The 135,157-nt window shown below is 43.1% G+C and overlaps 1 protein-coding gene and 1 long non-coding RNA gene across 11 annotated transcripts; one reads left to right on the top strand and one right to left on the bottom strand.

Moving 5' to 3' along the window:
- Nucleotides 1-7,197: 7,197 nt before the first annotated feature.
- Nucleotides 7,198-12,651, bottom strand: LOC132658654 (uncharacterized). Its single transcript, XR_009598564.1, has 2 exons — nt 12,444-12,651; nt 7,198-9,580 (listed from the first exon to the last, which is right to left on the bottom strand). It is a non-coding gene; the product is annotated as an uncharacterized LOC132658654 (long non-coding RNA).
- A 55,852-nt stretch (nt 12,652-68,503) lies between these two features.
- Nucleotides 68,504-134,333, top strand: TARBP1 (TAR (HIV-1) RNA binding protein 1). Of its 10 annotated transcripts, XM_027962425.3 has the most exons (30): nt 68,504-69,481; nt 71,428-71,525; nt 73,967-74,036; nt 76,162-76,310; nt 77,352-77,404; nt 79,290-79,387; nt 82,320-82,455; nt 83,086-83,182; nt 85,676-85,765; nt 86,955-87,093; nt 92,852-92,951; nt 93,836-94,008; nt 104,644-104,741; nt 107,698-107,859; nt 112,049-112,236; nt 112,670-112,907; nt 113,013-113,201; nt 114,561-114,742; nt 115,195-115,266; nt 116,533-116,653; nt 117,334-117,444; nt 118,100-118,249; nt 120,043-120,129; nt 122,787-122,983; nt 124,497-124,578; nt 126,566-126,737; nt 132,546-132,737; nt 132,897-133,021; nt 133,421-133,557; nt 133,924-134,333. In XM_027962425.3, exons 1-30 carry the CDS (start codon nt 68,545-68,547, stop codon nt 134,090-134,092), a joined length of 4,812 nt encoding a protein of 1,603 aa, XP_027818226.1. In that variant the 5' UTR covers nt 68,504-68,544; the 3' UTR covers nt 134,093-134,333. The 10 variants fall into 10 exon arrangements, 5 of the variants coding, with proteins under 5 accessions (XP_027818226.1, XP_060262698.1, XP_060262699.1 ...); XR_009598558.1 differs by lacking the exons at nt 132,546-132,737; nt 132,897-133,021; nt 133,421-133,557; nt 133,924-134,333 and adding exons at nt 124,784-124,881; nt 125,488-125,579 and having other exon boundaries at nt 126,566-126,678; XM_060406715.1 differs by lacking the exons at nt 92,852-92,951; nt 93,836-94,008.
- The last annotated feature ends 824 nt before the right edge of the window (nt 134,334-135,157 follow it).

The raw sequence follows: 135,157 nt of genomic DNA, 5'->3' as shown, positions 1-135,157 counted from the left end.
TCTTAATTCTTCCCATGGCTTTGACACAACATGCCAAACCTAAAAGCCCTTGGGGGTGGAATCAAAAGCGCCAAGGCCTGCGAACAGTGGGGTTAGGCGCTCCAATGGCTGTTAGACAGGCATCCTTACCTAGAGGTTGGCAGAATACACAGAGGCTGTCTTGGCCATCTTGAATATAAACCCCACCCAGCCATCTCTCCGGTTCCCATCACCTCCACCCCAGCCTCATGAAAATCTCATGACCGTCTCTATGCACTTGAATGTCTTCATTCTGTGCATTTCCCTTGGGTCTCCAAGCCTTCTTTCCTTATTATTTTGGAAAGGAGGGCAGACGTGGAAATACAAAACACACACACACACACATGAATCAGGGCTTTGAAAACCCCCAACAACATCATCACCCACCTCCTTCCCAGAGCCAGGCTCAGCTGGCCATCAGGGAGGGGAAGGAACATGGGTCTCCATCACTGACCTCCCGAAATTGTTTGAAGATCCTTTGCCCACCATTCCTCCTTGGAACTGGACATTATTCTTTTGATTACACAAGCCTGACAGCCTGATCATAATAAACATGTAAGTGAAGAGAACCTATTCCTTTCCAGCAGCATTATTTATTCACCTAAAGCAAAGGCTGTGCTATATTTAGCATCTGATGTCAGTGGGTTGTTTGATTTCTTGGAAATTGGCAGGAAGCCACCTCTCACATGATATATGAAATCACTGATAAATGCTTCTTTTCACCAAAAGAAAAACAGCTTAATAGATGCAGCCCTTTTCTGCTCCCCTCCCCTCCTCCCTCCGTCTTCTCCACCGTCCTCCCCCCTGCCTTTCCTTTCCTCGTCTGGGATTCGTCTTTCTGTGGCACAGCTCAGCAGAGCCTGTGAAGTGGAAATGAGTTGTTCAGTATCACAGGGCAAAATGAGGCTGTTGGGATGCTCAGGATGGTTTTTTTCCTCTCCTAGATCCTGGAAGGCTGCCAGAGTGCCAGTGAATCAGACGCACACGCACAAAAAGGCAAATCTATACAGCCGTGGCTTTATGGGGCCCAGTATTTATGGCGGAGCACTAGCTCCGGCTTGCTGTTTTGCAGGCGAAGATGGGAAATAGATAGTGATTCAGGATTGCCATTAAGTGAGAAAACAGCCCCAGTACAGATTGTGTGTAATAAACCAAATGCAGGGAGAAGCTGGAAGAAGCTGTGGATTTGCTACATGAGATCAGCCTTGGGCCCCATCAAGTTCAAGCTCCTGATTTGTGTGGTGGTTAATACCTGGTGCTCGGAACAAATCTTTCTGCTTTCACTCTGTCTTCTCTGCCATACACTGGGTCTATCACATAAAGCTAGTGGAGGGGTTGGGCAGGGCTGTGCACGTGAAATTAAATTAATTCTCGCCCTCCTGTGGAGATCCATTTATATGGCTTGAAGTACAAGATTTAATTACCCTTATCTTAGATCCTATAAGAACCAACATCACTATTGTTCATAAATTCACCCAGCCCCTTTCCACCATCAGCTGTGAGGTTTAACTCAGGACCCCCAGCGGAAGCCGGGTGGATAGTCTAACTGGCCACGGGAAGTGAGGAAACAGCAGCTTCAGTGGTGATTTCTTTACATTTCTTTGTCCTGGGCTCCATTCAGTGACACCCTATTGGAAAGTATTCTGAAGACAAGAGAAGGGATTGTTTTCAGCCCTGCAGCATCTTAGGTTTCCCTTCATTAGGTTCCCCTCTATAGTATGATCTGTCAAGCAATCCTGGCTGGGTGATATTGACCATGGGCGTGTGAGGGACTTGGAGAGTTTCAAAAACCCCACAGCGACACCAGCAGTGACTGGTCTTTCTCCCACCCCCAACACATGTGCATGACGCTCATCTTCATCCTAGGTGAGAGAAAAATACAAGGAAAAAGGAGGAAATGAGAGCAGCGATATCTGTGCTCTTTGTGTAGCTGCCTGAAGGTCTTACTAGGCAGAGGAATTGATGGATGGAGGGACAACAGACAGATGAACAGATGGGCAGATGAATGATGGACCCTCATCAATTCCTCAATCAGTAAGAAAGCCCACAAAATGAACACTGGCTCTAGGTCGAAGTTGTTTTCCATTCAGTCCTCAAATTTAGCATTCATTGAGGGCTCCATCCTAGGACCCACAGTAAGTGACAGCCTTTGTTTTAATTGAGATTATTTTTTTGATTCTCAAAATGAGGGGTATGGGACCGGATGACCTGTTAGCTCCCTTCCAGGCTCTGAAATGTTAAAGTTCTGTAATTGTGTGATTCTGTGATATTATGAGTCACCCAGGTGAATTAACGCTTTTCTGAGAGGTAGCCAGCCTCGTCTCCCCCAAGGGGAGGTGAATGAGCTCTGTCTCAGACACAGATGCTTCTGGGACACACCCTACCAGTATGACTGCCACTTCTCTGGGCCCTGAAGGAACCAATAAAAAGCCTTACTCTGGGTGAACATTTGCTCACTGAGAACACTGCTCACTTGGGCTCTTCACAGGGTCACAGTATGTTTATAACAATAATGATGATTTCTGCTTTGTGCAAGGAATTTTTCTTTTGGTTCGAGCTGCTTGAGAAGCTGGCTATGGTTTCTATCAGCCCCAGATCTCACATGGAATAGTACCATGGCCTCTAGCAGAATGACACGCAATAGCTGCAGTAACCGCCTCTCCCATCTCTGGAGACTGGGCAGGGTTTTCCTAGCACTGGGCTGCAGCCACGGTCTATTTTATCATAGTACCTTAGATAGGGATCAGTAAGATAGATGCACATCAAGACTGAGAAAGTTTAAAGGTTTGATTATCCTACAGTCCTTGGGGAGAGCACAAGTCACCTTGCAGGGCCATAAGGGAAAGCACCAGGATCAGTCAAGAGGCCGAGGGAGCTAGGGGGACCTATAGGTAAGAATCTTTATGTTTTTCATGGGGAGGAATGGGTGAGGTGGGACAGCCAAGTTTAGATTTGGCCAGCTATGTGTAAGAGTAGGAACCCGTGAAATTCGTGTTCGCAGTCACTGGGAAGTATATAGTTTAAAGCTGTCTGAGGAGTCCTAATATTGATGGGTGTATTAGTCAGTGTGCTGCAGAGAAACAGAACCAGTAGAGGGTGTGTATGTGTGTGTGGACAGAGAGAGAAAGGAGGAGAGAGAGCAATTGATTTTTAAGGTATTGGTTCGTGCAACTTTGGAGCCTGACAAGTCCAAATTCTGCACAGTAGGCCAGCAGGCTGGATACACAGGGAAGAGCCAATGCTGCAATCCAAGTCTGCAGGCAGTCTGCTGGCAGTTTCATTTCTTCATTGGGGACCATCAGTCTTTTGTTCTATTTAGGCCTTTGACTGATTGGAAAAGGCCGGCCAACAGTACAGAGGGCGATCTGCTTTACTCAAAGTCCAGTGATTTAAACGTTCGTCTCATCCATATACACCCTCACAGAAACATCCAGAATAATGTCCGGCCGAATATCTGGGAACTGTGGTCCAGGCAAGCTGACACATAGAATTGGCCACCATAATGAGGTTACAGTTTGCTCAGGGGTACCTGATAGACCCTTGGATGGCTATTAAGCATCACTTTACAGAAATGTGAAGTATTTAAAGTTAATTCATGGTCACTGACTCCATAGAGACAGGACATCTGAGGTGTCCTCACCTCCCTAAACTTTTCTTGAGAAAACACCTCAGAGCTTACAAAACAAGTGCATCCCATCCTCTCCCTGACTCTAACAACGGCTGATGAGGTCATCATCTCTGTCTCCATGTGAGAGATCAGAGGACATGAGTGGAGAAGTGAGGTGACCTGACCCACCCGGGTCAGACAGCTCACAAGCGAAGAAAGCCAGGATGGGCTCCAGCTTCTGGTCCAAGGTGACAGGATCTGGCTTAGTCTAGCGTAGTCTAGCGACTACCATGTGCCAGGCCCTACTCCGGATGCTTCCATGTATTAATTTGCTTAATATTCAGAGCAGCTCAGTGAGAAAGCCCTCGCTATTGGCCCAGGCAGGGAGGGTGAGGCCCACTCACCACCTCGCACAGGCTGGGGTCTGCAGCCAGGCTGCTGCTGCTGATCCTCCTCAGCCCCTCCCCCGCTTCCTCGCCACCCAGAGCTTGCGGTGCTCTCTCTTCCTGGTCCCCCACTCAGCACGCTGCTGCACTCGCCACCCCTCGTCTACCCTGGAGATGATTAATAACCACCTTGTCAGGCAGAGTGACTGAAAGCTGTAAGAGAAGGCTGCACAAAGGTTTGGAAAGGAAAATACAGAGAAACCCCTACAGTGAAAAAGGATCTCAGAATGATCACTTCACAAACCTCACTTTTCAAAACATCATATCCAGGATTGGTCCTGGGTGCCCCAGCACATCAAAAGGGGCCCCAAGCCCTGGCTTCTCTCTGCAGCTTTCATCCTGTCCCACAGTGGGATCCCCTTTGCCTTGCTCTCGCATTACTTATTGGGCCCTGGTCCCACCTTCCCCATGATTTGCCAAATGAGGGCAACACACTCCTTTGATAAATCTGTACTAGTTGCCAGGCACTGTGATGAGGACCAAGGGCTGAGGGGTGAGGAGGAACGTGGGTCTGCCCTCAAGGCACTCAGAGCCCAGCGGAAGAGGCAGGGCTGCCCAGCAGGCAGCATCAACTCGGTGGCAGTGACGCCAGCCCAGACACTGGCTCAGGCTGAGCACCCTGGACCCCCAGAAGGAGGTGTCACCAGCTCTGCCCAACAGACGCTGGCGGCTCTGTCAGGAGGGGAGGGTTAGCCTGGAACTGAACAGATGAATCCACAGGTGGAAGAACAAGGGAAGGACAGCCAGGTGGAGGGAACAGTGTGTGAAAAGGCCCAGAAGCCTGAGCGCTCAGTTCTGCTCAGCTGGCACGGAGAGCACACGGGGCCACAGCCAGGAAGGCACAGGAGGAAGGTGGGAGAGAGTGTCCGCAGCCTGGTGGCCTGCCTAGAATGAGCGGGGTTTGTTTCCCTCTGAATAGCCTGCCTGGGGACTTCCCTGGTGGTCCAGGGGTTAAGAATCTGCCTTCCAGTGCAGGGGATGAGAGTTCGATCCTTGACTGGGGAACTGAGATCCATGTGTTGTAACTAGAGAAGCCTGAGCACCACAACCAAGACCAGTACAGCCGGAAAAAAAAAAAAAAAGAAGAAGAAGAAATAGCCTGCTTGGCCCTTGTGCAGTCCCACCGGTGCTTCTGAAGCTTCCTAAGCCAAGTGGGAAGGGTTCTGGCACACCACGTACTTACTGAGTCGCGGTTGGTGCTCAGCCCTGGGAAGGATCCTCAGGGCATGTGAGTAGGTTAGATACTGGCTCCTGACCCCAAGGCATATATAGGCCAGATGAAGGGCAAGAAACGAGAAACATTATGGACCCTCGGCAGGAAGAATAATTAAACACCAGGCAGGGTGACCTCCATTGTGAGCGTGATGAGAGATGGTGAAGGAACAAGAGAGATGCTTCCACAGGAGGGTTTTAAATGAGGAAAAGCCCTCCTTTCCTGCTGCTAAACTGGGTACAACCCTGTCCACTGACCTTTCCACAGGCCTTTTCCTTAGAGGAATCTCCAAACACAGCCTCACCAACTCTCATCAGCATGAGGACTTCTTTCCATTTGGGGCCTGTACCTGTCAGTTTACCCTTGTCTAAGCTGAATGTTATATCCTCAGCTAGACCTCATTGGGCCCTCACTGTGTTGAGATCTGGGTTTCAGAACTCCTCTTACTTTGCAGCTTCACCTAAAACCAGCCAGCTCCTCCACTTAATACAGCCCAGAGCATAAAGATATTTCAATATATGCTTGAATAGTGGAGATTTGCACACGAGGCACCAGTTACAAGCAACCCTACTTCTGCACAAGCTGATCATCTATTATGGAGTCCTTTGAATGCACTTGTTTGTAGCTGGTAGAGAGTTCCTTGGCCTACTGATCACTGTTTCTGGGGTTGTTGCTCCAGAGCAAAGCAGTGCCTTTGTGTGTATCTATTACAAAGACACTGGGTTTCCCAGGCAGCTCTAGTGGTAAAGAACCCACCTGCCAATGCAGGCGACTTAAGAGACGCAGGTTTGATTCCCTTGGTTGGGAAGATCCCCTGGAGGAGGGCATGGCAACCCACTCCAGTATTCTTGCCTGGAGAATCCCATGGACAGAGGAGCCTAGTGGGCTACAGTCCATAGGGTCACAAAGAGTCAGACATGACTGAGGCGACTTAGCATGCACACAGGCATTACAAAGACATAAACCACACACATGGCCCATCTTCTCCTTTACACGGCGGCGCAGCCAGGGGTGATTGGAAAACGACATTTTAAACCCCAAAGCAAATTACAGCAAGGAATCAGTGTGAAATTACTATCCTCTCCTCGGAGTTCCTTTTTAAAAGTCAGGCAGCAGAGCCCAGGATAAAAGTTGGCCTGTCAGACAAGCCCATTCAAGCTTGCAATTCCGCTGTCATTTGCCCGACGGGCTTGTGATAAAGAGCAAGGATAAAAAATCTGCCAAAAATAGTGCCACCGAGAAACCGACACCCAGGCCAACTCAGGAGCCAGCACAGTGCCAGCTCTGCCCTCCCCAGTAGGGCAGTGTCTCTGAGGATCTGTTCTGACAGAGATGTCGTGTGACCTCCAATTTCAGCACCAAGGAGAGGAAGGGCCAAAAAGAGCTCCAGCTGTGAATCCCCGAAGAAAGGGGAGGGGGAACAAAGTTTACATTGAAAATCTTGGCTTTCCAAACAGCATGTTGAGACAGCCCCACAGCAGACAGGTTTGCTGCAGGCCTGGAACTTGCCTGGGGTGGCCACAGCCTGGAGATTCACCTAGAAAGATTGTAACATTGAGCTTCCTTCTCTTTGTACTTTTGCTGGGCCTTCGATCCCTGGAGTGGTACCCTAGGGGCCTGAAAGAAAGAGATACCCCTCTTTGTAGCCGCAAGCAATGGGAGCCCAGGCAAATGGGCCAACTGGCGAACTTTGGAAAAGCCTACAGCCACGTGGCAACAGGCGCTCTGGATATCCCAGGCCGAACAGAACCTGCTCAGCCCAGGCTCTGTCACCAGTTCTCGGTGGGGAGGTAGCAGGCTGATTTCCAGCCTGTGTGCCCCTGCTATGAGGGGGTGAGACAGAAGGACACCCACACCTGCCAAGTGACTAACGCCCTTAGAGGTAAGAGGTCACGCCCACGGACAGAAGCAGATTTTACTGTTTCAGCTCATGTTTATTGTGCCCCTGGGAGTGAGGTGCCTCCTTGGGACTCCCTAACTGCCCTGACAGGCAGGTCTCAGTCCTAGTTTACAGGTGAGTCCACTGCATCTCAGAAAAGTTCACTAACATGCCTCACTTCATTCACACTGTTGTGAAATGGGTAAGCCAGGAGTCAGATCCCAGTCTTTGGGACCCAAGTCAAGTGGATTCCATCAGAGGCATCCGCCAAGCCTGCTTCAGAGATGGCAGCTCCCACAGAAGTGGGGACAGTGGGGTCTGTCTTCACCTGCAGGGCGCAGCATCTCCAAATCCTTTGTCCCCATTTTCTTGTCTTGATGTCCTGTCACCCACTTGCCATGTGCAACCACCGACCAGATTTTAAAGTAGCCACAAATATCTGGCAACATATAACCTGACTTGTGTTTGGTTGATAAAGACCCTCAAAGGAAATAAACACAGGAATTGCGAGGAGTCCAGGGTGGTAATCTTTTCCCAGAAAGGACCCCTCCAGGGGCCAGGGTGTCAGGGCAATGTATTGTCTAATAGGCCCCAAAGAACAACAATCATCATGACGGTTATCATAGAAATCACCCTAGGTACTACTAGACTTCGCATCTGGAGGGTGGTCCTGATGGATGGCTCGTTAGAGAGTTCACGGGGGCCCAGCTGTCCTCACTCCTGCTGTCTCTCTTTCATGTCACTCACAAGTGCCTCCTGCAAACAGAACATTCCCTGGGGAGCTTTCCCCGGGGACCCTGATCTCTGGCATCCTTAAACAGCTGTCACACTGTCCCAGTTGTTTTCCAAGAAGGAGGTCCCCAGGGCTTCACCGAGGCAGACTTGAACTCAACCCTGCAGTGTTGATCTATCCCCTTTCATGTCCCCCTGGGAGAGGGGTGCCGCAGCCTGGGTGCCCATGGTTAGATCCTGGCAGCCTCTCAGCTTCTGCAGCTCATTACCTGTTGTTTTCTACCCAGAATATGCGTTTGGACATGTCAAGATCTCAGCGGCTCCTACAAAGGCAAACTCCTCTGGAGGAACCTGAGATTTCTTCTGCACAGACCAGCCTCACACCCCTTGGGGCAGTCTGTCAGCAAAGCATTTACACTGGGCACGGAAGTAACGCATTAGAGAGGGTAGGTGAGGGAAGCCTTCATTCAGCACTTGATCTTGAACTTTGTATTTGCCAAGGGCTTTTAAGTCATTTCCGTTAGCTGTTACTCTTGAACGTCCTTAGGAGGTGGGTAGAAACTGGTGTCCTCCTTTTGAGAAAAAGGACATGGGGAGGGACGTGTCCCCAGGGACACATCCATGGAGTGGAAAGGGTCAGAGACCTTGCTGGGGAGGCGTTCCGCTCAACCTTCATCCACTCTCAGCCCCCTCTGCATACAGTAAGCCAACAGGGAGGATGTTTCTGGAGCCTGGCTTTCATCCAGGAATCGTCCTGCATGTTAGCCTGCTAGAAGCCAGGTTGAGGTCTTTGTGACTGTCATGTGGCAGGTGAGGGGGAGCCTCAGAGGGGTACGTGCTGTGCAGCAAATCACAGAAGGATGAACAACTGCTGGGCACGCAGAAAGCTGGTGCTCACTCCCCAGCCACTCCCGAGCCAGCTTTGAAGCAAGATGTATTTTTAAACACGAGCCTCGTACAGAAAATGTTCCCTTGCATGTCCCCATAGCCTACTAATGGGGCAACGGTTGGCAACCAACACCACCAGCCCGTGCTCAGGGCTGTGTTCTCAATTTTTCTTTCTATTCTTGTCCCCTGGCATACGATAGGGGTTGCTGTCCCAGGAGACTACAGGCGACTGACGAAAAAGGTTGCAGTCGTCTCTTGCCTGCTCTCAATTTCAAGACTCTCTGATTTCGTTCAGACACTGGGCCTGTGGGTCTGTGTCCGTTGACCGAGTGTGGAACCATTATTTTTTTTTTAATTCTTCCAGCAGATTCCATGAAACTGCCCAATGTTTCCCAGAAGGCTGTGGTCCCCCTGCATCACCCTGGACTGAGAAGGGACTACGTTAGAAAGCCAGCTACCCATCTGGGGCGCGAGAAAGCAGCCTCTGTGATCCTGATAAATTTCACAGCAGGATCAAGGGCCTCATGTCCTTTTTTTGAAAATGAAAATAGCCATTTGGGGTCAACTTTCTGTCTTCCCATTGCTCTGATTAGAATTTATCTCCTTGTGCTCGTATGTGCTAAGTCGCTTCGGTCGCGTCCGACTCTTTGTGACCCCACAGACTGTAGCATGTCAGGCTCCCCTGTCCTTGTCCCCAGGGGATCTTCCTGACTCAGGGATCGAACCCCCATCTCATGTCTTCTGCATTGCCAGGTGGGTTCTTTACCATTAGCGCCACCTAGGATCCTCTTCATTTCCTTAGCAAGAGAAAAGAAAGTCACCTTACAAGTCCAAATTATTACTAGAATGATTCCTCTACTTAATTTATTTAGGATATCCTCCTGAATTGTCCTGGTGTGTCCCTGAGTATTATTATTATCTGTTATTGCTGTTGTTGTTTTAAAGGAGCCATTTCTAACCAGGGGCTGGGGCAACACCCTTTGTTCTCTGGGCCCCAGGTCCTAACCCTCAGCAAGGGAAGCATTCCTGCACTGCTGTGTTTTTTTGAGTTATGCAATATAAACAGCTTCAAGGAGATGAGCTCCTCCAGTTTTGTTTTTAAACCCTGACTTCACTTGCCCTCTGCAGAGCTTGGCATTTGGGTGGTTTCCTCCTGCCTTCTCTGTTTTCCTTGCTAGAAAACAAAACACCCTTCCCTTGACCCTCCTCCAGGACCAGCCCTTTCCTCCCCAGACTCAGCAATGGAATGAGCCACTGCTGATGGAAGGAAATTCACCAGGAATTGGTGAAGAAGCTACTGAGGAAGTCTAACACACCCCTGCTTTGTCTCTGCTCAGTTTGGACACCTCTTTTTCCTCTGGTGCAGGCTCATCAGCTTGGATGCAGAGTGGGCGCCCAAACTGAGCAGAGACGAAGCAGTCCTAGGTGTTAGATTTTCTCTGTAACTTCTTTACCCATTCCTGGTTCCCCCAAGTCAGGAGTATCCTCAGAACATCTGAAGCATAATTCTGCTCAGCATATGGATTCACACCTGACTTTTCAAGAACACAGCTGATGTGTAAAACAGGTGTGACTGGACTTAGGAGAAAAGTTCAAAAGGTATTGCAAACGTCAGCTCCACATTATTTTGCTACTTGCATCCCCTTAAAACAAATATTTGCAAATCGTTTCATCGCTCATTAGACCAGACTCATGGTTTATCCTCCTAATGATTCCACGCAGTGGAGAAACCCTGCAGTCTTCTCGATGAGTTTGGCTTGGCAAAACGGCATGCAAGGCACAGTTGGATTATAATACAATTTTAGTCACAGGTTTCCTAAAACAACCATCCTAGGCTGAGTCACTGAATCCTTTATTTACACAGTTGTCTTAATGCAGACAACCAATATTTTCAGAATAGGTATTAACTTTCAAATTTCTTAGTAGGTCAAATCCCTACTTCCATCCATAAAATTTTATTTTACAGTATTCTGTCTGTCTAATCACCTCTAATGACTCAGGCTTGCCATCTATCTGGTGGGGGTCAGCACCTTCAGGATGAGAAGGATGCTCTTTTCATCCTTCCAGAAGTGTGAGTTTGGGAGGGAGGGCTGAAAGGTGGAAGGCATAGAGGTTTGGAAAATCGAGTGCCCAGGGCATGGAAGTTGTGAAGAGGGAGCCCAATGGTAGGAATGGCCTGGGATAGAGTGAGAGGAGCCAGGTACTTGGCCTTTCCCACTGGATTCGAGAAAAGTACAAGAGAGAAAGAAAGAAAAAAAAAAAAGGAGAGAAAGGAGGGAAGAAAGGAAGGCAGGAGAGAAAGAAAGAGAGACCGGAGAAAGAGAAAGAAAAGAAGAGAAATTACAGCTGTGGTTGGGGCGGGGGTGCGAGGAGGGGGGATGTTGGATAGGCCTGGATATTTTTGCATCAAGAAATGCTTCCAGTTCTACCAATTGAAGCTCAGCCAGGGCCTCTGACAAAGCCACACGGCATCCTCTTTTCAAGACTTTCAGAATTTCTCTGCATTTTTCCAGCAGTAGGAGCAGCTGCTGCCAACCTTGGCCCAGCCTCTCATTTGCCAGCTCGCAACCCTACCCACTCTTCTCCTTCTGTTTCTCTCCTTCAAGGTCAAATCCCAGTGCACCTCAACTTTTCAGTGAGAGCCTCAGCCCTCAGTGTCCCGGGGGCGGGGCGGGGGGTGGGGTGATGGGGCCTGGCTGTGAGCAGCGTGGGGCGGGAGGGAATCTGCTGGGGCCTTGACTTTCTCACCCATGTTTCAGATGTGCTGGGGTGTAATGGTAAACAGCGTCTCCCTTGCTGCCAGAACGGCCTCTCCACCCCAGTCCTGTTCCCATCACCCTAGGGGTTCCAGTAATAGGGCGTAAAGCAAACAAAGAAAAACAGTAATCTGGTGTTCCAATTGCATTTTTTGTTTTTAGAAAATGTTAATGATAGGTTATTTGATTACCCTAGGTTTGGCTCTGCCTGCTCGGCATTAAGCACATCTGGTATTTAGTAACAATATAAGTAGCAGGAGTTTTTTTGGCACTTGAAAATAAGCTCATCCAATGTTGCCATGCAGTTTGGAAACTCGTCAGAGAGGCCAGCCAAACTTGTGGAGATACAAGACTTTTTCTGTAGGCCGGGCAGCTGGCCAGGACAGCTAAAAAATGTGAATTGGCTAAGAACTGCTGCCACGCAAACACTTCTGGAAATTTCTGTGCTTGGGCCTGCCAAATCCATTATGCACAACATGAATTACAAGACTTTCTATCTCTCCAAGCAGTTGCTTTTTGAGCTTAATTCTCCTATGCACTTTATGAAACATACACACACAACCAAAATGAGAAAAACACCCTCCCCCAAATCCACTACCATTAAAAAAAAAAAATCTCTTTCCACTGGGGCTGCCAAGCTCACAACTGTTCCTGAATTAGGAGAAATAGCCTCAAACTTTGGGTTGAATTACATTAAATCTAACACGTGGGAGGCAACTGGGCTTCCTGGAAATTCTAGAAAGGAAAGATGTCTCACATCATGGAGACAGCCTGATGTCTAGATGGGAAACACGGAGTAACAGAAGAACTTGGAAGGAGAAAAACATATACACCCTTCACTCGGCCTGTCCGGTCACCAGGGCTTGGACTTTAACTGGGATTTGAATCAGACCAGGGAGCAAACCTTTTAAGCAGAATGTGTTTCTTCGGCATGGAGGCTGCGGCCCTGCCTGGAGATGTCTGGGTCCGCCTTGAGGTCTGGCAGGCCTATCAATCATCCGGGCAGGATTTGAAGCAGAGGGTGGGCCCCGGAGGACAAGCCACAGCTGGCCAGGGGAAAAGCAAGCAGGAGAGGTACAGCCAACACTTCTAGTCGGATCCTGGGTCTGCCCGGGCTTCCCTCCCTCCCAAGGCTTAAAAAGCTTTGCATCATTTCATTTCTGCTTCCAAATTGAGACTTGCCTCTTGCTTGTGATTCAGAGGTACTAGATTACTCAGACTCTGCCCGGGATTGTTGTCAAGGGCCTGGAGCTCCACTCCTATTCTCCAGAAGCGCTGGGATGACATTTTTCATAGGACACACATAATAGCTACTATGAGATAATCATATTAGCCCATAATGAGACAGAGAGTACAGCTAAATCCTTCCGACTCCCACTGGGGCTGACGCTTTCTCCATACACAGCCCTTTTCGTGAGAACTGTAAGGTCGCTGCAGGTGTTTTTTTTGGTCTTAGACAATGGTGTCAATTTCACTAAGTCCCAACTCTAAGGTGTTCAAAAAGCCCATGGTCCCCACGATGTCATTGACCCAGTGAATGAATAATTAGCTACTCCAGTGTGCCTCGGTTCCCCTCTCTGTGTGTGCTGTGGGCGTTCTCCCAGGGCAGGGGAAAAGCCGTGTGATTGGACATCGGTCTCGGCCTCGTATTTTTGTCACCCTGTTACCTCCTTCGAGCCGCAATCTCTTAAGTCTCAGCCTGGCACCCTCTCTTGTAAAATGGGGCCAGTACCAGCCTCCTCTTAGCGCCACAGTGAGGGACCAAGTGTGGTCGTAATTACACAACTTCTTTGTAAACTCTAGCACAGTATACAAATGTAAGGTGTTCATAGTATCTTTCCAGTCCTAATTGTAGAAATTTGATCACTTAAGTTACTGGGAAAGTGACACAGAGGCTTGTAGTGGGATAAGGGTGGAGGATGGGATCCGAGCAGTCCACACGCATGAGCAATGGAACCCGGGTCTTTATCGGGGCTGTCAGTGAGAAGAGATGCTCGTTTTCTGCAGCTGTTACAGGACGACCTCTCTCGGTATAACTCTTCGTTAAAGTGTGTCCCCTCCTTCCTCTCCCTCTCCCTCTCCCTCCTGTCCTCTCTCTTTTTTCTTTTTTTTTCAGGAATCAATTGGTAGCAATCACTCTTAATGTCCCATTGGACTAGATTGACCTGAGATTGAAGGTGAGGCTGCCAGTTGCTAATTAGATTTCCTTTCCCATCGTGAACTGTATCCCAGAACCATCGCTCACACGAAGCAGTTAAACAGGTTTGGGCATTTGAAAAAAAAGAAAGAGCCAGGGCCCCAAGAAAGCAGTCTTGGCCTCATTTCTATTTGGCTCACATTGTCTGTCCTGTTCTTGCTTAAATTTGGATTACAGGACACATTTTTCTCAGTTTCCTTTTCTCGTGTTCCTGGATCTTTGTTGTAGAATTGTAGGAAACACAGAGTCAGGGGAGTCAGCCAGAAAGGATCTCTTTCTTCCAGGGAAGGTCTGGGGCCCCGTCTCAGACACCACGTGTGTGCAGCGCCTGTCTCCCCTTGGCCCCGGCCTCCTCTCCCCCGTGACAGTTGTTGTTTTCTTCACGATGGCCACCATTCAGGGCTTTTAAATTCTGATTAGTTCAAGGGCTTTTTCCTTTCTCAGTCTGAAGACAGTCCCCCCAGTCACCACCAACACACACACACACACACACACACACACATACACACTGCTCCCCCGGAAACCAGGCCTGCCTGGTCCCTGTATGCTGGGGCTGCCCAGCAAAGATCCAGAGCTTGTGAATCAGTCTGAGTTCAGTCAAAGCGGAAGTGTGGACAGAAACGAGCACAGAAGGCCACTGTTCAGCCGCTGCAGAGGGAAAGGATGGAGGCTGGGGCTGGGGGAGGGGGCTGGGAGGAAGGCACAGCCACGCCAGCCTCTTCACCCCAGGCAAGGACAGTGACACCATGCAGGCACATATCTCATTATAGCACCGAGGTGGCTTTGCCCGCCCAGCACTCAAGAGGCCAGGTACCATCTCCCCATTCTAACCAGCGGGCACCAATGTTGGTACGGTCACCAGGATGAGCATGGAGTTTTCTGAAACCAGAGTCAGACTGTGAAGCATTCCCCTGACATTGTAACACCCAGCCAGTCACTCCTGTCATTTACCTTTGAGGTTCACCTCTGTGAATCATAATCATAAATATTCATGGAGCATCCCTCATCTCTCAGCCCGTCAATGTAAGTAGCTTCATTCTCGTGGGAGCCCTATCACCACTTTGCAATGAGGTAGGCAACATAATTACCCCTCGTTTTCAACTGAGGGGACCAAAGCTTGGGTGGGTGAAGTGGCCTGGCCAAGCTCACAAACTGTAGCAAGTTGAGGGGGTGTTGTGTGGGGCAGCCTGGAAAGTCACCGTGCTACCACTGCCTGGGGCTTGGCGCTGTTCACGTCTCACCCCTGTCCTGTTTCATTAAGACTGCTTTTGCACTGGATGTCAAAATGGTCTCCCTACAGGGATACCTGCGGAGATGCATATCCTTCATTCCTCCTACACGTGAGGTCAGCTGAGTGCTGGGTTAGGTCACCAGCCTTGTCTCCCAGGTGCGTGGTGACTTCTCAGAGTGGGTCTGAGACATCTTCCACCTAGCCAGGCTTCGTCTCCCTCCCTCCCTCATTGCACTCACTAGGCATCATCACCACCACGAGAAAAGCCTGCTCTTCTCCTTATCAGGTTAACAGCAGAAAGGATCACTAAAATGTCACCTTTTGGGTCAGATCCATGGGTCAGTGTTGAATACACAAACCATTCCACCTGACTGGTTTTTTCATTTATTTTTTTCTTGAGGTAACAGTTGACCTACAGTGTTGTGTTAATTTCTGCTGTACAGCAAAGTGACTCAGTGATACATATATATACAATTCTTTTTCATATTCTTTTCCAAATTATGGTTTATCACAGGATATTGACTATTGTTCTCTGTGCTATAAGCAGGATCTTGTTGCTTATTCATTCTATAGGTAAAAGTTTGCATCTGCTAATCCCAGACTCCAATCTATCCCTCTCCCACCCCCCACCCCCTTGGCAAGCACAAGTCGGCTCTCTATGCCATCTGACATTTTGAAAGTGAAGACTGTTTTCCAGAGCTGATGCCATTTTCGAGTATTCAATATTCGCTGGGTACCTACTGTGTGCTTACTATGTTCGTCATAGTCCAGGGACTGTTTCAGGTTAAAGTGTCTACAATGCTTAGAATAGGAATAAATACCCCTTGAAATCCCAGTGTTCCAGAGAAATCTTTTCCTGTGACTTGGCGCAGAATCCAACTCTTCCTCTCCAAGGTGATGGCTCTAACCAAGACAGAGATTTAAAATGCCTTCTTGTAATGGTTATCTGATGTTTCTAAATGTGATTGCTAATGGCATTAATCAGTCCTTCCTATAAGCAACTGGTTGAGCTACTGTGGGTATGAGAAAAGGACAGACAGGGAGACGATACAGCTGTCACTATTGTTTCTAGATGACAAGACTGATTGTATATTACCATGGTATAATTATTGGCATTACATATCACCTCTTGCTGTTGTTCAGCCACTCGGTTGTGTCTGATTCTTTTCGACCCCATGGACTGTAGCACGCCACGTTTCCCTGTCCTTCACTAGCTCCCAGAGTTTGCTCAAATTCATGTCCATTTAGTTGATGATACCATCCAACCATCTCATCCTCTGTTGCCCTCTTTTCCTCCTGCCCTCAATCTTTTGCAGCATCAGGATCTTTTCCAATGAGTTGGCTCTTTTACTTATAACTTGGGTTTGTGAGACATTACAGAGAAACCCAAACAAACTTTTTGGCCTACCCAATAATACTCAAGAAGTTAATTTTTTTTTTTTTAACAAACCTTAGGTTTGACAGATACTAAATTCTGCTGCCTAGTAACCCCTTCCTAGATCATAAGTGTATTTGTCTTTTATTGCCCTGTAACAAATTAGTGCAAATCTAGCAGCTTAAAGACACACACATTTATGATCTCACAGCTGCTACAAGTGAGCTGTGTCCTCTGCCCAGGTTCTCAGGAGCCTGCCATCAGCCTGTCACCTGGAGCTGGGGTCTCAGCCAGGCTCAGGGTCCTCAGCCAAGTTCACAGTGCTGGTGGTTTAGTTGCTAAGTCGTGTCGACTCTTTGCGAGCCTATGGACTGTAGCCCGGCAGGCTCCTCTGTCCATGGGTTTCCCAGGCAAGGATACTGGAGTGGGTTGTCATTTCCTTCTCTAGGGGATTTTCCTGACCCAGGGATCAAACTGCGTTTCCTCCTTTGCAGGTGGATTCTTTACCACTGAGCCACCAGGGAAGCTCACCCAAGTTCACAGGGCAGAATTCATTCCCATGAAGCTGTAACTCTCCTGGCAGTTTACATCTTCAAAGCCAGCCAGGAAGACAGAGAGTATGCTGCTTAGAGTCTCTGACCTCTAGACCTTCTTTTAAACGGCTTGTCTGATTAGGTCAGACCCACCCACCATAATCTGTCTTTCGATTAACTTACAGTAACTGATTAGAGATCTTAATTACATCTGCAAAAATCCCTTCACCTTTACCACATAACGTAATGAAATCACAGCAGTGATATCCTATCACCTTTGCCAGATCCTATTGGCTAGAAGCAAATTAAGGTCCTTCTCACTCTCAAGAGGGAGAGATTATACAAGAGCAAGGGGTCTTAGAGGTCATCTTCGAATCTGCCTTCGACAATAAGCTACTGGAGTATAGGAAGGCTGTGATGTTTTTTGATGTGCCATTACATTTAGCAGAGTGATAGGCACAAAGTAATTCATGGACACTGAAAACTTAGCGACTGACAATAAATTCATATAGTAAATATATGAATATAATAAATTATATTTTTTAAGCTGGGGTATGGTTGCTTACAATGTTGTGTTAGTTTCTGCTGTACAATGAAATGAGTCAGCTATATGTCTATATATATCCCCTCCCTCCTGGACCTCCCTTCCAACACCCCCATCATCCCACCTGTCTAGGTCATCAGAGAGCACCAGACTGAGCTCTCTGTGCTATACAGCAGCTTCCTACTAGCTGTCCATTTTACACATGGTAACGTATATTTGTTGTTATTCAGTCGCTAAGTCGTGTCCGACTCTGCAACACCACAGACTGTGCGGCACACCAGGCTTCCCTGTCCTTCACTATCTCCTGGAGTTTGCTGAAACTCATGTCCATTGATTTGGTGATGTCATCCAACCAGCTCATCCTCTCTCATCCCCTTCTCCTCCTGTCCTCAGTCTTTCTCAGTATCAGGGTCTTTTCCTGTGAGTCAACTCTTCACTTCAGGTGGCCGGATTATTGGAGCTTCAGCTTCAGCATCAGTCCTTCAAATGTATATTCGGGGTTGATTTCCTTCAGGATCAACAGGTTTGATCTCCTTGCTGTCCAAGGGACTCTCAGAAGTCTTCTCCAGCACCACAGTTTGTCAGTCCTAATCCCCCAATTTACCCACCCGCCAACCCCTTCCCCATGTCTACAAGTACCTAGAGATGTGTCTCTATTCCTGCCCTGAAAATAGGTTCATATTTTTAAGACACGAACTTTCTTCCAGGGCACACTCTGGAAAAGGTCCTTTTTTTCCCTCCATTGGTCTTCATGGGTTGGGATGGAGGGAAGTGTGACTAGTTACCGATCCAAAGTGTCTGTGGTTGAAAGGAAGGAAAAAGGAGCTGGGAAAGAGGCTTCATTCCAGCTCCTCCTCTGAAAGCTGTGAGTGCTTCCTCAGCCTGGAAAGTGGAGGAAATAGTACCCGCCTTCCCTGGCAGGGTTGCTGAACAGGCAAAATGACGCTGGGCAGAGAGGGCTTTGAAAAAACAAGTTGTGGGTACAAAGGTTTTATTGTCCTGACGCAGATTGCTATGGAACTGGTGATTAATAATACACTGTTATCTCAAAAGGTGGATGTGTGATCACATAACCAAGAGTTGTTTTTTGTTTTTTGTTTTTTTTTAAATGATAAGTAGGGAGGCACTCTCAAGAGAGAGCCCAAGTGTCTCCCAGAAACTGGGGGATCCCCTTTCCGGGCACACGTTAGAACCCTTTCTGAACTTCCTTCAAAGTTTTACCCCAAAGCTGCTACATAGCACAGGGAGGTCTGTGATGAATAGAGGGATGGGATGGGGGTGCAGAGTGAGGCTAAAGATGAAAGGGATAAATGTATGCATATAGCTGATTCCCTTTGATGTACAGCAGAAACTAACACAACATTGTAAATCAATTATACTCCAATTAAAAAGACCAAATAAAAAAAAGTTTTACCTCAAAGTTGAGCTCTAAATCAGTAACCTCTTCTGCATGGATGGACTTAGAGACGATCATACTAAGTGAAGTAAATCAGACAGAGAAAGACAAATATCATATGATGTCACTTATAAGTGGAATCTAAAAAAAGAGATACAGATGAACCTAACTACAAAACAGAAACAAAGCTACAGCCTTGGGAAACACACTGATGGTTACCAAAGGGGAGAGTAGGGGAGGAGGGATAAATTAGGATTAACATAGGGATTAACATGGACACATTACTATGTATAAAATAGGCAATCAACAAGAGCCTACTGTATAGCATAGGTAACTCTACTCAATATTTTATAATAACCTATACGGGGAAAGAATATGAAAAAGAGTGGATATATGTATAACTGAATCTCATTGCTGGACACCTGAAACTAATACAACATTGTAAATCAACTCTACTCCAATATAAAATGAAAATTAAATTTAAAAACTCTCTTCCACAGCATCCACAGCCAGATTGCATGGTCCCCTGGTCCTCTGTGTATCTGGACCTGGCACACTAATGAAGGGAGATGGACACTGGAGAGTCGGAGGTCAGCTCCAGTGGTACAGCTACACAGAACCAATGCACACACAGTCCCGTCTGGGAAGACAGCTTTGCAGAGCAAGGGCCCGCTGAGCAGGCTTCCCTCCTGCAAGGAAAGAGTCGGCTACTGATGTGTTAAGATTCGATTAACGCAGGAAATAAACATGTAATAAATAATAAATGTAATAAGCATGGTTGTCGTTGAAATGGTTCTATCAGTTGAAAATATGAGATCTGGAGGATAGGTTTCTTAGGCTTGTCTTGCCCGTATTTAAAAGAAACTGACATATGTAATTTATAAAATGGAAGATAATTTTAAAAGAGTTGGATACTGACTCGTTTTCCCAGTTTAACCACTGCCTTGTTCTTTTGACTGAAAAAGGATGTTTATTTTTGTTTTTTAAGAACTGATATTTAAAGTCCAGGGCTTCCCAGGTGGCTCAGTGGTAAAGAATCCACCTGCCAGTACAGGAGACATGGGCTCAAAATCTAGGTTAAGATTCCCTGGAGGAAGAAGTGGCAATCCACTCTGGTATTCTTGCCTGGGAAATCCCATGGACAGAGGAGCCTGGTGGGCTACAGTCCATGGAGTTGCAAAGAGTCGGACGTGACTGAGCACGCATGCGCACACGCACACGCACACACACACACACACACACACACATGCATTTAGAGTATTTTTCATGTCTTCCATCCCTAAGTTCCCCCAAGTCAACATTACAGACACATAAAGCCGTACCTGGGTCCTAAACTCTCTGGGAAGTGACATGACTTAACCTCCATCCAAGCCTGTGGTCAAGCCAAACAAAACAAGCATGGAAAAGCAAACAAGCATTTTTAATGATCTGGAAGCCAGCTCAGTTTATGATTTGCACACCTCTGAGCATTCAGTTCATGGAACCATCCTAACAGCTTTATCTCAGTGTAATGTTGCTGACTCCTCAGAAAGAAAGTGCGAGAACCCAGACTATTACTCTTCGTGTACTTGGAGCAAGTTAAACAGCATTCTAGGACATGAAACAATTTGAGTAACTTTCCTCACTTCAGATATTTTTGTATCTGAGATGCTTAAAACAGAATTTCTACATGACACAGGGCCATATCTGAACATGGCAAAGTAAGAAACAGGAAGCTAAACTTCTTGAAATAACTGCCTGGTCTGGACTCTGGACTCTCTTAGAATTTTCAAATGAGGAGATCTTGTCGTCTTTGCAAGCCATGTTGACAAACTGATACTATATTTTTAGCATGACTTGAATGGAAAACATGAAAGATATGTGAACAATATATTTCCAAATATGTCACATATTTATAAAACATAGTAAATGCATGACAGATTGAGGAGGATATGTGGAAAAAATAACAGCTGTGGTACACCCAATTTCTTAGCAAATTCATACACAACAAATGACATTCATATCCCATGTTTTGTAAAAATCTATTTTTTCAGCATTTTAGAAAAGGAATGAAAGGGAATGAAAACAAAAGTTTGCAGGAGAAAAATCACAAGATGGATGTAAATTTAAATGACATGTCACATAATAATCATGAATAAAACTAGCTCTGAGTAGGTTACCCACTTTCCTCAGCATGCCATCTTTTGATGGAAATGATATTAAATAAAGCATTAAAAGTGATCTGCATTTTAAGGTGGTCTAAAATGTGAGACATGAAGGAAAGCTTATGAAAAGTTTCAGGATATGAAACAATTTGTGGGTCAGTGTTGTTAAGATTTCCTTGGATGGAGTAAAATTGGCATCAGAAGTTGTAGTTGGTGGCACCAAAAACAAGATTGGGTTCTGAATTAAGAAAAGTCTGACCAGACACTTGGATTTGCATAACAGGCCAAAGGGATCCTGGTAAGTTCTAAAGCAGAGAATTAGCATGAGAAGCAGTATTTTTTAATATTTATTTATTTGGCTGCACCAGGTCTTAGTTACCACATGCAGGATATTTCACTGTAGCATGTGGGATCCAGTTCCCCGACCAGGGATTGAACCCTGGCCCCCTGCATTGGGAGCATGGAGTGTTAGCACTTGACCACCAGTGAAGTCCCAAGAAGCAGTGTTTTTAAGGGAATAGTTTCAGCAGTTTTGAGTACAATCGTGACAAAGCAACCTCTAAGGGTAATAGTATGAATTCCTTCTATAGATAATACAGATATTTGTGCTTTCCAAATGAGTTTTCCCATTTTCAAATCCATAATCTTATTTGAGCTGTGTAGCAAGTCTGGCAGGCCTGCAAGAAAGGTTTTATCATCTGCATTTTTCCTCCCAAAGAAACCAAGAGTTTGTGACTTCAAGGTCATGGTTAGAAAGAGGAGAAGCTAGTCCTAACAATCAAGATGTTTATTCTTTTAGGATCACACCTGGGAGAAATGGGATTAAATATTTTTTTCCTTCCTCTTCTCTTTACTTTCGTTTTTCCCAAATTTCCTACAATGAACAAATATGATTTTAGAATGGTAAAATGACATTAAATGTTACACTTCTTAATATTTATATTAAAATCCCTACTCTCACGCCTTCCACTCCACTCTCTTTTCTTGCGTTCCTACTTGAGGACTTTTTGCGCCATCCATGGCTGACCCCTCCCCACAGGCAGGAAGAATTTGATTCAAAATGCAGGTCTTGATTGCTAGGCTGAGCTGGTGTAAGTCAATGTAGAACAGACCAGCCTGTGAGTATAGAGAACTAAATTTGCATCCTATTTTCTACAATGCTGGGAAGTTCCCTCCTATCTGTGTGCCCTAGTTTCCTGTTCTGTATCCTTTCTGCCAGATAGGAAGTGTTTCAAGATTTCAAAGCAAACATCGCTTTATCAAAGAAAGGTGATGCTAAAATTACATTCTTATGTGAGACTGTTAAAATGTTGAAATTCTGCAGTTGAGTCTTCTGCTTAGCCTTGGTCTCACTGAAAGGAGACTTTGGGTAGCAGGTGGGGGCCCGAGAGGGCAGAATGGGCAGGCATGGGAAAGGATGGGGGCCGGGGCTGTCAGTTAAGTTGAAATTGACCTCATCAGAAGGCATCCCAAGCTTCCTCTGGTCCTTCCCTAGTAAGCAGTGCTCTAAAGGAACATTCCTGACTAATGGACATGCCACAGAAACTCATACAAGGGGACCGTCTGATCTTAGTGTCACTGATAATAATAGACCAGGCCACTTCATGACCTTGGGCAATCAACTTAGCCTCTCAATTTCCCACTTTCTTTACCTGTAAATAAATGATCTCCCTGGGAGCTAAAGGATAATTGAGATCAAATTCCTGAAGGATTTTTAACTCCTTAGAATTCATCAGTTTTCACACTGGAGGAGCTTTTGGACTTTTTTGAAAATCTAATGAAAGGTGGAAGACTTCCTCCCAGAAAAATATGTATATAGCCATAAACTTTTCATATAAATTCATGAGGCTTATTGACTCCCCAAAGCTTAAATTTCTTTTGGGTTGGAAAAAAAAAAGCTTCACTACCTTAGAAGGACAGTGTTTTAAATATGTCAAAGGTGAATCGTGTGTCATTGGTATCACGTCACTACCATCCTAGTGGACTTGATTCCTGCATCTAATGTGCTGTATCATCATTATATTCATCTCATTATTATTAAAAAATAACTCTATCTCCATTGGTGTTCATCCTTCCCTTTCACCCCACCCCCACTTTATTATTATTTAGACTCTGAAAGTCTTGGAATGAGGGATGCTTTTGCTGTTGGTCTTCTGTGTAAGATTACATCAGTTCCTTCCATCTAAGTATGACCTAGAAAATAAAGAAGAATGTGCATAATTGAACTGAGCTTTTAAAATGGGTTCTTCTTTATCACTCTTGGACAGTTAAAATTGCCATGCCTGAGAAAGAGAAAATGCAAACGTGGCCCCTTAGCCCATTGTAGAGGACCCTTGACATAAGCATTCAATCCAAGGCTGATTAAAATTTGCATAATTCATCTTATTATTTATTCTAAAATAATTGAAAAGCAGTGGTCTTGAAGATAGAATTTTTCAAAAGCAGTATTTTACGCAGAGGTTTTAAAAGGAATCAGCCCATTTACTCGATAATGAAAAAAATCATTATTTTCACATTCCCACCTAATGTCTTCTGTTTTCTTCCATCTTCATTTAGCTCAGCTGGGAATTAGGCATATTCCTTAGTTATGCTTTAAAAAAAACTAATAGTATGAAATAATAGTATCTTTTGTTGACAACTGGCCTTATTCTATGGAAAGACACCTGAATGCATTGTTAGGTGCTTCTTAGCTTTGTGTTGGTCCTTCCTTCCTTTGCCTCTCTCGTTTTTGACACAATGTATAGGTTTTCAGCACACCAGAATCTGGGGTTCTCTCTCACTCTCTGTATACATATTTTTTCTTTTACTATCTTCTATAAAAGGAGCTTGCTATTGATTGCAGCTGACTGAGCCGCTTGAGTTGATATCCAAGCAACGCTAACCCAGAGAGGGATTAGCATTACATCAGCCGCCAGGCGAGGGAGCCTGGCAGCCGGCCCGCCTGTAAAAACGGAACGCGTTTGCGTCACTGTTCCCTTGGTAATGTTTCTTGGAGCCTTGTCAGCTGTCCCCTGAGGTTGTTTCCTTAATATGTCAACAGACATTCCTGAATCTTTCATGCCGAATAGTTCTTTTCCTTTTCCAAAAACACTTAGATGACCCAGCAGCTGGTGCCTCCTGTTGCTGGGATCTTTCAAAACGTAATTTTTTTTTTTTTTTTCATGAAATAGGTGTTTTTGTTCCATTCCAAACATTCGAGGGGGATTTAGGAAGGTTTCGATTTCTGCTTCTCCACGTTAGAGAACCTATTTTTGAAGAAACAGGGCAGCCAGTTTAGGTCAGAGAGCTGTTTCTCTGCTTTTATCATCCTTGGGAAAAGCCTTTATTCCCTCACCAGCTTATCCAAACCCTCCAATTACCCTGTTACCTTGTGACCTTTCATAGAGCAAAATGGCTGGTTGAAAGACCCAGCTGAAATTTGCCTCCATTTATGATTTGCTCTCTGATCTCGCTTTAAGAAAGTCAGCCAGACCTTGTGGGCAGTGACCTTGAGCAGCCCCTGCATGCTGAGAGCCACAGATAAGAAAGATGTGTCAACCACTGCCCACGTGATACCTATTTCCTCATTTTCCCCACGTCATTATTTGCTGATCTGGTAATTTGATCTCCACTTTCATCTTGGAATATTTTACTTTGAAGAATACCATAGCCAAGACCCTGGTGCTGGGAAAGATTGAAGGCAGGAGGAAAAGGGGGCAACAGAGGGTGAGATGGTTGGATGTCATCTCCAACTCAAAAAACATGAGTTTGAGCAAGTTCCAGGAGCTAGTGAAGGACAGGGAAGACTGGCATGTTGCAGTCCATGGGTTTGCGAAGAGTCAGACACAACTGAGTGACTGAACAACAACAACAAATAGCCAAGTGGATAAGAGAGCCTCCAGCTAATGCCCCTGCCTTCTCTCTTTCTGAAAAGTGAGCAAAGCTCCTTGAAGTTCAAGGAGGTTTCCCCTGCACAATAGCCCTCCAGATTGTTATGCAGTGGCTATAGCAGTTAATCACAGTCAATAGTTGGAACATCATAAATTTGGAGAGAAGTCATTTGGTTGGTGGGGAGGGGCACTGTTATTAAATTCACTTAATCATGAGTGACAATGATGGAGGATTTGGGGGAAAAGCCACTTCCGCCTGTGTGAGCATCAGTCTCAACTGCGGAGGGGCGCCTTTCATCACCAGCTCCCGGGGAGGTCGTAGGTCTCATCCTCTGGAAATGCACTGAGAGCCCTAAGAATTCTGTGGCTCTGAAATCTGCCTCTGAGCAGGGCTGTGGAGGATGCCACTTCCTCCTGCCAGCAGATGGAACAATCCCCCTTCTGTTCTGTAATCGCTGTGCCCTTGGTGCACAGCCTCCTGGGAACTCGGCCATCATCCCCACTGAAGAAGGTCCCCTGGTTCACAGGAGGAGAATGGAAATGGGGCTGCCCAGGAGGGGAGACATTTAGAATCACTGGGTCTTAGCATTGAAAGGAATTTTTAGAGACTGAGTGAAACCCAAGCTCCTCATTCATTTTGAGAATGAGAAATAAGAAATCCAGAGAAGTTGAATGGCTTTGCTGGTATGGCCAAGTTGGTGTCAGGGCTAAGAACTGGTCTTGCTGCCCAGGTCTGTGTCTTTCTCAGCATTTCGGCCTGCTCTCCTCTGGGGTCAGACCATGGTCCTCTTTGCCAAGTGCAGTGCCCTGTCCAGTAGAATGTGAAGCTCAAGGACCATTGAGGCTACGGGCAGTGTGGATGTGAGCAGTAAGGATGAAGTTCAACTCCAGGTGAGGTTGGGGCGGGGGTCAACTGAACCCACATCCCTCTTCTCCTTGCTTCACTGGTGTAAGAAACGCCTCGGGAAGAAGGAACCACCCCTATGGACCGTTGTTCAGGGCCTTTTTATTGGGCGGTCGCTCTCCGGCAGAACTCCCAGGGGCGGGTAAGCAAGGGAGCAGGGGTGGGGGGGGGGGGGATTGTGGTCTGCGAAGCAAAGGGAGTCAGCGGGGTAAAGGAGTCTGCAGGGGAAAAGGAGTCTGTGGAGTCTGCGAGGTGTGAGGGGTGGGGAAAGGGTTTTATAATCCTGGCCGGGGCTCCCATATAAGGAGGAAAACGCGGGCTCAGCGGTGATTGGTGTCCAAGGGCTCCATATCAGCTCCTGATTGGACAGCGAGGGCTTCGTGTCGGCTCCTGATTGGTCGGCTTGGTTGCCGGTCCGTCTCCGGGGCTTGTCTGCAGCGCCCTCTACTGGGACATGTCCGGACATGCCCGGGCATGCCCAGGCGTGCCTGACCTCGCCCTGACCTTTCTTCCTGGCCTTGCCCTGACCCTTCATCCTGACCTCGCCCTGACCTTTCAACTGGGTGCCCACAGAGGAGCTCTCTGGTTTACATGCCACTTGGACCAGCAAGAGCCCATGGTCTCCAGACTGCACTTGTCCCCTGGCAGGACTGGAGAGGCAGCAAAGGAGCCCAGCAGTCATCACAGGGCCAGAGACAGACAACCTGGGTGGTGCTGGGACAGCCTTGAACTAGACTCTCTCTCTCTTTCCCTTGGGAGCCAAGCAGGAAAATAGCATAACTGTGTATAATGCAGTGGAAAAAGGATGTGTTAACCCTCACCCAGAGCTTGTACATCCAAAATCAGTTTTCTCATCCTTTTCTTCCCTTTTTGCCAAACTCCATACATCCCCCATGGGCTGAGATGCTGTGAAGCTGGCCAAGCCTGGTGGCTACGATTCAGAGCAAGGGTTTTGGGGTCCAACCTCCTGGGTATCCACCTAGCCTCTGCCCCTTGAGCGCTGTGTGATTTCAAGCAGGATTTTATTTTCTGGAAGCCTCAGTTTCCTCATCTGGAAAATGGACATCATGCCAGTTAGTTTAAGAAATACCCTAGGGCTTAAATAAGAGGAAGCTTGCAGTGGGTTTGGCTAAGTGCCTGGCATGAAAGTGATGGATATACCTCAACTCCTGTTGCTGTTAGCACATAGAGAACTTCACCAGACAGAATTCATAAAAGAATTTACTTGATTGTTTTTTAAAGGGTCTTCTTCGATGTGGACCATTTGTAAAGTCTTTATTGAATTTGTTGCAGTGTTGTTTCTGTTTTTATGTTTTGTTTTCTTGGCCAAGAGGCATGTGGGATCTCAGCTCCCCGACTAGGAATTGAACCTGCCCCCACTGCAATGGGAGGTGAAATCTTAACCACTGGATCACCAGGGAAGTCCCAGGAGACCATTTAGAAGGACAAACCTTTGCGGTTAGCAAGTGAGACTGCATCAGTCAGCAACATCTGGTCTTGGTGAAAAGGAAGGGCAGCTGCAGACAAGGAAACCGACTGGTGAAAACAACAGATGACCCACACCTTGATGGGGCTGCATATCAACATCGATCCCTTATAGAGGGTAGAGCCAGCCTATCCTAGCTGGGGAACCCCAAATTCTGCTTTCAGTGACCTACAGCCCTGGCTGGGGGCACCGAGGTCTAGCAAGCAGTCCAACCACAGGGCATGACTGCAGGGAAAAGAGAGAAGCAGCACAAAAGAATGGGGGACTTCCCTGATTGTCCAATGGTTCGAATCCACCTTCCAGTGCAGGGGACGTGGATTCCATCCCTGGGGGAGGAACTAAGACTCCTCATGCCAGGTGGCAACTCAGCCCCGGAGCCACAACCACTGAGCCCATGCTCCACAAGAGAACCTCAGGCGCTGCAACTAGAGAAAAGCCTGAATGCCGCAACAAAGACCCAGCACAGGCAAAAAAAAAAAAAAAAAGGAATGGTGGCATTCTCATGGCTGCGGTGCACAGAGGGTTTGACTCATCTCTGCGAAGAGGACCTAGTGTTTTTCACGATCACTATATTCCAGATGCAAACATTCTCAGGCAGGAGAATGGTCCCTAAAGGATTGGTCTACCAATTGAAGAGTGAGAAACTGTTTAGAGAGTCACGCCTGGACTTCCTCGAACATTCCTCCTGCACACACTCACGGACACAGACGTGCACACGGGGTGCCTGACCGAGGGGCAGGGGGACCCAGCTGGTGGCTCAGACGGTAAAGCGTCTGTCTACGATGCAGGAGACCTGGGTTCGATCCCTGGGTCGGGAAGATCCCCTGGAGAAGGAAATGGCAATCCACTCCAGTACTACTGCCTGGAAAATCCCATGGACAGAGGAGCCAGGTAGGCTACAGTCCATGGGGTCGCAAAGAGTCGGACACGACTGAGCAACTTCACTTTCACTACGCTGGCCAGAGCTCCCTGGGGTCCTTAGTACCTGGAGAAGTGACAGAAGAGGCGAGGGCTGGCCTCACCTCACCAAGGATCAGCTAAATGAACCTGGTACCCAGAGTTTTCCTTTCCCTGCAGAGGGAGTGGACCTGAGAGACTGGAACACAGGAAAAACTGGAATGTCCCCATTTTCCTTCCCCAGTGTCTCTCTGGCGGTCATGACAACAGAGAGGGGGCTGACGGGGGTGGATCAATCTTTCTCCGGCTCTGGAGTGAGTCATTTGGCAAATAGCTTCATGTGGAAGTTACAAAACCTCTCGAGTCACCTATGGAAACCCCAGTCTTCAGAAACCACAGCAAAGTTTCTGTTTGTTTGTTTGTTTTTTTTTGCTGTTGAGCTCACTTCCGCAGCGGCAGGGATACCGGCGAATCACAAACCGCACACCGACCGCGCACATGCGTTCCACCTGCGGATGGATACGCTGCCTTCTCCTGGAGGACCCCGGAAGTCCCTTCCATCTGCTCTTACAGTTTCTTTTGTGTGTTGCCTGTTGGGTCTCTGTTGTACTGATTTGTCCAGGCCACTCCCAAGATGGGGGCGCTGCTACGGTCCTCTGAAGGACCTTTCCTGTGGGGCCCCGAGAAAGCTTTTACTATAGACATGTTTTAAGGAGGAATTTTCTTGCTTTGTGTTCCCTACACAGATTTTAGGGGTTTCTTTTACCCCCTTGGGGATAAAAGTCATTACAAGAAAAACCCACAAAACTTTTGACGCCTGTGGTATTTCTGCTCTTTCGGCTTTTAGTCCACTGAAATTATTTTGGAAACAAAGTAGCTCTCAATTTTTCAATAGCCACCTTCTATCCCAGTGGCTGCCACGTATACAAATTCAGTCACTCAGGAAGTATTTTTGAGCATTGCCTATGATCCAGGGACTGTTGAGTTTGCTGAGTATATAGCTTTGAACAACACTGATACACTTCTTGGTTTCAGGAAGCTTACATCACAGTAATAACTAAAAAAACTTCACAGATATACTATGAACCGAAACCAGAATTAAGGCCGGATAAAGACCCACTTAAACTTAATGGCCTACCTCTATTAATATATATGCAACTATTGTTCTCAAGTCATTGTTAGTGTACACAAGGGGCTTACCTGGTGGCTCAGTTGGCAAACAGTCTGCCTGCAGTGCAAAAGACCAAGTTCCATACCTGGGTCAGGAAGATCCCCTGGAGAAAGAAATGGCAACCCACTTCAAGTATTCTTGCCTGGGAAATCTCACGGACAGAGGAGCCTGGCAGCATACAGCCCACGGGGTCGGAAAGAGTTGGACACGACTCAGGGACTAAAGGTACCTACCTACTAGTGTCCATAGATATACAACAGGCATCCCCCCAACGTGGCGGGGGTGGGGGTGGAGGTTGGCTGTGTCACTGAAAATTTTGGACTCTGTGAATTCTCCTGCAGTGATGACAAAAGCTTAGATGCAAGGCTGAAAAGGGACCACCCAACCTGTGAAAAAAATTGGATTTTGCTGAAGCTTTATCTTGGAAAAGGGCTTAGAAGTAAATATCATTTAAACAGTTTGTTTTTCTTTAGAGACATACAAAACAACTATTTAAATAGACTGCTGATTTTGTAAATCTGCTGATTTTAATTGGCAGCTCATCCATGTATTCATTTATGGTATACCAAGGCACTGTGCTTTATGGCAGAAACACGAAGTTTAATAAGAGATGGCCTCTGCCCTCCTGAAGCTTATAATCCTGTAAGAAAAGCAGACATGGAAACAATCTAGTAGGTGCTATGTTGAGGTGAGAGTGGGGATGGAGTCCACCTTGCATGAGCAAGGCAATGGGAGGGTCATCAAAAGAAGACTTTTGAACAGTGTCTTCAGCACAAGGTTAAAGATGCCTAAACCTCTTTTAAGAGCCGGTAGCTTTTCTGCGTCCTTGTCTTTTTTTGTTTGTTTCTTTGCTGCATGGCATATGGTGTCTTAGTCTCCCAAAAGAGACACCGTCTCCACTGAAAGCACAGGGTCTTAACCGCTGGACCACGCGGGGAGTCCCACACTATCCTTTTCTCTGTGATGTTTGTCTATGGTAGCTGTAAGGAATTTGGCTGCGTTATCCATACACCAATAAACAACTCTACCAGCCCTTAGACAGAGTAAGCTGCTTAGTATTCTATTTTGTGCAATCAGAGATTAAATTCCAAATTCACTGGCACCCGGAGATGAAACAGCTAATTATATACAGTAATTGCATTTAAAATCCATGCCTTTGAATGACTGATGAAATCTTCTTTTTCAAATGCTCATAAAACTTAGTGTGCCCAGCAACCAACTGGGAAGAAGTGGCAGTAAGTTTTTAGTCTTGTAATGTGGGTATGGTGCCATGCTCTTTCACCCCTGTGCTTTCCTTGAATTCACCCTGCACATTTAAATAATACTTTTGTCCAAGAGGAAGAAGTAAAATTGTGTCTGTTTGCAGATGAAATGATATTATATATAGAAAACCCTTAAGACTCCACCAAAAATTGTTAGAACCAATAAACAAATTCAGTAAAGTTGCAGGATATAAAATCAATATACAAAAATCAGTTCAATTTCTCTACAGCAACAATCTTTCAGAGAAATTAAGAAAACAATTACCTTGACAATAGCATCAGAAAACATAAAATACATAGGAAAACATTTAACCAAGGAAGTGAAAGAACTGTATACTGAAACCTATAAAACACTGATGAAAGAAATTAAGGGAGAAACAAATAAATGAATTGGAAGAATTAATATTGTTTAAACTTTATTCTACCCTAGCAATCTACAGATTCTGTGCAATCTCTATCAAAATACTGATGGCATTTTTCACAGACTAGAACAAACAATCCAAAAATTTCTGTGGAACCACAAAAGATCCTGAAGAGCCAAAGCAATCTTGAGAAAGAAGAACAAATCTGGAGGCACCATCCATCCTGATTGCAAACTACAGTTGACCTTGAACAACACACAAGGTGCCAGCCCTTTACACAGTTGCAAAGCTGCATGTCACTTCACAGTCAGCCATCCTCTTCATCCAGAGTTCAGTAGCCTTGGATTCTACCAACCAGGGATCAGATTGCATTTTATTGCAATTCGTATCTATTGAAAAACATCTGTGTTCCAGTTGACTCATGAAATTCAGACTCCTGTTGTTCAGGGGCCACCAGTATATTACAAAGCTATTACAATCAAAACAGCATGGTATTGGCATTAAGAACAGACACATAGATCAAAGAAACAGAATAGACAGCTCAGAAATAAACCTATGCTGTGCTGTGCTGAGTCGCTCAGTCATGTCTGACTCTTTGCGACCCCATGGACTGTAGCCTGCCAGGCTCCCCTGTCCATGGAATTTTCAAGAATACTGAAATGGGTAACCATTCCCTTCTCCAGGGGATCTTCCCAACCCAGAGATCGAACCTATGTCTCCAGAACTGCAGGCAGATTCTGTACCATTTGAGCCACCATGGAAGCCCAGGGAAGAAAAAACCTCTTCAAAAAATGGTGCTCTAAAAACTAGATTCCTTCATGCAAAAGAATGTCACTGAACTATCTTACGTCATACACAAAAATCACCTCAAAAATGGGCTAAATGCTTAAGTATCAGATGCAAAACCATAAAACTTATAGAATAAATTTTATAGAAAAAGCTGTTAACCTTTGTCTTGGGTATGCTTTTTTTTTTTAACACCGAAAGTAAACACAACAGAAACAAAAATAAACAAGTGGGACTATATCCAACTAAAAAGCTCCTGCACAGCAAAGGAAACCACTGACAAAATGAAAAGTCATCTGTGGAATGGAAGAAAGTATTTGCAAACCATATATCCAATAAGAAAATATTTGCAAACCATATATCCAATAACCATATATCCGAAAATAATAATTAACACCCTAATTATACAAAGAACTCACACAACTCAATAGCAAGAAGCCAAATAACCCAATTTTTAAAATGGGAAAGGGATGTGATTAGACGTTTTTCCAGAGAAGACTGTCTCATGGCCAGCAGGTGCATGAAAAGATGCTCAAATCACTAATCGTCACAAATCAAAACCACAGCGAGCTATCACTTCACATTTGTTTTCTGTTATCAAAAAGACAGGTGATAACAAATGCTGGTGAGAATGTGGAGTAAAGGGGGCCCTCATACACTGGTGGTGGAGACTGGTACAGCTGCTATCAAAAACAGTAGGGAGATTTCTCAAGAAATTAAAAATAGACTTACCATCTGATCCATCAATCCCACTTCTGGGTATATATCCAAAGAAAGCAAAATCATTATTTCAAAGAGATATCTGTACACTCATTTTCATAATAGCCAATAACATTATTCAGAATAGCCAAAGTATATAAACAACCTATGTGCTTGGATGAATGGATTAAAAAAATGTGGTATACACACTCACCATGGAATATTATTCAGCTTCAAAAAAAAAGAAAATCTGCCATTTGAAACAGCATGGATGGATCTTGAGGGCGTTATGCTAAGTGAAATAAGTCAGACAGAGAGAGACTAATGCTGCATGAGGTCACTTATATACCGGATCTAAAGAGAAAAAAACAACAACACTGATTACATAGATACAGAGTTGAATGGTGATTGTCAGGACTGGGGGGAGGGAAATGGGGAGAGGTTAGTAACAGGGCACAACCTCTCAGGTATAAATGAGTAAGGGGACTTCCCTGGCGGTCTAGTAGTTAAGACTGTGTGCATCCAGATCAGGGGGTGTGGATTCGATCCCCAGTCCGGAAACTAAGATCCCACGTGCCACGCAGCATGGTCACACAAAAAAGGAACGAAATAGTAAGATAACCTGTATCTATAGTTAAGATAACATGTAATAGATAATCTATAGAAGGCATAGATTGTAGTAAGATGACATGAATTCATAGTAATTGTGTAATTTCATGATAGCATGACAGCCAATTTTTGTTAATATTTTAAGTTTCTTATGTAATAGTGGTTTGCACCTCAAACATCTATAATTTATAGCATTTTAAATCTTTCAAATAAATACTTAAGACTCTGGGGTGTTCTTACTCATAACCTGAGTCACTCGTTATTAAAATGGATTCAGTCATGTATTAGAATGTATTTATAGAATCCTTGCTTCACTATAAACACCACAGGAGGGGAAGGGACACAAAATAGATCCAGGGCTTGCACTCAGGCCAGTGCTTCTGCTGGGGAGCTCAACTCAGGAAGTGGTGGTGTGTTTGGAAGACATTCAGTTAGTTTTCTCCCAACTTGATGGTTAGTTGAAGCTTTTGGAATTGTTTCAGTTGGATGGAAAACGGAGGAAGTTATGTCAGGTGAATCATTTCCCTGTGTGTTGCTTTACAGAATCACTTCCCCTGAATAATTAATAAAAAATTGACAGGAAGAATGTCCCCGGAATAACTAGCAGGCAATTTCAGCAGGGGAATTTTTATTTTTCTCAGTCAAACTGAGCACTTAGTTTTTGCCATTTGAGGAGTTTCGACAGACACGGAGGCAGCCGTAGAGCATCTTCAGAGCAGCTCCCAGTTAGAACAGGGCGTGTGGATTCCTGGAGAAGCACTTTCATCCTTTTTCTCTGAAGACCCCTGGAAATCAGCCTTGACTTTGGGAAGAGCCCTGCCCCATTCTCTAGGAGACTCTCCAGCATCGCCTGTTCCACACACTGGTTTTGGCATTTTGTGGCCAAGTGACCAGCAACTTTACAATGAGATGAAGTTTCCAGTTTCTAAGCAAATAAGTCAAGCAGTGCAAATTCAAGGGGCACAAGGATTTTTTTGCTGTTTTTACATAAGACGGTGCCAAAAGTTTTCAAGGACTATACAGGAATCCTAAGTCCCATTTGGTCAAAAAACACTCAGAGCTCACACTATGTTGAATTGCCCAGAATCCTACAAACACATGTGGGGACAAGAAAAATATTTGCTTTCTGGGTCAGAATGCTCCCCCTCTTTTTCCTTCCTGCACTTCTCATGTTTTTGCTTTTGCACTAATTTTATTCTTTCTTGCCACTCTACTCCCATATCTGTATTACTTTAGGCAAAGAACGCTGGCTGATTCAGCAGCCATGTTGATATCCATTGCAACTTTATTAATAATCTTGATAGTATTATTAATACGAAAAATATAGCTCTGGTACTAATTAGGTGGATGACCTCCCACAAGGCATTTAAACGCTTTGAACACCAGTTTCCGGATTAGGTTAGAATTTTTTTAGTTGTTTCAATGTCTACACGCTACGGTTCTGAAGAACCTGGCTGGGCTTGGGGCAGTACCATTCACAGATTGATGAGAATATAACCAAGGGCTCCCTGGATGTCATTCCAGACACTCTGCCTCTCGGTGCCTCCTGCCTCCCCTCTCTTCCTGAAACTAATCAGTCGTTCAGCCTATGTGTAAGGAGGAGAACAGTATGAGGGATGCTCTGGGGGCACATGGGGTTTCTCAACTCCCCCCTGGGGCAGCCAGGTGAGAGATGTAGCTTTTCAGGTGCTCTGGACCATTCTTGGTGATTTAGACACATCCCTGCTTAGAGCAGATTGCTTCTCCTAATCTGAGACCCGCCCCCACCCCCAACTTTGCAGTGTTCATCAACTTTTTTCAATGTGGTTGAAAATTTTACTATTTTGAGCCCATAAAACTGTAACAGAGTATTTCACCATTTACCTGGTTAATTTCACATACAGTGGATTGTTCCATCTCATCGCTGTCAGGATTTCATTTTTGCCTCTGGAAAGTAAGTGGCCCAGTCACCTCCTGCCAGACCACTGTGGGCTAAGGGCCTGGGGAGTTGCTGCATGTTTGCTCTGTGAGGGGACAAACCTCCACCGGGCATACCTCGGGGCAGAAGCCAAGATGACTACAGTGTCCCCCACACGTGAGCCTTCACTGTGTGAACTTTCAAAGACGCGAACATGTGTTTCCATGTCCAATCACATAAGTCAGTTCACATGTCTGGTGTACATGGGCTTGCATTCTCTATAAGTGGTTGTGCTTTGGGGTACTGTCCCATACTGCATAGAGTACAGTAGCGTAGTATCCTTATTTCAAGCCCAGGATGTCTGAATGCAGGCTTAAAAGCAGCGGTGATATAGCTGATAGTGCTAAAAATCACCAGCTACTGTAGTATACTACTGTACTTTTCAAGGTACTGGAGTGTAAGATGAAACATGTTCCCTTAATTTTTTGTGCTTTTTTAAATGTATTTTTTTGTGAAAAGTATTATAACTCTATTACAGTACACTACTATATAGTCGATTGTGTTAGTTGGGTACCTAGGCTAACTACGAACAAATTGGACTTCAGAATGAGCTCTTGGAATGGAACCAGTCCATATGTAGGAGACTTAATGTATTTCACACAAGAGCCGAGGTGCCTTAGCTAAACCCCATCACCCCATAGCTGCCCATCTACAACACGGTGCTAAAAGGGACTCACCTCTTCAGGGGCTGTGGGTACCCTTGAACTGATTATCTGTGGCAGGACATGACTGCTAAGTATTATTATAGTAATAGAGAAAGAGCCAGCATTAGCATTTTTAGGCCCTGGGGACACTTGAAAATCAGATACTCTCAGAGCTGCTGGTAATGGCTGCCTGAGAGCTGGGGAACCAGCTTCTTCACCATCCCCAAGCCGCCAACATTTAACTCATCACAATGCAGAGCAATTTGGGTGACATCAGTTGGGAAGGGGGCTGGGGAGCTGGAAGGGGTGGTAATTAAAAAAAAAAATTCTTGTCTATGTGTTCATTTAATCAACAAATAACTGAATGTCAGGGGTTGCTCCTGGCAGGGGGTAGGCCCCCTGCAGCGCAGCAGGCAGCCTCCGGAAAGGGAGGGGCTATCCCGAGGGTGGGGGCTATTCCCAAGCTGACAGAAAGCAGCAGGATCCCCGGGGCAGATAGATGGTACAAGTGCTGGGGATTCTCAGAGCCCTGGCACAGAGCCTGGCACCCTGTAGGCACCACAAAATATTTATGGATGAATGAATTTAAAAAATAAATAAATAAAAGCAGGAAGGTCCAAATGGAGTGGAGAGATAAATCCAGTCAAGTCAGAGGCAGCAAAGCCCAGGAGAAATGACCACATGCCAGGGTGTGGAGCCTCAAAGGGAGAGCCCGATGGTGGCCCGGGAGCACATGTTCGCATCTTTGAAAGTTCACAACAAGCAGGTTCACATGTAAGGGACTTAGACTGTAGTCATCTTGGCTCCTATCCTGGGTTCTAGGGGACAGATGGACAGGGAGACAGAAGTGCAGCCAGGCCCTGGGAAATGAATGGAGCCGAGGAGCTCCTCTGAGCAGCGGTGTTGAACTCTCTAGGCACCAGCCTAGGGACCTTGTTCTCTCTCTGTCCACATATGGGCCACACCCTGCAGCCCTCAGCTTCTCTCCTGAGGCAGGTGCTTCCCAGCGTTGCCACCAGCAGTTTCTGACTCATCCTTTCATTTCTATCCTTGCTGTATGTTTTATAAACAAATTTTTTATTTAATCCTTAAAGCTATGATTTGGTGGTTGACATTGGCCCAGGTTTTCAGATGAGCAGCTGAGGCTCAGAGAGGTTCAGTCACTTTCCTGAAGTCACACAGCCAGCACAGGTGGGAGCTAGGAGATTAACCCAGGTCTGTCTGGCTTCAAGGCTAGGATTCGTTTTCTCCACCAAGGCATTTCACAGACTTATAGAATCTCCCAGTTGTGAGGGCTTTGAAAGGTCATGTTGATGAACCCTCTGAAAAAAATGCAAGAATCCTTTTCTAACATTCTCCATAAGTTTCTCATGCTCTCGCTTAGGGAAATAACAAACATAGACAAAGAGAAAGAGGATGGGAAGGAGGGAAGAAAGGATAAATGAAAAAGAGGCAGAGAGAAGACAAAAGTTTAGCTTCAGTGAATGTATTCAGAGTTTAATTGGCAGGAAAATCTAGCAAGAAGCTACTTTAATTTCAGCATACCTGAACATCTTGTATTTTAGGTTTAGTGTTCTTCTTCTTGCAGGTCTTAGGTCTGGCATGCAGGGATGCAGCATGGGGGATCTAGTTCACTGACCAGGGATCGAACCCCAGGCCCCCTGCATTGGGAGAGCAGTCTCAGCCACTGGACCACCAGGGAAGTCCCTAGTGTTGTCTTATATGAAGTTACATCTGGAGATGGGCCCACCTGCCTTCTCCAGGTGAAGGTCTCCGAAGGCCTGGTCTGCCAGGCTGTGTCCTGGCCTCTGCCCTCTAAGATGTGCTCTTTTTTTCCCAGGCGAGGTTTTGCTTCCTCTTGTTCAGCCACTCAGTCGTGTCTGACACTTTGTGATCCCATGGACTGCAGCACACCAGGCTTTCCTGGCCTTCGTCATCTCCCAGAGCTTGCTCTAACTCATGTCCATTGAGTTGGTGATGCCATCCAACCATCTGTCATCCCCTTCTCCTCCTGCCTTCAATCTTTCCCAGCACCAGGGTCTTTACTAAGGAGTTGGCTCTTCACATCAGGTGGCCAAAGGATTGGAGCTTCAGCTTCAGCATCAGTCCTTCTAATGAATATTCAAGATTGATTTCCTTCAGGATTGACTGATTTGATCTCCTTGAAGACCAAGGGGCTCTCAAGAGCCTTCCCCAATACCACAGCTCAAAAGCATCAATTCTTCCTCTTGTTAAAGGTCCTAATTTGCTGTCCTCATAATGAAGCTTCTCCATTGCATGCCCCATTTAAACCATGGATATCAGTATCAGCCCAGGGGTGAGGCATCCATTTGACCTGCCCAGGCTTCCTGAGCAAGACTAAAGTAGGGAGAGGGCAGAAAACGTGCTTCAGGCACCCCCAACCGGCTTAGGGAAGGGCTGATGGATTCCCAGACCTCAGGAAGACAGAAATTCCAGTAGACTGGAGTTGAAGCGGGCACACATACGTGACTTTGGTTACTTCTTGAGGTTATTTGGGGCGAGACAACTCTCAGAACTAGAAGAGTAAAAACTGTCTAAATATCCTGGTTTCTACAACTATCCATAGGCAAAAAAGAAAGAAAAATAATCTTGCTCTAAACTTTTTATCTTACACAAAGAATTAACTCGAAAGAACTGCTGCTGTTGAGTCGCTAAGACATATGTGACTCCTTGCATCTCCGTGGACTGCAGCCCAACAAGCTCCTCTGTCTTTAGGATTCCCCCAGGCAAGAATACTGGAGTGGGTTGCCACTTCCTTCTCCAGGGGATTTTTCCAACCCAGGGGTCAGACTCAGGGATCGAACCCTGGTCTCCTGCTTGGCAGGCAGTTCTTTACCACTGAGTCACCTGGGAAACCCAACTCAAAAACAGATGGACTTTAATTTAAAGTGTAAAACTATGAAACATTTAGGAGAACTGTTAGCATGATCCATAAAAGAAAAAACATAAAAGGAAAAAGTCATTATACTACTCTGTTTTTATGTATATTCACATTTTTCCCTAATAATTTTCATTATTTGCTATATAGAAATATTGCTCTGTTCATCATGAGCCTCTCTGGAGTTCCAGGTGGATGGAGGGAGGGGCAGCTTGCAGACAGCACCCTGCTACCCCCCCAAAGAGCTGACAAGGATGGGACAGGTTCAGGGCCACTGCCCAGCAGTTCCTAACCCTTGGAAGCATGCTAAACAACAGAGGGAATCTAAGAGACCAATAAGGCTGGCCTCCTGCCCTCAGGTTGCTTAGTGTCTAGACTCGGGTCCAATCAGAAGACAGCTTAGGGCTAAGGTATGTGAAAATAACTGTAAGGTTGCGTGCATGTGTGCAAAGTCACATCAGTCATGTCCAACTCTTTGCGACCCCATGGACTGAAGCCCACCAGGCTCCTCTGTCCACGGGATTCTCTAGGCAAGAATACCAGAATGGTTTGCCTTTTCCTACTCCGGGAGATCTTCCCGACCCAAAAATCCAACCCATGGCTCAGGTCTCCTGCATTGGCATGCCGGTTCTTTACCACCGGCACCACCTCAGGGAACTATGTTCAATACCCTGTGATAAACCATAATGGAAAATAATATGAAAAAGAATGTATATGTAAATATATATAGTAAACTGAGTCACTGCAGATGGTGATTGCAGCCATGAAATTAAAAGACACTTACTCCTTGAAAGGAAAGTTATGACCAACCTAGACAGGATATTATGGAGAAGACAATGGCACCCCTCTCCAGTACTCTTGCCTGGAAAATCCCATGGACGGAGGAGCCTGGTAGGCTGCAGTCCATGGGGTCGCGAAGAGTCAGACACGACTGAGCGACTTCACTTTCACTTTTCACTTTCATGCATTGGAGAAGGAAATGGCAACCCACTCCAGTGTTCTTGCCTGGAGAATCCCAGGGACAGAGGAGCGTGGTGGGCTGCTGTCTATGGGGTTGCACAGAGTTGGACACAACTGAAGCAACTTAGCAGCAGCAGCAGCAGCAGCAGACAGCATATTAAAAAGCAGAGACATTCCTTTGTCAACAAATTTCCATCTAGTCAAGGCTATGGTTTTTCCAGTAGTCATGTATGGATGTGAGAGTTGGACTATAAAGAAAGCTGAGCACCAAAGAATTGATGCTTTTGAACTGTGGTGTTGGAGAAGACTCTTGAGAGTCCCTTGGACCACAAGGAGATCCAACCAGTCCATCCTAAAGGAGATCAGTCCTGGGTGTTCATTGGAAGGACTGATGTTGAAGCTGAAACTCCAATACTTTGGCCACCTGATGGCGAAGAGCTGACTCATCTGAAAAGACCCTGATGCTGAGAAAGATTGAGGGCAGGAGGAGAAGGGGATGACAGAGGATGAGATGGCTGGATGGCATCACCGACTCAATGAACATGAGTTTGGGTAAACTCCGGGAGTTGGTGATGGACACGGAGGCCTGGTGTGCTGCGGTTCATGGGGTTGCAAAGAGTTGGACATGACTGAGCAACTGAACTGAACTGAAACTGAATCACTTTGCTGTACAGCATAAATAAGCACAACATTGCAACTCAACTACATTTTAACAAAATATATTTTAAAACAACTTTCCTGGCATACATAAGCATCTCATTTAATTATCACAGCAATCCTGCAAGATTAGTCTTATTATTCCCCTTTCTTGGGCCACTTAGGTCTCAGAAAAGGATGAGGCTTAATGCGAAATGTGCCCCAAACCACCAACTAGTAAGTAACTGAACCTTGACTCAAGTTCAGAGTTGATTTCAAACTACGGTGTCTTCAACTGCTTCCCCATAGCACTCTCACCCATATTAGTCTGCAACGGTTGGCCTGACAAAGTATCCCACCCTGGAGAGCTTAGACAACAGGAATAGCTTGTCTTGTGGGTCTAAAAACTCAAAGTCTGAGATCAAGATCAGGCAAGGCTTATGGAGAACTCTTGCCTGCCTCATCTAGGTTCTGGTGGGGGCAATCTTCACCTTGTAGCTGCAATGTTTCATCCCTCTCTGTCATCACGTGGCCTTCAGTCACTGTGTCTGTCTTGGTGGCTCTTTCTTTTGCCCTTATGGGGCACACTGGATCAAGGGCACACTTACAACCTCATGACCTCATCTTACCTTGACCACATCTGCTCAGACCCTATCTCCAAAGAAGTTCACATTCATAGGGGGTTGGCACTGCACCGTATCTTTTGGTGGGGGACACGAAGTAACCCAGAGAATGAAATCTAACTGATCCGGGAACTGAAGGCAGGAGATGCAGTGATGTACCCAGGCTACCAAGCCTTCTGGCGGGAAAAGGGCTCTCTCTTTTTTCACATTATGAATGGATTGGGTAAACCTACCCTGTAGACACAGGAGAAATCACATAGACAGTAATGAAATTTGGGAGGGGTTGGCGAAAACCTGATATTGATTCTTTGACACGTTTGCTAAAATAGAGCATAAAGCAGTCAGTAGGAGCCAGGGGTGAGGGAGGAAAAAGGAGCCAGCAATCAAATCACTGCAAGTCATCTGGGTGATTGTTCACTTATTCCATTATTAAACACATGCACATGTGCAGTCAGTACAGTGAAGGGTCACTCACCTGGTAAATTTCCACTGAGTGGCCACCATTGTCAGTGTGAGTTTATATGTCCAGTTGGCATGCTTGTCTCCTGTCTTCTGTCATATGCCTTTGGATAATCCTGAAAGATAATTTTGCTGTACAGTCTTTAAGAAACCAAGATTTGACCTGTTTCTTTGGAACATTGGTCATCAATTTTTCAGATTAACGTCCTTTGGGAAGAACCAGGAAGTTATCAAGGGAAGGAAAAATGTAACTAATTATACTAAACATAATATGATAATTCAAGTCACCTCTGGAAATTCCTAGCAAGTAGTCATGTCCAAATTATGCTTCACTTTCTAACCAACAGGCCTTGGTTACATCTCCATCACCTTCAAGCTTTCCAATGTCACTTTGCTGTGCTGGTCTGCGCTTAGTTGCTCAGTCCTGTCTCTTAGTCATGTCCAACTCTCTGCGACCCTATGGACTGCCACCTGCCAGGCTCCTCTGTCCATGGGGCTTCTCCAGGCAAGAATACTGGAGTGCGTTGCCATGCCCTCCTCCAGGGGATCTTCCCAACCTAGGGATCGAACCCAGGTCTCCCACATTGCAGGCAGATTCTTTATAGATTCTTTACAGAGCCACCAGAGAAGCCCAAGAATACAAGAGTGGGTAGCCTATTCCTTCTCCAGGGGATCTCTCCAACTCAGGAGTAGAACCAGGGTCTCCTGCCTTAGTCCCAAGAAGACAATAGGACAACCAGGAAATGGCAGAGGAAAGCCCATGAGAACATGGACTAAATCATCTGGGTGTAGGAGACCTATATTTGTAGAGGACAGAATCCAGGGGCCCCCGAAAATAGAAGGTGTACTGCAATATCATTCTGAACTGAGCATGAATCTTTAGGAAGTAGTTGTTTAAAACAAAATAACTTCCCAGTTCCCCAATTTTCTCTCTCTTTACAGCTCATCACCTCAGTCATCCTTCCTAACACCTTGACACAAATGCCTTTATCCTCTCAGTCATCCTCTCTAACAGCCCAGGGCTGCATAGTGCCCTCATGGACCCCAGACCTCCTCCCCAGCTTATATCAAGCACGTTCAGAGCTCCCACCCTCCACCCTGACGGATGATGACATACGAGCTGAGGGCAGTCACGGTTGGTACATTAGCATGTCGCACTTTCAGACGTGTGATGAAACAGTTATTAGTTTAGATTATTTTCACTTCATATTTTGAGAACAATGAGTATCATCTTGAGTCAACTGAGCATGTTGGCATCCACCAAGTGTTGAACGGGCAAATCGATAGGGCGTCAGCCTGCTCACTGAGTTCTGATTCTTGGACTCCTTTCCCTCTCTCCCATGACCTTAGTTCTAAGTTTGCCTCAGGATCCAGCAAGACCACCTCCTCTTTCCACTGAACATTCATCAGATTGTCACAGCCTCCAAAAGTAGTCCCTCTCCAGTCTTGCACTATGAGGTTTGTTCAGAGATGCTGGCAAGAGATACATACCCCAAAGATGGGATGGGAAGAGTCACACTGACCCTCCTTCACTTAACTAAGGTGCACTGTAATAAAACCAGTCCTGGGAAGTCCCTGTCCTCAGCTTACAAACATATATACCTGCAAGCCCGCTCGTATGGCTGCAAGAATTGAAGGAGCATTTTAAAACCCTGAAAGGCAACAAACCTGTGACAAGATGGGGTTTTCAGTATTTCCTATAAGCAAGCTTCACCTTGAATATTCAAAAGGTACTGCTTGACTCACGATGGGGTCACGCCCCTTTAAACCCATCGGATGCAGTTGAGCATAATCATCTAACACAAAACCTATTTCATGATAAAGTGTTGAATAGCTCATGCAATTGGTTGAATACTGTACTGAGGGCGGAAAACAAAATAGTTATCTGGGGACTCAATGGTTGTAAATGTATTGACTGTGAACACTCATGACAACGAGGCTGATCGGGAGCTGCTGCTCGTCGCCCAGCATCACCAGCGAGGATGGAGGGTCGTGACCCAAATCACTAGCCTGGGGAGAGATCGCAATTCAAAATCTGAACTTCTTTTTCTACTGAATGCCTATTGGTTTTTGTTTGGTTTGGTTTTGTTTTTGCTGTACTGCTCAGTTTTCAGGATCTTAGTTCCCGGAGCAGGTATTGAACCCGTGCTCCCTGCAATAGAACTGTGGAGTCTTAACCACTGCACCACCAGGGAAGCCCTGCATGTTGCTTTTGAACTGTCATGAAGGTGGAAAATCATTAAGTTAAACCAGCATAAGTAGGGACTGTTTCTTCCACTCTTAGTCTCGGAACTGAATATTTATTTAGACTTCCACCATTAAGGGAAAGAAGAAAAATAAGAACACCTCAGTCCAGTTTTCTGAAAGAGATCTAACTCATTACAGAGCACACGTGTTCTCACAAGAGAACGTCTCTCTACATATAATTTATATTGACAAATTATATACACAAATTTATAACACATATCATATATCTCATAATACATTGTATGTATATATCTCATAATATATAATTAAAACATAATTATAATATACAAAAGTATATGTCATATGTATTTATATATATTTGATGATATATTTAATATTTTGGAGAATATTTAGAGAATACTTTCCTTTATTCCCCATCCCCGGCCTCGTGGATATTCAGGCCACCATTGCCAGCCAGCAAGGGAAGAGAATCATTTCTGTCTTCCATAGTCGTTTGAACTTGAATTCTTGCAAGGTCTTTGCATGGTCTTGGAACCTAGTTTCTTCAGAGTTCTCCTAATTCCCTCAATCAAACTGGATAATTTCAAGCTGGTTGTACAGAGGGTCTTCGTGATTTAAACCAAAACAAGACGTTCCCTACTTGGCCATGTCACTTGAAGGACATCTTCTCGACCTTCCTTCCCTGGCCTGGGACAGGAGTAAGTGGAACTAATCCAGGCCTCACGTACAGATAGCCCATCCCTGGGATCTGCCAATATAGGCTGGCCCAGTGGCCTGCCTCACAAGGGTGTTTTGAGGAGTTACTAGTTAGTGGCTATAAAATACTATATGAGTATAATAAACCCCAGGTAGTGAGGTCACACTTGCACCCCAGTGTTCATTGCAGCATTATTTACAATAACCAGGCCACAGAAACATCCTAAATATCCATCAACAGAGGAAGGGATAAAGAAGATATGGTACAAATAAACAATGAAATATTATTCAACCACAAAAAGGAATGAAATTAGTTCATTTGTAGTGACACAGATGGGCCTAGAGACTGTCATACAAATTGAAGAAGTCAGAAAGAGAAAAACAAATACTGCATATTAACATATATATATGTGGAATCTGTAAAAATGATATAGACGATCTTATTTACAAAGCAGACACAGAGACACAGACATAGAAAGCAAACCTATGGACACCAAGGGGCAAGAGGTAGGGTGGGACGAAGTAGGAGATTGGGGTTGACATATAGGCACAGTTGATAGTACGCGTAAGATAGGTGGGCTTCCCTGGTGGCTCAGTGGTGAAGAAGCCGCCTGCAACGCAGGAGATCCGGGTTTGATATCTGGATGAGGAAGATCCCCTGGAGAGGGGAATGGCTACCCCTTCCAGTATCCTTGCCTGGAGAATCCCACGGACAGAGGAGCCTGGCAGGATATAGTCCAGCAGTCTCAAAGAGCTGAACACGACTGAGGGACTAAGCATGCATGCATAAAATAGATGGCTAATGAGCATCTACTGCGTAGCACAGGGAACTCTACTCAGTGCTCTGTGAGGACCTAAACAGGAAGGAAGTCCAAGAGAGAGGGGATATATGCACACGTATAGGTGACTCACTGTGCTGTAGAGCAGAAGCTAACACAATCTTGTAAAGCAACGTTCAATAATTTTTTTTTTAAGTACTATAGAAACCCAAATTGTTTCTGAAAATGCTAAACAATAAGACATTTCTCAAAAGAGCCTCAGTCCCTCCAGTTTTTTCCAGGAATCCAACTCAAGCAGCTTTACACAGCCATTATCACTTAATTACCAATATAAATCTCACTAGCGACTTCCATAACTTTGTTTGCAAATGAATATGCACACCTCCTAAATCATTCCCTCCTTTTCTCTCTCTCCCCAGCTGGAGTGGAGAGAAACTGTAGCAGCTGTGATTTGCAGAGGCTCCTGGCCTGCAGTGTCACCCCAGGCCGCCCGTACCTGGGACACGGCACTGCTGAGGCTATGGAATTGTACCTGGTTCCCGCTCAGCCCCATAAATCCCCCCCTGGCATTGGCGGGGGCAGGCGCATGGCAGAAACCTGGCTCCATCTGTTTGAAAGGTTCACAAACCACAGTGAACTTTTTAGTGATCTCAGGCCAAGTTTCCGGTGTGTAATGAAAACCGAAACCCAGTGTTGGGTTTCCTTACCAAATTCACACAGGGCTGGTCATGACAAGGGACTAAGTGTGAGGTGGCAGGGCAGAGCTAGGACACACAGCCATCAGTTCTATTTCTAGCTCTGCCACCGGCTTGCTCTGTGGCCTGAGGCCAGTCCCCTACCCTCATGCCTGCAGTTACCTGTCTCCAGTACAGAGGGGGAGCTTTTTACCAGAAAGTTAGCTTTCTGGTTCAGAAAGGTGTTCTGAGATAGTAGCATTCCTCTGCATCATTTTTAGTTATAGCACAGAGGCACGTGAGAATATTATGACCATCCCACTTGTGTGTATTATCCATTTTTAAAAATATTTAAATAAAATTGAAACAAAATCTATTTCATTTATTTAGGCCCTCTGTCTGCATTCTGAAGTCTTGCTCTTCTTTCTTTCTAAGCTTCAGCTTTTGATTCCAGGCACATTTACATTTACAATTATAGTGAACAGTGGGGAAGGGATTATTGCATGATTTAGAGGGTTTATCTAAATGACCTCCCAAACTTCTCCCAACTCAAAGGTTCTGTGAGTCAATGAAATGCCTTGACAAAGGAGAACAAACCCAGGCCTTCAAGTCCAAAATACCTGTGTCTATTTTCTAGCTCTCACATTTACTGGCTGTGTGACTTCTGGCGAGCTACTTAACCTCTCTGAGCCCAGATTTCTCATCTGAAAACCTGAGGCAATGCCAAATACTAAGTCGTTGTCAGGAAGATGAAATAATAAAGTACTTTTCAGACATGGGACAGGGTGCCAGACAAAGAGTAGGTGCCAAGGTTTTGCTTGTCTTGATTCACACAAGTTTCTGATTGGGTCAAAAATGTAGGTCATATTTGAATATTGCCTTTGTCTTCCCTTCCAGGGCCCTACTTCAGAAAGACAAAGAAAGAAGGAAATAAAAAGTGACTCGCTGAGGCCCTTCTGAAAGCATCACCCATGTATTGAAATATTCCTTCCAGTCAAAAACTAGGTTATTAATTATACATTGCTATTGGAACAGAAAATAAGAAGAGGCCTCACTGCTTATGACCCAGAACTTGACCATTGTTTGATTTCGATTATTTCCTGGTATCTGCGTAATGTATCCCAAATGTGAGATTTGCAGTGTTGAGAGTCCAACCAACTGTAGCCTGAATGACTGTCCGTAATATTTAGTAAATGCCCTGGAATGACTGTTCATTTCCACTCCAGGCAGCGCATTTCTGGGGGATTATTTCACTGCATGGGTGGCCCAAGTCCCTTGGCCTTCAGCCTCACAGCTCATTCCACAGCTCTGGGCAAGCAGCAACCACCCAAAAATGCGAGTCTTTCTTCCTGGCCCCAGTGGCATGAGTAACATCATTAACTCTTCGGGGCTGAGGTCTGGGATGACGTCGAAATCTTCCACCCCACTGTGTTAGCTGACAGAATACCAGAGTAACAAAGTTTTGGCAGTTTGTTTTCACGCCAGCAACGTGCCTGCCCTCATACACAATCTTGGGATATTTTTTTCCTCTTCTTTCCCAGCAGGATTGTGGGTTTCAAAATGGAAGCAAAGTCCTCCCCGCGTCTAGCTCCAGTTCTGAGAACAAATGGGCAAGAAGGCTCCAAAATTCTACAGACAAGGGGAAATGCTGCTGACGTGTCCCCGCCAGGGACAGGACAGGAAGAGCACAGCTGTGCCGTGTGCCGTTTCACATGCTCCTCTGCCGATGAGCTTTCTAAAGTGTAAAAACGTTGCAGGGCGCTCCCTAAGAGGAGACACACAAACACATTTCCTCTGGGCCCCGGGCCAGCGCTGGGGCAGGCAGAGGCCGCGCAAGTGCACTGTGGATGCCGCGCGCCATCTGGTGGCCAGGAGGTGACATTGCGGGCACCATCCGGGCTTTTACACCATTGATCTGCAGTCATTTCACGGAAGGAGCAATTTTGTTCAGTTGCTCAGTCGTGTCCAACTATTTGCGACCCCTTGGACTGCAGCACGCCAGGCTTCCCTGTCCTTTACCATCTCCCAGCGCTTCCTCAAATTCATGTCCATTGAGTTGGTGATACCATCCAACCATCTCGTACTCTGTTGTCCCCTTCTTCTTCTGCCTTCAATCTTTTCCACCAGCAGGATCTTTTCTAACGAGGTGGCCAAGTATTGGAGCTTCAGCTTCAGCATCAGTCCTTCCAATGAATATTCAGGGTTGGTTTCCTTTAGGATTGACTGATTTGAGCTCCTTGCAGTTCGAGGGATTCTAAAGCGTCTTCTCCAGCACCACAATTCAAAAGCATTGTTTCTTTGACACTCAGCCTTCTTTATAGTCCAGCTCTCACACCCATACATGACTACTGGAAAAACCATAGCTTTGAATAAAGGACCCTTTGTTGGCAAAGTAATGTCTCTGCTTTTTAATATGCTGTCTAGGTTGGTCAGAGCTTTTCTTCCAAAGAGCAAGTGTCTTTTAATTTCATGGCTGCAATCACCATCTGCAGTGATTTTGGAGCCAAAGAAAATAAAGTCTCTCACTGTTTCCATTGTTTCCCCATCTATTTGCCATGAAGTGCTGGGACTGGACGCCATGATCTTTGTCTTCTTAATGTTGAGTTTTAAGCCAACTTTTTCACTCTCCTCTTTCACTTTCATCAAGAGGCTCTTTAGTTCTTCGCTTTCTGCCATAAGGGTGGTGTCATCTGCATGTCTGAGGTTATTGATATTTCTCCTGGCAATCTTGATTCCAGCTTGTGCTTCCTACAGCCCAGCATTTCTCATGATGTACTCTGCATATAAGCTAAATAAGCAGGGTGACAGTATACAGCCTTGATGTACTCCTTTCCCAATTTTGAACCAGTCTGTTGTTCCGTGTCCAGTTCTAACTGTTGCTTCTTGACCTGCATACAGGTTTCTCAGGAGGCAGATAAGGTGGTCTGGTATTCCCATTAAAGGAGTATACTGTGGGCTTTTAAATTCTGTTGGGAGTGATCATAGGGGATCCCGAAGGAAGACACCAAGGGCCAGGTGTTCTAAATTCCCTTCGTTCTTCTACGACTGGATGCTTGATGTCTCAGATTCTCCTAGAAACAGAGATAACGATCCTTGGGAAGCACTCAGCTCTGGACATCCAGCGTCTCATGTCCCCGGGTCCTCCTGTCCCTGTCATGATCGCACAGACCTGGGCACAAGAGCCTCCTTCTTTCCACTACCTGGGGCATGCTTAGGTTCTCTTCTCCAGCCTTCGGAATCCAACATTTCCCAAGGCTTGCTTCACGGCATCTCTACATTCTCAGAGTATCTGCTTCATTTTTTGCCCACACTAGTGTTTGCGAAGCCTGTTCCAAGAATACTGGTTTTATTTTTCAGAACTGTATCTTCTCATAAACAGTGTAGGAGGGTTCCCTTTTCTCCACACCCTCTCCAGCGTTTATTGTTTGTAGACTTTTTGATGCTGGCCATTCTGAAGAGTGTGAGGTGGTACCTCATTGTAATTTTGATTTGTATTTCTCTAATAATTAGCAGTGTTGAACATCTTTTCATGTGCTTTATGGCCATCTGTATGTCTTTTTTGGAGAAATGCCTATTTAGATCATTAAAAAACTAAACATCTGGCAATCCCACTCCTGGGCATATATCTGGAAAGAACCCTAATTTGCAGAGATACATGCACCCCAATATTCATTGCAGCACTATCTACAATAGCCAAGACATAGAAGCAACCTAAATGTCCATCAAGGGAGGAATGGATAAACATGTAGTACATATTAATGTATACAATGGAATACTATGCACCCATTAAACAAGAATGAAATAGTACCATTTGCAACAATATGGGTGAACGTAGAGATTATCATACTAAGTGAAGTAAGTCAGAGACAAATATCATATGGTATCACTTATATGTGAAACCTAATAAAAATAATACAAATGAACTTATTTACAAAATAAGAGAACTATATATTTTTTTAAAAAAAGGCATTCCATGTTTGAGAAACTCTGGAATTAAAATAAGAATTATTGTAGGACATCTGAAGAACGTTGACATATTGACATTGTAGGGAGTATTTAAGAAAGAACTACGATTTTTTTAGTTTCTAAACTTGAGGTCAAAATTTTCCCCCCATCTCCACCTTCAACTGTATCTTGAAAATAATCCATTTGATAAAGCAAATTTAGCAGGAAATTGGTCTAGCCTATTCCTTTGACTCATGATTAGATAGGCTTATTTTAAAAGTGATTCATTTCTGGTAGTCTGCTGCGGCTGTATAACAAAGTACCGCAAACTGGGTGGCTTAAACTGCAGAAATTTATTCTCTTGAAATTTCTTTTGAAGCTTCTCCTTAACTTGTAGATGGCCATCTTCTCCCTGTATTTTCACGTGGTCTTCCCTCTGAATGTGTCTATGTCCTAATCTCCTTTCTTACAAGGATACCAGTCATATTGGACTAGGGCCCACCCTAATGGCCTCATTTTAATTACCTCTTTAAAGATTCTATCTCCAAATACAGTCCCATTCTGAGAGACTAGAGGTGGAGGAGGGGTCAGGATTTCAGCGTATGAATGTTAAGGGGACACAGTTCAACTGATAAGACCATCTTATTTTTGTATCTGTTGGAGATAACTTGTGCTTCAGTGGAAAACAGCATTCTTTAGAGCAGGGTCAGCAAACTATAGTCAGTGGGCCAGATATGGCCTGCCACCTGGGTCTATAAATAAAGTTTTATTGACACAAAGCAAAGCTCATTCCTTTATGGATTATCTATGGTTACTTTTTGTTTAACAGTAGAGTTGAGTAGTTATAACAAAGGCCACATGGCTTGTGAAACTGAAAATATTTGCTACCTGACCATTTATAGAACAAGTTTCCCAGGTGAGTATATACCTCAAGGTTATCTAATTCTGACTCTATAGGGACTCTGCATCTTTCATTGCCTTTGAGCTGTTTTACAGCTTATTAGGTTGTAGAAAATGAAGAGCAATGTAAAATAATCCTTCCCTTAGACACAACGAGGGGCTTCCCAGGTGACTCTAGTGGTAAAGAACCTGCCTGCCAATGCAGGTAAATGTAAGAGACGCTGGTTCGATCTCTTCTCTGGGTTGGGAAGATTCTCTGGAGGAGGAAATGGCAACCCACTCCAGTATTCTTGCCTGGAAAATCCCATGGACCGAGGAGCCTGGCGGGCTATAGTCCATAGGGTTGCAAAGAGTCAGATGCGGCTGAGCATGTACACGCATTAGACACAAGGAAGCCAGCTTTGCCTCCACTTGCTCATTCCTTTCAACCTTCCTCATCCACAAACATGCCTGCTCTTTAGATTCTCTTTTGAACTCGTTGTGACATCCTAACAGTTCCCTCACTGATCATGACTTCAATAAAATCTTTAACACATGTTGATTCTATATTGGGATAAGAGTCATCATTTTCCTTCTTTGAAAACTTTCCCTTAATGTACTGATGTCATTATTCTTGGGTGTGCTCATAACAATGGGATTGTAAAGGACAATGTTTTTTTGTTCTTAAAAGATACACACTGAAGCATTTAGGGTGGAGTGTCATGCTTACAGTTTACTCATGATTACTTTTAAATGGCTTGGCATGTGTCTGTGCACAAATTCTCACACATACTATATATATATATGGAAAAAGAAAGAAAAGAGAAAGCATATATAGTAGCATATAAACAACCAGGGAATCTAAGTGAAAGCCATATGATGTCTTTGAGTGGTGTACTACTCACTCAACTTTTCCATAGGTTTGACAATTTTCAAAATTTAAAAAAAAATTGGAAGAGTAAATTTGTATCCTGCTCCCAGCTAAGTGTGTAGCTGGCCTGTGTCCTGTACTTCTGGATGTCCTTTACTTCAGAGAGCAGCCAATTACAGACACTTGTTAGCTATCTGACGCTTGGCAGTGGGTTCCACAAATAAGAATAAGTAAATGAAACATTGTTGTTTCTATCGTCATAGGCCTCCACCTTCTCAGATTTTTTTTTTTTTTTTGACACTCTGCAGACCATGTGGGATCTTAATTCCCCGACCACGGATCGAACCCACAGTCCCTGCAATGGAATTGCAGAATAATAACCATCGGACCACCATGGAAATCCTCCATTTAAAACAAAAAAAGTTAATAGCACCATGTGAGCAGGATAATGTAGAATTTTTAAAACTAGATTTCTCATACTCCCCAAGAGTATTTTTAAAGGAAATGAATCTTTTAGGATGAACCCAGAATCTGAGGACCACTTGGAGCATGTTCATGTACAAGCTTGGGGTACTACTTTCCGGAAGTGGGTGGGCATTGAGGTTCGTATCTCTCAACTGTTCTACAATTATTGCCCTCCCGCCCCTCAGCGTGACATCATGGTCGTAATATGGTGAAGGACCCCATGAATTGCAATTGTCTGCTGCTTGCGTTGGGACTGTAAGATTCGGAGCTTTTAACATCCTTCAAGGCATGATGGCAAGGTAACAAAGAAGGAAGAAAGCCAGCTGAATGCTCAAACGCTGTGTCATTTAGTGTGAAGGCTTGGGATTGAAATTTTCTGCCTGAAGGAAGCAGAAAAAAATGAGTTTTTACAGAAAGCTGCTGTTTCTAAATCTAAAAGGTGCACTAAAACAGCTGAAGGGACTGAGCTACCCAGAGGCTTCTTGAGTTGCCCAGTGGGAGTTCCTGCTTGGAGAATCTGTCCTTCAAAGATGCTGCTCCAAATAGCCCCAATAGCTGGTGTGTGGGGGGGCTCTCTCCAGGGCTGTCGTTCATCCAGCCACAAGGAAGCAGGGGCTGGAGTGGACAGAGATGCTTCTTAACTGAAGGAGACCCTGGAGGAAGACTTTCTCCCTCTGACAGAGGCTGATGGTTCTGAGAGAGAAGCACTATGTGGGCAGAGACCAGACCGTTCTGAAATCAACCAGGAGCACATGAGTTTTGGCCATGACTAACTTCCCCGTTGGCTCAGACAGTGAAGAATCTGCCTGCAATGCGGGGGACCCAAGTTTGATCCCTGGGGTCAGGAAGATCCCCCAGAGGAAGAGATGGCACCCCACTCCAGTATTCTTGCCAGAAAAATCCATGGACAGAGGAGCCTGGTGGACTAGAGTCCATGGTGATGCAAAGAGTCAGACACGACTGAGCGACTAACACACACACGTTAACACAGACTCTAAAGGAAAATGTCTTTATCCATCCCCACTGATATCATGCTCATTAAAGCCCTGACTTTTTTTTCTTACCTGGGCCATCTGCCATTGCCTCTGATAGGGGCACTCTATCTCCAATTTAGGCCACTCCAATTCATTCCACTTATGAACTCCAAAACCATGTTTCTGTATCCCGAATCAGTCCAGGTTTTTCTATCTATTTTTAGTTTAACTTGAAACAAATCAAACAACCAATAAGCCAAGCAAACAACAAAAAAAAACCAAATTCTTCAGTGATCGCTACCTTTTCTTGAATTAACCTAATACCCTTACCCGGCCCTGTCTTTCTAACTATGTCAGCCACCTCTTCTTTATCTACTTCACCAAATGCCTCCTCTCTCCACCAAAATGTGCAGAGAGAAAGAGGAGGCATTTTCCTGTCTACACTGGGCTGACAAGAACTGTCATATTCATTTTTCTAAGCCCCCATTGAGTTTAGTGTAGTGCCATTCCTATAAAAGGTATTCAAGAAATAGCCTTGCAGTATATACTAAAAAATGGGCTTCCTTAGTGGCTCAGAGGTTAAAGCGTCTACCTCCAATGTGGGAGACCTGGGTTCAATCCCTGGGTTGGGAAGATCCCCTGGAGAAGGAAATGGCAACCCACTCCAGTATTCTTACCTGGAGAATCCCATGGACGGAGGAGCCTGGTAGGCTACAGTCCACGGGTTGCAAAGAGTCAGACATGACCGAGCGACTTCACCTTATATACTCAAAAGAACTGAAAGTAGAGATTCAAAAAATGCTACAAATGAACCTATTTACAAAACAGAAGTAGAGTCACAAATGTAGAAAACAAACTTACGGTTACCAAAGGGGAAAGGGAAGTGGGGGAGGGGTAAATTGGAAGATTGGATTGACATGCGCACTGCCATATATAAAACAGACGATCAACAAAGACGGACTGTGTAACGCAGGAAACTCCACTTGACGCTCTGTAGTGACCTGCCTAGATGGCAACAGAATCTGAAAAGAGATTCTATTCTATGCATATGCATACCTGAATCACTTCACACCTGAAACTAACACAGCATTGTGAATCAACTATACCCCAGTAAAAAATTAATTAAAGAAAAAAGAGGCTCAAAGAGACATTTGTACATCCACGTCCACAGCGGCGTTATTCACAAAAGCCAACAGATGAATGGATACACCACGTGTGTTAAATCCATACAAAGGAATATTCCTCAGCCTTAAGAGGGAGGAAACTCTGACGCATGTTACAGCATGGATGAAGCCGGAGGACACTGCGGTGAAATAAGCCAATCAGAAATGACGAGCACTGCGTGATTCCACTTAGACGGGATCCTGAGAAAAGTCACAGTCGTGGACACAATGCACAATGCTGGTTTGGGGAAGGTGGGGGTCGAGGGGGAAAGGAGGGGCAGTTGTTTAGCAGGGACAGAGCTCCAGTTTTGCAAGATGATTGCACAGTAGTGTGAATGTACTTGATGCCACTGAACTGTCCACTGAAGAATGATGGAGATGGCACATTTTATGTTACGTATATTTTGTGTGCCTGCATGCTAAGTTGCTTCAGTCGTGTCTGACTCTTTGTGACCCTTTGGAACCATAGCTCGCCGGCTTCCTCTGCCCATGGGATTCTCCAGGCAAGGATACTGGAGTGGGTTACCATGCCCTCCTCCAGGGGATCTTCCCCACCCAGGGTCTGAACCCGAGTCTGTCTCCTGCAGTGGCAGGTGGGTTTTCTTTACCACTAGTGCCACCGGTGAAGCCCATGTGTATTTTACCCCAATTTTAAAAGAGAAAGAAATAGGCCTGGAATGCTGAGTTAAGGAGTTTTTGGATGATTTCATCTGCACCTTTGTAATGCTGCTCTTTCAACAGAATGGCTAGACTTTTAAAACATGCAAATCACAGCCTGCAACATTCCTTTCTCCCCTCAAAAAGCCCTACAGTGATTTCCCATCAAGAATCAAGACTGAAACTCTTAATCTAGTCTGTTGGCTTACCAGGCCAGTCTCATCTCTCCCCCACGTTCCGCCATCCTTTTGTCTTTCACAGGCCTTTTCACTGCTCCCTCTCATCTCAGGGTTTCCCCCAGCGGAACTGGTCAATCCCCCTCATTCTTTAGATATCAGCGGAGGTACCTGTTATGGGGAAGTCAGGCCTAGCCCAGACCAGACTGGGACCTCTGGTTGCAGGCTCTCAGCATGCTCTTGCTTCTCTTACACAGTGCTTGTCATAACAGTTAGTAATTATTATTTTTTTTTAATTTTAGATTGTAAGCTCCCAGAGGACAGGACTACTCACTGACCTCCACATAGTGCAGGTACTCAAGGATTTGCTGGGTGAACAAGTCCGATTTCAAGTTGTCCTTATTGATGTGGACTCTTTCTGCCAGTCCCATCAGCAGGGGTGTGACAAGAGCTAAGACCCCAGAAAATGTAAATACATTTGCATACATCTAAGGTCCACTTTATTTTGGGGGGCTCCAAAATCACTGCAGATGGTGACTGCAGCCATGAAGAAAAGTTATGACCAACCGAGACAGCTTGTTAAAAAGCAGAGACATTACTTTGCCAACAAAGGTCCATCTAGTCAAAGCTATGGTTTTTCCAGTAGTCATGTATAGATGTGAGAGTTGGATATAAAGAAAGTTGAGCACCGAAGAATTGATGCTTTAGAACTGTGGTGTTGGAGAACTCTTGAGAGTCCCTTGGACAGCATGGAGATCCATCCAGTCCATCCTAAAGGAAATCAGTCCTGAATATTCACTGGAAGCTGAAGCTGAAACTCCAATACTTTGGCCACCTGATGCGAAGAACCTACTCATTTGAAAAGACCCTGATGCTGGGAAAGAATGAAGGTGGGAGGAGAAGGGGATGACAGAGGATGAGATGGTTGGATGACATTAATGACTCAATGGACATGAGTTTGAGTGAATTCCAGGAGTTGGTGACGGACAGGGAGGCCTGGCGTGCTACAGTCCATGGGGTCACAGAGTCGGACACAACTGAGTGACTGAACTGAACTGAACTGAAGGTTAACTAATGTAAGCAACACCAAGCTCTGCCATAGTCCCTAACCAATGGGAACCTGTATTCACAGAGAACTGTGATCATGTGTTAAAATCATGGCCCTGCCCATTCATAGGGACATTAAGTTTCCATCATGTCGGTTATAGATAGAAAAAGAAGTTGCCCAGGGACTTCCCTGGGGGTCCAGAGATTAAGAATCTTCCTTGCAATGCAGAGGACGTGGGTTTCATCCCTGGTTGGGGAACTAAAATCTCACATGCCTCAGACCAACTAAGCCGACACACTGAAACTACTGAAACCCAGGTGTCATAGCCAGAAAGTCTGTGAATCAGCCATGAAAGATCCCACGTACACAATGAAGACCTGGTGTGCTGTAACTGAGACCCCACAGAGCCTAATCAATCAATTATTTAATTATTAATTATTTACAAAGTTGCTCAAGTACTAGATTTAATGCTAGTTTACCAATGCTTAGATTTTCAAATTGAATGCAAACAAGATCGAGGATTATTTGTCTCCTCTGCAGGCAACCTTTGCAGTTGCAAAAGGAATTGGGTCGGGAAGGGGGCAGGGCTTCCCAGGTGGCTCTAGTGGTAAAGAACACGCCTGCCAAAGCAGGAGACATAAGTTCCCTGGGTCTGGAAGATCCCCTGGAGGAGGCCAGGGCAACTCACTCCAGTGTTCATGCCTGAAGAGTCCCATGGACAGAGGAGCCTGGCGGGCTGCAGTCCATGGGGTCACAGTCTGACACGACTGAAGTGACTTAGCGTGCACGCAGGTGGGGGCACATTTGGCAAAGCCTGACAGTTGTCATCCTCCCATTTTTTTGTCCTTTTAAACATTTTGACTCATCCCTCTCCTCTCTCCAACCCCTGTCCACCTGCCTGCCAAAGTCCTCCTCTTGGATCTGACCTCCTGAAGTTAGATTCAGATTCTGCTCTCACCATCTGCTGCTGGGTATGGGGTGGAATGCCGTGTGTGTGTGTGTGTGTGTGTGTGTGTGTGTGTGTGTGTGTGTGTGGAGAGCAAGGTCTTTTTCAAAGTCTGTTCATCTGTTCTCTGGGTAGAGGACCTTAAAGAACAATACACCCTGCACAGTGAAAAGATCAGCCTCCTCCTAGCATATCTCCTGTATGTCCATAGGTTGAGTGGCTGTCTGCCTCCTCGCACCCCCCCTTTTTTATCTTAACCTGGAGAGCAAGATGTGTGTGCATGTTCAGACACTCGGTCTTTGTGGGCCCACAGACTGTAGCCCACCAGGCTTCTCTGTCCGTGGAATTTTCAGGCAAGAATACTGGAGTGGGTTGCCATTTCGTACTCCAGGGGATCTTCCCAATGCAGGGATCAAACCCACGTCTCTTGCATTTCCTGCATTGGCAGGTGGATTCTTTACCACTGCGCCACTTGGGAAGGCTGGGCAGTGAGATAAATCTGCCTTGTTATGCTGATTTTTATAAACTATGCAGTTTAGGGAGCATATAGTGGATGAATACTAAATAAATTCATCTTGATTGATTGATTAGTTGATTGTGAAGAATTAAATAAAGAGCACCTATTTCCTACAGACTCAGAAACATTGAAATAATTATTAGCCAATGAGAAAACACTGAACTTAAATAAAAGAGCCCATCATTAGAAAGATATGAGATTATCAACTTAAAATCACAACAATCTTTGAAGATGAACTTGAAACACTCAGCAAATACATCTTTTCCTTCTTACTTTATAAACATTGCATTTAATAAACAATGTTCTCAGACAACTTACACGTTTGGGAATTTGTTTGTATTGGTCATGATGCTCCAGAGAAACAGTCCAATAGGATATGAGAATATAGAGAGAAAGAGATTTATTTTAAGGAACTGGCTCACACAATTATGGAGGCTGACAAGTTCAAGTCTGCCCTGAGGGCTGGTGGTGGGAGACCCAAGAGAGCCAATGGTGCAGATGAAGCCGGAAGGCTACCTGTTACAGTGTTGCCTCTTACTTAGGGGTCTGAAGTTTTGTGGTTGTTGGTCTATTCAGCCATCACCCGATTGGGTGTGGCCCACCCATATTAGAGAAGGCAATCTGCTTTACTCGAAAGTGTGTGTGTGTGCATGTGTGCATGTGTGTGTTGCTTCAGTCACGTCGGACTCTGCGACCCTATGGACTGGAACCTGCCAGGCTCCTCTGTCCACGGGATTCTCCAGGTACGAAGACTGGAGTGGGGTGCCATGCCCTCCTCTAGGGGATCTCCCCAACTCAGGGATCAAACCCCCATCTCCTTCATTAGCAGGTGGGTTCTTCACAACTAGCACCATGTGGGAAGCCCACTCAAATTTATACCAATGTACTATTAGTCTCAACCACGGATACCTAATTTGACATATAAAGTTAATCATCACACTTCATATGTACACATTCACAAAGAAAGAGAACCCAATAGAGAACACACTTAAGTGAGGAAAAACATGTAGCACCACCCTGCCCGAGATCCAGAACCAAGCCTGAAAACCCCTTGCAGAGGTGAGTGATACTGATGGCACCTGCTCTGTGCTGTATAAACCAGTCCTGCCTTAACGAAGCAGGAAAAACAACAGCCATACGATACCAATGCTCGCAACCTTGAAAACGGTCTCAAGACCTCACCTTTGGAGCCTTGTCACAGCCCTACATGGGAATCAGCAATATCTACTTACTGTTTTTTGGCTCTAAACCCAGGATAAACATTTAAATCTATGTGCCAAAGCCTCTGTTAGGCCTCCTACTCACCCAGCAGGGAAAGGAAATTCCCAGTATTCCAGGAAAAGCTCTTTGAGTCACTGCTATTATTGGTGAGAATTTGATTGGCCTAATAGGACCACGTCTGGCTGAAAGAAGCAGGTAAAGGGCTTTCTGTAGTGTTCAATTGCTTATCAGTGGGCTAGAAAAATAAAGACAGCCAGTAATGGATTTTACCTCCTTCTTTATTGCAGATGTAGCTGTTCAAGGCCCCTCCAGGGCTCTCCCACTGGCGACAATTCCTGGGCTTTAACCTCTCCTGCAGTGATGAGCTGCTTGATACAGAATCACAATTCATCGTTTAACAGGAATCCTCGTGTGCCTGAATATATTGCCACTGCCTCCCTAAGCCAGACACAGCAGAGTGAGATTCTGCCACTGACAGAAAGCCTGAGAATTCTGATTCTGCCTCACAAATAGAGTGGATGAGCAGGCTTTGTCCTGCACTCCCTGCCTGCCAAACTCGGGGATCTCATGGGAACCGTGATACCCAAGGCCCATGGATTGAAGCATCCCCTGGGTAATTTTACCATCACTGCATCAGGGAAGCACACCCACGCAGGACCACTTTGTTTGCAGAAAAACCAAAAAGGGAAGGAAAGATGGGAGGAAGGGTGATTCTTAGATTGTTTTTTAAAGATATGCTGGTGGGAAGTTTGATGGATTTCAAGGCAGTTTCCTTGGGATCCCAGGTGAGATACAGATGTATTTTGCCCAGGATGGGCATGTCCTTCCTGGGGACCTCAGTCATATCCCATCATTTTCATAGTTAGGCTGGTAAATTGCCCAGCACCCAACACCTCTCCTTCTGTGCATCTCCAAGTGAGTGAGGCCATCTCGATGGAGATGAGACAGTATCTATCTATAGCAGGGTGGTTTTCTGAGTGTTGAAAGGATGGCTTGTCCTGAAAGTTGTTATCCTCTCTCTCCCCTAATTCCTGTGAACATCTATAATGAGTAAGTAGGTGCTAGAGCAAGGCCAGCATTTCTCAACCCTCTTGTGGAGCTTTTAAAAAAAATTCATATGGGACTTCCCTGGTGGTCCAGTGATTAAGACTCTACATTTCCACTGTAGAGGACACAGGTTCAAGCCCTGGTCCTTGATCAGTCCTTCGAGTATGAGTTGAGGAAAAGGAAAAAGGCCAGTGGATGCCCAGAACCAATTGTGTAGCCTCCTCCTTCTTTGCTGGACCAACACGGACCCACAGGGCTTGGTCCAGCCAGTGTGCATTTCAAGGTAGGAATGATGGTGCTGATTTGTCAGAAAGAGGTTCCTCTGTGAGGAAAGAATAAGATGCTCAAAATGAACTGAGCTAATAATACTAAATAATACACAACTGGGAGGAGTTTTTATCAGGGAGGAATGCTTGGCTGCACTTACAGAAAAACCAACCAAAGAAGCTTAAGCAAATAGGGGCCAATATTTCTCCTAGAACAGTAAGTCCGGAAGTGGATACTTGCTAGCACGGGTTGAGCACCTCCAAGGAACCCAGGCCCCTCCTCAGTCTCCTTCCTTGCACGTTTCATGCAGAGTTTGCCCTTTGCTCCTTGTTCTCCTGTGGCTTGGAGATGACTACTGGAGATGCAGCGAACATACTGCTTTCAGGCAGACGGGAGAGAGGAGGGGCGAGGCAGCAATGGTCTCTTTTATCAGAAAACAAAAGCTTTCCCAGATGGGGATGTTCCTGATGGTCCAGTGGCTAAGACTCTGCTCTCCCACTGCAGGGAGCCTGGGGTTCAATCCCTGGTTAGGGACCCAGATCCCACATGCTGCAACTAAGAGTTCACATGTAGAAACTAAAGGTCCCAAGTGTCACAGCTAAACCCTGGAGTGCATACATGCTAAGTCACTTCAGTGGTATCCGACTCTTTGCAACCCATGAATGTAGCCCTCCAGGCTCCTCTGTCCATGAGATTCTCCAGGCGAGAACACTGGAGTGGGTTGCCATGCCCTTCTCCAGGGGATCTTCTCAATCCAGGGATGGAACCCACATCTCTTACATCGCCTGGGTTGGCAGGTAAGCTCTTTACCGCTAGTGCCACCTGACCTGGCATAGCCAAATAAATACATATTTTTTTAAATTAAAAAAAAAAGAAAAGTGTCATCTCTTTCAAAACAAAAACAAAACAAAAAAAAATTCCCAGACTACACAAGCCAACTTCCACTTCAGTCTCATTGCCCAAGACTGGGACTCAGAGCTAGCCCTCGCCTCTAACTGTGAGGACAGCTGGGTCTTGTGAGCATGAGGCCTTGCCCCAGGGGTTAGCATATTGTCATCTCGAAGGAAACTGGAATTTTGTGAGCAAGGGAGAAGAAAGCACGAATACGGGGTTAATAACTGATGGTGTCTGACACTGAGCTCCACAGGGAATTTGAGTTTTCTAGACGTCGCCCTTCACACAAACCTATTACCGAGACTGTGTTGGCAATTTTCTCCTTGGAGATTCTCTGAAGGGTTTTCACGGGAGACATCACAAAGCAAGAATCAGGACTCTATCAAGCAGCTTGCTCCCATTCTTTGATCCTCAGAGGTTCACTGAAGACTCCAGCTGAAATCTTGCTCTGCAGTTGCTATTCTCTTTCTTTCTGCAGCTGCTATTTTCTTTCTTTCTGCAGCTGTCTTCCACTTTGCAGCTGTGACACTGAATGGAAAGGATGGCAAAAGCATGCTGCGTTGACTATAGCACCCTCTTCTGTCCGGAGAAATGTCCGCTTCTTGACGGATCAGACTTTTGGGGGTGTGCCCGTTCATTCCCGAGCAGACATACAGGTGAGACACACGCACGAAGAAGAAGTCTTGAGCGGGCTCTTGAGCCCTGTGTACCGATCTTTTTCAAGATATTTATTCTATTGAAGCACAGTTCATTTACAATGTTGTACTGATTTCTGCTGGACAGCAAAGTGACTCAGCTATACATATGTAGACTCTTTTTCATATTCTCCTCCATTATAATTTATCACAGAACATTGAATATAGTTCCCTGTGCTATAAAGTAGGATCTTGTCATTTATCCTCTCTATAATAATAGTTCGCACTTCAAACTCTTAAGCCATCCCTCCTGTACCCCCGCCCGCCTTGGCCGCCACATGTCTGTCCTCGATGTCTGTGAGTCTGTTTCTCTATCACAGATGCATTCATTTCGTTCTCTTTTAGATTCACATATAAGTGATATCATATGCTATTTGGCTTTCTATTTCTGAATCACTTAGTATAATAGTCTCTAGGTCCCATCCATGTTGCTGTAAATGGCATTATTTCATTCTTTTTAGAGTTGAGGGGTATTCCATTGCATACATGGAATCACGGTAGATCGTGGCATCCAGTCCTATCACTTTATGGCGAATAGATGGGGAAAATGTGAAAATAGTGTCAGATTTCATTTTCTTGGGCTCCGAAATCAACGTAGGTGGTGACTGCAGCCACAAAATTAAAAGATGCTCGCCTCTTAGAAAAATAGCTATGACAAACCTAGACAGTGTATTAAAAAGCAGAGACATCACTTTGCTGAAAAAGATCCATTTAGTCAAAGCTATGGTTTTTCCAGTAGTCATGTATGGATGTGAGAGCTGGACTTTAAAGAAAGCTGAGTCCTGAAGAACTGATGCTTTTGAACTACAGTGTTGGAGAAGGCTCTTGAGAATCCCTTGGACTGCAAGGAGATCCAACCAGTCCATCCTAAAGGAAACTAACCATGAATATTCATTGGAAGGACTGATGCTGAAGCTGAAGCTCCAGTACTTTGGCCACTTGATGCAAAGAGCTGACTCATTGGAAAAGACCCTGATGCTGGGAAAGATTGAGGGCAGGAGGAGATGGGGGTGACAGAGAATGAGATGGTTGGATGGCATCACTGACTCAGTGGACATGAATTTGAGCAAAGTCAGGGAGATAGTGAAGGAGAGGGACGCTTAGGGTATTGCAGTTCATGGGGTCGCAAAGAGTCGGACCCAACCTAGTGACTAAATGACAAGTATAGTATTCCGCTGCGCTTATGTACCACACCTTTACTCATTCATCTGTTGATGGCCTTTTAGGTTGTTTCCACGTCACGGCTATCGTAAATAGTGTTGCTGTGAATATAGGGGTGTATGCATATCTTTGAATTACAGTTTTGTTTTTCCTGGATATGTGCTCAGGAGTGGGGTCACTGAATCATATGGCAACTCTATTTTTAGGTTTTTGAGGAAACGCCATACAGTTCTCCTTAGCGGCTCTACCAGACAAGTTGCTATTTCAACATCAAAAACAGCGGCCAGCGTGGACACGTGTTAGAGTCACCCCGGCCTCCTCTTGAGCTGCTTTACTCCCGCTCATGTAGTCATGGATTCATTCCCCACTCTCTCCAGCACCCCTTGGGCCCCAAGCCTGCCCCATGCTGTTTCCTCTGTAATACATGTGTGTGCTTCTGAGGGAGAAACTCCGCCTGTGCTTGGCCCTGTGGACATGAGCGTCTGGCGGTGGTCTCTGAGGACCATTTCCTGGGATGTGCTCCATCCTCCACCTCTGGCTCTCACAGCTGACCGGCCATCTCTCCTACTGTGTAGCACAGGGAACTTTACTCAATGCTTTACAATAACCTAAAAGGTAAAAGAATCTGAAAAAAAAAAATACATGTATGTATCACTGAATCACTTTGCTGTACACCTGAAATTAACATAACATTGTAAGTCAACTATATTTCAGCTAAAAAAAAAACTAGCCATAAACCCTAATTCACTTATGGATAAAACAGGAAACTCGCAAGGAGTTGAGGAACCAAACTCAAACACCTTTCACACACAACTTCCAACACAACCCCACATTTTCATGGGAATGAACAGGGGTAACTGGCTGTTTCTCACACAGGTCTCCTCTGTCTATCAAAGCAGCATATTGTTGCATGTTGAACTAGGCAACAAGGACTTCAGCTCTCAAATGCTCATGTTTGAGTCATTATGTCCCAGAGAAGACTTTCAAGATGGTGGAGGAGTAAGACAGGGAGAGCATCCCCCCCACCACTCCCTGCAACAAATACCTCAGAGGTTCATCAGTGTGTGGAACGGTTCCTACAGAGCACCTTCTGAGCACTGAGGAAAGACCTCAGACTTCCAAAAAGGCGATGAGGTAGGGCAAAATGCTCCACACCTGAAACTAACTCGTTATAAACTAGTGTCCCTGGAAACTTTCCGACTGATCAATTTATAACTCTCTCACTATAAAATACTGAATTCGTATTCACTCTGTTCCAAACGCTTTTTGAGTAGCTACCATGCTTCTGGTACTACATTTGGTGTGTAGGCTACACAATAAATTAAAACTGAAATCCTCATTTGAAAAGGAGATCATGAGCTATGGCAGAAGCACACAAATTCATTCATCCATTCCTACCACATTCCTAGACCCTGGGAGTGCAGATTATTATTGCAATCACAGATTTTGTGTTCTTGATGTTTTAGAGGTAATGTAGCAGAGTGCACAGCTTTGAGTCAGTTCTGCTGCTTTTTCATCATGTGACACCGAGGCAAGGTACTTACTCTCTTCCCTGCTCGGTTTCCTCATCTGCAAAATGAGAAAAATAACAGCACTTCATTTCCGAGTTGTTTTGAGAATTCAGTACAGTATTATAAGTAAAGATATTACCATATCTTCTTTTTAGGTATGATAAGTAACTGTTGCTGCTGCTGCTAAGTCGCTTCAGTCGCGTCCAACTCTGTGTGACCCCATAGACAGCAGCCCACCAGGCTTCCCCGTCCCTGGGATTCTCCAGGCAAGAACACTGTTAGCTATTGTTATTACCACAATTGAAAGCTTGGGGAAGATAGAAGTACCATTAAGGCATTGTGAAGGGCTTCTTACAGATGCCCTATAGTTCGGGTCTTCATTGAGGAGTAGCGGATAAACATTTCTTGAGCATGATACAACCAGAAGTGCAGATGCTGGGATTAGTGTAATAAAAGATATAGCCCATGATATGATATGATACGATAGATATAATATAAATGAGTGCTCGGTTATGTCTGGCTCTTTGAGACCCCATGGACTGTAGCCCGCCAGGGATTTCCCAGGCAGGAATACTACAGTGGGTTGCCATTTCCTGCTCCAGGGGATCCTCCCCACCCAGAGATCAAACCTGAGTCTCCTGTGTGTCTCCTGCATTGCAAGCAGATTCTTTACTGCTCAGCCAGCAGAGAAGCCCATAGCCCCTCATAGCCACCCATAGCCCCTGATAAGCCCTCAAATTGCTTACAGGGGGAGGAGACAGAGAAGTAAACCTGTGGTCACAACAGTGTGGCAAAGGCTGTGTAAGAGATCTGCTAGGAGAATCCCAGGGACAGGGGAGCCTGGTGGGCTTCTGTTTATGGGGTCACACAGAGTTGGACACGACTGAAGCGGCTTAGCAGCAGCAGCAGCAGCAGCAGGATGTTTGGGGAGTTTGGAAGAGGGGGACACCACCTAGGTGGAATGGGTGTTGGTAGTGGGAGTGAGGTTTAAGGAATGACTTTCTGGGATTTCCCTGGCAGCCCAGTGGTTAGGATTCCATGTTCCAAATGCATGGGGCACAGGTTCGATCCCCAGTCAGGGAACTAAGGTCCTGTATGTCACATGGCACACTCCAAAATAGAAAAACAAAAAGAAATGACTTTCTGGAGAAATGACAATGTGAACTGTGTCTTGAAAGGAAAAGAACTAGTCAAATGGAGTAACAGTCTTCCAGAAGAGGGAAAGCCTTTGGAAAGACAAAGTGAAAGCACATGGCATGTTTTGGGGACTTCAAAATCTAGGTGTACATGGGGCATGAGGACAAGGAGGCTGGAGAATAGGCAGGGCCACCTCAAGAGGCATCTGGGATGTCATGCTAAGAAATTCAGCCGTAATTCTGGGGGCCGTGGGTAGCTGTGGCTTAATTTTAGGAAGGTCATCCTGGTAGCAATGTGGCATGTGCCCTTGGGTGGAGAGTGAATCAGGCAGGAAGTTATTGTTGTCATCTTAATAAGAAATGAGGAGAGTCTAAAACTAAGGTATTGGTGGGGGACAGAGAGGTGGGGACACAAAGAGATTTAGAGAGTTTCATGGATAGATTTGAGGAGCAATTATATGTAGGAATCAAAGAAGAGAGGAAATCTATTTGTAACCAAACAAGACTCTATGGGGCCTTCCAGGCAGAAATCACAGCCCACCACTATGTCCTCTGCCTGCCTCTTGCTTGTAAAAAAAAAAAAAAAAAAAAAAAAACCTTTAGGCTGCCAGGCCTTCTCTGAGTTATAAAGAGTACTTTTAATCAGAGAAATGAGTAAATGCAGAAAAAAAGGAAAACAGTCAAGCAAAACAAAATAGTAATAATTTAGGGACTTCCCTGGTGTTCCAGTGCATAACACTACACTTTCACTGAAGGGGGCATGGGTTCCATCCCTGGTGGGGAACTAAGAGCCTGCATGCTGCCTCATGCAACCAAAATAATAATAATAATAATAATAATAATAATAATAATAACAATAGTTTGGGCACTTGAAAAAGTCAAGGACCTTTAGTTCCATCTCATGGGCTATAGGTAATATCTGAGGCCATGTTCTTTAAGCTGTTTTGCAGATACTGCAACCTCCACCAGGTGGAAGAAGTTAATGGCATGCTGCCCGCAAGCACATAACCGCAGACCAGAAGGAACCAGAAGGTTGAAGAAGGTTGATGATGTTGACTCCTGATTACCTCACTACCAACCAATCAGAAAAATGTGCACGAGCTGGTCATACACTCCACAGTCCCTCTTCCTTACCCTGTCTTTAAAAACCTTTCCCTGGAAGCCTTCATTGAGTTCAGGCCTCTTGAGCACTAGCTGCCTGGACCCCTTGCTTGGCGCCTGCAGTGCACTTCACTGCCACCTGGTGTCAGTAGATCGGCTTAACTGCACATCCAGGCAAGTGGACCAAAATTTGGCTTGATAACATTTTGGCTCCCAGGTTTTTTGACTTGGGCAACTGAATGAGTTATGGCCACTCCCCTAAATAGGAAATATACAGGAAGAAGTACATTGGTGGGGATAGTGATAATGGGGAAAGGGATGAAAGAATTAAGATAATAAGGTGAACTTCTTAAAAGTGGAGATTGAGAGTGATGCCTTGAGGGACGTTCAGTTTCGTAGGCAGGAAGTAGGTAGGTTTGGAGTTCAAGAGAGAGATTTGGTGCTAGACATCTAGAGTTTCTTCATCATTAGCAGTGTGAATCACAGTAGAATCTGTAGTTTTAATGACGCTATTCAGGGAAATTTTAGAAAGTGAGAAGAACAGGAATCTAGAGATGTTAAGTCTGGAAATATCCACATGAGCAGGTCAGGAATAGAAAGAGGAGTCCTTCCCAAAAGGATGGAGAAGGAACAGCTGGGGAAATAAGAAAAAGAAAAAAACATAACAAAGGTATACGGTGAAAACTAGAGGAAGACAGGGTTTCAAGAAAAGGAAACCCTTGAGTCCTTTGGCAGTTTCAGTCTTTAAAATTTTAGCCATTCAGATGGGTGTGAAGTAGTATCTCTTTGAGGCTTGAATTTGCATGTCTGTGAGGAATAATGATTCTCCATACCTTCCCATATGCTTACATTAGCCTATCTTTATTTGCTGAACGTCTGCTCGAGACTTTTGTCCATTTTTGATAGATATATAAAGACCATATGTTGAAGGAAACTGATGTTTATTTGGCCTTGCTGCAGGGCATGAAGGATCTCAGTTGCCAAGCCAGGGATGGAACTCATGTGTCCCCTGCAGTGGAAGCACAGAATTTTAACCACTGGACCACCAGGGAAGTCCCTGAACTGATGTTTTTTCAATGCTGAAGGCAATTGATATTTACTGACACAATCTAAATTGTTGTCATTGTCGTTTAGTCATGTCTGACTCTTTTGCAACTCGGCGGACTACAGCCTGCCAGGCTCCTCTCTCCATGAGATTTCCCAGGCAAGAATACTGGAGTGGGTTGTCATTTTCTTCTCCGGGGATCTTCCCAAACTTGTTTCCTGCACTGGCAGGCATATTCTTTACCACTGAGCCACCAGGGAAGCCTTACAATAAAAACCTTTATGCATGCAGTCAATGGAAAACCGAATGACTCTGAAACATGGAAAAAAATCCTGCATATATGATGTTGGATAACTTTATATAAATTATATAAAACATAAAATATAAAAATCAAATGACTTTAAATTGCATAAAATACACTTAAATAACTTTAAATTACACTTTATCCATTATATTTATTACACATAAAGCTCTTTAAAGGGGCAACTGTGACTTCTCCATGGACTAAGGGAGAGATCTTTGTGGTGTGGTTGGAAGGCACAGAAAACCCACCTCACTGATTCAGTTTGCCTAGGATTGAGCCACAAACCAAACCAGTACGGTGCATGCTTAGGTGAGGTTTTTGTGTTTCTGTATTTAGCAGTAGACGCTGTCAGAAATACAGAAAATATAGACAAAAGAACTATTTGGGGACTGCATGTGGAAGCGCAAGCATTGTGTGGGAAGAACTGCATGCTGGAGTCAGCTTGGGCATTCGACTGCCAGTGCTGCTGCGGGCATCTCGTTTTCAGCTCTATCCCTAGCTCATTCCTACAGTACTTTGCACGGCTCCTGAATTACTCTTGTTTTCAGTATTTATTTTTTCATGTAGCTGTCGGGAGCCCACTGCATACCCACTGTATCAATGTCTTTGTGGGTGGTGCCAGACTGCTCCTTTTTAAAGACAACCTAGGTGACGGTAAGCGTACCTTCCAAATGTACCTCTGGCCCATTTTCATGGCACTCTGAAATGATTTAGAGCCCCTGGATAGGCCAATCTCTAATTAAGAATCGATGGAGTTGGTGTAGAGACTATATTAACATTTCACGAGAGAGCCTCTTTTCTTCTTTAAAAAGTTACCCAGGCCATTCTGGTAGGACCGGCCCAAGGCGCCGCGACCCGGCCCAGGGCGGGGCTGCAAGCCCCCTACCTGCGGGCGGGTGCTCGGGACAGCCGCGCACGCGCACGCACTCGCGCACGCCGGCGCCTTCCTCTGGGCGCCCGGGGTCGGCGGCGCGCGGGGCAAATGGAGTGGGTGCTGGCGGATGCGCTGCTCTCGCAGAGCCGGGACCCCCGGGTCCTGCTTGGGGCGCTGTGCCGCGGGGAGGTATCTGCGGAGCGCGTGGAGACCCTGTGTTTTCTTCTGCAGCGACTGGAAGATGAGGAAGCGCGCGGCGGCGGCGGCGCGGGCGCGCTCCCGGAGGCGGCGCGCGAGGTCGCCGCCGGGTATCTGGTGCCGCTGCTGCGGGGCCTGCGCGGGTGCCCAGCGGGCGGCGCGGATGACCCTGGGCCCGCGGCCCGCCAGCGCCGGCGCGTGCTGAGGGCGGCAGGCGCTGCCCTGCGCTCGTGCGCCCGCCTAGCCGGGGGCCCGCAGCTGGCGGCCGCGCTGGCCGAGGAGGCGCTGTGCGACCTGCTCAACGCGGGGCCCGCGCCCGGCCTGGAAGGGGCCGCCGAGGCGGCCGTGGAGGTGCTGGCGGCCGTGGGGCCCTGCCTGCGGCCTCGCGAGGACGCGCCCCTGCTGGAGCGAGTGGCGCGGGCCGCTCTCGCGCTGGCGCTGGGTGGGGACAAGGCGGGGCCGTCCCCGGACGCTGCGGCGCTGGTTGCCGGGCGGCTGCTGCCGGCTCTGGGCCGGTGCGGCGGGGCGGCGCTGCGGGTTGTGTGGGGCGGGCTGGTTGCGCCCGGGGTGTCTGAGGAGCCGGGCCGCGTCGGGTCGCAGCTGCTGATTCTGAGCGCCCTCGCCGAGAAGCTACTGCCAGAGCCCGGCGCAGACAGCGTGCCTGCCGCGCGCGAGGCGGGCCTGGACGCCCGGCGCTGCTGGCGCTTCTGGAGCGCGGTGCAGGCCGGGCTGGCCTGGTCTGAGGACGCCCTGACGCGCAAGCGGGCGCGCTACCTGCTGCAGCGGGCGGTGGAGGTGTCGGCGGAACTGGGGACCGACTGCGCGTGCGCCCCCGGCGAAGGACCCGGTACTTGCCTCTTTGCTCCCTGGCCCGTCCCTACTTGACTTTCTGCGAGGGCAGCCTTTCTGCTTCCGGGGCCGTCTCCGCGATTCGTACAGAATTTGGTTATTCTCGTGGTCCCCATAGAGCCTGAAAAACCTTGGGAACCTTATCTCGAGGGTGTTCTCTGAACTGTAACAAATCACTGTTAGAGGAGTCCGCATTTAGGATAAATTCTCTGACCCAGAGCGGGTGGAATACTGCATTCGTGGAATAATTTAGGAACTAGTCCAGCAGGATATTAACAGACCAAAATTGCACTAAATCGTGGGCTCGTTCAAATAGAAAAGAAGGGATAGCACCCATCAAATTGAAAGGAAAAGTATTTACATGTACTGACCTACGAATTGAGCCTTGAGTATTAGAATTTTGTCATGGGAAACCCATCACAATCCTTCGGTAGTTCTCTTAGGAGAATTTATTAATATTAGTTAAGTATAATGGCCTTAAGTCGACCTTTGGCGGAGAGTTTTTGCCATTGATTTAATAGAATGAGGTATTAATTAATTAATTTTACATTTTGAGCCTGTGCGTCCTACCAGTTTTTTACAGGATAAAAGTAGACAAAATAGCAAGGCCTCCCTTTAGTTCGGTTTGTTACTATTGATCAGTTTGTCACTGAAATGTGTGGAAAATACACTTCAGTCGTTTAAATTTATTTTGATCTATCGAAGTCTGAAATGGATTGATTGAGTCAAAACTGCCTCAGTGGATGGAAAATTTCTATCCTTTCAACTGTGGCTGCCTACTTACTTATACTAGTAAGAGTTTTGTTCTGCTGAAGTTGTGAGTAGATTAGATTTTTATGCACGTTTAAAACATCAGATAGTAGATATTTTAATAGCCCGCAAGTTGATGATCATCCAGTGAGCGCTGTTGCTAGAAAACATTTTTTTTTAATTACCAAAGTTAAGCAATCATTTATTTTAAAGCGTCAGTCATTCTGCAGTTTTAAAGATAAGCAGTAGTCTTATGCTTGCCTCCCATCTACATTTCCTTCGTTTCAAAGAGCAGCCGCTTTTATCTCTTAGCTGATTATTTTGGTGTCTGTCCCTATATCTTTGACATATTCTAGTAATACCATAAAACCCATTATCCTACGTGCAATTTTGATTGAATGTGAGTTCAACAAAATTATGACTATGCAGGTACTGTTCACCAGTGACCTATGTAGTCATCTAGGATTTATTTTTTCCTTCCTGCAAGTTTTCCCTGTATTTGTCATTTAGTTTGGTTGCCTCCATATTTACCACTAATTCAGCCCCAGATTCTTAGTTAGTTGTTTAAATCTGTCCTGTACAAAGTGAGATCATCAGTCATTATAAATTTTCCTGAAGAAGTCTCTTCTGAAGTCCCAGTCCAAGCTCAGCCTTGTGCGTACCACTGACAGTCTTACATCTGCCTTCACTTTCACCTGGGAGACTCCCTTCACCTGATCCTGTGTTGAAGCTATTTTCCTGGAGTTCTTATCTTCAAGAACTCGAGTATCTGATAATTTAATCAAAGGATCCTTTATGTCTTTTCTGTCAGTTCACCTGACACTTTTTTAGTTTTTGTCTCCTGGAAATCCCCATCTGTTTGTGGCTATTTTCTACCTTTTCCATTAGATCCTTTAACATACTAATCAGAGGTATATGTAAGTTCTATTTTTGGACCATCTTTGAGTCTGGTTTTGTTTTCTGTTCTATCTCTTGGCAATGAGATTACTTTTTTTTCAGAAGCAACTGCATTATTTATGCCTTAGAGATAGGTACTCTGTTAGATTGCTGGGCTTGAGTCACTCTGGTTGAGCTGGCTTTGGATTTTGTTATTGCTATAGTTGGCAGATTGTTGTCTCCTTATGTTTAGAAACATAAAATTTTCTATTTAGGAACTAAATCTAGAAACTGATTTTCTTTTTTAAACCATGTCAGGCCCAAGTCTGTTTTGGTGGTCTGAGAAGAAAAAAGATGAGCTTCTAAAGTTTTGGGAAAACTATATTTTAATTATGGAAACTCTTGAAGGAAATCAGGTAAGTGTTTTCATATTTTATCAAATCATGTATAGGTGCAGTTTCTTTTCTTCCCCCAAACATTTTATAGAACCAATACAAAAAGGTCTACCTGGATATAGCATAATGGAATACAAGCGTACTTTGTTTTCCAGTGTGAGTGAGTGAGTGAAGTCACTCAGTTGTGTCTGACTCTCTACGACCCTATGAGCTATAGCCTGCCAAGCTCCTCTGTCCGTGGGATTTTTCAGGCAAGAATACTGGAGTGGGTTGCCATTTCCTTCTCCAGGGGATCTTCCAGACCCAGGAGTTGAACTCAGATCTCCCACATTACAGGCACTCTTTACCATCTAAGCTACCAGGGAATCCCTTTTTCTTTTCCAGCATAGATTAAATTTAAGGTTAAATGTAAACTCAGGAAGGAGGAGAGTGAAAAAGCCATGTTAAACCTATTTAAAAGAAGAAACTAAGATCATGGCATCCGGCCCCATTACTTCATGGCAAATAGAAAGGGAAAAGGTCGAAGCAGTGACAGATTTCCTCTTTGGGCTCTAAAATCGCTACGGATGGTGACTGCAGCCATGAAATCAGAAGACAGTTGCTTCTCAGTGGGAAAGCTATGACAAACCTAGACAGTGTGTTGAAAGGCAGAGATATCACTCTGCCAATAAATGTCTCTGTAGTCAAGGCTATGGTCTTCCCAGTGGTCACATACAGTTGTAAGAGCTGGACCATAAAGAAGGCAGAGAGCCAAAGAATTGATGCCTTCAAACTGTGGTGCTGGAGAAGACTCCTGACTCCCTTGGACAGCAAGGAGATCAAACCAGTCAATCTTAAGGGAAATCAACCCTGAATACTCATTCAAAGGACTGACACTGAAACTGAAGCTCCAACTTTTTGGTCACCTGATGTGAATAGCTGACTCTCATGTAAAGCCCCTGATGCCTGGAAAGATTGAAGGCAGGAGGAGAAAAAGGTGTCAAGAGGATTAGATGGCTGGATGACATCACTGATGCAATGGACATGAACTTGGGCAAACTTGGAAAGATGGGGAGGGACAGGGAGGCCTGGCATGCTGCAGTCCATGGGGTTGCAAAGAAATGGACACAACTGGGGGACTGAACAAGACAACATAAACTCAGGAAATTAAAGAATACTTCGGTTGACTTAATTTATCATTCAAAGGATTTGGTCTTATTTGATCTTCCCTTGACATTTACTTCTAAAGTGTTTGTTAGTTTTTAGTTTCTCTATGTTATAAATAATCTCCAAAGAAATACGCAATGAGGAAAATGTTACTTAAAGTCTGAGGTCAATTGTTATTAAATAATAATGACCCTTTGATTTTGTAGGCTTGCTTTCTTTTCTTCCTTTCAGTTCTTACATCTTTGCATTCTTTGGTTCTGAGACTTGAAACCTGAAAAATCATTTTCAGTTGACTTTGAATTAATCTTCGTCAGAACATGGAATTTTTAAGTTAGGAGGAATCTCTTTAGAGATTAACATTTAGATTGACATTCATTAGAATCATCCTGGTGCCTCATTAAAGTATTAGTTGCTGGATCTGGTCTGCAGAGTTTCTGATTCATTAGGTCTGTGGTGTGGCCTGAGAATTCAAATATTTTACGTATTCCCAGGAGACCCATACGCTGCCATTCTAGGGACCACACTTGGAGACCTGTTACAGGGGTTCCCATACGTAAGCTGCAGATCGGTGTGGGACCAGCCGTCATGGGGTCACTGTGAGGTGTCAGTCCAAATGCATTGTTTGTTGACTAAAAGAAAGAAGTACTCATATATGCTAAATGTATGTAGGTGTGGGGATGAGGACTAAACGAAAAACATTTCTAAATTTATATAAACTACGGTTTTCCTTAATCAGTGCATCCATAACACCCTCACTGTTTAGAAACTCTTAAGTTAGTTGCCCTTAGTTTCTAGGATATGTACATTAGACGGTGGTATCTGCAAGAGTCTAAGAAAAAAGAGCGTTGAACCCTGAGCTGGCTCTGTGTCTAAATGTGTGGCCTTGAACAACTTGAGTGACTAGAGAAAGCATTTCAGTATTTTTTCATCTTTGTAATATTAGTGTTATCAGCTGCCTGCTTCCCAGGACAGTTAAGGATTACATGACATAATTTATGATCCTCTATAAATGTAATGTTACTATAACTATGTTCTATATTCTAACTATAGAATATAGAATTCTAACTATATTCTAACTATTCTATGTTCTATACTCTATTTATTAGCTTTGCCATACTCAGTCTTGAATTTGTATGATTAGAAAAATGGAAAAATCAGGCACCTTCTGCGTATTTTTTTACGTGGGTGTGGTGGGGTCAGGGAGGGTGGAGGTTGTGGAGGGAGGAACAGAAGAGTGACTTATATAAATATATAACAATACTTTGGTTTTTAAAGGTGAATTTTCATTTCCTATGGCTTTTTGCTTTTGTTTTCAGATACATGTTATAATGCCAGTTTTACCAAAGCTAAACAGTCTGTTTGAATATGCAGTGTCAGAGGAAAATGGTAATGGTTGCTTTTATTTTGATTTTTTATGACACATCATTTTCCCCCTTATTTTATAACTAATTCTTGTTCATTGTGGAGAATGTTGTATGAATATATAAATTCGGTGCTACCAGGAGACAGCTGCTAATATTCCAGATATATACCTTGTGGATTGATTGTTCATAATGCTTTTTTCTGACTCAGCAGTATATCCAAAGTGCACTTACCTGTGTCCTTAAATAGTCTTTGAGAATTTAATTTTAAATGGCTGCAGAGTTTTCTATAATTTAGAGGCATGGTAATTTTATAAACTTATGATTACGGAAAATTTCATACAGAAGGAGAGGAGTTTGTATGATGCACCCTATCACCTAGCTTCTGCACTGATCAACTTGTGGCCAGTTCCTGTCTTACATTGCATGTGGCCTCACTTGCTCACTCTCCATCAAATGATTTTGAAGCACATTCCTAGCATTATCATTTCATCTCTAATTATTTCAGTATATATCCTTAAAAGATAAGGACTCTTTGGTAATGTTTTATGTATGGTGTATTATTCATTTTTTAATAAGCATTGTTTGATATTATATATTCTAACTGCTTTCCAGCTTTGTTCTCTTAATATATCTGTTTCATTGTTAGAGTTGTTTTCTTAGCGTTTCAGCCATTGTTCTGTAGGTTGGACTTCGGGGGAAGGGAGAATTCTAAGACACTATTTTAAATATAGTTTTTAAGTCCTTAATCAGTACTATATTATGAGGGCTTTTCAGGAGAAATAAAATGAAAATGGAGCTTCCTAAAATTATCTTACGAAATTAAGTTTAGATAAATGAGACAGCTAAATGCAGGCTAACTGTTTTGTATTCATAAGAATGATGAAATGCTGCATTATCGTGTTTACACATGAGAGTTAACCTAGGTAAATGGGTTTCGGTGCCTGCTTTAGATAATGACAACTTTAATAGTGTGACCCCTTAGGAACTGAGCTTGATTCAGCTGATTGCTATGGTTGTTTTCTGATACACTGGAGTTTTTCACAGACCATAAGAATCTATAGTCCCACCTGGGGCTAGAATTTAATTAAATCCTGTTGTGACTTCACTTACGCATTTACTGTTAAAATGATTCTCTTATTACCACATTTTGCCCACAGCTCTCGGCAAAACAAATCAAATAGCAGTGACAGATTTTGAAAAATTACCACTGCCAAAGAATTGAACAAGCATCTTGATGTAAATAACACACAGAAAGGGACTGATTTATTTATAGAATGCCATGAGTTTAAAATGCTGAATTTTTTTCCTAAAAATATTAAGGATATTTGAAAAGAGTTAAAAGTATCTCTAAGGTACCTAATTATTTCATTTTTTGTTTATCACTCATTCATGTATTTACTTAATAGATGCATACTTAGTGTCCAGTACATACTGAGCACTGGGGTAAAGTGGTGAGACAGAAGAACTATTTTTCACTTGAGTTTTGGTCTGTTTTCCAGGAAAAAATGGTTTTGATTATAAAGTTCTAGACAGACAACAGAAAAATGACGGGAATGGAATACTAGTAAGGCCATACCTTGGTGAGGCGAGCCAGCCAAGGCCTGCCTTAGGACTGACTCAGTGGAGCAGAGAGCTCTGGGTGCAGAAGCCCTGAGATGCGAGCGGCCCCATGGGCTAGAGCGCCCGCCTAGCGAGGCACAGCTTTGTGGTGCGGGAGGGGTGGCCTGAGGCTGGAGCAGTTGTCAGGGGCAGTGTCATGCCTGGTTTGGATTTTATTCTGAGTTTTGAGAAGCCACTCAAGGGTTTTAAACAGAGGAGGGACAGTTTCAGATGAAAAATAGATTGAAGTAAGATGAGAGAATTGGTTGAAATCACCCCAAACCTAAAGTTCTAACCTGTGTGTGTGGAGTCATATTTAATTCTGTACACTGTAGTCACCGTGACATCCGCTTGCAGTCTTTCTAAATGAAACTGAAAATGGAAAATGGAATACTGAAGTGATTTTGGTTAATCAGTAGTTAAACGCCTTTGAACGTGATTGTTGTAATGAAGTTAATGTGTTTGTGTGTGTGTTTATTTATGAATACATAGTCTGTGTGGAGCCATGTGTGAGAATCAAAGTCAACTTTGGGTGTTTATTTTCACAGGATGCTGGCTCTTTCACCCATCCTGGCATCTGTGCATTTATAAAAGAATGTTTGAAAGTGAAAATAAAATCCTGACTAAAGAAGGTGTTACCCATTTTTTGGAACTGTATGAAACAAGGATTCTTCCATTTTCACCAGAAATTTCTGAGGTAATGGCACCCTCTCCCTTCCCTCGTTCCCTCTGTCAGAAGATAAGAGGTGAAGGCATGTGTTATATCTTATGTGATCTTCAAAAGCATATCCTGGGGCTTGAAAATCGCAGATAAAACTTCAGAGATTTGCTGAAAACAAACCCTATATCTCTAAACTAGGCTCTTGTACTTGGGCGTTGTCGACAGGCTGCCTGCATCATCACCGTGATGAAAAGTAGTCCTTTGTTATCCTAAACAGAAGTCAGCGGCATGAGCCCTGGATTAGGAGTGTGTTAGTGGTACTCTCTCCATGGTCCTGAAGCACTGACTTATTGCTCTTTGTCTAGTGATGCTGCTCCTCCGATTCTGAGTCAGTGAATTACTATCGTGCTGTACTGAGCAGGGGTTGCCTCTTGAGCTATGTTATTAGAATGTGTACTTCCACTTGTCAGCAATCACACAAAGTGATGACCCTGTGAGAATTATAGCTGTGATTTTAAGTCTTATTATGATGACGTGAGTTGAATGATCATAGACTTAGGAACAGTAATTTACCTCTCATTTAGAGGTAACCTAAACGTCCCTAATTATCCAAGTACATGTACAGTGTTTTAGTAGGCATCCTTTTTCTACATTCTCCTAGCCTTCTTGCACTTCCTGAAAGCACACTTTTGTCTACTAATGTTTTCGAAGATACACTTTTCCCCATTTATCGTCCAGGCATAGGGGCTTAAATTTTCTCTTGGGTATCTTTCTGTTTTTCACCAGTCACTACCTTTATTTTCTACCATGTGTCCCTTCTTTGGATTCCTTTCTTCCTTCTCAGCACAGCACCTGCTCTCTTAGTATTCCATACATTTTTATCAGGTTGGAAAGTTTGGTTTGACACCTGGGATTAAGGTATCCTCCAAGGCTATCATAAATCAGCCTGCAGCATAAGAGATTGCTTATAACAGCTCTTCAGTAGCCCTGCATAGGATGTAGAGTTAGGGCAAGTTGACTTTTCAAAATTACAGTTACAGGTTAATGTCAGATTTTTTTTTCCTTTTTTTTTTTTAGTTTATCATTGGACCATTAATGGATGCACTTTCAGAGAGCTCTCTGTATAGCAGGTAAACATGCATTTTATTTAGCAGCAATGTAGTAATATGTATTTGGTTATAAATTTAACTTGGTTATGAAATATGACCAGATTGTTAAAAATGCATTTGGTGGATGAATATATGTTGCCTCATAGACATTCAGCTTTTTCTTACCATGTTGTCCCTTCTGGGTTTGTGATTCTTCTTGACCTTCTAGTAATTGTATCTGGTGTTTCTCTTTTTCTTTTCTTTCCCACTCTGAACCCATCCTTTCTTGGGTTTTAGGGAAGGACACCTCACATAGGGACTTTCTGACTTCTGCCCTCCTGGAATTTATGGTGGCTTTGGCTAAGCAACACTTGGCACTTTTTTTTCCTTTCTTCTAACTTTCAGTTTTATAGAAAAGTTGTGAAAATAATACAGAGAATTCTGACTTACCTTTTATCCACATTCCCTAAACGATAATGTTTTACCGGATTTGTTTAATTGTCATCTTTATGTATGTATATGTGTCTCGCATCTCTGTGTATGTCTGTTCCTTAGCTCTGTCTGTTGAGCAGACTCACCCATCTGTATTTCAGTATCTGTCCATCCATCCATATTAAAAACCATCTGTTCACATCAGTATGCTCATTTCTAGTCCACTACCACAAGGTTCATTCTAACTTTTCCCTTTCCATATCAGATGGTGGAGGCCGTTCTCTACTACATGTTGCTTATTTAATACCTTTATGCTTCATCAAGCTTGATACTGAGAAGAGTGTCATCATTATGCCTTTCCTCATTTTTTGAGCTTTATCTGTACTCTTGAATTGTATCTTTAAAAATTTCCCTTGCTTTTGAAATTATGTTGTATTAATATTTCTAATTCTGATGACTAAGTTTATACTTGCTAGTCTTTTGTTTGATATACCTCTAATAGAGCAACCCACCCTGGTGGCTGGCTCAGAGGTAAAGGATCCGCCTGAAGTGCAGGAGACCCAGGTTTAATCCCTGGGTCGGGAAGATCTCCTGGAGAAGGAAATGGCAACCCACTCCAGTATTCTTGCCTGGGAAAAACCATGGACAGAGAAACCTGGAGGGCTTCAGTCCATGGGGTCACAAAAGAGTTGGACACGACTCAGTAACTAACACTTTCACTTTTGCTTTTCTGATAGAAAGTACTCTGACAGTCAACTTCTTTAAAAATTTTAAATCAACCTGTGCTAAGTTATATTAATATTCAGTTCTATTTAATATCAAAAAAGCATATCAATGCTTGATTTGCCAATAATTTTTATTTTTCAAATAACTCATTACTATTGAATAGTTTTCTGAAGCAGACAGCTGGAGAGCAGTAAAACCAACTTGGTGGTTTCTGAGAGTTGACAAACACATTTATTATGAAATGCCTTCAGTTTCCTCCCACACTAGTGTGTTCAGTTAACAGATAATGTTCCTGGCAGAAGCAAAATAAACAAAAATAAAAGTGTCTTTAGTAGGTGTTAGCAATCAAATGCTTTTGCAAAAGCAGTTTATTACTAACATATGTCTTTTTCTTAATACTTAAAGGTATTAAATCATTGGAGTATGTGTTAGAAATAATAAAATATAATTTAAAATTACCATTTCTAGACTTTTCTTAAAATGATACTATTTGGGAAGGTTGATGCATATGTGTCAGAAAAAGTGTCATAAAAAGGAGATCTATGCCTGCTTAGTATAACCCATTACTAACTCATGTCAGTTTTTCAGTAATATCCTGATGTTTTTGTAATCGGAGTGATTCTTAAGATTTTACTGAAAAATAAAATGCAGGTTCAGAAAAAGATGGTTTTATTGTTGAAAGACATTTAAGCCATATTGCACTTAGTTTCAGTATGCTTAATTGTCAGTAGATTTTATATATTTGTTTTTTAACCCCCTTTGTCTATAGGTCCCCAGGCCAGCTGATAGGAAGTGTTTCTCCACTGGGACTGAAATTACAGAAGTTTTTAGTCACTTATATTTCTTTTCTTCCAGAAGAAATAAAGAGTATGTATCAGTAAAGAATTTCTTTTTAACTTACTAGCTTAAATTAAAAAAATTTTTAGAATGTTGATTATAAGCACCATCCTTCTAGGAGAGTCCTGCTGTTGCTGCTGTTAAGTCGCTTCAGTTGTGTCCGACTCTGTGCGACTCCACAGATGGCAGCCCACCAGGCTTCTCTGCCCCTGGGATTCTCCAGGCAGGAATACTGGAGTGGGTTGCCATTTCCTTCTCCGATGCATGAAAGTGAAAAGTGAAAGTGAAGTCTCTCAGTCATGCCCGACTCTTAACGACCCCATGGACTGCAGCCTACCAGGCTCCTCCGTCCATGGGATTTTCTAGGCAAGAGTACTGGAGTGGGGTGCCATTGCCTTCTCCAATGCATGAAAGTGAAAAGTGAAAGTGAAGTCGCTCAGTCATATCCGACCCTTAGCAACCCCATGGACTGCAGCCTACCAGGCTCCTCCGTCCATGGGATTTTCCAGGCAAGAGCACTGGAGTGGGGTGCCGTTGCCTTCTCTGAGGAGAGTCCTAGGACTGTTATAATCAGTATTGTCAAACTAGTTCCTTTTTTTCAGGATAATGCAAATTTTGTCAGAATTATACAAGTGTCCATTGAAATTGAGTACACACTTTCACCTTTGTATATAGCATGGTACCAGTATTGGAATCTGTAGCATGGAAGCGATTATGGAATATTTACTGCAGTTTGCTATTCTTTCTAAGTATCTATATTCAGTTTCAAAAATTAGCAAAAAAAAGTCAAAGAAAAAAGGAACCTAGGCTTAGGAAAAAGTTATAAACTGAATATCCATTGTGTCAAAATTGTTGCCTTATACATACTGACTTAGAAAGATTAAAAAAGAAAAAAAACTTTTTATAAGACCTCGTATCTTAGAAATGTCCCACTTCTTCGGATTGGAGATGTGTGTTTCTTTCTGATGAGCTCTGTTGGTAAGCAAAGCATGGAACCAGTGTTGTTTTGTTTGCTGAGTAGCAGGATATACCCTGCTAAGCCTTTTCTTCATTCTAGGCTTTGTGATGTAGAAAGTGACCCTGGCCATGAAATATATATATTTTTTCCTTTTGTATTAATATTTAATCTGCATATAGGATGAACAATGACCAATGGTAATATGTATTCAAAAGTCAGGAAGGAAAGGGAAAAGATGGCCATCTGTATATCGCAACCTTAGATTTATAGAAATTTGATTGTTTTGGTTACTTTTAAAAAAGTTAGAGTGGAGAAGGTAGCTGCCGGAGCCATTCTTTAGTTTGCTGGAGTTTGGAAGTTTATAGCCTGGGGATTAATTTTCTGACCATGTGGGCGCATCCTGTGTGTATATCACAGTGTGAGTGAGGTGGTGGTGGTCAGCACCCCGCAGAGTCTGAGAGCCTGGTGTTTGTGGTTGTACCACACGCATGACAGACCCTTGTTAATGTGCTGAGTGAGTGAGAAATAGAAGCTTGACAGTTGCCATCTTCCTTGTGTCTTGAGAGAGGCATTAAGCAAAAGATGGAAACTTAAATAGTCCAGCAAGAATGAGGGCAAGAAAACTGTCTACTTATAGGTTTTACTTTGTAATTTTTTTCTGTCAGTGATTCCCAGTGAATATATTAAGCATACGTGGTTTTGGGCTAGGCATGTTGGGAAATACAAAATACATGTCATATCCTTTCAGGATTGTCCAAGGATTTCTTAAAAGTGATTTCTCAAAAGATTTCTACAATGATGATCTGAGGAAACAGACATTTTCATTGAATATGTGACTTAAAGACCCTTAAGACATCACATATTAGCAGAGAAAGCGGGATAGAGCACCATCCTTGTGTATCTCAAAATAGTTAAAGTAATTGTAGTGTAGGTAAGAAATAGCCTGTGAGAAAGAGCTAATATTACTGTTTGCAGATTCCAGAGGCCAGATACCAATGGTTTTTTTCTTTAACATCTCCAACAAAAGAATGGTTTCCAACAGTAAAAAATGTATCTTTTACCTTAACTTAAGAAAGAAAAAATATATATATATAAAAAACACTTGTTATCAGAGTATGTACAGTATATTGGAATACTCATCTTACTAAAAGGGAATGAATTTGAAATAACATTGGTTTTTTTTTATCAGCTTTATTGAGATATAATTCACACACCATAAAATTTACCCTTTTAAATTGTTCAGTTCAGTGGTTTTTAGTATATTCACAAATTTGTACAACCATCACCACTAATTTCAGAATATTTTCATTATCCCCAAAAGAAACTCCATGCCCATAAGTGATCGTCTCATTTTCCGTCTCCCCAGCTCCTGTCAGACACTAGTTTATTTTCTGTCTAGATTTGCTTATTCTAAACATTTCATATAAAAAGAATCATATAATATATGGTCTTTTATTTTATGTCTGGTTTCTTTTTGCTTAGTGTAATGTTTTAAGATTCACCTATATTATAACATGTATCATTCCTTTTTGTAGCTGAATAATAATGTAATAATATTATAGATACTTCACATTCTGTTTATCCATTCATCAGTAGATATTTGGATTGTTTCTACTTTTAACTACTAATATGAATTACTCCTGTTACTATTCATATACAAGTTTTTATATGAATATAATCTTTCACTTCTCTTAATTATATACCTACGGGTGGAATTATTGGGCAATATGGTAACTCCGTTTTTAACTTTTAGAGGAGCTACTAAACTGTTTTCCACACTGACTGCACCATTTTCATTCTCACCAGGAATGTCTGAGACTTTAGTGCCTCCACATCCTGTTAACACTTGTTATCATCTGTCCTTTTGATCAGAGCCATCCTAGCGGGTGTGACGTTGTATCTCATTATGGTTTTATTCGCATTTCCCTGTGTAGTGTCTGATGATTTGAGCATCTTCTCATGTGCTTGGTAGCAACAATGATGTCTTAAAACTTTTTCTTTCAGGTAGTTTCCTGTTAAAATTTATTCAGAGGATGACAAGCAGACATTGGTGTGCTGTTCCCATTTTGTTTTTATCTAAGGCTTTGGCAAACATCCCACGATGTAAAGCCCTGGGTATAGAAGGACTTCTTGCCCTCAGGTAATTTACTCTTGTGTATATTCGTATGTGGTTATTTGTCATAACTCTCCTTAGTAAATTAAGTTTTCTCTTCTGCTTTAATCCATGGTGAGTGGTTTTAGTTAATATTGGCATTCTGATTTTGCACTCTTAATTTTATAGAAGCAGAAAGCAAATTAAAAAAAAATCTATTCATGGGGATTTCCCTGGTGGTCCAGCGGTTAAGACTCCACACTTGGACTGCAGGGGGCACAGGTTCAGTCCCTGGGTGGAGAACTGAGGTCCTGCATGCGGCTGCACTTAACCTTTGTTTTATGAATTACTAATGTAAATGTTAATAAATGCCGTAATATATACTGTTGGATTTTGACCACTTTAAAAATAAGGCCAGTGTTTTTATTAAATATCAATATTGATTACCAATTATTTCCAAAAATGTGCCTTGAACGTGTCTTGTTAGTTTTTTAAGATTCTTTTCCATATTAAAATTGCACTCTACTAGAGGCCTTACGTATTTAATAGCTTTGCAGCTCTCCTGACTGACTTTCTGCATCAGAAAGTGTAGATATTATAAGCCGAGTTGTCAGTAACTACAGATGACTGCGGTATTCTCTGAGCCCACGGGAGTGCGTGTGTTTTTCCCCCCGTCAGGGACGTTCTGCAGTGCACCATGATCACACATCAGATCCTGCTGAGAGGGGCGGCGCAGTGCTATCTCCTGCAGGCCACCATGAATCTGGTAGACGTGGTAAGCTGATCTTTCTTACTCACGTTAACTTCAGTTCGAGAGTCTTTCTCAGTGAGCAGGAGTTCGTTAAAAAGTCTACACGGCAGCCCTGTGATGCTGTCATTAGAAAGCCCTGTTCATAAGATTGGCTCTTGGCTGGCATCTGGGACCTGAGGGCTCCCAACATCCCAGTATCGTGCCTGCAGGGCTCATGAAAACAGGGTGATCTTCACTGAACAACTGCTTTCCTTCTGGGGCTCTGAAGTTGTAGGAGCCGTGCGCAGGGCATCTGTGTGACCAGTTCCCCAATGAAAACACTGGGCACTGGTTCTCTAAAGAGCCCTTCTGGTAGGCATTTTACCTGTTGGTAGGGAAGCTCGTGACCATACTGAGAGACCATTCTTAGAAGCTTTCACCTGGTTTCCTCTGTATTTTTTTCCGCACATCTTCCAGGAACTTGACTTTCAAAGAACATCCTTATTCTGTTTTTCACGGAGCTCCAGTAACACACTATTGTTGAGAACAGGGGTCAGCAGACATTTTTGTGAAAGGCTGGCTTGGTATATTTTAGGTTTTTTGAGTCATACAGTTTCTATTCAGTTCAGTTCAGTTCAGTCGCTCAGTTGTGTCTGACTCTGCGACCCCATGAGCTGCAGCACGCCAGGCCTCCTTGTCCATCACCAACTCCCAGAGTTCACTCAAACTTATGTCCATCAAGTCAATGATGCCATCCAGCCATCTCATCCTCTGTCGTCCCCTTCTCATCCTGCCCTCAATCTTTCGCAGCATCAGGGTCTTTACAAATGAGTCAGCTTTTCGCATCAGGTGGCCAAAGTATTGGAGTTTCAGCCTCAACAGTGAACGCCCAGGACTGATCAGTCCTTACAGTGAACGCCCAGGACTGATCTCCTTTAGGATGGACTGGTTGGATCTCCTTGCAGTCCAAGGGACTCTCAAGAGTCTTCTCCAACACTACAGTTCAAAAGCATCAATTCTTCAGTGCTCAGCTTTCTTTATAGTCCAGCTCTCACATCCATACATGACCACTGGAAAAACCATGGCCTTGACTAGATGAACTTTTGTTGACAAAGTAATGTCTCTACTTTTTAATATGCTGTCTAGGTTGGTCATAACTCTTCTTCCAAGGAGTAAGCATCTTTTAATTTCATGGCTGCAATCACCATCTGCAGTGATTTTGGGTCAGATCTTAGTTTTGATCTTAGTTTTCTGAATGTTGAGCTTTAAGCCAACTTTTTCACTCTCCTCTTTCACTTTCATCAAGAGGCTCTTTAGTTCTTCTTCACTTTCTGCCATAAGGGTGGTGTCATCTGCATATCTGAGGTTATTGATATTTCTCCCGGAAATCTTGATTCCAGCTTGTGCTTCCTCCAGCCCAGCATTTCTCATGATGTACTCTGCATATAAGTTAAATAAGCAGGGTGACAATATACAGCCTTGACATACTCCTTTTCCTATTTGGAACCAGTCTGTTGTTCCATATCCAGTTCCAACTGTTGCTTCCTGACCTACATACAGGTTTCTCAAGAGGTAGGTCAGGTGGTCTGGTATTCCCATCTCTTTCAGAATTTTCCACAGTTTCTTGTGATCCATACAGTCAAAGGCTTTAGCGTAGTCAATAAAGCAGAAATAGATGTTTTTCTGGAACTCTCTTGCTTTTTTGATGATCCAGCGGATGTTGGCAATTTGATCTCTATTACAGCTACTCAAAAGCAACCATAGACCATTTACAAATAAGGGGGCATGACTGTGTCCTAGTAAAACTTTACTCACAAAACAGGCTGTGAGTAACTTTGCCAACCCCAGTCTTAGAGCTGCTGCTGCTGCTAAGTCGCTTCAGTCGTGTCTGACTCTGTACAACCCCATCCCTGGGATTCTCCAGGCAAGAATCCTGGAGTGGGTTGCCATTTCCTTGTCCAGTGCATGAAAGTGAAAAGTGAAAGTGAAGTCGCTCAGTTGTGTCCGACTCTTAGCGACCCACGGACTGCAGCCTACCAGGCTCCTCCATCCATGGGATTTTCCAGGCAAGAGTACTGGAGTGGGGTGCCATTGCCTTCTCCTAGACTTAGAGCAGGGTGTCTTAATTGGAGATGTGTGACCTTAAGAGAATAAAAAGATTTGGGTGGTTTTCTGAAGGCTGAGGGTAGTTTTTGTGGATTTGAAAAACAAAGATTCACTTTTGGTGTAAATAATAAGTAATTTCTTATAGGATGTTTCTGGTTTTTGCTTTTAGATTATACTACCTTATCTCAGAGATAGTAATCTCGATTTTAAGGAAAATAGGTTTATAAAGTAGTCTTTCATTTTATATAACGGTTAGCTGTTTATAATCAAACTCTTCATTTTGAAAGTTGAATATTTCCTTTTTAAAAATATAGCTCTTGATTTAACTAATAGTATTCTACTTTAAATAATATGCTAGATTGGTTTTATAGTGATGTTCATTCAGTTAAACATTTTTCAATGAGTAATTTTTTAAAACTGCCCTGCCCACAGGAGAAAGTGTCACTCTCTGACATCTCAACTTTTCTCATGTCAGTGAGACAAGAGGAGTCATTAGGAAGAGGAACTTCACTGTGGATGGAGGTGAGACTGAAAATGATGATAAGGTCTTTGAAAACTTTGTGAAAAATGGCTTCTTGTCGAATTCACTACTGGCTTTTCTTGTTACCTGTCAACAGAGGTTTTTAAAAAAAGTTTATTTGCTTTGAGTGGACCTAACCAATAATGCTGTTAGAATTCCTTTGGGGAAGTGGGAGACAAAGTGAACAGAGATGGAACTGTTCTAGAGAAGATAGTGTTAGTGGGCAGATCTCGACTGCAGATGAGAGTGCTGAAAGTACTGACGATGTTAGACTCGAGGACAGTGACACAGACATCTACTCGGGTTCCCAACCCTGGCATTTCGGTGATCTGTAATTCTTCTGACTTCTTGCATCTCGCTCATCATGAAACCCTAAGTGTCTTGCAGTGGATGGAGAAAAGTCCTGGCGATTATGAGTAAAGTTGGTATAAACATTTGCATACAGATTTTTGTGTCACCATAACTTTTAAACTCATTTGCATCGGTTTCAAGGAACATGGTTTCTAGATTGTGTAATGAGCATATGTTTAGTTTTTTTAAGAAACTGCCTTCCATATCCATGATTCTGCTGTGTCAGGACCCATACAACCATGGATCGTTAAATGCCGTAGTATTCACTATTGAAAAAAATCCACGTGTAAGTGGACCTGCAGTGAAAACCCACGTTGTTCAAGGATCAACTATATTTTAAAATGCACATATGATAGAAAATAAACTTGCAAGGAGGGTAGGAGCTTTCCTTATAACTCACATTTCAAATTCTACATTCTCTCAAAAATAAATCCTTGTTTTAGTATATGAAGACGAAATGCATTTTAAGGTTGTAATTTGTTTTACATAAGGTGTTATTATTCCTAGAGATGTTCTTTACAACACTTTATCAAAATGTACATTTTATATTAGATGCTTTAAAAATTCTTGCCTGTTAATGAAGCTTATAAGTTCTTTGAGGAGTTTAGAAAACATTCACACACGTATGTGAATATACTCACATACATACATGCATGCAAACATTTTTTTCTGTATGAACTGTGTGTGAAGCTCAATCATGACAATAAACATCCTGTTACTTTGTTGTGTTCAGTTACCTAAATTCAGTTTATTGTGGAAGAAAGAAAATTAATTAGGGAAATTAGAAGCCCTTTGTTCAGTTAGACTTTCAAAATAAGTGATAACTGTTTTCTTTTTCAGCTCTGTGATTGGTTGCGTATTAACGAAAGCTATTTCAAGCAGTCCTCAACTTGTAGCTCCATTGGACTTCACGAGACTTCTTTAAATGCTTACGTCAGGAACCTAGTGCAAGAGTATATTAGGTCACCTGCCTGGGAAGGTAAGTCTGAGATCATTTTTACGGACTGATGTAACCAAAACATTTTCTAAGAACTTTCTACTGGTTTTTCAAATTGAAAATATATGCCAAATATATGCTGATTTACAGATGTCAAATTTATATTTCAGCCAAGTAACGTGAATAAACGTTATGTAAAAATATTGTTTCCTAACTTGCACTTTATCTCTTCTAGAACTTGAGATTTTAAACCATCTTAAATGTTCTGAGAAACTAGTAAGTTGTCTGAGAAGGAATTGAGCACAAATAAATTTATTAATTTATTCTACAATTACTGAGTCTTTGTCAGCTAGATTTAGCAGATGTGTGTTTAGAGCCTCTGTAGTGGAAATATTTGCAGATAAATCTGTTTATCTTTTGTTTGTTTTCAAAGCATTACATTTAGTGTCAGCTGATTATGAAAAGTAGTTTTAGAGAAAAATTGTATTTGAAAGAATGGTTTTGTTAGTTTCTTTTTTTTTTCACCAGATACTTAGCAAAAGATCAAACGCACTGAGTGAGGGAAGAACTCTGAGTAGATTCATTAATTAGGATTCTTTCTACATTTCTAACGCTTCCTCATCATTAAAGTCATTAGTGATAATTTGAGTAAATTGCGTCTTTGAATTTAACGTGTCTTCAATTTCCTAGCTTTGTCTCAGACCAAGTCATTTTTATCTCCTGACTTCTCTAATCTGATTATGGAATAGATCTTAAATGATCAGATAATTATCCTTCCAAAATGCATGAGTTTATCTGTTTGTCCTTTCTGGAACGTTTTGCTTTTGTGTTTTATTGTCTCTATTGTCAGTAAATTTACTGTTACTTGGAAGGTTCTGTTGTTAGGCCTATAAAAAGTAAATAAATTTTAGTTCCTATTGGAGGGAGCATAGATTAAACTCCCTGAAATATCTATATAACTTGTCTTAAAACTCAGTCTATAACAGCATCAGGTCTGATTAAATCATTCAGAATTGGATAAAATAAGATTTTTAGAGTTTCTTCCTTAACATTTCTGGGACTTAAACTGTTTAATATAAGTTTTTAAAAAACTGATCTCAAGTGCAAAGGAGGCGTGTGTGTGTGTATGTGTAATATTTTGTTTGACTCTTAATGCCCTTGGCTAAGTGTCTTTATAAAATTTCAGTTTGATTAACAATTACTGGGCAGTTTTCAGAACAAGGCAATAAATTCCAAAGCAAACATGATTTAGCTTGAATTTTTGAGCATAAAATACTTATAACACTCAGATTTGTTTTTATTAAAATCATCAGCTCAAACATCTTTTAATCAAATTCTACACCTAAAGTAGTTTTTTTCTTTGGGTTTCATATGATCAGTACAGATAGATTTTACACTGATTATTCAGCAACTGTATGTCAAGTGTTTTCGAAGTGCCAGACACTGGAGTTACAGAGATAAAAGATATGTCCTCTACCCTCAGAGAACATAGGCCAACAAGGGAATTGATAAGTAAACACCTAATCTTAATACGATGCCCTGAAAGCCATGAGCACTGGGATGGGGCCCCAGGGTCGGGGCTACTGATCAGAACTTGTAGACCTGTGGGGGATTAGGAGAGGTCACTGGATGAGGTGAACAGAAATTAAGGTGGAAAGGGAGGCGTATCCTGCAAGGCTTGGATGAAGTTACATCCAGGAAGCTTGAAAGTAGATAGACCTCCACCAGTGTCTGTCTGTAGTATGGAGCCCAGGTTGGAATGGTGAAGGGGTGGTTAAGAGAGGATGGATATATATTTGGTAGCTATATATGTACCGTATCATATATATGATATGTAACAAAGCAATGCAGCAACAACAGAAACCACACAAAACCAGCATCGTCAATGGGCAAAAATGCTGGAGCACTTTCAGAGCAGGGTTTCTGAATCAGAGAAAGTGAGACAGTTTGCAAACAGCAGTAACAGTGTGTCAGAGCTTGGAATTGTTGAAATCAACCAAAGAGTGAAATATATTGAAGAAATTTTATACTTACACAGTTCATCAGAAAGGGTGCCTACTTAAAATGTAACCAAGGTACCTGAGGAAAGATCCCAAAGTAGTATATACTACAGCTGTACAACCAGTTTTAGAAACAGCTTTAATATATAATTGACATACATTAATTGCACATATTTAAACTTTATACAGTATGATGGGTTTGACCTCTGTGTATTGCTTATGAAACCATTAGCATAGCAACATAATGAACATAGCCGTCACTCCCCAGTGTCTTCATGCCTCTTGGTCACCCGTGGCTCCTGCTTCTTCCTGTTCTCTGCATCCACAGACCACCTTGACACGCTTTCTGACACTAGCTTGCATTTTCTAGAATTACAGTCAGTTTTTAGAATTCGTAGTAGCAAAATTTGACTGATAATTCAGGGTTAACCTGCATTACGATGACCAAAGATAGCCAGTGACCTTTTGTTTCTTTAAAACCATTCTTGCCTATACTTTTCCAGCCTCAGTGAGAGAAGGGGGAGAAGGTGTAAAGAATTCTTTGCCATTGGTTCTCAGGGCATGATTTCCAGACCAGCAATATCAGCATCACCTGGAAACTGTTTAGAACTGCAAATTCTCAAACTCTATCCCGCACCTGCTGAAACAAACTCTGGGTGTGGGGTTTACCCTCTGTATTTTAAGAGGCTCTCAGGGGGAATTCTAAACCACATGCTGAGGTTTGAGACCCGTTGTTCGGTAGCCTGGGTTTCTCTTAATATGGCAGTAGAGGACTCGGGAAGCAGCCCTACAGCAAAAATCGCTGCTAGAATGTCCTCCACTGGAGTAGTCAGGCACTCTGTTGTTATTGACCTAATCCTGTGACTCTCCTTACAATCAGGCATCTTTAAAAATCCACTGAACTTCTGATTCCCTTTCAGTTATCCCTTTCACTTATCCAAAGTGAAATTTATTCCTTCCCTTTCACTGATCCAAAGTGAAAAATTGTTTAGGACTTCAAAAAGTGCCACTGTGATTGGAAACATTCTCGAAAAGCACCCCTACGCCACTCCCACCTTGTAGAAGGTCAAAAGGTATCTCATTATGATTGCTAGAAAATGTAAGGAACTGAATAGTGTATTGGTATTTCAGTTTAGTCTTTGTTAACAATGAGTTTTTATATGTACATGTGGGGTACAAAGCACTTAATGTGAGTAAAAAGGGTTTATCATTCTTATGATAGAATGATAGAGAGCAAGTTTCAATAATTCACTCTTATAAAAAGCACATAAGTTTAACCTACTAAATTATTTTGGAAAGTACCAACATTTAGATTGTCTAAAAATACACATTTCTTCAGCTCAGTTCAGTTCAGTTGCTCAGTCCTGTCCGTCTCTTTGAGACCCCATGAACCGCAGCATGCCAGTCCTCCCTGTCCATCACCAGCTCCTGGAGTCCACCCAAACCCATGTCCATCGAGTCAGTGATGCCATCCAACCATTTCATCCTCTGTCGTCCCCTTCTCCTCCTGCCCTCAGTCTTTCCCAGCATCAGAGTCTTTACAAATGAGTCAGCTCTTCACATCAGGTGGCCAAAGTATTGGAGTTTCAGCCTCAACATCAGTCCTTCCAATGAACACCCAGGACTGATCTCCTTTAGGATGGACTGATTGGATCTCCTTGCAGTCCAAGGGACTCTCAAGAATCTTCTCCAACACCACAGTTCAAAAGCATCAATTCTTCAGTGCTCAGCTTTCTTTATAGTCCAGCTCTCACATCCATACATGACCACTGGAAAAACCACGGCCTTGACTAGATGGACCTTTGTTGACAAAGTAATGTCTCTGCTTTTTAATATGCTGTCTAGGTTGGTCATAACTTTCCTTCCAAGGAGTAAGTGTCTTTTAATTTCATTGCTGCAGTTGCCATCTGCAGTGATTTTGGAGCCCAGAAAAATAGTCAGCCACTGTTTCCACTGTTTCCCCATCTATCTGCCCTGACGTGATGGGACTGGATGCAATCATCTTAGTTTTCTGAATGTTGAGCTCTAAGGCAACTTTTTCACTTTCCTCTTTCACTTTCATCAAGAGGCTCTTTAGTTCTTCTTCACTTTCTGCCATAAAGGTGGTGTCATCTGCATATCTGAGGTTATTGATATTTCTCCCGGCAATCTTGATTCCAGCTTGTGCTTCCTCCAGCCCAGCATTTCTCATGATGTACTCTGCATATAAGTTAAAAAAATAAGCAGGGTGACAATATACAGCCTTGACGTACTCCTTTTCCTATTTGGAACCAGTCTGTTGTTCCATGTCCAGTTCTAACTGTTGCTTCCTGACCTGCATACAGGTTTCTCAAGAGGCAGGTCAGGTGGTCTGGTATTCCCATCTCTTTCAGAATTTTCCACAGTTTATTGTGATCCACACAGTCAAAGGCTTTGTCCACTAAATGGTGTTTATAACATTTTAAAGGATAATATAAAGTTTATTCTTTTGTTGTGTTTTTAAACTAAGTTATCCTCCGTGCAAGTGTGTTTTTAGTATTGTCTTCTGTACTAGTGTAACAAATTTGTATCAAAATAAATTACTCCCAATATATATTAGAATATTTGAAAATATGTTTTAAGTATTTGAACCACTGGTCTGGAAAACTAGATTAACTAAATCTTTCTTGGAAGTTGAGGTGAGGAGTATCATCTTATGATAGAATGAAAAGGAGCTCTAGCTATGATTTATTTTACTTTACCTGGCTTTCAGGAATAGGAAAATACTGATTTTTATCATTTAACCACATTCTTCCAAAAGTTGTTCTAGAAACTTTGCATATATTACTTAATTTTTATAATAAACCCAAGAAAAGTCACAGGTTTATTTAGTTTGATTTTATAGAAGATGACCTAAGCTTTCTGAGAGGACAGTCTGCTGTCCCAGGCTCCCATAGCTAACAAGCAGTGCACCTGAGGTTCAGACAGGAGTCTGAGATGTCAAACCCTTTGTATCTGTATCCACTCCGTCCCCTTTCCAGTTCCATTTTAGGGAACTCTCACCTTTCATCCAAGATGCCAGAATTGCCTCTTAACCGGTTACCTTGCATCTAGCTTCCTCTACAATCTCTTTTCCACCTTATACCTAGAAAAATCTGTTTAATATAGAAACTGTGATCTTACATAATTCTCCTCCCCGTCTTTGTATCCATTCACTTTGACCTCTAGTGGCTTCCTTTCGCTTTTGGGGTGAAGACAGAAACCCCTTACAAGCCTATAAAGTCCCTGGTCTCTGTTGCCGGTTCCTGTAAGGTCATCTTTGGTGCTCCCTCCTGCTTTATACCCCAGAGCTTTACATGGAATATGGCATGCTCTCTGCTGCTTCAGAGCCTTGACATGCTCTTCCTTCCACCCAGAAGGGTCGTGTCTCCCTTCCCCTACCTCATTCTTTCCTAGCGTTTGTACCCAGCCCAATCGTCATTTCTTCAGGGCGACCTTGTCTTCCTCTCTAGTTGCACGATTTAGAACACTTGCTGCTATACGAGTCTCTGTATGTTCTCTGATGATGCTCTTCTCTTCTGCACTGTGAATTCCTCGAGTATAGGAGCCACTGGGTCTAGAGGCCAGCGCATGGCATGCACTCGGCATGCAGAGATGTCTGTGTTCACACTTAAGTGTATAAAAATGAACCATGCTGTGGGGCGTTCTACTATATTTCTTCTCAGCTATATTTGTCTCATGTAATACTGATAAAACATATTCATTTACCTGTTTTATTTTTGAAACATCATCTTTGAAGGATTTTGTTAATGCTTTGCAAACCTTAACTATTGTTATTTAAGGAGGAGAAAACAGCTGTATGCCTGATTGGTTTGAAGCTAAGCTTGTTGCTATGATGGTGTTGCTGGCCATAGATGTAGAAAGAATGAAGAGTCAATATAGGTAAGTGTTTCTAAATGTGAAAAAAAAGCTTTTTTTAAAAAAAAGGCTAATCCTGTTTATAGTCCATATTCAGACTTTTCAGTGATTGGTATGGAATTAACACAGCTTATTAAAGGAGAAAATTAGAATATGGCATCATACTTAAAGAAATGTTTAAAATTAACGATAAATTAATAGTGCCAGAGTTTTAAACTTCAGAAGTTAAAAACACAACTATGTATTCACAAATCACTGGTTTTGTTTAAGAATATTAGAAGGATGGGTTGTAAGGTCCTAGCATAAGATTAAGTAAAGACAGTTACTAGATTTTACCCCTTTATAAAATATGTAAATTTTAAAAAATAAAGTAATAATGATAAAACAGTCCCATTTATATTTTGAGAAATATGAGCAGATTGTCACCAGATTATAATTATTGCAGAAAGCAGCTTCCTTAGGTAGTGTCTTTGCATATAATGTAAATCTCTTTTCTAGACAAAGTTTCAGTACTAAAGTTGGTTATGACAGTTTCTCACAAATCTTTAGTTCTTTATATTTTTTTGTTAATATGTCTCATTTCCTTGACTAGTATATATTTGTTTTGTTTTTTCTGAAATATGGAAGCAAGGTTTAATTTGCAAGCATTTTAATTTGCTGATAAATTGGATCTAGGATTTTGTTCATACTTCTGCCCGAAACCAAGGACATGCATTGTTCCTTGTGCTTTCTTCTCCGGTGAATTGCTGCACTCACTGAGAAAGCATGAGTGCAAAGGCCTGTCCTAACAGGTCGTCCTTAAGAGTAATTCCGTCTGGTGGAATCTTTAGCTAACCAAAACTGTAGGTGGAAGACAGTTTCTTTATCCTTTTGAAATGCTTGATTTGGGCATGTCTTTTAATGTCTAGTGAAAAGCGGAGGACACAGAATGTATTAAGGATATTCTTAGATCCTCTCCTGGATGCCCTTGTGAAGTTTGGTACAAATGCCTACATGCCCTTGCTGAAAACTGACAGATGCCTGCAGTTGCTGTTGAAGTTACTGCACACTTGCTTGTTGAGAGGTTCCGGTACCCGAGATGGTGAGGATCAATAGTTTCTGTCGGTGTTTTGCCAGGTATATCATTGGTACTCAGGGTATGTCATTGGTACTCAGAATGAGAAGCAATTCCTGACCTTTTTCTTTAGCTTCATACATTCAGCAAACATTTACTGAGTTGGTGCTGGGGAGGCAGCGACGAAGGAGCAGACTGCCCATCCGGAGCTGACATTTTAGTATTTGCATTCATTGCGCACTGTTGGTTCCATATTGATGGAATAGGACTTCATTTGCTTTTACTTGCTTTGTTTGTTTGTTTCTGTAGGTTCTCATTGATTTCCAGACTATTGAAAATGATCACTATTTCATATATTTTCTAAGCCAAGATCCATTTCTTATTGACACTGTGTAACTTGTTACAGAAAGTAAACTAAAGCATGAGAATAGCAGTAATTTTATAATTACTTGTGCACAGCGGAGTGTGGAGGGCTACAGTCCATGGGGTCACAGAGAGTCAGAGACGACTGAGCACGCAGTCACACACATGTCCCTAAGCACGTCTATGTAGAAAATGCTTCATCCAGGAAGTACATTGTTGGTAGATGGAAGCACTGAGCACTTTCTTCCTTAAACTAAGATTTATGTAAAACAGTATTTGAAAACCCATGGACATCGATATTAGAATTATCAGTGGGTAAGCCTTGGTTCCCATATTTCTGATCAATTTCATTTGGGATTTTAGAAATTTTCCATTTAGGAAACAATATTGTAGAGAAACTTTGGTATCAGGTTAAACTGGAGGATAACATTGAAAGGTTAGATTTTCATATAGACTTGTGACGTATTATAAAAGCTAGAGTCCACGTTCTGATACTTTTGATAATGATTGCAGAGCCAAATGCTGTGTACATAGCAGGAACTTTTTATAAGATTTTACTCCTTTAAGGGCATAAACTTGTGTTCATTTCACACATCTTGACTGTTGAAAGCACTTGACTCAGTCCCCTCAAGTGCAGGACTGGGTCATGGGTGCCTTTTGGAAAATTATTGGGATATTAAGATACACGCAAGAATATGAGATAGTTGTATGTAAATTATGATGCAAAATAATTATACATCCGTGAAAGCACCACCGTTGCATCTGTTGCTGAGAATGAATTTACCTATAACTTCTCAGTCTCTGCCTTTTGCCTCCTTATTTTGGTTTTTATCTGTGTCACTTCTATATACTTAAAGAATGATTTTACCACATAAATCAATTTTCTCACAATATAGTATCTCATTTTCCTGCTTTTAGGCTTTATAGAAATGTTGCTCTACTGTAAGAAGTCTTCTCTAGCTTTTTTCGCTTAGCGCTCTTCGAAGATTAATCCATGTCCTTTCATATAAATGCTTCCTCATTTTCCCTGTGGTGCTGCCTTCCACTGTGATGACGCCACAGTTAGGTGTTCTCAGGTTGCTGGACGCTGGATGGCATTTAGTCTACTGCTTTTTAGTACAGTACTGATTTGAGCACTTGTCTACATGTCTCTTCTAGCGTGTGTGTGTCTCTCCAGTGTGTGTACCCCCAGGACCCAAATGAGTGGTTCTTAGGGTGTGTGTGTATTCAGCTTTTACGATAATAGAAAATTGTTTCTGTGTTTTTTGCACACAGCAGTTGTGTACATATTTTGTGTTCTCACTTGCAGAATATAAGTCCCCATCGCCCCTTGTGCGTCTCTTTTATTAGACTGTGAGAGCCAAGGAAATCCGAATTTAGTTTTGGTAGCAGGTAGTAGTAGGTAGTAGTAGTAGGTAGTAGCTTGCCAGATAACTGGCAAAACATGTTCGTTTAGTTAACTTTATTTTTAATTGAAGTCTAGTTGATTTACAATGTTGTATTCATTTCTACTGTACAGCAAAGTCAGTTTATATATATATATATATTTATTTATTTATACACACACATACACACACTTGCTTTTTTAAAATATTCTTTTTCATTATGGTGATGGCTCAGACAGTAAAGTGTCTGCCTACAATGCAGGAGACCTGGGTTCAATCCCTGGGTCAGGAAGATCCCCTGGAGAAGGAAAAGGCAACCCACGCTAGTATTCTTGCCTGGGGAGTCCCATGGATGGAGGAGCCTGGTGGGCTACAGTCCAAGGGTTGCAGAGTCGGACACGACTGAGCGACTTCACTTTCACTGAATGTAGTTCTCTGTGCTATACAGTAGGACCTTATTTATTTATCTGTCCTATATGTAATATCTTACATCTGCTCATTTAGATTTATTTAATTAAATTAAAATAGATCTAAATCCTGAAAGAATTTCTTTGATAGGGAAAGAGGAAAATAGTTATTTTCATTTTATAAATGAGTAAATAATCTAGCAACTAACTGCAGGTCCTAGGATAAATGAACACATAATGGTAAAGTCAGAAATAACGAGGTAAAGTCAGCCCTCCATATTTATGGATTAAACCAACTACAGACTGAAAATATTCAGGGCAAAAATTTCTAGAAAGTTCCAAAAAGCAAAACTTGAATTTTCCGTGCTTCAGCACATTCTGCAGCAGACCTTGGCTAAGCCTGGATCTGCTGTGTAATGTGTAACATTAAAACACACTCCTGGGAAATGCAGACACATTTTCACCTACTTATGAGCCATAGTGGCTTATGTGGGAAAACCCATTTCACTTAAAACTCCCCCAAAAGATGTCTTAAAATCTTCAAAATAAACTAAAGCCTAATTAGTAACTGGTGAAATGGTCTCTGCTGCCTCTGTCAGCTTAAAGCTCTAAATAAATGATGTTCCAATGGTTACACAGTAACTGTACAATGTTTGTTTTTATATTTGAGGAAACATACCATCAGTCACATTGCAACTCTCCCCTTGTTCATTGGATCATATGCTAAGTCGCTTCAGTCGTGTCTGACTCTGTGCGACCCCATAGACGGCAGCCCACCAGGCTCCCCCGTCCCTGGGATTCTCCAGGCAAGAACGCTGGATCGGGTTGCCATTTCCTTCTCCAGTGCATGAAAGTGAAAAGTGAAAAGGCAGTCACTCAGTCGTGTCCGACCCTTAGCAAGGACTGCAGCCTACCAGGCTCCTCCATCCATGGGATTTGAGGGCCAAGTAACTGCCCTTATCACACTTCTGTCCTAACTACAGGCTGAATTTGTCACAATAGTGGGTATGATCCTCTTTGCTGAGTGTTACTTTTTCCCTGAGTTGCTTTTGTTTTCTAGCTTTGATCTTTTGTGTCTCTTTGAACTTTTCTTCCCAAATTAGGTTTTAATTAGTTTTTTAATTGTGGTAAAATATATGTAACAAAATGTGCACTTTAAATGTTTTTAAGTGTATGCACAGTGCTGCTTAGCCATCACCAGAGCACACTTCCAGGACTTTTTCATCTTCCCAGCCAAATCTCTGTACCTGCTAGATAATTACTCCCCATCCCAATCTTCCCTCCCCAGCCCCTGGCAACACCAGGAATTTCTGTCTCTGGGAATTTGACCGTTCTGAGTGGAGTCATACAATACTTATCCTTTTATGTCAGGCTTATTTCACTTAACATTAGTGTGTTCAAAAGGTTCATTCATGCTGTAGCTGTATCAGAATGCCATTCGTTTTTAAGGATGCATAGTACTCTGTAGTATGTGTATGCCATGCTTTGTTTATCCATTCATCTGTTGGTGAACGTTCAGATTGTTTCCATTTTTTGACTATTCAAATAACGCTGCTCTGAACATTAATGTACAAGTGTCTGTTCAAGTCCTTGCTTTCAGTTCTTTGGGGTACATACCCAGAAGTGGAATTGCTGGTTCATAAGGTAATTCTCAGTTGTGTCCGACTCTTTGCGACCCCATGGATGGCAGCACTCCAGGCTTCCCTGTCCATCACCAACTCTCGGAACTTGCCCAAACTCATGTCCATCAAGTCGGTGATGCCGTCCAACCATCTCATCCTCTGTTGTCCCCTTCTCCTGCCTTCAGTCTTTCCCAGCATCAGAGTCTTTCCAGTGAGTCAGTTCTTCACATCAGGTGGCCAGAGTATTGGAACTTCAGCTTCAGCATCAGTCCTTCCAATGAACACCCAGGACTGATTTCCTGTAGGATTGACTAGTTTGATTTCCTTGCAGTCCATGGGACTCTAAAGAGTCTTCTCCAACACCACAGTTCAAAAGCATCAATTCTTTGGCACTCACCTTTCTTTATAGTCCAACTCTCACATCCATACATGTCTACTGGAAAACCATAGCTTTGACTAGATGGACCTTTGTTGGCAAAGTAATGTCTCTGCTTCTTAATATGCTCTCTAGGTTGGTCATAGCTTTTCTTCCAAGGAGCAAGCGTCTTTTAATTTCATGGCAGCAGTTACCATCTGCAGTGATTTTGGAGCCTGAGAAAATAAAGTCTCTCACTGTTTCCATTGTTTCCCCATCTATTTGCCGTGAAGTGATGGGACTGGATGCCATATCTTAGTTGCTTGAATATTGAGTTTTAAGCCAGCTTTTTCACTCTTAACTCTTTCACTTTCAACAAGAGGCTCTTCAGTTCCTCTAAAATCATGGTAATTCTGTGTTTAATTTCTTTTTTGACTGTGATGTGAGGCCTGTGGGATCTTAGTTCCCTGACCAGGGATTGAACCTGGGCCCCAGCAGTGAAAGCGCCAAGTCCTAGCCACTGGACAGCCAGGGAATTCCCTTTGTGTTTAAGTTTTTGAGGAGCCACATGTTTTTCATAATAGCTGTACCATTTAGAATTCCAGTTGGCAGTGCACAAGGCTCTAATTCCTCCACATCCTCGATAACGCTTGTTATCTTTCATTTTTCTCATTTTTGATAGTGGCTATCCTCATGGGTATGAAGCGATATCATGATTTTGACTGTGCTAGCTTTTCGATCATTTTAGGTACTGCTTTTGGGATTCAGGTTGTGACTGTCAGTTACAGGAAACAAAACCCTAAACATCATTCTGAACCTGTGCACAGTTTGTATACTGTGATGCAGTGTTAACTTTAAGGATGTGGCAGTGACTAGGGTCTAAGTGAAAGAGAGGGTCTTGAGCCCTGTGGTAACTGATAGGACACGCGATGGTAACAGCGATGCTGACACTGAAATCACGAGTAGCATCGACTTCTTCATGTCACTTTGTTCTCTCTTCTTCAAGCCCTAAGCCTTGCCTTGCAATCTCAAATTAACTTTTTTTCAGTCTAATGGGTTTGAATGAATCTGTGAAAAGTAGATTTTTTTTTATGCTATAAGTTTGAGATATGAGTTGAGAAATAAAAGGCAGAGATAGAAGAGAGGAGTTTTCTGTTCTTACCATATTCATCAGTCATTTTCTTGGTTCATAAAAAGCTTCAATTCCGGACTGTTTGCTGGTGGCTGCTTAAACTGGCAAGTGACTCATCCATGAGACACTTCAGAGGCCATAATAGGGCTGTCTTTATAATAGATAACATGAATGTTTAAAATTAATAGTGTGTTTTTTAATGCAGTGTGTAATCTTCTTAAAAATTTATCTGCAAGTGATAGATGCAGAATCTTGTTAAATACCTATTTAAATCTTTTGTCTATTTTTAAATTGAGTTGTTTTCATAATCTTGTATATAATAACTAGAGTTTGTTATATATTCTATTAATAGATAGAACTCTTTTGTTTAATATGTGATTTAAAAATATTTTTCCCAAATCTGGAGTTTCTCTTTTTCACTCTCTCAACAGGGTCTTTTGTAGAAGAGAAATTTTTCTTTTGATGAAGTCCAGTCTATTTATTACATAATTGCATTTATTTCTTTCTGACCGCTCGGTCTTCACTGCCGCGTGGGCTTTTTCTCTAGTTGCAGCCGGCAGGGGCCGCTCTCCAGGGACGGTGCACAGGCTTCTTGCAGAGCACAAGCTCTAGGGCACGGGCTCAGCAGTCGTGGTCCAGGCCTGGCGTGTGGGGTCTTCCCAGATCAAGGATCAGTCCCTGGCTCCCACAGCGGGAGGCAGCTTCTTTACCACCGAGCTGCCAGGGAAGCCCCTGTTTTATGGTTTTTTAATTCTTAGATCTGGGATGTAAGTAGAGGTAATTTGTTAAGGTGGGAGGTGAGGTTGAGGTTTGTTTTTTGCCTATGAGTTTCCAGTTGCTCCAGACCATTTGTTGATGAGATTTCCTTTTCTGTGTTGAATAGTCAAAAACTAATTGGCTGTGGTGGAAACAACCCCAAATAGATGGACGCATGAGTAGATGAGCGATATATGACTGTAAAAAGGAACAGAAGTACTGACACATGGATGACTCTTGAAAATATTAAGTGAAAGAGGCCAATTGCAAAACGCCATGGAGTATGTGATTCCGTTTACATGAAGCATCCAGAACAGGCAAATCTAGAGAGACAGAAAGTATGTCAGTGACTGCTTAGGGCAGGCAGAGGAGGAGGGTTATAGGGGTGGTGGCTCAAGGGTATGGGCTTTTCTCTCTGTGGTGATCTCTGACTGTACTGAACACCTTTGAAGCATGCATTCTTAATGGGTGAATTGTAAAATATGCCATATAAAATTGTTTAAAAACAATTGACCATGTTTCTGTGGATCTGTTTCTGGCTTGTTTTATTGATCTTTATTTTTCTCCCTTCACCAGTACTGTACTGTTTTGGTCACTGCAGATTTACAATAAGTCTTTAAATAGGTAGTGTGATTCTTTCAAATTTATTCTTTTTTGTCAAAAGTATTTCGAGCTCTTCTAGTGCCTTTGCCTTTCACTATAAACTTTATAATCAGCTTGTCTGTATTTAGCAAAAAAAAATCCTACTGGAATTGATTGGAACTGAATTGAATATAAAGATCAGTTTTTTTGAGAATTGCTTTCTTTCTTGAGGCTGATAATTCATGAATATGTTTTATCTCCCAATTTATTTAGGCTGTCTTTTTATTTCTTTCATCAGAGTTTTTTTTTAAGTCTTCAGCATCTATATTTTGTCAGATTTATGCAACATATCTTTGGGGGAAAGATTATTGTAAATGATAAATTTTTTGATTTTTTGGTTTTGAATTGGTCTTTGCTAGTATACAGAAATGTGATTAATTTTTGTGTGTTGAACTGTGTCCTGTAACCTTGCTGAAATGTGCTTAGTAGTTGAAGTAGTTTTTTTTTTTTAAGATCCTTGGGATTTTTTTTGTAGACAATGATATCATTTGTGAATGAGGACAGTTACATTTCTAGGGGTTTTCATGGTTTATCCTTTACATTTCTTTAGGATCTGGGGTCTGAAGTGATTCATTTGTAACTCCTGACAGTGGTAGTGGTGATCCTGTCTCTCTTCTCTTTAAGACTGGCTAGTACTGACCTTTTCAGAGAAGCAGCTTTTGGTTTCATTGGTTTTTCTCTGTTGATTTTTCTCTTTTCAATTTCATTGATTTCTGTTGTTTGCATCTTTCTCCTTGCTTTTGGTTTATTTTGGCTTTTGCTGAAGTTAAGGCAGAAGCTTAGATTATGATTTTAGATCTTCTTTGTTAAAATGACATCGAATGCTGTGGATTTTCTTTAGTTTTGTATTATCTGCATCCCACAAATTTTGGTATGTTGTATCTTTTGTTCAGAATTTTTTTTTTTAAGACTTTCTCTTCTACCCATGAATTTAGAAATGTATTTGGAGATTTTCCTGTTGTCTTTCTGTTATTGCTTCTTGTTTTAATTCTGTTCTAGTCAAGAGAGCATACTTTATACAATTTCAGCTTTTAAAAATTGTTGTTTTGTTAGCGTATGGTTTATTTTGGCCTATGTTCCATGTACACTTGGAGAGAATGTATATCCTGCTATTATTGGGTGTGGTGTTCTATAGATGTCAGTTGTATCCAAGAGTTTCATGTTTTTCAGTTTTATATTCTTGGAATTTAGGAGTGTTGAACTCCAACTATAATTTTGGATTTGTCTCTTTCTCCTTTTACTACTGCCAGCTTTGCTTTATGTATTTTGAAGGTCTGTTGTTGGGTAGGTTGTGCTTTTTCTTGGGAGTTGACTCTTTTATCATTATGTAATGTCCCTTTTTATCCCTGATTATTTTCTTCACTCTGAAGCCTCCTTTGTCTGATAGTAGTATAACCACTTGTACTTTCTTTTAATTAGAATTTGCATAGTACTTTTTTTTTCTGGCTTTGTACTTTTAGCCTATTTAATGAGCATTATATTTAAAGTGAGTTTCTTACGGACAGCATATGGTTGGAGCATGATAGTTTTGTCTCTTCTGACAGTCTGTCTTTTATTTGGTCTAAACTATTTGCTGCTGCTGCTGCTGCTACTAAGTCGCGTCAGTCGTGTCCGACTCTCTGCAACCCCAGAGATGGCAGCCCACCAGGCTCCGCCGTCCCTGGGATTCTCCAGGCAAGAACACTGGAGTGGGTTGCCATTTCCTTCTCCAATGCATGAAAGTGAAAAGGGAAAGTGAAGTTGCTCAGTCATGTCTGACTCTTCGCGACCCCATGGACTGCAGCCCACCAGGCTCCTCCATCCATGGGAGTTTCCAGGCAAGAGTATTGGAGTGGGGTGCCAGTGCCTTCTCCAGAACTATTTGCATTTAATGTAATTATTTACATATTTGGTTTTAGAGCTGTCAGTTTTTGTATTCTGTTTATTTTCCTGTTTGTAATTTCTTTCTTTCCCCTCTTCTGGCTTCTTTTGATAGTCTGAACATTGTTTTGTCTTCCATTTTAATTATCTTTTGTGTTTTTTCCTAAATGTCCAAAGTTCTTTATGTGATTGCCATGGGGATTATGATGTGCATAGTTTTTTACAATCAGCTTAGAATTAACATTTTACCAACTTGAAATTCATGTAGAAATGTTACTACTTTATAGGTCCCTTAACCTCTTCTCCTTCATTTATTATAGTTGTCTTATATCTACGTTTATTAAAAACGGTACCAGACAATGTTGTCTTTTTTGCTCTTAACCATCAAATACATTTTAAAGATTCAAGGGAATAGTCTCTTGTATTTACCCATTTAAAATTTTTTTGCTGTTTCATCCTTGACATTCCATGTTTTCCTGTGGCACTGTATACCTTTTGTTTGAAAAATGTCTTTTACTATTTCTTTGGAGGCAAGTTTGTTGGCAATCAATTCATTTCCCTCCATCTGAAAATGTTTTTATTTTGTCTTCTGGAGAATATTTTTGTTGAATATGAAATTCTGGTTTGCTAGGTCTTTTCTTCAGCAGTTTAGAAATGTTCCATTTGTTTCTGACCTCCACGGCTTCTCATTAGAACTCTGTAGTCATTCCCATCCTTTCCTCCCCCAGGTAGTAAGGTGTTTCTCTGTGCACTCAGCACTGTTTCTTTTTCAGTTTTGGGAGCTTGGCTATACCATGTCGGATCGCCTTTCTTTTTAAAGCCTGGCCATGCTGCACATGCCGTGCAGGGTTTAGTTCCCAACCAGGGGCTGAGCCTGTGCCCCCTGCAGTAGAAGTGTGGGGTCCTAATCACTGGACCACCAGCGCATTCCCCAGTTTGCATATTTTACTGATCTGTTTTCAAGTTCACTGATTATTTTCCCTTACATTTCTTTGCTGTTATTGATCCCATCCAGTGAGTTTTAAATTTTTCAGTTATTGTACTTTGAATTATAAAATTTCTACTTGGTTTTTGTATAAGTCTTCTATTTCTTTGGTGAGACTTTCTGTTTTTCCATGCATTTCAAGGATAAGTGTTGACTGTTCAGGCATGTTTTAGTAGCTGCTTTAAAGTCTTTGTCAGGTTATTCTGACATCACTGTCATCTTGGTGGTGTCGTTTGTAGCTTCCTTTCCCACATGAGCCAGGAATTTCCTCATACTTCATCTACCCAGTCATTTTGGATTGTACCCCAGATCTTTTGAGTATTGTGTCATCAGACTCTGGATCTTGTTTGGATCTGTGGACGGTATCGATACATTTGTGTGGCAGCCAGCCAGCCTGGCTTGTTTCAGGCCTCAGCTTCGGTGGCCCCAGCTTCTGTGGGTGTTGGCTCACGGTCAGTTTTGCTTTGAGGCCTTTTGCAGTGCTGTCTTGACCTGTCCGCCGATCGCTGCATCCGGCGGCCAGGCTGGCACCTGTGTGGTTGTCTGTTCAGTGCTGAACGTGCTGGGCCTTCTGAGTAGCATCATATTCAGGGCCAGCAGTTCAGGGGTGAGCCTGGCCACCCTCAGTACACCACTTGCTGGGACTGTTTTCCTGATCACGTCCGTCTTTGGAGTCCCCTAACTACCCACTGTCTAGTTCTCTGAGTTTCTCCTTTTTAATTTCCTGACCAGAAAGTGGGGGCTCAGTCTGCTGCCCACCTTCATGACTGCTCCTCCATCAGGGGGTCCAGTCTACAGCGGGACCAAAGCAAATTCGCCACTGTTCAGGGTTATTATTTGCTAAATCCATCTGCTGCTTTTGACTTTTGAGAGTCTACACGTGACTGTTTCAGATATCCTGTCCAGGCTTTGTAGCTGAATTCAGTGAGAGAGGGCAGTGTACCTTTGCTGAATCTTATCCAGAACTGAAACTCTTCAATGGTTTTTAAGATTAATTGTAGATATCCCTACTGTTATGTTATCAGAATTCATTTTTGGTAAGTGAGTCACACATACACCTAACAGAGTTGAACTTTTGCTAGAATATATGATATACATTGTACCAAATAACTTATTTCTGTAATTTTAGTTGCATGCTTTTTTCCCTCCATACAGATGAGGTATTTACTCTTCTTCAGAACTTTATCATGTCTACTACAGAGAGCATTTCTGAATTTATTCTCAGACGACTTACTATGAATGAACTAAGCACTGTAAGTATTTACTTGAGTAACTTCAGTCTTTTCATCAGTATTTTGAGTGATTACTGACTGGCAGACACTGTATTAAGTTGAAAGGAAAAATTAATGTGATATTTTCTTGAAAAGTGGCCTTGGGGGGGCAGAAAAAAATGGAAGATTTAGAGTCTCTTAGTTCCAGTTCAATCGGTGTAACTGATCCTAGGAAAATTATATAGCTTTTCTGAGCCTCAGTTTCCTCATCTGCAACGTGGGGATAAGATAGCTGCTTCCTAGAATTCAGAGAGTACCAAATGGTATAACATATTTGAAGTGCTTAGCATAGTCAATGTATATTTGGTCCCAGGATCCAGAGATTCTGACTTGGCAGGTTTGGGATGGGACTGGGTGTCAGTGCACATAATATATTTCTATATCTGTATGTGATCTTCAAATGAAGTTAGAGTTGAGAACTACCAGTCTGAGGTGAAGAGGATGCTCTGTGAAGATGGGTATCCTCTCTGTCTATGCTCACTGCATAATTGTTCTTTCTAGGACATCTGAAAATAAAATTATAAAGTTTTCTCCTTTTCTTTAGGAATATTTTGAAAATATTAATTTTATAGAAATGCCTATAATTCTTAATTTGGGAGGGTTTGACATTCTCTAGGGCAGATGTTGAAACAGTTACAATCATTATATTGTCCATAGAGTGAGAAAGCATACTTATTTTAACAACTTTTATTAGAACATCCAATTAAGGACATTTGTTTGATAGCTGATAAGCAGGTGTGAAAATACAAAACAGCAAGTTTTATACCAAAAAACCTGAGATATTTTCATAAGGCAAGGAACAAACTCCTCTGGAGGGGAGTGTGTTTATCTTTAGCATTTTTCTTATTCAACAATTGTTAGCAGTATTGCTACACCTAAATTTCCAAGAAAACATTTAATAAAGAAGTAACTTTTCATAATTTGTTCCCCTATCACTTTATTCTTATCAGTATTACTTTTCCATTTTATTATAGAAGTTTTCAGACATACACAAAATTATAGTGAACCTCCTTGTCCCCAAGGAGGGACAGAAATAATATTTTTGTTTGTTTGGAGTCTGAAGCTAAAAATAGCTTTAAAAAGGGGAAAGTTATTGTGTTTGTCTTTGAGATTTTAAAAAATGAACTCATTTCCAAAATAACTTTAAATTATTACATAAATCCACCCTGTAATACATTTGGAATTAGAATTCCCAATTAAGTGCATTTATTTGATAACTTATTATAGTTTAATAAAAGTCTCTTCCCCACTTTCCTTCCCCTCAGCAGCGTGACAGTCAATATTTAACAACAGGCTCTCCTGCAAATGTCCGTTCTCTGATGTGTAGCCGTAAAGTCAGTTCTTCAGGCTTGGTTTGGGTCCCTTCTTTTTTCATTTCCTCCTGTCTAGGTAACCTCATCTGCATACCCAGGTTCAGTTATGCCAGGCACCCTCACATCTGTCTCCACCTCTGACTGTCCTTCTGGCTGAACGCCATTCAGCCAACTGCTGTTTGATAACTTGAGCTGGACTTTCCACACATACAGTGTTTGAAATGGAACCTCTTATCATTCCTATAGGAGGTTATCCACCCTACCCCATGCCCCTAGGTTTGCTTCTCAGGGGATGTGTGTGATCCAACAGGTTTCTTTAAGCCTAAGACTTGGGAATCCTCCCTGGTACCTTTATCCATCACTCTCCCGCTGTGTTCAATCTGTCCCCACGCCCTGGAGTTGTCGCTTCTCTCTGCATTGTATCCTGGCACTTGGCAAAGCGCCTGGCATCTAGTGGTTGCTCCGTGAACACTGATAGACTGAGGGAATTCTGTGCTTCCTGTGTGCCACGGAAGCGCGAGGGTAGAGCACTTGGCACTGTAATAGTAATCAAGGCCACCACTCGGGGCCCGTCTCTTCAGCATGCTTTCTCTCACTTAATTCTTCCCCAAACCTTGTGATGGAGAGATACACCCTCCCCAGTTTACAAGCAAGGAATCTGAGGCCCAAAGAGATTAGGTCTCTTGCCATAGTTCACAGGGCTAGATGAACCCAGTCTGCCTATGTGTAGGCATTTAGAAGACCTGCATTTAATTCTGTTACCCTGCTTACTAGCTCTGAGATGCTGGGTAGGTTGTTTGACCTCTCTGAACTTAGTCATCTTCTCAGGCAAGTGGGGCAGGGACCATTCCTTGTAAGAATGGAGTGTTACAAGTGCCTAAAGCAAAGGAAATGGCAGTTGCCATAGCTGTTATTGTGACGATTTATGCTGTGTGGAGGGCAGGGCTGTGCATCCCAGGCAGTGTGTGTGTTGGGCTTCCCAGGTAGCACCAGTGGTGAAGAACTCGCCTGCCAATGCAGGAGGCTTAAAAGATGTGGGTTCGATCCCTGGCGTGGGAAGATCCCCTGGAGTAGGAAATGGCAACCCACTCTGGTATTCTTGCCTGGAGAATCCTGTGGACCGAGGAGCCTGGTGGGCTACAGTCCATGGGGTCACAAAAAAGTCAAACACGACTGAGCAACTTAGCACACACACAGCCTGGGAGGCTTAGTCCCTGCCATCCATGCTAAGTCTCTCCAGTCCTGCCCAGCTCTGTGATTGTATGGACTAGCCTGCCAGACTCCTCTGTCCATGCGATTCTCCAGACAGGAGTACTGGAGTGGGTGGCCAGTGTGCCTTCCAGGACGCTCATAATCAAGGTGGGGAGCCAGCTGCGTGCTGAGTGAGTCGTGATGTGTGCTGTAACTGTGCTGAACGCAGAGTCACTGTCTCAGCACAGGGAGGCTGTGCTCAGCTCTGCCTGGGGAGTTGATGGAAGGCTTCTTGGAGGAGATGATTTCTCCCCTCTTCAGTGTCATCTTTCAGTACTTTTAGATAAACTAATACACTTTTAGATAAACTGAACTCTCCTGGTTTTGTGAAAATCATGGACCCTGCTTGTTAAGTGTTTTATTGTCTGTCTTAGGTTTCAGATCTGGATCGTTGCCATTTGTACCTGATGGTGTTAACTGAGCTTATAAATCTCCACTTGAATGTTGGGTGGAAAAGAGGCAACCCTATTTGGAGAGTTATTTCTCCTTTGAAAAATGCATCCATTCGCCATCTTCAGGAGATGGACCATGGACAGGTAATCCTCTTTGCTTCAAGGCTTATAGTTATGTTGAATAAGGCATGCATGGAATACATATTTGACTACTAGACAACATTTTGATACACAAAAAGCATCTGCCAAAATTTAATTTTGAAAGTAATACCCTTTGTTCATAATATTTGATGAAGATTGAGACTCCTGTCATAATATATAACATTATATTTTAATAATAGAACAACTCCTGTCATAATAGGTATATAGCAAAGATATGGTGTTCAGTTCAGTCGCTCAGTTGTGTCCGACTTTTTGCAACCCCGTGAACTGCAGCACGCCAGGCCTCCCTGTCCATCACCAACTCCCAGAGTCCACCCAAACCCATGTCCATTGAGTCGGTGATGCCATCCAACCATCTCATCCTCTGTTGTCCCCTTCTCCTCCTGCCCTCAATCTTTCCCAGCTCAGGGTCTTTTCTAATGAGTCAGCTCTTCGCATCAGGTGGCCAAAGTATTGGAGTTTCAGCTTCAACATCAGTCCTTCCAATGAACACTCAGGACTGATCTCTTTTAGGATGGACTGGTTGAATCTCCTCGCAGTCCAAGGGACTCTCAAGAGTCTTCTCCAACAGCACAGTTCAGAAGCATCAATTCTGCGTTCAGCTTTCTTTATAGTCCAACTCTCACATCCATACATGACTACTGGAAAAACCATAGTCTTGACTAGATGGACCTTTGTTGGCAAAGTAATGTCTCTGCTTTTTAATATGCTGTCTAGGTTGGTCATAATTTTCCTTCCAAGGAGTAAGTATCTTTTAATTTCATGGCTGCAGTCACCATCTGCAGTGATTTTGGAGCCCAAAAAAATAAAGTCTCTCACCGTTTCCATTGTTTCCCCATCTATTTGCCATGAAGTGACTTCAGTCTTAAAATCATTTAGATACAGAGAGTGGATTTTCACTAGGTCTTTTACCCAGGTACCCGTCAGGGACACTTTAGGGTGTCCAAATTCAGCAGTGTGGTGTCGGAGCCTCCATACCCTGCCTTCTGCCTCATTTTCTAGCCTGGTCGTGCATAGCCTCTCCCTTTCCTTCCCACAGGACACCTGTGCTGCACTCCTGCCGGGCCACCGCACGGGGCTTCCCAGATCACAAGCGCACGCCGCACCCTGCCTTATCTAGGCCTCCCCTCTGTTTGGTCCTTCAACATACACTGAGAATGCCGTCCCTTCAACATACACTCGCCAGTGGCTGGTCCATCCTTAATGTCCCAGCTCGAATTACATTTTCTCTTAAAGGCCTTGGATTGGTGTCTCATTCTTTCCTTCATTTACCTATTGCTTTTTATGCCTTCATTTTTGTACTTATTTCCATTTTACTTGTTTTTGGAATAATTTATGTGTATATGTCTTCTCCATTAGATTTTAGTACCTAGAGGCGTTTCTTAACATGATATAATAAGATGTAGTGGTTATGAGCACAGGCTTTAGAATTAGACTTCCTGGTTACAAATCCTGGCTTTATCCTTACTAGCTGTGTGACCTTGGGGAACTTACTTAACCTCTCTGTGCTTCATTTACTGCATCTGCAAAATGAGGGTTATAGGGTTGATGTGAAAATTAAAGCTAGCTCATTACTGGTAAACCTCTAGAACAGTACCTGGCACGTGGAAAGTCATCAATAAATGTTAGCTCTTTGCAATTAACACATGGTAAGAGTTTTTTAAAGTTGAGCTGAATCATAATCCAGTCTGGGCTGCTAATTAAAATAGCTCCTTAATTCCATTAATAATCTAATTTTTGAAGTAGTTTTCAAGAAATGTCCTAGAAGAAAATTATAAGGAGGACTGATTAATCCTTCAGTATCCTATCCACTGCATATTAGCGTAATGAAGGGACATTGTGAGTTCTGAGTGTGGACCAGAACCATGAACCAGACCTCAGTGATTTTTTACAGATTGGCTTGCTTTCTTTAGTGATTCACTGAATTGCATGAAGGTTAACAGGGACCATATTATGCAACTCAAAAGTAACCCTGCATTTTATTTCCTGTATTGGCGGTGTTGCTGAGTAAAATTGATCTGTAGAGATACTCAGTTTACTTTGGGGGTGGGATGGAATAAGTACTAGAGGGTTCCTTTCTGTAGAGGTGTTAGTGGTGGACAGTCCTGGGGAGAACAGCTTCGATCTCTCACAGAGCCTGTCTAGGTTCTGGCCTGCACTTCTGGTTAGAGATTGATTTTCTCTCTGTATGTACAAAGCCAGGCTGTCTTGGTCTCCTTCCTTTGTGCTCCTACATGTAGAGTTCCAAGCGCTTTATGTGAAATAACCAGTTTATTTAATTTTCACAATAATTCTGTGAAGTAGATTCTGTTACTGTCGCCATTGTACAGCAGAGTAAACCAAGGTGAGGTGTGTGTCCACAGTCAGCAGGGGGAAGTGCACAGTCAGGGGTCAGACCTAGGCTGTGCGGTTCACGAGTCCAGCTCGTATCAGTAACTGCTGTGCTGCGTCACCTGGCCTAAAGCAGGATACAGCTGACTGAAGGAATTGCGTATGATGTGCAGGGAGCCCTGTTTTTTCCTTTTTAAATGAATGAATGTCTCTCTCTCTCTCTCTCTCTCTCTCTTTTTTGGTGGCACCAGGTGGCATGCAGGTTCTTAGTTCCCTGTGCCCTCTACAGTGGGAGTGCAGAATCTTAACTGCTGTACAGCCGGGGAAGTCCCCCCACCTTTTGTTTTTAATTCTAGTTCAGCCAAACAGTTGAAATAAGACTCACTCATAGGAAAGTTGTACCCAAATTGTCTTTTAGTGAATTACTGAATTGTTGTTGTTGTTCAGTCACTAAGTCGTGTCTGACTCTTTGTGACGCCATGAACTGCAGCACACCAGGCTTCCTATCCTTCACTGTCTCCCTGACTTTGCTCAAACTCATGTCCATTGAGTCAGTGATGCCATCCAACCATCTCATCCTCTGTCGCCCCCTTCTCCTCTTGCCTTCAATCTTTCTCAGCATCAGGGTCTTTTCCAGTGAGTCGGCTCTTCGCATCAGGGGGCCAAAATATTAGAGCTTCAGCTTCAGCATTGGTCCTTTCAGTGAATATTCAGGGTTAATTTCCTTTAGACTGGTTTGATCTTGCTGTCCAAGGGACTCTCAAGAGTCTTCTCCAGCACTACAATTCAGAAGCATCAGTTCTTGGGCACTCAACGTTCTTTATGATCCAACCCTCACCTCTGTACATGACTACTGGAAAAATCATAGCCTTGACTGTGTGGACCTTTGTTAGCAAAGTGGTGTCTCTGCTTTTTAATGTGCTGTCTAGGTTTGTCATAGCTTTCCTTCCAAAGAGCAAGTGTCTTCATTTTGTGGCTGCAGACACTGACCACAATGATTTTGGAGCCCAAGAAAATAAAATCTGTCATTGTTTCCACTTTTTTCCCATCTGTTTGCCATGAAGTGACGGGGCTGGATGTCATGATTTTCATTTTTTGAACGTTTGGTTTTAAGCCCACTTTTTCACCCTCCTCTTTCACCTTTTTCCAGAAGCTCTTTAGTTTCTCTTCACTTTCTGCCATTAAAGTGATATCATCTGCATATCTGAGGTTATTGATATTTCCCCCTGCAATCTTGATTCCAGCTTGTGACTCATCCAGCCTGGCATTTTGAATTATGTACTCTGCATTTTAAGTTAAATAAACAGGATAACAGTGTACAGCCTTGAGGTACTCCTTTTCCAATTTTGACCCAGTCTGTTGTTCCATGTCTGGTTCTAATTATTGCTTCTTGTCCTGCATACAGGCTTCTTGGGAGACAGGAAAGGTGGTCTGGTATTCCCATCTCTTGAAGAATTTTCCAGTTTGTTGTGATCCACACAGTCAAAGGCTTCAGCATAGTCATTGAAGCAGAAGTAGATGTTTTTCTGGAATTCCCTTGTTTTTTCTGTAATCCAGCAGATGTTGGTCATTTGATCTCTTGATTCCTCTGCCTTTTCTAAATCCAGCTTGGATATCTGGAAGTTCTCAGTTCACACACTGCTGAATTTTTATCACCACTTTGTTTGTTCACCACCAGTTTGTGCAGAAATGGTACAACCAAGCGACGTATGTTGGATTTCCTTTTTTTTCCTCTGATATTCAGCAGCAGGCACCAAGCAGAAAAGGTGGGCACGAGATTCTGGCAGACTGGAGTTCACGTCCTTACTGGTTACAGAAGGTTGTCCCGTTTCCTCCCCAGGAGCCCACACTGGGCAGACAGATGCAGAGAGCCGCCAGCATGGCTGCGTTGGCCATGGTGTGTGAGGTCCTCAGCCAGAAGCCAGAGCTACAGCCGGACTCTCTGGATGCGGGTCCCCCAGAAATGTTCATCTCATCACTCCAGCTCAATCAGACTCTGCAGAAGCCCCACACGGAGGGGGAGAGCAGGTGCGTTCACCACTTGGAGAGCAGCATGTACACGAAAGGCTTCTTTTTGCTAATGTTTAAAAATCCACTTTTGTCTCAGTCATTGAGGTAATTAGTGGTCGCTCACCCTTACTTAAAGAATTATTTAAGCTTTGAGAACAGGCTTCATTCAGACGATAATATATTATCACATTATTTATCTCTATTACTGGAAACCCATTAACTTTTCTGCATTTAGTTTTCAGTGAGTCATTTAAAGTGAGTGAAAACACCTGCTTTCAGAGTAGTTAGGAAATTGAGTTTTCTGCGGTTTCCTTGTTTTTTGCTAGACAGAATAATTTAATAATGACTGTCTAACTTCTCCCCTTGTAAGGATATTGTGCTGCTACATGCAAAAGAAATTGAGACAGACCTAAGGAAGGATGGGGTTTGTGACTTAACTTTATTGTCTCAGTTTTTTTGAAGAGTCATCATCTTCCCAAGGATGGGGGAAAATAGTTGCACAATATATTCACGATCAGTGGGTCTGCCTCTCTTTCTTGTTGAGAAAATGTGACACCCTTACACCAGCCTCAGAGGGTGAAGTTCCGGTGGCAGTACGGACTTTGCAGTCTGCACGGGAAGCCCTCACGGTTCTTCCTTCCGAGCAAGTCTTACCTGTGCTCCACTGTATGAAAATTTTGGTTCCCAAGGTAAGACGTAGTGAGACATAAATTGAAGAATAACCATAGGAACAGACATCAGTTTCTGAAATTGTGATAATCATGTGTTTCTTTCTTTCTATTTTCCCCTACCAGCTTCTGACCACCTCTGAATCACTCTGCATAGAATCTTTTGACATGGCATGGAAAATCATAGCCTCTTTAAGCAACACTCAGCTGATATTCTGGTCTAATTTTAAAGCTTTTGTTCAGTTTGTTTTTGATCCCAAAGTTCTTACCATCGCTGCAAAAATGAAGGGCCAGGCATATTTCAAAATAAAAGAGGTAACTTTTAAAAAATTGAGATGAAAATGCCCATAAGATTTAGCATCTTAACCATTTTTAGGTGTCCTGTTTTTCAGTTGTGTTAACTTTATTTACATAGCTATGACAGATCCCGAGAACTTTTTCATCTTGTGGAACTGAATCTCTGTCCCCGTTAAACATCCCCCCCTTCCATCCCTCCCCTCACGCCCCTGGCAAGCCACCATTCTGCTTTTGGTTTCTGTGAATCTAATTGCTTTAGAGAAAAGAGGGAACTTTTTGTTTTCATTTTAATTTGTGTAGCTTGTAGCACATGAGGAAGAGGAGAGGTGTATTTGTAACTCCATATTAGTTTGCTGTTAGTTTTTCATTCAGTCAGTAAATATTTTGACCCTCTTTTAGTGTCATAAGTAAGAACAAGAAAATCTGTTAGATATAAAGGAGTAGGTGCAAAATGGTAGCCCATGAACCATACCTGCCTTCCAAATTTGGTTCATCTAATCAAATTAAAACTTTTTTAATAGTTGCCAGCTTTTAAGAATTGGGAAATTTGCACAAAAATCTCTATTTCTTCTTCTCTTGGAAAATTGCATGACTGGCCAGCTCTGGTTGTTTCTACATGAGAGCAGCGGCTGGGTGCTGCCTAGTACTTGACTCAGGTGGGCACGCCCTTTCTGCTGCTTCGCTGCAACCACGGCTTGATTTCTTCTGGACCCTGAGGGCCAATTCAGGTGCCATTTGTCAGTGCATCCGTGCCATTGCTTTTCTCGTACAAAGAAATATTTCTTTGAATATAACCTTATTGAAAGGGCTTTCTGGTTTCTGGAGCCATTTGTGTTTACAGTCACTGGTGCGCAGGAGGGGACATAAGGCAATGGGACTGCGTCATGCCTGGGCTGCACGTGCACTCCCGATCCGAAGGGGGCGACGGAAGATAAGTCTGTATGTCGCCCTGCCGTCACTGCGCTGCCTCTGTCCTTTCCTGCCGCACAGCACACACTTAGAGATGGTGGCTTCTTTTGCTTTGGGGAAAGGGAAGCCTCTGGCAAGTGTAAAGAAAACTGAACATGTCAAGGATGAGGTGTTTTTTCTGCCTTTCATTCTATTCACTTTGGACAGTTGTTCCTCTGGGAAGGTTCTGGGTGAAATCAGTATCAATAACATTTTATTTATTTTTAGTATTAAGAAATGAAAAATTAGCATTCCGTGATTGGTTTTCATCTTTCAAACGATAAAAGAGTTTTCAATTTTTTAGACTATTTATGGTTATGTTGAAACTATCATTTGGAAGCCATTCAAGTAACAAGTTTTGGCAACACAGATTAAAAAGAAAAAACTCGATTGATCAAATGATAAAGTAACTGTTGTATTTCATTACAGATTATGTACAGGATAATTGAAATGTCTGCTATAAAAACTGGAGTCTTCAATATCCTGATAAGTTATTGCTGCAGATCTTGGGTAGTTTCTGCTTCCAATGTGTCTTTATCAATTGCTAAAAATTACAGTGAACTTGTCCTTGAGGCATGTATATTTGGAACTGTGTTTCGGCGTGATCAAAGGTAAAAGATGCCATTATTGCAGCCTCTCATAATTTTTTATATTAAGTATCTATTTGGGTAGAATTGTGCCTTTATATTAGCGGAGAAGAGTACTCCAGTACTCTTGCCTGGAAAATCTCATGGACGGAGGAGCCTGGTGGGCTGCAGTCCACGGGGTCGCTAAGATTCAGACATGACTGAGCGACTTCCCTTTCCCTTTTCACTTTCATGCATTGAAGGAAATGGCAACCCACTCCAGTGTTCTTGCCTGGAGAATCCCAGGGACGGGGGAGCCTGGTGGGCTGCCGTCTCTGGGGTCTCACAGGGTCAGACACGACTGAAGCGACTTAGCAGCAGCAGCAGTGCCTTTATATTAAGACTTTCAATTAGAAAAATATTACTTAACTTTTTATTTGGGACTTTAATTTTTTTCCTCTAAAACTTGTTCTTTGTTGCATGTTTTTTATGGAAAGACTTATTCAGGATGTACAGACGTTCATAGAAAATCTTGGACATGAGTGCGCAGCAAATGTTGTTATTGAAAAGTAAGTGTGGTGGGTCTTCTGTATCTTGATATAAATGGACTATTCAAAATATAGCACATGAGAGATATTCTGTGTAAGATATTGCGTGAGCCTTCACAATTGTTAGAAATTATATTCCCTTGCTAATGTATTTTCTTCAGATCTGTCACTGTTTACTGAAATTTGATAAACTTAAAAATTAGTGCAGAAGTCCGGCATAAATAAGGAAATAACCATGGGAAGCATACAATCCCTATTCCTCTTTTCTGGGTGGAGGACTGACCATCAGAGCACAAGTTTATTCTTTTTTGGTTAAAAATCACTATTCACCAATCGCTATGCTCACGCAAAAACAAAATTAGTTGAAATAGACTCTAAAATTTTGATGTCTGGGATAAACCTCTGATTGATCTACTGCTAAAATCATTGAGATTTTTAAAAGTTTTTATTTTCTCACATAATTTTCAAAACTTTGTGTGTATAGGTGTTTATAAATAGTATTGTCATGAGTTTAGAGTTTAGGACAATAAATGATGATTGTGTCTAGTTACCAAAAGTTAATTATTCTGAGAGTCATACTTGTGTTTTAAACCATCTGCCACTTTTCATTAAATATATAAATTTGTCATTGCTCATTGTCTTAATTTTTTGTTTTCTTGGCTGCTTTAGTATGACAATAAGTAAAAATTTTCAGTTGATGGTTCCAAAATATTTTGATTTCTACTAGACAGACGTAGTTAATTTAAAATAACACTGGTTCACATTATAACAGTTTTAATGGACTTGGAAATGCGTACTAACAATTTCAGTGAATTTATCTTTCCACACCGGATACTGAAAACGCTGGGCTGCTCAGCACACAGCGTTTCCTGAGTTTGCCGTTCACTTAGAGACACGCATTCACAGTGCCCAGTGAGAAGAGCATGCTGCCGATGTGTATTCTGGCCTCTGGGCAGGAGGCGTCTGTGGTCCTCCAGGAGCCGTGTCATGAGCTGTGATCTCGTTTGTCCACAGATAAGATATTATTGACTCAGTATCACTGTGTGCATTGTTTTACCAAAAGTCTGGGTAAATTTGGGTTCTTTCAGACTTTTTGTACAGGCGCTCCTGTTGATGTATTTTATCTTCCACTGTCTATCCTAAATTTAAATTTATCCTAAGTGTTTATCCTAAATTGTCATTAAATATGAAGCTACTTAAGATTTTGTATTTCAAAACTAACATCTTACATGGTTTTTTTTTATTTTGAAGATGTATTAACATCATCTATCATTTTATGTATTTTAGTACCAAAAGAGAAGACCATTATGTGAGAATTTGTGCCGTCAAATTCCTGTGTTTATTAGATGGCTCAAATATGTCTCATAAGTTGTTTATGGAAGATCTTGCAATCAAGCTATTGGATAAAGTAAATATGCTTTATTTTAGCTTAAAGTATCTTAACTTGCTTAAAGCACTGGCAGTGACGTAACAAAAGTAAACGTAGCATTTGACTGAGTTTAGACGAAACAGACCATTAAGGCAGGAGAGAGCTCTGATAACCCAGAAGGGCGTGGCGCTGCAGCTCTCCTGCAGGTCCCATTTTTCCAGACGTACGTAGTCAAGGGGCTGGAGAATCCCATGGACAGAAGAGCCTGGTGGGCTGCAGTCCCTGGGGTCGCAAAGAGCCGGACACGACTGAGCAGCTAACACTTTGACTCTCAGTGTACGGCTAACATCTCAGTCTCCTCTCGCCCACATGACCCCTCAGCTCCTCTAACGGGGCACGAGGAGAGAGAAGGACAGTTCCAAGTACTTTAATATTAAGCACAGGCGTATGGTTCCTTTCCTAATTTTAAAAGAAGATAAGTTTTAAAAACAAAAGCAGGTAAATGCATTGTTCTGAAAGGAAACTTTAAAAAATGTCGTAAGGAAAAATAAACCGTGTCATAAGGAAGTGTCTTTTTTATCCTTCTACCTTTCAAATAATAGGCTCCTTTGCTCAGTTTATACCTTTTAAACTTGAAGTTGTCATTGATTTTGTTTTCATTACTCACAAATTCAGTAGATAGTTTAACATTGACCCCTCCCTCCCTCCTTCCCTCCCAGGATGAGTTGGTGTCCAAATCGAGAACTCGATACTATGTGAACTCTCAACAACACAGGGTGAAAAACCGAATATGGCAGATTCTGCTTGTACTTTTCCCCAAATTTGATCAGGTATAATGTTAATTATATTTGTACCTTTAAGCATAATGTTTTCATATGGAAGCTGTTACATGCTTCTTTAAAACGGAGAAGTAAGCTGCTTAAAATATGTATTTCAGTTCTTAAAGTTATTCAGAAGTTTAATAGAATATTAAGACAGGTGTCATGGAAGTAAATTGGAAACTGATTTAAATGGTCCCACTTAACATATTTTTCCATTAGTATTTTATTATAACATTTTAACATATATTTATGCCACAATAAAACTTTAAGCTTTTTTTTTTTTAATAGTGACTGTTTCTTAATTAAAATTAATAGCCATTCACAGTGGTTAGGACTTCAGATTTTCACTGCTGTGGCCTGGATTTAATCCCTGTTCAGGGAACTGAGATCCCGCAACCCACGCAGCATGGCCAAAAAAAATATTAATAGCCATTTCCAAGTTGATAAGACACTAGATTTGAATTGTTCCCATCACGAAAAAAGAAATTATTATGTGACATGATAGAGGCATTAGCCGATGCTGCAGAGGTGATGGCCATATTGCGGTAAATAAATGCATTGCATCAACATTCTGTAAACCTTCACCTTTTTATATGTTAATTATAGCTCAGATTTTTAAATTAATAATGATAACAGTTTAATTTGTCAACTTTATTTTTCTCAGAATTTCTTGAATAAAATTATTGACAAGATTTTCCAGGCTGGCTTCATCAATAACCAGGCATCCATAAAATATTTTATAGAATGGATTATTATACTGATTCTTCATAAATTCCCTCAATTTCTTCCGAAGTTCTGGAACTGCTTTTCTTATGTAAGTAGAGGAATTGTTTTCATGTCTTTTTAATGAAAAGATTTGGGCTATGTTGGGACATTGTTTCACTTTATAGATTTTTTCCGTTGCCCTGCCCCTAATATATTGACATCCTAAATTGTGTTTGCAGGATTTGAATTAATTTAGGAGACAAAGCTCTGGCATTTATCTTGAGTAGAGCATAATTTTTATTTGAGAGCTTTTCTATTCCAACAAAACAAAGATGGAAAAGGCTTCTGTTATTAAAAAATATGGGAAATAGGTGCCTTCTATATTTTTATTTACTGAGCAGTGTCTTTGTTTGATCTTAGAGATAAGAACAATGAGTCTCCCTTCTATACACAGTCTCTCCTTAACCAAATGATTTCTCATCTCTTGTTGGTAATGATGCTGAGCTGCTCATTCCCCTCCTGTAACCACCTATCTACTGTTTTTCCTGGTTATGCCAGGCTGGGTGATTCTGCATGTGGTGTCTGCTGGGCTGGGGGCTGCAAACGGCTTCTTCCCCCATGCGTTTTCACTTCAGCCACAGTCGAGGGGCCAGCCGAAGTGCCAGGCACCACTATCTCAACATGTCTCCAGCTTGGAGGCCAGACCTCTCTCTGGTGCACAAGGTTCCAAGAATGAGCATTTCAGGAGGATGCGTCCCCGTGTTCTCATGCTCCCCTGGCCTCTGATCGCATCCTGCTTTTGGATGGCTCATCAGCCCATAGCAGATGCATGACCAAGCCCCCAGCCGGGGGAGGGTCTGGATTAGGGCATGAGTGTGGGGAAGCTTGTTTCACTGGGGACCCCTAGGTGACTGAGTACCCCTCTCATCACCTGAGTACCTTTCCTCCTCATCAGCAGGCTGTTTGTACCGTGCTCCAGCCTGAAATGGTCTTCTTTATCATCTTTGCCTGCATAGCGAAGTTTTCCAGATGGAAGCTCACATGTGCTTTGAGTCTTTTCTTAAAGGAAGCTATCTCCCTGAGTACTTTGGATCTCCTTAGTATGGGTTTTTGTAGCAGAGAAATAGTTCTTGTTATAATGGGGATTTTGATTTATTGTTTGATTGGATTTTACCTTTCTTCCCCATAAGACTCTAATCTCCATGAAGGCAAGAATCTTACCCATTTTTGTTTTCCCCTCTTTCTGCAACAGTTACTGGCCCATGGAAGACATGCAGTAACTACTCCTTACATAAAGGGATTAATCATCAAATGTTCCTCTTGGAGCAGTTTCTGAACTGTAGTGTCTATAGTCTCCAGTCCACCTGGCGTTCGTCAGTTTTTTATTGCTAAAATAATGTGTAATTCCAAATCACTTACCAAGAAGGTTCCCAAATTCTGGTTTAACACCTTTACAAGCAGTTTTTCCTTGTGACTTTTACAGGGCCTGCACAGGCCCGTATTTAACCTTTGCTGCTCCCCTCCACTTGGGGACCTTCCCTCCTCTTTGCCTGTGTCTTTGTCTTCTTCGTTTGCACTTGTTCCCTTTCCTTCCTGCTTCCCAAGCCACACCCCGCCCTTCCGACTCTGCAGTGAGCTCACCCTCACCTCCACCCTTGCTCAATCCTTGGTTGAGTGTCTAGTGCCCTTGTGTCTGCTGAGGGTTGCGCTGTGGGCATTTGGCTCTAGGTCATTCCTGTCCTTTATTTGCTTGTGCTCATCTGTTCCTCCTCTAAGCCGTGGCTGCATCAGAGAGGAGCTGGCCTCTCATCACCAACCCCACGGCATCCAGCCTGGTGCCTTGAGGGACATGGGTTCACTGCAGCTGTGAATGACGGTTTGGTGTATCTGATATATTTTCAGGGTGAAGAAAACCTTAAAACAAGCATTTGTACATTTTTATCAGTTTTGTCACATTTGGACATCATTACTGAAAATATCCTGGAAAAGGTGAGTATAAATTGTTTATAAGAAGAGCTCAGGCTTGACCATCAAAATAGAATTTATATATCTGTATGAACTTTCTTCATGTGGGGTATTCCTTGTGTGTTTTGCAGCTTCTCTGCTTCTGCCCTCCCGCTAATGACAGATGCACTTTGACACAGAGGCGTACTAAGGTGTGGCCCACACGCACACACACGCTGAGGTCTACTGCAGCACATGTTAATGGGCAACTTGTAATGATAGGATTCTTAATTTCATATAAGCGTTTGTGTAAAATTATTTAAATAAGACTTCCCTCATTGTATGTAACTGTGGAGTTACTTAACACATGCTTGTACAAAGAAACTTATGGTCAGAGTATTTACAAGCCATTGTGTTCTTGAAGGTTTATATGAAATGCTGTCATTATTCAAAGTGCGAAGGCCAGCTCTTTCATCTTTCTCAGGTTTAGAGCATCTTCCCTAGATAAGTAGAGATCCTAACTAATTCTGGTTCATCACTGTGGCAACTGTGAAGAATTCAGGGAAGCCTGCCAGTAAGATTTAAAGTTGGCTTAAAACTCAACTTTCAGAAAACTAAGATCATGGCATCCGGTCCCGTCATTTCCTGGCAAATAGATGGGGAAACAGTGCAAACAGTGAGAGACTTTATTTTTGGGCACCAAAATCACTGCAGATGGTGATTGCAGCCATGAAATTAAAAGACTCTTGCTCCTTGGAAGGAAAGCTATGACCAACCTAGACCGCACGTTAAAAAGCAGAGACATTACTTTGCCAGCAAAGGTCTGTCTTAGTCAAAGCTGTGATCTTTCCAGTGGTCATGTATAGATGTGAGAGTTGGACTATAAAGAAAGCTGAGCGCCAAAGAATTGATGCTTTTGAACTGTGGTGTTGGAGAAGACTCTTGAGAGTCCCTTGGACTGCAAGGAGATCCAACCAGTCCATCCTTAAGGAGATCAGTCCTGAATATTCACTGAACGACTGATGCTGAACCTGAAGCTCCAATACTTTGGCCACCTGATGCGAAGAACTGACTCATTGGAAAAGTCCCTGATGCTTGAAAGATTGAAGGTGGGAGAAGGGGACGACAGAGGATGAGATGGTTGGATGGTATCACTGACTCGATGGACATGAGTTTAAGTAAGCTCCGGGAGTTGGTGATGAACAGCAAAGCCTGCCGTGCTGCAGTCCATGGGGTCCCAAAGAGTCCGACATGACTGAGCAACTGAACTAACTAAGATTTAGAGCAAGATTCTGTATTATTGAGTCTGCAGAGAATGCACTGCAGTGTTGTAAACTCTGGGAGGAAATACAGTTGACCCTCAGTCTACACAGGAATTAGGGGCACTGACCCTCTTCCCAGTGGCAAATCAGTATATAGCTTTGTAGTCACCATAATACAAGGTTACTCACCTGTATCTGCAGATTCAACCAACTGCTGATCAGGTGGTGCTGTAGGAAGCTTTTAGTGAAAAAATCCATGTGTAAGTGGACCTGCACAGTTCAGACCCCTGTTGTTCAACAGTCAACTGTCTGAAATAAAAATACTCTGGGAGTAGGTTTCCTAGACTTTTTCAAAGTGTTGTCTTTAAACACAGTAACAGTCAAATTTTTGGTTAACCTTTTTTCATCAATCCTAAACCAGACCTGTCTCCCCAACACATTTTAACCTGAAAAACCATCATAATATCTTAAAATCAATGGTGTGTTACAGTGTCTGGCAACCAGATGGCAGTCATGTGAAAATTTGTGCTAACGCCTTCTGGTAAGAGTAAGAATCTCTAACATCAGATACTATCACGTGTTATCTTTCTGCTTTAAATATGTGCAGGGGAGAGATTTGCTTACAGTCTGTTGAGGGAAATAAGATAGACAAAAAACCGCACTGTTGCTGGGCTGTTAGCCTGGTGCAGCCAGGAGCGTTTTCCGGTGAGCCATTTAGCAGGAACATTAAGGTAGCTCCTGATACTTTATCAAATGTTTGACTCCATCTGGCTTCTAGGTTACTTCACATCACTTCCTTTGCCATTCAGTATCTGTTGAACTGTGTGGTTTTACAGATTAGGGACTATTATTGTGTAAAATCTCTAGGCTGTGAAGATGGAAAAATCTGTGAATTCACTAAAAAAGACTATAGCAAAGTTTAAGTTATCTTACTATTCTTCTCCCCACTTCTTAATTTTCCTGCCACCAATCAATGTTATGTGTGCCCAAAGTCACCACTAGGGAAAACAGAGTGGTTCAGACCAAAGACCAGGGAAAACAGCACTTTGGTGGGATCGCTTGCCTTAGAAGTAGTTTCAGGTTCGCCTGAAGTAGAGCTCTTGAAGAATATTTCTCGGTAATAAGTGATGGAGACTGTTTAAATACAGGTTATATTATAGTTAGCCTGAAAGTGCTTTGTTCAGGTTGACCTCGGTGCTGGAGTGTGGGGGAAATGTGTGGCAGCATCATAAATAAGAACTGAGGAGCTGGGAGGATACTTTGCTTCCTGAGGAAAGGGCCATGCCAGGGTATCTCTAACCTGTCTGAGAATGATGATGCAAAACCAGTGAAAGAGAATTGCTTTGTAGCGTTTTCATCATCTGTGACCTTGTTTTTGGTCCTACAGTAGAGGGTCAGATGGTCCTGGTTTACATGTGAAGAATGATTCTCTCTTTTCAGAAACTAATTCTGAAGCAAGCGCTTATTATCGTGCTGCAGTGGTGCTTCAACCACAATTTTAGCATTCGACTGTATGCGCTAGTCGCTCTTAAGAAAATCTGGAGCATGTGTAAGGGGTTACGCATTGAAGAACTTGAGGCTTTAACTTCTGTTATTGAATCCAGTCTGAGTCAAGTGGAAAACATGCACGGAGCAGGGTAAGCAGGCCTTGTCCTTTCCCCTGGTCCAGCAGAGCGTGTGGAGAGGTGTCGGGGGTACCTAGACAAGGAATCGGGGGTGCCTGGTCCAGCAGAGCTTGGGGAGAGGCGTCGAGGGTGCCCAGCCAAGGAGTCGGGGGTGCTGGCCGCAGCAGCTTCTCTTAAGCACATCACAGGCTGCGGTGTGCAGAGCCGGGTCAGGGAGCATTTAAGCTGCTCACTGATGTGCAGTTTAATTACAGTTCTAAGTGCTATCAGCTCCATCATTGACTTGTTTTTGCCTTTTTTAACTCTTGGTCTTTATCTTGAGATGTTTCTCTTCAGTGCAGCTGAATGTTAGCATCCTCTACTGTCAAAGAACCACCGAGAAGCAGCACGATCTGACTTTAAAGCCATGTGCTTGTCACCCCTCCAGTGTCCCCACTGAAGCTGGGAGCTTTTCCTTTTTCTTTTTTAAAAGAACTTCTTGGTTCCCCAAACAAAATCCTACTCAGATGCTTGATATCAAACAGATAAAGCACTGCTCTGGTGGATGGAGTTGGGAGGGGTGCACAGCGCAGAGCAGAACCCAGGGGATGGGAGCTTGGATATGCACTGGGGTGTTGTCCCTTGAAGAGGCTTTGGAAAGCCAAGGGGCAGAGCCAGCAGCTTGTAAGGAGGGGGCTGAGCTCTCATCTCAGGCCTCCTGTTTGTTACCCCACTAATACTGAGGCCTGGTCTTCAGTGACAGGAGGGACTGGAACTCAGGGGTGAAGAAGGCACATTGGTGGGAGCGGAGAAGGCGTCTTGAAATTCCTGCTTTAGCTTGGGGTTTGTTGATCATGAATTTAACCCAAAACCTTCTGGTGGCCATGTTTTATAATTTTTTTCCTACCCCTTTTGCCTTTTCAGCCTTGTCAAATTTTCGTTTTCTTGCTGTATTGTGTGTGTGCTTGTTAAAGTTAAGAATTTAAACCCTTGCATTACTTTTGTTTGACTTATGAACACTGCTGCTGTTTGGCTGCGTGTCATGAATCTGCAGAGTAGAAAAAGCGACCTATGTAATGATTTTCTGTCCTGGAAAAAAAAAATTTCAAAGCCTCTATGGCCAGAGGGAGACGTAAGACTCCCAGCCTAGATTTCTTATACAGTTCCCTTTTAGGATTCCTTTTCCCCGGCATGAGAGGTGTACCTGTGGTAGCCGTTATGCGATTTTCCAATCCACTGACCACCATCTCTTTGAGGAAGGAGAGACCTGGTTTTCATTCTTGTTGAATCGTTGTTGTAGGACTGGGAGAGAGGTATTTAATTTCTTTGTCTGTTTTTCAGGTTTTATTTCAAAATATCGCATTTAGGATCAGCTGTTAAAAGGCTTTAATCTTGAAGATAGAGGTGTACAAATCTTGGGGCAAAATTCACAGATTTCCTACGCATTCTAAATTCCACAGTGCCTGCTTAAAAGACCTAACTGGTGTTCACTCTTACCGGAGGCGATTTTCTAGTTCCGTTCCTCAGACGTGTTTTTAACCCTTAGGAGCGCGAAGAAGAACTGGCGACGCATCCAGGAGCATTTCTTTTTCACAGCGTTCCACCCGCTGAAGGATTACTGTCTGGAGGTGAGCAGAGAAGAGCGCGTGTGAATTTCCTTCCGTGTCTGTAGCCCTGATGCATCGCTATGTAATGAGGCTAACTGTCCCTGCAGCACCGCCTTCACGTTGTAAAGTCCTCAGTGTTACTCTGTCGCCGTGTGCGGGCGGCTTGCTCGCGCTTCGCTCTTCAGCAGTGAAAATTGGCTAGTCATCTTCACTTTCTGTTTCTCAGGCAGTGTCTGGCTTGTAAACCCTGGAAGGGGGAATATTTCACTCTGAACAGAAATCTGTTCTGACATTAAAAGGAAATGAGTGAAAACATTTGTGCAGGTGAGATTTGTTGTATGAAGCCCATTGTTATGAAAGATCAAAAAGATCTACTCTTTTAAGTGCATATTTTAGGTTCTGGATGATTGAAATTGTATAGCAAATGATCTATCACCTCACTGATCATAATAGATAATGTGCCTATGTAATTTTAAGAACCATAAACGTATTTATTACAGTTAGCATGTGAATTAATTAACAATATAGAGATTAATTTATGTAAATGATTACTACTTTCTTCCTTTTTCAACTGTAATTATCATGTTTTGTCTTTGATTTTTAACTATGTGACCTAAATTTAAATACACACACACACACACACACACACACACACACACACACACACACACACGACCTGGGACCTTTCCTCTAAGGAACTTGGAAGTATCAGTAACTTAAGCTACCGTGCATAAGAGTTTTTGTTGTTGCTGTTGGGTTATTTGTGTGTGTGGATTACTAATAAGCTGGCCTTTTTAAAAAGAGATATAGAGATTTGTTTATTGTGAGATATTCATCATAGAACATTATTGTGTGGTTTCTGTTGCTTCATTGCAAAAATTATTTAGGAGTTTTCAAATATTTTAACATGTTCTGTTCTATGTCCTTTAGCGCCCAGAATGCTTTGTTTGACATCTTTCTGAAGGACTCTTAATAACTCTGTAGTGCTAAGTCAGCCTTTTCTATTCACTTCTCCAGCAGGAGTAAGTCCCTTGCTTCCCCTCTTCCTTCGTCCTGACTTTGACTGCCTCACTCTCATATATTTAATATATTTTATTGTCCATTAATTATATGAACCATAAATGTGTATATGTAAATAAAATAATGGCTCACGAGAACTCTCCTTATACATTTGGAGCTATACTTAGTAGCTATTTAATAAACACTTAGTTGCATCCAAGCCAGTTAAAGTTTGCATGAATATTGAAAACCATATTAATTCTAAAAGCTTTTATGAAGACTTGCACAATGTTATAAGTTTGTTATTTCATTCTTAAATTGCCTATTGTGCTTCTGCTTCTTACGTGCCTTGTCACCTTTGAGGATTTCTGGATCTCACTTTTCTTGTCATAGGTAAGAAAAGGGAAGGAGGATTGTTATGTAATGAATGAATAACTGCTGTTTACAAATTACTTCCATGTGCTGTTTTAACCTGATTTTACCCTCATTTTATCAATGAGGAAGTTGAAGCCAAGAAAGGCTAATGGCTTATCTGACATCACACAGCTAAGATACAGCTGATGCAAATCTGGATTCCAAATCTGTATAATGACAGTGAGGGTAAAGATCTGGCATCACAGGACCTTGAATTTGTTTGCTTATGGAGGTATTTGTCTGTCAATAAACAGTATTTATCCAAATACCCCCCAACACTAATGCCCATCAGTTCCCAAATACTTTTTGCTTGTGTCCACGACATGGTGTGTAGTGTGTACAGTAAGAAATGCTGGAGCGGAAGATCTGCCTGCTCCTAAGGATTTCCAAATCAGTCCCTTAATTTCTTAGAGAAGATAATAAATTTAGATAAGACAGTTTCTACAAGATGCAAATGAAAGTATGTAATCTGATCAGACACGATAGTTTGGAAGAATACATCAGTAATAATAAGTTGTACTTGAAACATTTTATCATGTATTTCTTTGTTATTTTTAAGGGGCAAAAATTTTAGATTTTACAATTCTCCTTTCAGACGATATTTTACATCCTTCCACGCCTCTCTGGCCTTATTGAGGATGAATGGATTGCCATTGGTAAATTCACCAGGTTCACTGACATTCCTTTAGATGCAGGGTTTCAGTGGTGCCTTTCTACAACTCAGCTGTGTGAACTAAAGCCAGGTGACTGGTCCCAGCAGGACGTAGGTAAGCATTTTTGTTTTCTTTTCCCCCTGTTGCCTGATCAGGCTCCCTGATTTCTATTACTTAGAAACGATAGTTGGTCACTGTTTCGTTGATGTGCTGACCTCAGCTCCCCCTGTGAGAGAAAAGACAGACAGTGTGGTGTCACTCTGCACTTCTGTCCTAGTTTTAGGAGTACACTATTATTCACTCATCGACTTTAGAAGTAGGCTTTTAAAATTATGTATTATTATTATTTTTGGCTTCACTGGGTCTTCGTCGCAGCACTCAGGGTTTCTCTCTAGTTGTGGCTCATAGAGCTTAGGTGTCCAGGGGCATGTGGTATCTTAGTTCCCCAGCCAGGGATCAAACCCACGTCCTCTGCATTGGAAGGTGGATTCTTAACCACTGGACCACCAGGGAAGTCCCCTGACTAGTACTTTAATCTAGCCAATGTCAGTTGGTTTTGCTGTTCAAAACCAAAGAGAACCTCACCTGCTTTACTATGTAAAGCTAAAATCTTCTCTCTTCTTTGCCTTCTACTATATATTTCTGAAAAAAGAGATTTTTTTTTTAAAGGGCCAAATTAAGCAGTCTCTTTCCTTGTCCCTTTTGGGAATGAAGCCGAGCTTCCCATTCTCGCTCCCTCTGGCTGGACATCACTTACCTCTTAGATCTTCCCCTAGGCTCCAGCCCTCAGCCACGGCCACTTCCCTGCAGCTTTCTCTAGGACCTGCCTTTCCCTGTTGATCGCCTCCTGCTCCTTCCTCCCCTCAGTCAAGCTTGCCCTCCCAAAACCTAGGATCAAGTCCTATACCCATTTTTAAAACCACAATGAACCTTAAGAGATGTGTAGCAGTGATCTGTATTCTCCGCATTTCTGTCACTCACATTGTCCTCTTCGCTTCCCCTAACCCAGAACCATCCCTGTGGCTTCTTTCAGAAAAGCAGAAGCTGTCTCGTCTACTTCTTTACCATACCTGACTTTCAGTTCAGTTTATTTCAGTCGCTCAGTCGTGTCCGACTCTTCGACCCCATGAATCTCAGCACACCAGGCCTCCCTGTCCATCACCAACTCCCGGAGTTCACTTAGACTCACGTCCATCGAGTCAGTGATGCCATCCAGCCATCTCATCCTCGGTCGTCCCCTTCTCCTCCTGCCCCAATCCCTCCCAGCATCAGAGTCTTTTCCAGTGAGTCAGCTCTTCACATGAGGTGGCCAAAGTACTGGAGCTTCAGCTTTAGCATCATTCCTTCCAAAGAAATCCCAGGACTGATCTCCTTCAGAATGGACTGGTTGGATCTCCTTGCAGTCCAAGGGACTCTCAAGAGTCTTCTCCAACACCACAGTTCAAAAGCATCAGTTCTTCGGTGCTCAGCTTTCTTCACAGTTCAACTCTGACATCCATACATGACCACAGGAAAAACCATAGCCTTGACTAGACGGACCTTTGTTGGCAAAGTAATGTCTCTGCTTTTGAATATGCTATCTAGGTTGGTCATAACTTTTCTTCCAAGGAGTAAGCGTCTTTTACTTTCATGGCTGCAGTCACCATCTGCAGGGATTTTGGAGCCCCCCAAAATAAAGTCTGACAGTGTTTCCACTGTTTCCCCGTCTATATGCCATGAAGTGATGGGACCAGATGCCATGATCTTCATTTTCTGAATGTTGAGCTTTAAGCCAATTTTTTCACGCTCCTCTTTCATCAAGAGGCTTTTTAGTTCCTCTTCACTTTCTACCTGACTTTATGTAGCATTTATTTGCTTGTTTACTGCTACCCTGATTTTCCTCCTCAGTCTGACTTTTCTTCCTCTCCTTGAGCTCTCCCACTTGTCCCTTAAATTTATACTTCTCTAAAATTTTGGTGTTTTCAAGCATCTCTTGGATAACGTTAAAAGTGCAGATCTTGAGTCCTGCCCTTAGATTTTAACTCTGGAGGACAGTTCTGGGAATGTGCATTGTTTAATCAAATACTGTGGATGTTCATGAATGCATTTTAATACTATCACCTTAAATTTATTTACTCAGTCTACAAAGATTTACTGATGCCTGCTACAGGCTGAAAGTTAAGACAAAGGCCATACCCTCAGGGCACTTAATTCCTAGATGAGCACACCCCTATAGCAATGGATAATATGTCAGCAAAAAAGTACTGTGGAGACAATAAAGCAGAGTAAAGGTGTAACAGAGGATTAAAAAGACCTTTTTCAGGCTTCCCTCATAGCCTGCAATGCAGGAGACCCAGGTTCTATTCCTGGGTTGGGAAGATCCCCTGGAGAAGGAAATGACAATCCACTCCAACATTCTTGCCTGGAAAATCCCATGGACAGAAGAGCTTGGGGGGCTGCAGTCCATGGGGTTGCAAGAGTTGGACACAACTTAGTGACTTCACCACCACCAAGGAGCTGAAGTTGAGCAGAGGCAGACAGGAAGTGGGAACAACTGAGGCAAAGCCTGGAGGAAGAGCTTCCCTAAAATAGAGGTCAGCAAATGTGAAGATGTGTGGGCGAAAGACTGGTGATGAGAGCTGGAAGGGACAGCCCGCTGGGAAGGAGAGAAGGGAGCAACAGCACATCCTGACGTCCGATTCGAGTTCCACTGTGGAGAGGGATGAGGAGTTACTGAGTGGGGAAAGGCTGCAGAGGTCTTTCTGTTTGTTTGTTTCGGGTAAAGAGAGATATTGCAATATGATTTCTATGTTGTTCAGTTGCTAAGTCATATCCCACTCTTGGCAACCCCAGGCTTCCCTGTCCATGACTATCTCCCTGAGTAACCCACTCAGGGAGGTATCACCCCAGGGAGATAATGGAAACCCACATTAGCTTTCCACCCTGAGTTTGCTCAAACTCATGTCCATTGAGTTGGTGATGCCATCCAACCATCTCATCCTCTGTCGTCCCCCTCTCCTCCTGCCTTCAGTCTTTCCCAGCATCAGGGTCTTTTCCAATGAGTCACATCAGGTGGCCAAAGTATTGGAGCTTCGGCATCAGTCCTTCCAGTGAATATTCAGAGTTGATTTTCTTTAGGACTGACTTGTTGGATCTCCTTGCAGTCCGTGGGACTCTCAGGAGTCTTCTCCAGCACCACAATTTGAAAGCATCAGTTCTTCAGTGCTCAAACCTTTTTTATGGTCCAGCTCACATATCCGTACATGACGACTGGAAAAAACCATAGCTTTGACTGTGTGGACCTCTGTCGGCAAAGTGATGTCTCTGCTTTTTAATATGCTCTCTAGGTTTATCATAGCTTTCCTTCCAAGGAGCAAGCGTCTTTTAATTTCATGGCTGCAGTCACCATCTGCAGTGGTTTTGGAGCCTGAGAAAATAAAATCTGTCACTGTTTCCAGTTTTTCCCCATCTATTTGCCGTGAAGTGATGGGACCAAATGCCGTATTCTGAGTTTTTTGAATGTTGAGTTTAAGCTAGCTTTTTCACTCTCCTCTTTCACCTTCATCAAGAGGCTCTTTAGTTCCTCTTCTCTTTCTATGCTGAGACTTAAGTACTAGGATCCCCTAGGTGCCTTCATTTTTTCTTCCCATTCTGTTGGCTCTCCTTGCACATTTTTCACTTGTTTGCAGCTAGAAGCCACCTGTGTAACTGCACCTTCCAGATCTTTGTCTCTCCCAGCCTCTTTCCTAAGCCTGCTGGATGCTTGCACCAGCTCTTCTGTAAGCTCTTTAAACGCAGTGTCCAAACCCACATTAGCGTTCCACCCAGAGGCTCCTCCTCAGTATTCCCTTTCTATCAGTGAGGTTGCTTGCTCTCACAGAAGTCATTCTTTTCCTGTTGTCTCTTGCCATGTCTATCCGTTACAGGAGCTTGGCAACTCTGCCTTTCCTCTTCAGCCCTTCTTGCATCATTTAATTGAGACTTTCTGTCTTTGCTGGGCTAGTGCAAAAGCCTCTCAATGGTTTTCCATCCCCAGCTTTTCCTCCTCCACATCACTTTTGAGGATTTTTCTAAAACACAAGACCAGTACTGTTAACGTCTTCTTAAAACCCTGTACTGCCTCCTGTCTGTATGATAAATTGTTTATACACAAAGTCCTTAGGACCGGGTCTGAGTCATGTGCCTCCATCAGTTGACTGCTGTGAGAGCCCTAAAGCGCTGCCACCGCCCGAGCCCTGTCCTGCTGCAGCCTGCGTGTGTGCACGTGCCAAGTCTGCAGCCTGCACCACCCTTCCCATGCTCTGCTCTGCACACCAACACTCCCTCCCCGGAGCTCTCCTGGGTCTGGCTCTTTGCCGTCCCCCCCGTTAGTAACGCCTCCCTATGTGAGCATGCCATCAGTATAGGACTGCATCACCGTCCGGGTCAGGTCTCTTCAGTCCCCAGGAACCTCAGAGCCCCCGTCTGCTCAGTCAGGTTCGGAGTGGGACAGGGTTGAGGAAGAGCCTGGAAGAAGGATCTCAGACCTGAACACAGAGTTAGACAGGTCATTATGTTCTGTGTGCTCAGCAAGTTGGTGAAGAGAGAATTATTTGAAAGAATAGTCCTCATTTTAGAAAAGGGCCCCCAAGTACTTGTAAAATAAGATAAAAACTGTTTATGTTGTTTTCTGGAATACAGTATTCCTACAGAAAACTCCAATCTAACAACACTGTTTGCAAGATACAGCATTATTTTCTGTACATCTAAGAAAAAATGCTACCAAACTATGGATGTGGGACTTAAGGATTCTAAGATGCTTCCAAATTTGGGGTATGCTAACACGGAAAACAGTGTCAGACTATTTTTTGGGGCCCCAAAATCACTGCAGATGATGACTACAGCCATGAAATTAAAAGACGCTTACTCCTTGGAAGAAAAGTTCTGACCAACCTAGATAGTATATTCAAAAGCACAGACATTACTTTGCCAACTAAGGTCCCTCTGGTCAAGGCTATGGTTTTCCAGTAGTCATATATGGATGTGAGAGTTGGACTGTGAAGAAGGCTGAGCGCCGAAGAATTGATGCTTTTGAACTGTGGTGTTGGAGAAGACTCTTGAGAGTCCCTTGGACTGCAAGGAGATCCAACCAGTCCATTCTGAAGGAGATCAGCCCTGAGATTTCTTTGGAAGGAATGATGCTAAAGCTGAAGCTCCAGTACTTTGGCTACCTCGTGCGAAGAGTTGACTCATTGGAAAAGACTCTGATGCTGGGAGGGATTGGGGGCAGGAGGAGAAGGGGATGACAGAGGATGAGATGGCTGGATGGCATCACAGACTCGATGGACCTGAATCTGAGAGAACTCCAGGAGTTGGTGATGGATAGGAGGCCTGGTGTGCTGCGATTCATGGGCTCGCAAAGAGTCGGACACGACTGAACTGAACTGAACATGGAAAAAATGTGCATCTTTTATTTTCATAAGTTGTTGTATTTTGCTTAATAGAGTTTAATTTGAATATTTGCAACTATTATTGAAAGTGGCAGTTGTATCTGAATCCAGCTAAAGTTCTTTAATTAAAAATCTCATTTTAAACTGTTCATTTAAGCTCATAAAAAAATATATGAGACTTTCCTGGTGGTCTAGTGGTTAAGAATCCTCCTGCCAATGCAGGGGACACGGGTTCGATCCCTGGTCCAGGAAGATGTGCCTCGGTGCCTGCACTGCGACTGAGCCTGCGCTCTAGAGCCTGCGAGCCGCGGCTGCTGAAGGCAGCGCGTTCTGGAGCCTGTGCGCCGCAGCGGTGATAGCCCCTGCTCACCACAACCTGGGAAAGCCTGTGCATAGCAGCCAGAGTACCCAGCGCAGCCAGAAACCAAATAAAATAAATCTCACACACACACACACACACACACGCACATATGCATGTAAGTAAATAGGTTTATATTTTCTTTTTCCTTCCCAGGTTCCAACTCAGGTGAAGCAGATAACCAGTCAGAGTGGACTGATGTTCAGAAAAAGATTATCCCGTGGAAGAACCATGTTCCAGACTTGGACCTGGAGCTGGTATTTCAGGATCGTGCTGCCAAACTTGGAAAGTCAATCAGCAGACTGATTGTAGTGGCCTCACTCATTGATAAGCCAACCAATTTAGGAGGTAAAAGGACAGTCTTGATCTTGAAACTCTATACTGACCCAGTGCCATCTGGGGCCTCTTGTCCACATTCCACCTTCCCCGGGAGCTCCAGAGGAGTGCTCGGGTCCTGGTGGGCGTGGTCTTAGGCTGGCGGCAGTGATCCCCGCTTGTCCCGTGCAGGGCTGTGCCGGACCTGTGAGGTGTTCGGGGCCGCGGCGCTGGTCATGGGCAACCTTCAGTGTGTCAGAGACAAGCAGTTTCAGCACCTCAGTGTTTCAGCAGAACAGTGGCTTCCTTTAGTGGAGGTGAGTGGAAAGTGCTTGATTATTGAAATTTTCATTCACCAGACTCTTTCTAGTACTCTTGTCTTCCTGTCGGTCCTTTTGCAGTAGTCCAGCCTGTCATATTTTAAAAATAATACTAAAAAGTAAAATACAGCCCACTCTGTTCTCCTTTTTATTATCTCTCACACTATTATATTTTTAGAAATCATCAATAATGTAGACTTTTTAGTAAAATGTGTCCTGTTGTAACTCACTCATTTTATAAATGTATATGATGTTGGGAGCATCCTTTTTTATAGTGTATAATTCTGTCCTTTTCCTGTTAACAAATTTCAGTTTCATCAGAAGTTTTTTTTTTTTTTTTTCTTTTATTCCCAGCAGGGCTGTAAATGAACAATTTAATATTCTGCTCTTTTTAAGGTAAAACCACCTCAGCTGATCGATTATCTACAACAGAAAAAGGCAGAAGGTTACACCATCGTGGGTGTGGAACAGACTGCCAAAAGTTTAGACCTAACCCGGTACTGCTTCCCTGAGAAGTCTTTACTCTTGTTGGGGTAAGAGCTTTGTCTTGAGTCTCTGTCTCGAAAATGTTTCAGAAGATTTAGTTTTACCTGGGCTCCTGATCCTACCCCCACACCTGACTTCTGACTTAAAGGTTTATGAAAAGCGCCAGCCCCTTCCACTCTCTGGCGCCCCTCCCCCCACCCCCCGCCAGGCTTTCCTTTTACTTTACCTGTTGGGGATGGTTCGGTGAACACAGAATCAACCCATAAACCTTGTTACACTCTTGTTTATTTTTCTGGTACCATAGACTTGTTTCATTTTGTTAACCTTTCTCTTCCAGTAATATCTAGGATGTCTAAGAAAAAAAAATTGTTTTTTACAAGAAAACTAACCTTTCTTCCATTTCTCCTCATCAGCAACGAACGTGAAGGGATTCCAGCAAATCTGATCCAGCAGCTGGATGTGTGCGTGGAGATTCCTCAGCAGGGCATCATCCGCTCCCTCAACGTCCACGTGAGTGGGGCGCTGCTGATCTGGGAGTACACCAGGCAGCAGCTGCTGAAGCAGGGGGGCTCCACGGCCTGACGCCCGCGCCTCACCTGAGACGGGTTGTTGTTGGTGCTGCTGAAACGTTTAAAACTACCTGGACTCATGAGATAGATTCTGAAATTGACTGGGATAGTTTTGTCTTTTTTATTCACAGTTTAATGCCAAAACTTTGTCATGTGCCTTAACTATATTACTGTATATGTTGTCCCCTTTAATAAACATTTTTGGCTAAGTTGTATTACTTCTTTAATAAAATATTTTAATTGTGGAAATAAAACAATGAATTTTAGAAAGATCTTTTCTTTCCTAGAAATTAGTATTGTCAGAAAGGTGGATTATGGTGGGAGAAGGCAGGATTAAGGCGGCTGCAGTTATCTGTGAATACTGTTCCCTTGCCAGGAGGAAGCACAGGGGCTGGGGCAGAGGGGTGGAAAGTTAGTTTCCCCATGAGGGAGTCACTGGCCTCCTGCTGCTGCTTCGTATCCATTTCTCAGGGAGGAAACATGCTTGGCAAGGTATCAACCCAGGGTCCCAGTAAAGTTTGTAACTTATTTTTAAAGCCATGAAATAGGTCATCTGTTCAGTTCAGTCACTCAGTTGTGTTCGACTCTTTGTGACCCCATGGACTGCAGCACACCAGGCATCCCTGTCCATCACCAACTCTGGAGTTTACTCAAACTTAGGTCCATTGACTCAGTGATGCCATCCAACCATCTCATCCTCTGTTGTTCCCTTCTCTGCCTGCCTTCGGTCTTTCCCAGCATCAGGCTCTCTTCTTGTGAGTCAGTTCTTCACATCAGGTGGTCAAAGTATTAGTTTCAGCTTCAGCATCAGTCCTTCCAATGAACATTCAGGACTGATTTCCTTTGGATGGACTGGTTGGATCTCCTTGCAGTCCAAGGGACTCTCAAGAGTCTTCAACACCACAGTTCAAACGTATCAATTCTTCGGCGCTCAGCTTTCTTTATAGTCCAATTCTCACATCCATATATGACTACTGGAAAAACCATAGCTTTGCTTAGAAGGACCTTTGTTGGCGGCAAAGTAATGTCTTTGCTTTTTAATATGCTGTCTAGGTTGGTCATAACTCTTCTTCCAAGG

This window comes from Ovis aries, chromosome 25 (assembly GCF_016772045.2).
Source record: "Ovis aries strain OAR_USU_Benz2616 breed Rambouillet chromosome 25, ARS-UI_Ramb_v3.0, whole genome shotgun sequence".
NCBI classification, from domain to species: Eukaryota; Metazoa; Chordata; class Mammalia; order Artiodactyla; family Bovidae; genus Ovis; species Ovis aries.
This window is presented reverse-complemented; position numbering and strand designations above follow the sequence as displayed.

Coding starts and splice junctions, on each gene's coding strand:
- TARBP1 (XM_027962425.3), top strand. CDS start 68,545: ATGGAGTGGGTGCTGGCGGATGCGCTGCTCTCGCAGAGCCGGGACCCC. Junction 82,456..83,085: donor GAAGGACTTCTTGCCCTCAG/GTAATTTACTCT, acceptor TCCCCCCGTCAG/GGACGTTCTGCAGTGCACCA. Junction 107,860..112,048: donor AGGAGATGGACCATGGACAG/GTAATCCTCTTT, acceptor TTTCCTCCCCAG/GAGCCCACACTGGGCAGACA.